This window comes from Camelus bactrianus, chromosome 2 (genome assembly GCF_048773025.1).
Source record: "Camelus bactrianus isolate YW-2024 breed Bactrian camel chromosome 2, ASM4877302v1, whole genome shotgun sequence".
NCBI classification, from domain to species: domain Eukaryota; kingdom Metazoa; phylum Chordata; class Mammalia; order Artiodactyla; family Camelidae; genus Camelus; species Camelus bactrianus.
Window position 1 is genome coordinate 25,624,029 of NC_133540.1, and position 142,865 is coordinate 25,766,893.

Here is a 142,865-nt window from a genome sequence, read left to right on the forward strand (position 1 = left end):
ATACACACATATCTTGCCAGACAATGCTTAGAACGATTTCTGTTTTCTTGGTTGCATTGTGTATGAAACACTCTCCCTCTTTCTCACCCGTCAAATCACTCCATTCTCTCCTCTCTGTCCCCACTGCCACTGACTTACATCCAGTCTCCATCATTTCTCTCTTACATTTTGGTAATAGAATGTATGTCCTTTGAGTTAAGTCTCCTCATTCAATCTATTCTCTATATTGTTGCAGAATGAGCTCTCTAAGGTGATAACCAGGTAGTCCTCTCCCATTTAAACTGACCAGTAGTCGTCTTCAAAGGAAAATCAGCTGCAAGTAGCTCCTTTAGAGTAGCTTCCGCGTACCTTGGAGCCCATGGTCGTGCAACTTGACAACAACTGATTGCTGACCCAAGGGGGTCACCTGATCAGACCATATCTGACCTATAGGATAGGAGAGTGTTCAGTGCCCCATAAGGCAGCCTGGCTAGAGAACTTTGTTCACTGTGAGCACCGATAGTGCATCTAAACTAGTCAGCCTAATCAGATCCATTGGCAATTTTTGGGGAGAGACAGGGATGTGGCAGTGCAGAGCAGAAGTGGAAGAAACACAAAGTAGAGGTGTAAAGACAGTTATGGGGCAGCAGAAGCAATGGCACACTGAGAGTTAGTAGCAGTCAGTAGGCAGGCAGAGGAGTAGCAGTTCAAAGCTCAGTGTGGGGGCAGGTGGCTAGGGTGTTGCTCACGTGGTGGAGCGCATGCTCGGTATGCATGAGGTCCTGGGTTCAATCCCCAGTATCGCCATGAAAAAAAATAAACCTCCCACTTTTTCATGTATCCCTAAATAAACCTCTAGCCATAAAACGTCTGTTTCTCTTCCTCACAACCGAATTCCACCCATATTTATGCTTTTCACAAAAATCGCGTGCTTATTAGACTTACCTTTGGAAAGTTTAGGAAACACTTTCCACTCAAGACTGTCAGTGTAAAGTCCTCTGTGATTTTGCCTCCTGTCTCCAGCATCACCTGAGCAGAGTCGTCCTTCCTCAAAGGAACGGTGTGTTCTCTGTAACAGCACTGGGCATCTTTCTCTCAATGCAGTGACATAAACACAGATGATTATTCTTACTGACTAGCAGCAATCCAACTACAAGAGGGCTCTCAGGACTCTGTCCCTTTGTATTTACCTCTCCAGGTGCCTGCAATTGCCTGGAAGAGGGAATCCTCTCTCACTGTAAAGATTTGTGTTCTTTATGGCTCGGTTAAGGTGTCAAGGAAGACTTCTGTGCCATCCCTCTCCTTGACTGCCCCCAGTAGACAGGTCTTAGCTCCTGTTCTTCTGACACCTGTACAAGCTTATCATTGTTTTGAAATTGATTTACTTGCTATTCTTTCTCCCTAGATTGAGGAACTACCGGACTGAGATCCTAACTATTTCATTCTTGTGTGGCCCTGCTTGGACTACGCAGAGGGTCTGCAAGAAATTAATACATTCATTGCAGGAAAGCTTGTCCAAGTTATGGGAGACCTCAGGGAGCTGATGTGGTTATAGTGGAAAGCAAGCTGGAGTCAAGCTTTGGCTCTGGATCGAATTATTTGCATAATCACAAAGTATCTCAAACTGTGTCTGATTTTCCATAGCGGAACTGTGATGAGATGTTTAAGGGTTCAGCCCAGGAACTTCTGTGGTCTTTGTCATGCTGTGAATGGCCTGGGACTTGCTCCTACTGATACCTCGTCCCCACCCATCCCCACCCCACCCCACTTGTGGCTAGTGTAGAGCTGCAGGCTGCCTTGGTAACATTACACATCTGGTTAGAGATTTCATGCCCATGGCTCTGATTATTTGTTGTTGTTGCCTGATTTTGTGGAACAGAGAAGGATTTGTTATTCAACAGGACACAGAACCCTTTTTCCATAGTCAAGGTAGGCTTCAAGATGTGGATAACACAGATTATATCAATCTGAAGGTAGCTCCACAAAAAGTTTAATTTTAAATATATAAAACTCTGTTCAGCAGAGAAAGCTCTAAGAAGCAAAAACTTCCAGGTTACCGTGTTCAAAAACAGTGTTACCTACTTTTACGTATTTCAAACTCAGAGGCGAGAGAGAACAGTATGCAAAATTGATTTTATTGAACATGCATGTATATCAAATATAAAATTAGTTGAGCTGACAGATCTAGATAAGTCTCTAAATAGATCATATAAAACAGAAGATTAGCAATCATCATTTCTTAGATATTTCTCATCTATAATAAGACTTTTGCCATTGGCACAAACTTTGATATCATTGGAAAACATTTTTGATACTTGACAATCAAGGTATGAAATAGAAAATGGAAAAATATGAAATAGATCTATATTCTGAAACAAATAATTTTTTAAACAAGAAATCCATACTTCTTGGCTTGTCCTGTGGGAAAAAACATATCTAGCAGAACAAAGAGCTAGAACATCCAATATCCACATGGTCACCACATTTATTTATTTTTCAGGAACCAACTTTCTGGAGGAAAGGATACACAACTCCTCTCTGACACTCCAGCAAGAGTTATTCATGAGTCAAAAAGAAGTATTTAGCTAAAGTCTGCTGATGTTTCTTTGACAAGTTTGCTCTCCATTCTTACAATTACAGTCCATTGTTTGAGAGACTGAGGGCCATAACTAGTCTCTTAAGATCCCCTTGCTCTGTCTTGACCACACCCCACCCACAGCCTTCCTCCATGCTCTTGAGAATTACCGCTCTGAATCCTGAATCTCCGTTACCTGTTCATAAAATCCGAACTTCTTGATCTACACAAGCCTTGAACCCCCTGATCACTGCTCTCCTTTTCCGGCATCTCTCCTCATCAGCCTGGCCATGCTCTCCCCTCTGAAACCACTTGCATTTGCCTGGATGCCCCATGCAGTTTCATGCTTTCAGTCACTGAAGAGTGAAGTACCTCCCACGTATGTGCCAAGGTGTGGTGGGGGCGACTTTCACGCATTTGCTCATGCTGTCCCCAAGGCACAGAATGTCCTGCCCCAAATCTGTCCCTTTAGAAAACACTCCCATTTTTCAAGTCTTAGCACAGTGCCTATAATTTTGGCCTTATTAGTGAAAATCAACCAGGTTTTTTTTCCTGTGCCTTTAATCAGCTGAACTGAAGAAAGTCTTAACAGTACTTTTATGTCTGTGAGACCATAAACTTTGAGAAAAAGGTCCATGTCTCGTTCATCTTTTCATTACCAGTGCCTGCATAGTACCTGACACGTGCGGCATTTCATCTTAGCCCCAATGAGTCCTAGTCAGCCTTTAGCTAGGCACAGCAAAGAACAAAATAAACAACCAAAAACTGCATCAGACACGACTTGATTATCGCTTCACAAGTTACAATCGAATTTTAGAAATATAAGGGATTTGCAGGACCACTGGTGTGAATCTTAACAAATGAAGCCCAGAGAGATTCATTAGAGACGCAGTCACGGCTCAAGGATTCTTTTCTAACCGTGATCAAGGCTCTATATACGCTTCTTCTCCTACCTTGTTAAACAACTGATCCCACTGAGCACAACGAAACGAAAACTCTCCTTTCCTCCTAAGAAGGTCAACAAATTCTAGTGTCGTGAGAACATTTAATCAAAAAAAACCCCTCCTTTCTGGTTCCCTCTTCCCACACGTAGTGAAACACATCCGTTTAATGAGACCACGCAGCCTAACGCTAGCACTGCCTCCTTCACTCTGACTTCTCCTGCCCTTCAGGAAGAGTTCATTTCTTCTGCCTCTGTTCCCATAGCACTGCATTTACACTAATATAGGTCGTTAAAAATTGATATTAACTGCAGACCATGAAATTGTACCAGGTCAGGGTCTGGCACATAATGAGCACACAAATGAAGGATGAATTGAATCTGGCTTTGAGGATATGAAGCGAGTCAGGACTAACTATGTTCACTCCAACCTTAAGTACTTCCTTTGGCTTTTAATGAGGGATCATGATCTTTGAACACAAATTTAACACCAGACAGTGGTTTTTGTTACCTGCAACACCAAAGTCTGCCCCAAAGGGTGTTAAATATTTATGAGGACACCATTTTTTTAAATGAATTTATTTAAACAATTGCTACATGGATAATATACAGGAAGTGAAAAACCACTAATACAGTGGAGTCTCACAGTGGTTGTTTGTAACGTAGACACACTAAAAATAATTTTCAATGTCTGGAATAGGCCCATAGAACACTTTATCCTGTGGTGTTGCCATTTTATGTTTTAATTATTTAAAACATTTAAATGATTAAACACAAAGGTTAATTATTATTAAACTCTCACTACATTCGTGGTAGGTAAATTAGTGGTGATAAAGCATCAGATACACTAACATCTGCTCTTAAATTCATTCTGATTGGATTACTGAGTGACCAACTCCACCCTCCTCATACTACTCATTATGTGACTCATTATCTTGTGATTCTTGATACTTTATAAAGCATTTAATACTTGAAATGCAGGTCTAGCTTGTGCTTTAATTTTTAGAATTTGGTCATTTTGCAAACACGCTTACACGCTGGCTTGAACACTGCTACATCACAATTCTGATATGAAAACAGCCTCTGTGTAATCAACTTACATGCCTGGTGGCATTAAGACACTGAAAAATTATTCTTAACAGTTATTTCCTTTGGTCCCACTTGTTTGGGTTTTATAGACTGCTGAAGCGTCGTTCTTTTAAGGATGTAAACCGTACTGACTTAGCAGTGAAAATGGAGAAGCCTGACTAGAAAACAAATCTCAGGGCTTTTAGAAATTCTATGGTGCAGTAGTAAGTGCTTTAAAAGATAAATCATCCAATGACAAACATGCAAGTTACACCGGTGGTGCAAGAACCTAAGTGAATGGATGGAACGTGCCTTTACATTCACCTCTACCAATGCTTTGCACTAACCACACTTGTATGATAAGAAAGCCATCAAGAACGAAGCTTGTCTTTCATCAGCCTGAGTGTATGTGGATATCTGTATATTTAACTGGCACATACACACTCCAAGTACCCAGATTACTTCAATCCTATATTCATTTTCCTCTCAGAGTGGTTTAAAGGAACTACAGTGACACATAAAAGGGGGAAAAAAAAAAGAATGCCAGGACTCCTATTAAGTAAAGCCAAATCAAATAATACTGCAGCGCTAATAGCTAAAACACAGATTTCTATAGTTCTGGTCAACTACTTTGTCATTAAACCTTAACTTTGCCAATATGGTTTCAAGTAATGAAATTATTCTTGACTTACTGGAAATTATACATAATACATGAAAAAAAAATTGTGATTTTGTTTTTGGCCAATCATCAAACATGTTTTCATCTGAGTAAGGGAAATTCTTTGAGTTTAATACAAATTTTTCAATGAAACAACATAAATTTACAATAAACTTAGTGATCTTATTCAATAAATTTTCCAATCTTCAAATTCAGGCGTAACAGAGAAGAGCAATGATTACAGGAGAGAAAATAATAATAACACAAATAATCTCCTGTGGCCATCATCTTAGGGGCTGGTTTTCTTGTAACGACGCATTCTATCAGAAGTTGTTGCGTTTCCAAGATTTGCACAATGCTTTAAAATGGAACTGCCTGAGAAGATTCAGAAAGCCTTTTGTTCTTGGGCTTACATGGTAAGCACTTGGCGTGATTCTTAATCACATTTTTATCCGGAACACAGTGTTACAGGTCACATTTTTCTCGACTATGCATATACTGATTTGTGCTCTACAAATATGAACATATCTACACACCGAATACACACTGACAAGGGGGCATGAAGTTAGCCAGCCATCCATAAGCAGAATGGAATAAAAATTGCAGGAAGGGTAGTATATGATGCCATGCCCAGACAGACTATAGACGCCAATCCCAAGACTGCCGAAGCAAGAACGCTTCTCTGATCGCGAATAATTATCTTCACATTCTCACAAAACTGGAAAATAAAATGTAAGAATATTAGAAAAGGTGGCTAAACTGAAGAAGAGTCACCTATCCCAAACAGCAGAGCAGAGTTTCCCCAGCTATTTTCTATCTACCAGACAGAGGAGATTTCTCTCACATCTTAGGAAAGGATTTAAGATGTTACTTAATAGTTCAGTTTCTTGATGCCACATCCCATAGTAGCTGAAATGATACTTTAGGCTACTAGGTTAATCCTGGAAGCTGTCTTTGAAAAGATAGGACATTTATAGGAAACTAGGAAATGTAAGCACATAAAAGTTATTCAGGATTAAAGGTTAAAAACCATATTAAACTGCCTCTCAATAACAATAACATATTCTAAAGTTAAATAAGCAAATCAAATTTAGCATATCATTCCTGGTGAATTCAGTTCCCACAACTCACCAGCCTACAGTTTGGTAACACTCATGATGATAACTTTCTCATCAGTCTCAAAACCGAAAGGCACACAAAGTCTGATTTGGTTGTCATACCCCATTCCCTGCCAAAATAGGTTATGTTCACAATCAGTTATGTGACACAAAATTGACTGCTGCAAATACAGATAAATTAAACATGATCCTTACCCCTGAGGAATGCATTCTTCTAATGTGTGTAATTTTTCTTCCTTAGAAAACTAATTTCCAGAGAAAATAGCTATGGTTGAGTTCTGGATCATCTAACCATTTAACCTGTCCAGACTACCCTCTGCTCCTGCAATGGGAATACTGAGGTTATTATGAGGATCGAATGAGACCTTTTTTGCAGAAGTACTCTGTACTCATCTGCACACTGTATAAATGTAAGGTATTACAATGATTATTATGACTGCTATATTAGTTGACAATTATCTCTACCTCCTCACTGTCAGGGCAGAATGTAGCAATCAATTACTTCATTTTGATATGAGTTTTAAGCTCCTTTTCTAGACATGACATTATACGCTTTTAGGGTCTCCTATAGTGGCCTGTTTAGTCCTGGACAGCTAGGTTTCCAAATTCTTAATGGATAGAATGCACAAGTTCAATATATTTTAACACACTATCTTCACTGTAAAGTTGTCCCTGTCCGTACTTTATACAGTATCTCAACAAATACAAAATTTCCTGTTGGTTATCCAGATGTCATTCTTTTTATATGTCAACTATATGATTTGTCTCTTTTAAACTAAACTAACAAGACATTGAGTTACAAACACACCATCTTAAAAGTGATGAGAATGAAACTGAATGAAGTTTTCAGGACAATGAGAAAGTTGCTTAGCAATTAATGGGAAGGTATACACTGAAGTAAATGAGAATATCGTCTTGATACAGTCATGCTTCCTTTATCTTTTTTCCCAATAATTTTTAATTAAGGCCTACACAGTATCATTCTGGGCTCTCTTTTCCCCAAAAGATTTTCCCAAGGAGCATCTCATTTCGAATGTCCTAGTCTTGTTCACTTGGCTGTCAGTGCAGGAGGCATCTCTCAAAGGTAGGAAAATGTCTTGTATTTCTAGGTGTTAAGAAGCCTGTAAGGGCAGTTTTGAGCACTGAATCCCCAGAAGTTAAAAGGGGTCTGTGCATTCATTTTGGCAATGAAAACCAGCAAAGGAAAAAAAAAGGATAAGGAATAGTAATAGTTACTAATTAAAGGGCTTTATAGTTTACAAAACACTGAAATTTTTAACAATAATATAAAAGTTTAATTTTTTGATTTCTAAACTTATAAAAAAAAAAAGAGCATCACTACAAAAATATAAGATTCTCTCCAAGTTCACGTTTATATTAATTGCAGTGTTTTCGTGAGGGAAAGCGCTTTTGAGAGTTTTCACAAACTCAGATTTAAGAGGCAACTCTGCAACTCTCCTGTTGAGCTGATAATAGCTGTATATATTGTGAACTCCACAATTCGTCCCAGAATCAGGTCATTCCTTATGCTTCTGAAAAATAGAAACCAGTCCTCCTTCAGTATTAATGACCTACTTCTCCTAGGGCATGTTCAAAAACACTCCTTAGAATTGGAATATTTGGGACGGGGATTTTTTTCTCCCCCCTCCCCAGGAAATCTACTCTGTGGCCAAGCTGTTTGTTAGACCATTCAAAGCGAGGACAAAAACTCAACTTCACAAGAGGTGCTATGCAGCAAATAGCAATTAAAACACTTCTCTACTTCTGTGAAATCTTCCAAACTTTCCAAAGATGAAAAACTACTCCAGCTAGTTGTTAATGCAGATTAAATATTTTACTACCTTAAGAAAGCACTTGTACTGTTGTGTGTGTGTGTGTGTGTGTGTGTGTGTGTGTGTGTGTGTGTGTGTTTGGTAGAAGTATGTAATACAGTGCTATATGTGTTCCATGAAAGGGTAACTCCTAATTACGGGATAGAAATACTGTTTTTCCTTAGAGAAATGATTTGCTTTGGGTCCTGAGTAAATCTGACGTGTTTCCTTTTGAACACTTTTGGAGCCAGTGTTTGTAAATGTGGTGAAGTTCATTTCTAGACGGGCCTGGACTGGAGCTGTGAGTCTTGAATCACTGCACAGTGCTCTAATTGTATTTTTATTTTACTTAGAAAATAATTCCTAGATTGAGTCTCTCGTGGCTTTATAAATAATCTATAGAGTTTTAGACACTGATGTATACAAGCATTATACTTTCCTGCTCTGCCACAGAGGAAAGATTTTCCTATATGGGTCCAAAAATTAAGATGTAGAGCAATAGAAAATTGGTTACATGGCCTCAGATTCTTTGGTCCCACAATATCTAAGGTGAAGAGTAAAATCTGAAGCTTCTTTTGTGATTGCCCAGGTTTTCACAGTGAAGGGCACACATTATCAATACCTCTTTAGCCACTGCAGGGAAGGCTGAGAAAGCTTCCAATTGCAAATGAAGTTGCAGGCTTAAAATGTTAACTTTACAAGTGAAGAGGTTTCAAAAGTTAATAAAAATCCACTTTTTTTCCTTTGGGTTTGTACCTAATGTAATCATCTTAAATTCGAACTTTTTTTTTTTTTTTCCTTTTTAAAGTAGCCATAAAAACGACCTTCCAACATTTAATGGCTCTTCTTGAAAATCAATTGTTTTGATCTCTGGGGAACATGTAAACAAACTAACCTATCTGTGGGACTAGTCGGTAAAGGATGCTTAACAATGAGGAAGTCTAGATGGGGATTAAAGCCAATACTGAAAGAATTCAGAATACCAAGGAAAAGACTTCTCTGAAGCCCAGACACAGGAGGAAGGGATCTACCTGGGAGGTCTTCTTAATAGAAATCTTGGTAGTTTATTATTAAGCAAAGGAAATTCACTCTCTGCAGCTTAGGGGGAAACTGCATGCATCCTTATTTTAAAGGGACAACATTTGTACTATACAGTGTTATAGATTAGATATAAACTCTGGACACTTTCCTTCCAACTGCAATTCTTGGGTAAAGTTGCAAGCACAGGGTGACAGATTTTCTGTGACTCTCCCATTTACCTGCCCTTTGTCATATTTCAGCTACCCTGGGGGACACCATGATGACTTCCGCAGCAATAACTGGGCAGCTCTCTGGCATCGCTGGCAACTGTACTGCACTGCCACACTCTTTCACTGTGCATTTCGAGATATCCTGCAAGGCACATTGCCACTTATGTATTCACTTGGCCTCCCCGAGGAACATCAGAGGACTCCTTCCTAAGTCTAGAACTCAATCCCTGCTCAAACCCAGGGGAGAGAAAAGGTTAGAGATGGGAGGGGGCGTCCTCACCGAGCCCACCGGCGAGTCACGCGTCGTACCTTGTCCGACTGGGGGCTGATGGCGGTGCCGAACCTGCAGTAGGTCACGAAGTGCTCGCAATTGTTCCACAGTAGGCTGTAGGAAGTCGTGCCCAGCAGCTTCTCCGCCCTCTGCGCCACCTCTTCGTTTAGCAGCGCCTTTTTCTTGAGGGACTTGTCCAGGTGATTGACCAGGATGTCGGCACCGTAGGCAAAATCCTCCACCGTGTCCACGCGGATGCTGGCCACCTTGACAATGACGCCCAGGACGAGACGCTTGTTAGAGACCACCTTCTGCGTGAGCCCCTTGTCATCGGTCAGGGCCAACAGGATGTCCGGCATCATGTGCGCGACACGGTTGTCGCCCAGGTAGATGCCATAGTGTGTGAAGTTGGTCCGGGGCACCTCCAGCACGTCGCCGCGGAGGAAAGAGTTTACACTGTAAGTGGTCATTGCCTTGTTCTCACCCGGGGTGCCCGAACTGAAGAGCTTGAAGTTGGAGATGAGGAGCAGCTTCTCCAGCACTAGGGACACCGCCTCCAGCATCGGGTTCTTCATCCTGCAGGGAAAAGGGAGTTTTAGGGGGACTGCCGCCCCTCGGGCGCCGGCCGGGACTGGCAAGGTGAGCTGGCGAGACAGGGCGCTGCGCCGCTGCTCACCTGCCAGCCAGCCGCTCCGGGCCGCGGGGCAAGGCGGCTGCGGAGGAGGGAGGGCGAGAAAAAAGGGAGAGGGAGAAGCCTGGAGATTGGCTTGCCCGAACCTCACTGCGGACTGAGAAGGATAAGGAACCGGCGGCGGTGGCTGGTGGCTGGACAGTGGGACCCGCGCCGCAGGCAGCAGGCGGGGACCAGCACCTGGTGGCCGGGCCGAGGCGCAGGGCCGCGCGCGGTGCTCTGCGTGGCGAAGTCTCTAAGGCCTTTTATTGCCGTCGAGGGGGCGGGGCCGAATGCCGTCACAAACCCAGCGAGAGCGCTGATTGGGCGCCGGCGGCGAGCGCCGAGCGCCGCGGGGACGGCCGGTACTCAAGGCTCTTTGCAAGCAACAAGAAGCCTCTCGGCTTCGGGGGTTCCGCCCCGCGACCCCTTTACAAGCACAGGCTTCCTCTCGCATTCGAAACTTTAGCACTTCCCGCCTCTAAGCGGCCGTGTTTGGAGAGTAGAGGCCGAGCGTGGCCGCACAAAAGATCCTGCACCTGTCTAGAGTGGGGCGCGTTCTGGGCACTTTCTGGGACGTTTTTGGTGGAAATTCCCCTGGAACGAGATTTCTGAGCAGAGTCACCTCCCTCTAAAAGGTTGGCTACCCGGAGACCAAGGCTTACTCAAATGTTTGCATTTACTCTGAGAAGTGTGAGCGCCTCGAAAGCCTGCAGACTCCCTCCTAAGCTCCGGAGAGCGGTAGTCCCGCACACCGCGCAACTTTCTACCCTTTAAAAGCCCCGAAGGACGCTTGCTTTGGGCTGGCGCGCGGGTAGGGAGCGACCCCGCGAGCCATCGGAACCCCAGGCGCCTCGGCGCTCCGAGGCACCAGTGACCGTTGAGCGACCCGCTCCCAACGGTCAGCGAGTAAAACGGCGAAGCGCCCAACGTCCTCCCGGAGAGCCGGATTAATGTCGAAGTTTTATTTCTTCGGCTTTAGGGGTCACATGGACCCAGCTTCGGTTCACCCACCGAAACTTTGCCGCTCCCTTTTAAAGCGCAGCCCTCCGAGGTGGCGAGGAAGGAAGAGGCACTGAGTTCCTCGCCCGAGCGCCTGCGGCGGGCCCCAGGTGCACCGGCGAGGGGCCCTGGGGAGCGCCCGGGCCCGGGAGCTGCGGGCGCGACGTCCGCCCTGGGCTCCGCACGCGGTGTCCCGACCCAGCGCAGAGTTCCGCGATAACACATTATGTAAATGCTTGAATTCCTCGGACAAAGGCCACAATGGAGAGCCTCGGTTGCCTCCACAAAGCCGCCCAGTGCGGGGCTAATAGGTTTCGTCAGTAAGCAGATTCTTCGCCCGCCTGGGGGAGGGGCTCCCTGTGGATGATGGATGAAGGGACATTCATCTTACCTGGAAGATGAAGGGGACCCTGGAGACCAGACGGGGAGGAAGCCGGCTCCCCATTATCCTCCGAGGCCCGGCCTTTGCTCCCACCCCCTGTCTGCCCTCAGCGCTCTGTCCCAGTCGCCCCGCTTGCTGGTGACTTTTGTTCATTTCCCAAACGATTTCGAATCACACTACAGTCCCAGCAAAGAGAAGAAAACTCCATTCCCTACAAACGGATCGAAAGAGGAAGGTGGGGAAGGGGAGAGAGGCAGTGGACGTGGAAATCTTTTAAGACATTTATTTCCCCAGTCTTATCCCAAAATTTAAAGAAAAGCGCAGTTAGCGAGTAGCTTAAACGAATCAAACTGCTCCGCACGCAGGCGCTCGTTAGCGTCCGGCGGCCCACCAGCTCAGCGGATGGACTGGAACTCTGGGCAGTCGTAGAAGCCTGATCCAGACCGACGTCGGACCCTTAGGCTCAGGACGCGCTGGTCTGGTCCAGTTCTGGGAAAGCGCGGACACCGGAGCCTCCAGGGTCACAGGCCAAACGGCCCGGGCAGATCAAAGGCGACTCTGTAATTAGCGATTTCCGTCTCCAGTGGTCACTAACCCGGCCTGTAATGCCTGCGACCGTCTGCACCCGGCGAATGTGCCGGGGGAACTGCTCACGGCTCCACAGAGGGCTTTTTTCAGATAAAAAGGAAAATATTACGGAGCAGTCACCTAGAGACCCTCCTCAATGGCCGCACTCCCACGGCGTTTTGGGAAAGGTGGGCGACGCCAAGCTGATTTACGTTTGGTTTTTCTTTCTTTCCAGGTAGGGTTAATTATTTTGGCCGCTTCTGAAAAAAACGGAGATGAGATTAAAATGAGGCATGAATCGGAGTACTTTGCTCAAGATGTAGGGATTCTGCTGCCTTGGGAAATGAAGGGGGCGGGGGCTGTCTCCATAGTTTCTTGAAAGTTTTTGTTTGCCAGGGTTAACTCCCAATTTTTAAGCCAGAATATTATGCCATTACATAAATTAATTTTCCCAATGAAACTGCCCAAAGCAGCCCTCTCCTCCTGCCCTGCTTGCCGGGGATTCGGCTTCTGGAAACTCAAAGGAGACAGTGGAACATCTTCATTTATCCGGTTTCTGAAATCTCCTCAAACCTATTAAGGGGGAGGGCTTAGCGAGGATTAGGCTGCCTTTCAGCTGAGAAAATGCAGCGTCGAATGAGATCTTGTTGACTGAACTGATTCCCTCCCCTCCCTTATTCTTCAGCAATCATTGAAATCTTCCCTTGCAAAAAGCCACTTCTTCATGTTCTCAGGGCTGCATTATGTGTATTTCTATGGCTGAGCGGCCACATTTTGATGGCTCCTTAGAGACACACTTCATAAATAATACGTATATACACTAATAAGCTCACATTCCCACTAAGATTTTCCTGCCTGAATCAATTTTAGCCAAACTAAAAGAAGACAACAGCTATTAGAAGGAAAGGCCCAAGAGAAATCTAACCCCAGAACGTTCTCCTTCCTAAACCAGAAGCGGTCATTGGTCGAGAAGTGAATCTGGCTGGCTAGAAAGACCCCTTGTTCCCCAATTGTAGGAAAGGCGGCTACATGCAACAAGTTTCAGTGTACAAATGGGCTGAAAGGACTCGAATGGGTCGCCAGATCTGGTGGGGAGATTCTGAGAGTTCTGGCCTTCCGGTCAACATGTAGGCTTCACTCAACTGTCAACTCTTTCCTTGGCCACCGCTTCCCTACCGTCCAGCACAAAGTCCAAAGTTGAAAGACAGCAGCATCCCCACCTGCGAGTGGGTCCCTCTGCTCTGCTCGGGCCGAGGTCTGTTTCTCCCTACGGCCAAAGTTCCGTTGGGGTTCTGCGCAAAGAAGGCTTAAATTGGGGCATCTAACTTGTAGGCTTCACCCCTGTCTCTAGATCCCATCGCGGGTCCCAGAAGAAAGCGTTCCTGTCCTCAAGGACAAGGGGAGGAGTCCTGCAGGAGCCTGGAAGGCTAGCGGACTTCCTACCTGTGGATTTCATACCTCTGAAGACTCCGTCTTCCTCAGATGCCTTTGCGGAGGAGTAGAAGATCACAGTATCCTGGGCTTCCTGGGTGTGAAGCACTAAACTAATAAGCATTTTCTCACTTAATCCTTATAACCCTATCAGGTGTCATCTCCATTTTACACAAGAAGAAACTGAGGTTATAACTGTCTCCTCACCTTGTTAGTGTGGATCAGGACTGAACTGCAGGCTCTTTGCTCCCAGGTCCACCACCACTGGGGAAGCCTGACCTCCCATCAGTTCATCTACCTGTCACCCATTCATTTACTGAGTACCTGATGTGCCCAGTCCTGGAAGCTCAGTGAAATATCCAAGCCTAAACTTAGATCCCAGAGCTTTTCCTCTTCCTTCCCTCCTTCCTTCCTTCCTTCCCTCCTTCCTTCCTTCCTTTCTTTCTTTCTCTTTCTTTCCTTCTTTTTCTTTCTTTTAAATTGGTGTATAGTCAGTTTACAATGTTATGTCAATTTCTTGTGTACAGCATATTTCAGTCATACATATATATATTCATTTTCATATTCTTTTTCATTATAGGCTACTAAAAGATATTGAATATAGTTCCCTGTGCTCTACAGTATAAGCTTGTTTATCTATTTTATATATAGCAGTATCTACAAATCTTGAACTACCAATTTACCCTTTCCCACCCCTTACCCCCCAGTAACCTTAAGTTTGTTTTTTATGTCTATGAGTCTGTTTTTGTTTTATAAATAAGTTTGTCTTTTTTTTAAGATTCCACATATAAGTGGTATCACATATTTGTCTTTCTGTCTGACTTACTTCACTTAGTATGATGATCTCTAGGTCCATCCATGTTGCTGCAAATGACATTATTTTATTCTTTTTATGGCTGAGTAGTATTCCATTGTATAAATTATACCACAACTTCTTTATCCGTCATCTGTTGATGGACATTTACATTGTTTCCATGTATTGGCTATGGTATACAGAGCTGCTATTAACATTGGGGTGCATGTATCTTTTAGAATTAAGAGTTCCCTCTGGATATGTGCCCAGGAGTGGGATTGCTGGATCATATAGTAAGTCTATTTTTAGTTTTTTGAGGAATCTCCATATTGTTTTCCATAACAGCTGCACCTAATTAAACTTATAAGCTTTTGCACAGCAAAGGGAACCATAAGCAAAACAAAAGGACAACCTACAAACTGGAGGAAATATTTGCAAAAGATGAGACTGACAAGGGCTTAATTTCCAGAATATAAAAACAGCTCATACAACTTAATAATAATTAAAAAAAAACAATACAAAAATGGGCAGAAGACCTAAACAAGCAATTCTCCAATGAAGACATTACAAATGGCCAATAGGCACCTGAAAAAAATGCTCAATATCGCTAATTATCAGAGAAATGCAAAACAAAACTACCATGAGGTATCACCTCACACCAGTCAGAATGGCCATCGCTCAAAAGTCCATGAATGATAAATGCTGGAGAGGGTGTGGAGAAAAGGGAGCCCTCCTACACTGCTGGTGGGAATGCAGTTCGCCACAGCTTTTCTTTAAATTTGGACTTTATTTCCATGCTCCTCTAGTGCCACGAGTTCCAGTGCTAAACACCAAGTTATTTTACTGCCATGGTGAGAAAGGTCTGGTTAGGGTTCTGGTCAATAGTACACCTTCACCAGAAAGGCTCCAGCACTTGAGTGGCCAGTAGTCCTCCACCCTCTTAGACACAGGAATGGGCGCCTGGGGTGGGGAGGGCACAGGTGTTGGGCATCTGCCCGAGGGCACAGAGTCAGAAGCGGAACCTAAATGGGGTGTCTCAGACTTCTTCCCTCTTAGACCACCTTCTTTTCCCTAAGCCTGGTGCACTTGGCTTTCTAAACTTTGTACTTTTGAATTATTGTCCCCCTTTAGGATGATTTTGTTGTTTTTCTTATATTTTTTAAGATCATTAAATCACCAGTCACAGACATTATGATCATCTTAACACTTGTTTTTCCTCTGATCTCGCTACCCGTCTATCTTCAGTTCCTCTGCCTATGCTCAGTTCTGGCCCCCTGGACACAAATGGAGGCCCTAACCAGCTGACTCTCAGGGGACATGGAGAATAAAGGCTTTTGAACTTCCCTTCGGAGATAGAGGAAAAAGAACAGACACCTCTTCATGGAGCCTCCTAACCCAGTGCTCCCCGGAGTGTTCCTGACAGGAATCCATCACCTCCTGGGAGGGGGTTTTTCTAGCTTCCTTCCTGGCTGGCTAGCACCTTATTATGAGGGTCTCATTCCTGCCCTGGGAAGTTAGTCCTTCAGAAAGGTTAAAGGCAGCAGCTCCAGCCAGACAGGATTTAGTTGTTGTTTTTGACAACCATAACTTAAGAACACGGAGCAAAACAAGGAATTTACATTTAATATTGTAAAGAATCATGACTCAAATGAATCCAGTTTATTAATAAATTAAGAACAGGTTGAGGCAGCTGTGATGTAGGAGAAGGAGGCAGAAACCCTGAGGGTAAGGCCTGGTGTTGCCATTTATCGCTAAATAAACTCAGACCAGTCATTGGCAACCTTTGAGCCTCCATTTCGTCTCTCTAAAATGGGAATAATATTTCAGAGGAGAATTTTGAGGATTAAGCAGAATCAAACCTATTGTGTCAAGGGTCATAAAGTGATACATCATCTCTAACATCATCTGTGTTAGTCATCAGTGAAGCAGAGTAAGGCAGAGGTGCTTCTCTCTTTCTGCTTGGACAGAACAGTCATCCAAGAATGCGGAGTAGACAAAAGGCATGCTTTTACTCACAGACTCCCTCTGATGTCTCAGCGCAGGGCCACAGAGGTGAGCAGGAAGTAAGTACGTGAGTGCTTTGGAAGTGAGCGCAGCAGGCAGAGGCAGATCTCTGCTCCTCCGGCTGCTGGATGCCAGGGAAGCCCTTTACAATTCATAAACACAAAGACAAAACCTGCCATTTGAAAGTGCCTCTCATGAATACAAAACCCCCCAAAAGTCCATCTTAGAAACAATCAAATGACATGATACCAAGGAGTGACTAAAATTTTTGAGATGCTCATGACAAGTAAAGCACATTACAGTTTAAAATACAAATAATAAATGACAAGCCATGGCATTTCTTAACAACGTGGAGCAGATACCTTATAAATTCACCTTCTTTCTTTTTGATTCTCATTTTATTATTGTGAGGCAACAGTAAACATGGATATTGGATGACCCAGGTTTGTTAACAAAAGCAAATGTGACAGTAATAACCTTTGGCTACATATTCAAAAAGTAACAACCACACCAGTGTATTCATACAGGAACTGTACAGAGAAGTCAGGTTTGGCTATGCCCCAGACAGGTCAGCACTGGTGATCCCCAGTAATGCGAAGTACCAGGAACAGTGGTGAATGCCATGCTATTAGCTGTATTTCAAAAATCCTTTCTAAATACACAGACATTGTAAAGATAAAATGACAGGTAACTGAATGCAGAACTTTTTTAACATCAGTCTTAGCTTTTGCAACTCATAGCTGATGGTTTGTGAGATCACTGAGAGCCACGAGGCCTCATCTATAAAGTGTCTTGAGCTGGATTAGAAGGAGATGCTCTTTAAACCCTTCCAAGTGTGCATGGTCCACGGGCCTATGAAAATCAAATTACTCAGGCCCTTCAGACAGTCTTAGCTGTTGCTCTTGGTGAATTTTCACAGGGAGTAATTCCCAGAAAAAGAAGATAAATCACTGTCTGGTACTTAGAAAATCTAAACAGCATTCACAATAACTGCTTTAAAAAGTGCAATGCCTCATTGAATTAAAAAAATAATAATAAAAAAGAAATCACTCATAGTCCAGTGAAGCAGTAATTACACAAGAAGGAGAGAAGAGACTGAGCAGGAGTCTGGCAACAGTTGGTTCTGGAAATCAAGGGCTTTTTTGATAACATATGTTCAATCATAAATTTTAAATAATACAAACACAATATTTGTGTTTCGTCAATTTTTGTAGCAATATATATTATTGATTTTTGAAAAGAAGAACATGTCTTTAATTTCTAAAATTAACTTGAAAGGAAATAAATGTATCTTTCTGGTATTTTTGTAATTACATTTACTCTTACCCACCCCAGGCAAAAAAGAATTCAGTGTAGTCCAGCTAAAGCTGATTTATACCTCAACAGCTCAAACAACTATAAAAAAGGGAAATTGGATTTTAAATTGTCTCATTCTTCTTAATTGGGAGAACTCCAAGTGGGCAGCTCTCTCCTTAGGGACCAGGCTGCCTACATTCTCCAATGTAGGCACAAAACTTTGTGCTTCAATTAAGTTCATTTATTTTTACCCTGGTCGCCCTCTGCAATGACTTGCCTTTATGTCAGATTACATAAAGTTACTTTCATTTTCTTAACACGCAGACTTCCCCTGTAAAGAATGTGAGTGGAATAGAAATTGGATCACACAGAATTAATAAAGTAAAGTCAAAACTTTTTTTTTGAAGCTGAATTAAAAATCTTTGAAATTGTGAGGGAGCAGCCAAGATGGCAGAGTAGAAGGACGCTCTTATCTCAGCCTCTCCCACCAAGAGAGACGTCCACGGACCCACCCATCCACTCAGAACACCTGCTGAACTTTGACAGAGCATCGCCTTCTTCAAAAGACAAAATTCATCACAAATCTGGTAGGAGGGGAAAAAAAAAAGGAGAAAAAAGGAAATTAGTGAGGGATCTGTTGCGGGGGAGCAGCAAAGGAGGAACAGCGCTCTTATGCTGGGATTCCCCTCCAACAGAGAGGTCAGTGGGGATGGAGGGGGAGCCTCCGAGGCTTGGATCAGTGCACAGCAGCCCTTGGCTGACAGAACTAAGTGAAATGGGCCTAAAATATCCCTGAGATCCCCAGCCCTAGACTAGATGAGCCAGTGGGGGTGGGCGGGGACTGGCTGCCCAAGGCGGGCGGAGGACTGGGGCCCACCATGCAGAGGCAGCCTCAGGGGACTGGAGTGTGCTGTGTGCCGTGGCTGGGAGTGTATATAGAACAGAGCCTGGGTTCCCCATTTTAAAAAATTTTTAAAAATAGAAAAGAAGGCAACACTGCTGGTGCGTGTTGAGGGGAGGGGCGCAACATGGCTGGGTGGTGGCCTTTGTCTCTGAAGACCCGCCGCACCATCACTGGTGCACTCTCAGGAGAAGAGAGATGGGCTCGGCCACAGCCACCGTATCCGCCGGTGCAGCTCCAGGGACGAGGTGGGGTTGGAACCTGAATCCGTACCCAAGGGCTCTGCAACTTCATAGGCAGGACTGAGATTTACTTACAGCCCCAGGCAGAGGGGACTGTTTTGCTCCGGAGGTGCCTTTGTGGACCCGCGCCTCTAAGACTAACAAGCAAGGAGTGGAGCTCTGCACGCAGCGGGGGCCAGGGCTGGTGCGGCCTGTTTTCTGTGAGCCCGCCTGCCTACCACGCGAGGACCCGGTGCTGGGAACGCGCTGACACTGCGGCGAGACCTGGTGGCGTGACCCGTGGGCCTCTGGAACAAGTGACTGGAGTTTGTGCAGTGGGGCGAGCGCAGGGGTGGCCTTTGGTGCTGGGGACAGCGCTGACCCCAACAGTGCACCACGGTCAGGTGTGCGACCCAGAAGTCAGTGGAACTGCACTGGTGGCTCTCAGGGCAGAGAACGTGGGGGACACCAGAGCAGCACACGGACATGCCCGTGGCTAAAGCGTGCATAAGGGCAGGTTCAACAAAGAGTACTCGCCACGCCCCAACCCCGCCTACTAAACACCACGGCTCAGAAATGGGGCTGGCAGTCTCTAATCCAAAAAAAAAGGGGAACAGACCCAGCCCCTGTCGGGGCTTGATGACCACAGAACAAAAAGGAGGCTCCACTCCACAGCCAGGGCAGGCTCTGGTCACACCACCACCAGCCACAGCCCCATTCAAAGGGAGAGCAGCCAACATACAAGGAAGAAAGATGTGGCAACCATCTGCACTAAAAACAGACCTGGTGACAAAATTATTAGGGGTGCACAGCCTACACAGGAGGGCCTCTGTAGGGAAAATGGAGTCACTCCGGCTCCCTTGTCAGACATCTGGTGCCCAGTGACCCAGCTGTACTATCCTGCGTGTGCAGGACCCACGTAGTGTTGTATAAACGTGACTTGCAGCATCGAGTGCACTGGTGAGCGCCAATCATAGTTGGCTTGATGCCAGCTTTGTTTGCCTTGATATGTAAGGCGGGTGGGACTTTCCACCACCACCACCGAAGCCTGTGTACTCCTTCGCAATAAGGGCATGTCAGAGATACCCCTGGCTCCGAGAGTGTTCTTCAGTCTGCCGGAATCCAGCGTGAACCTGCCAGGCCTTGAGCATTTGCAGTGCGTTTGGTGTAGTCGGCAGGACTCGCCGTGGACTGGTATGGAGCCCTCTAAATCCCTAGGGTGGGTGGGCTTGAGGGGTGAACCCCGACGAGTATGTGGGACTCAGTAGCGAACATCTTTTCTACTTGGGCACCACCCCAGGGATGCCCAGAGGTGGATGGTCCCCCTGCCCAGGAGGAAAGGGCCCCACAGGAGGTAGGGGAGTCCCTAGAGAAGCCCAGTGCGCACATGGCAGCCAGGGCTTTGGAATGGGTGCTCCTCACAGCCCCGCAGGCTGAAACCAAAGCCTCACTGTGAGAGATGGCAAAGGTTCAGAGTTAAAGGAAAGGGAGGAGGCTTTGGAAGCCCGCATCTGAGCCCTGGAGGAAGATTTATGGGTCCTGGAGAGCCTGCCATCACCCCTTCCACGATGATGACAAGTTTGGGTGAGGTAGAAAGCCATCAGACAGCAAAAGGGCGTACGAGCTGTTACCCGACAAATGGGGAAGTTAGCTAAAAGGACTGGGAAACCTGTCAATGTCACTAGTACCCAGAATGTGGGCGCGCCTTGCAGGAGCCGGTGTAGACTAAGCTGAGATAGATGGGAAACCTAATGCCCACTTACTGGAGTTACGGCAGGAGTTGAGGGAGGAGCAGAGGTCCACTTCCATGAGAAGGCATACCTCTGCTGTGAAAAGCACCAAAGAGTCCAAGGGGACCAGAGCAGTGCACCCTGAGGACCACGTGCTTCCCCGGGAGGAGGAAATGCTTTGTTTGCCTTTGAATATAATGCAGGCCAAGGAACCTGCCTACAGGGGGCAGACAGGGACCAGAGGCCGCATGTACAGCTTGCTGTTTAATGGTCCCCGACCATCGTGCAGCGAGTATTGGCCTTGGTGGACACGGGGGCTGAATGCACTCTGTTACAGGACGAGGCCCAGGGGCCTACATAGATGGCTATGTGGGGAAAAGTATCTGGGTGAAAGCTATACAATTGCTCCTTGGAATAGGGCGATTGGCCCCTAGAGAACACAAAGTTCATGTGTCCCCAGTACCAGAACATCTACTGGGCATAGACGTGCTCACGGCCTGTGGCTGCAGACAACTGTTGGTGAGTTCTGCCTGTGAGTACGGGTGGTGAAGGCAGTAGAGTGGGGACACGCAAAACACCCTCCAGGACAGTTGCCTGTTCCCTGGCGGGTCACCAACACCAAACACTATAAACTGCCAGGAGGTCATGACGAAATTACAGGCATTGTTGCAGAATTAGAAAAGGTGGGTATTTTACGCCAGCCCATAGTCCATTCAGTTCTCCTGTATGGCCAGTGAGTAAACCCGATGGTACTTGGAGAATGACTGTGGACTACCGGGAGTTAAACAAGGTAGTCCCTCCACTGCATGCCACAATGCCTTGGGTGGCCAAATTGATGGAGCGGCTAAGCCATAAGTTGGGCACATATCATTTCGTGGCCGATCTGGCAAATGCTTTCTTTTTGATTGGCATTGCCCCTGAGAGTCAAGATCAATTTGCCTTCACCTGGGAAGGACAACAGTGGGCATTTACAGACTTACCCCAGTGATATTTACACAGAGCCTGTGAATTAGACATGCACGTTGCTCCTGAGGGATTTGGCTGGGGTATGTGGCAACATTCAGAGCATTTGCAACAGCCCATAGGGTTTTGGTTCCAACTATGGAAGGGAGCAGAAAGCCAGTGCTCTCCTGTGGAGAAACAATTGGCTGCTGAATACGCGGCCTCGCTAGCTACTGAGGGTGTAACCGGCACAATGCTGGTGATGCCCGCACCACCCACCCCATAGCGGCTTGGATAAGAGAGTGGACCTCAAAGCCCCGAAGTGGGGCAGCCCAAACTCCTACACTGGCAAAATGGGGGGCACACTTACAGCAGCAGACTGTGCTTTCCATGAGCCCTTTGCATGCGTAACTCCAGGAGGTCCTGGAGGTGGTGACTTATGTGGGTAGCACGCCCACCGCTGAGTCCCCTTTGAAGACTGAGCCAGAAGCTAGTCCCTGCCAAGAAGGTAGGGCCCCTGTGCCAGCAGATGCATGGTATATGGATGGTTCAAGTTGAGGGCAGCCCCCGACTTGGATAGCGGTTGCCATCCAGCCTGAGTCTGATACCATTTGGTGTGATACTGGGGCTGGCCAGAGCGGTCAGTGCGCAGAGCTACGTGCGGCACTGTTAGCTGTAGCCAATGAATCGCCGACCATTGCTGTCTGCACTGACAGGTGGGCAGTCTGCAGAGGACTGACCCTGTGGATTTCCACCTGTCATTTGAGTAAATGGTCCGTCATGCATAGGCCTTTGTGGGGCCAAGACTTGTGGCAAGACCTCTGGGAGTTACATCACCAAAAGCAGGTGACTGTGTTCCATGTGACTGGACTTGAAACTTTGGCCTCACGAGGGAACGATGAGGCCGATACCCTGGCAGAGTTCCGATGGCTAGAGACTGCCCCGGGAGATGGAGCCCCCAGAAGTGACGTGACATATGGCTGCACTGACACCTGCTGCACGTGGGGCAAAAGGCAATGTGGGCCTCTGTGCGCACCTGGGGACTGCCAGTGAGCCTGGCAGAGGCGCACAATGCCTGTGAGCAACGTGTGGTATGTTCTAAGGCGCACTCAGGCGGCCCCCGGGCCCCTCAGGCCAGGTATTGCAGGGCAGATCCCCCCAACTCACTGGCAAGTGGACATTGCTGGCCCGCTGCCTGGCTCTGAAGGCTGTCGTTATGCCGGCACTGTGTAGAGACTGCAGCAGGCCTGTCGGCGGCCCATCCAGTTCAACACCCGGAGCAGAGGGCTGTGTTGCGAGCGCTGGTGCCCCTCTGTGCGGTGTGTGGACATCCTCTAGTGATTACAGGTGAACGGGGAACTCATTTTACTGGAGCCCAAGTGCAAAGGTGGGCACGGACATGAATATTGAGTGGGGAGGTTTCATATCCCTTACAACCCAAGGCCACAGGTATTATAGAACAGTACAATGGCCCACTGAAACAAGGCTGCGAGCTAATGCCAACTGTGGAGGGATGGACCAAAGGGCTATGGGACGTCCTGCGAACCCTTAATGAACGCAGCTGACACGATGGCCCGGCTCCAGCAGAGGCGCTGCTCCATCGCGCCGCTGCACCCACACAGATCCAAGTCCAGGTGAAGGATATTTTGCTGAAACCTGGATTTGGGCGACAATGTAGTATATTGCTGCCGGCGCCAACCAGAATGGAGAAGGGGCAGACCCTAACGTGGACGGGGCCTTGGACTATTCAGGCCCCCTACATGCGTCGGGTAGCCCTTATAGCACCAGGGGGGCCAGACTAGAAGCTGATTTACAAGTAACCCCGTGATTTATAGGACAGTGGCCTCCCAGAGTAGAGGTAACACAGCCAGGGGTGGCACATCGATCCACTGTACTAAAAGGGACTTTTATGTTGGCCATGTGGCCTATTAGGAGTTCTCTGTTACTGCATATTGAACCTGCAGAAGCCTCTCTTGGCTAAGCGAGTGTGGTATGCCAGTTCAAGAAGGCTGCTGCTCCCAGCCACTGAGTTATCAGCCGATAAAGCATTGGCATGGATCTTGCCCGAGGGACAGGACCTACCACGGCTCATACCACTAACAGCCTGTCTTTTTGCCCTTAGGTTTGTTTGGACTAACACCCTGGTTGACTGGGCACACACTTGTGAGATGATTGCTAACCATTAGGCTTGCTGGATCTGCACTGAGTTGCCTGTTAGTGCCTCAGATGGGCTCCCGTGGAAAATTAAAGCAGCCTCTGAGGTTAATTGGACTTCGTTAAGAATGTGGAATGATACTAATCCACAATAGAACTTAATCAAAAAGAGGATACTTGCTGGGGTGAGAGAGTGCGTAAATCGCCCTCGCCCTGGATGGGATGTTCCATATAGGACAGTCTCGGCTGGGTGACAGCTGCAATGGTCAAGCCTCTGGCACGCATCCCCTTCTGCGTTGAGAGTTCAAAAAGACGGGACCATGTCAGATGGATCCCGTCTGGCCCGTGCAATAATGTTACTTGAGTAGCAAAGGGGGAGAAAAGGGGAAAGAGGAGTGGCACCTTAGCCTGGCTTGTCCCTTGTGGGAGCCTTTGGGTCCGTGGGCAGTAAAGCCGACCATATCTGCCCCACCGCTGGACCGGCGGAGGCACTTGGGGATGGCCACCTCTCCCTGTGTGGGTGCTGCCTACTTCACAGACCCGCCTAAGTAAGTGGGGAGCGCTTGAGGCATGCCACAGGGTATGGCGCACCCCTTGGTGGTGTCACCCCTCAGCTCTTTCTTCCCCCCAGGCAGCCACCATAGGGACAGAAGCAGAGATCAGTGCTTCAGCAGTGCACACGGCCAGGGCATTTAACGAGACCCATAAAGCCCTGGGCCTTCTTAATGGTGAGGTGTATCAGCTGCGAAAGCTAGCTTTGCAAAATCGTACGGCACTTGATATTCTAACAGCTTCAGAGGGTGGGATGTGTGCCCTTGTAGGATCTGACTGCTGTGTTTATGTTCCAGATGCTCATCATAATATCAGCCAGGCTCTGATGGCCTTGGAAAAGAGCTAAGAGCTACTGAACACCTGACTGGAGACCCCCACAAGAATGGAAGGGATCACTGACTTCTGAGTGGTGCTTGGTAATAGCCATTTTGGAAGTATCTGCTTTTGTATTAGCAGCTTGCTGTTGTAGTCTCTCTTGATGCTGTGGATTATGGATGGAGAGATCCATCTGTCCTGCGAGCCCTTAATGAAGGCAGCTGACGCGATGGCCCAGCTCCAGTAGAGGCATTGCTCCATCGTGCCACTGCACCCAAGAGTCATCTTTTTGAATGACCTTCAAAATCTCTTTGACTCTAAAATTCCACACTTCTTTGAGAACGGCAAGAGTAATGCATTTTAATATTTCCCCTCTAGCTAAATTCAGATTTGTAAAGCAAGTCATAATGATCACAAAATATTAGCATAATTTACATTTTATTTACCTATTTTAAAACTATGTATATATCAAAAATTATTTATACCAGTAAAATCTTCCCAAATAGCCAAATAGATAAAGTGTACTGAGTCACAATATCTGCCTGTTCCTGAAGAAGCATATGTTTGTTTCTTCCAAATAAGTAAAGACCAAGGGGTGGGGTGGGTCGGCACATGGCAAGTAGAAACAAGATGGGGAAGTTGTTAAGAAAGTCTATTCTGTAGCCGAGTTGCTGGGCTTGAAATCCTGGCTTTTCTACTTAGCTCTGTGACCTTGGGTAAGTTACTTAACTCCTCTGGTCTCAGTTATCTCCTCTTTAAAATGAGTATGGTGATAAATATGATGCTGACCTCACAAGTTTGTGGTAAGGATTAAAGAATAAATATGCACATGTTATTTAAGAGCAGTGCCTAATAAGAACTCAAGAAATGGTGGTTGCATAATAGTTCTCATTCTGCAACACATTTAGCAATCTATTGATTATCGATTGCTCTCATGTAAATTTGCAAGAGGTGGCAAAGGTCCATAGGGTAGTAGGGAATTCTGTAAATGGGGATGGGAGAATTCGACTCTCTGATCCACCTCAGTAAGTACTTACTGAATACTTAGGTTGTGTGTGGGCTCAGAGATACAACAGGAAATGAGATGCAGTCCCCTCCCTAATGGAACACAGGACCTGCTAGGGACGGGGGAGACCTAAATAAACTGCCCCAGTTCAGTGTGATGTGCTAAAAGAGCAGCAGCTCTCAAGGCGCCGGGACACTGATGAAGGAGTAATTAATTCTAACGGGGGCAGGGAAAGTGAGAGATGGGGTAGCACCTGAGCTGCACCATGAGGAGTTGGGGTTTGCTAGGCACACACGGTAGGGGTAAGTTAGTGCCGAAAGGCCAGGCAGGCTAAGGAAACATGAACAAAAGCAAAATTCTTAAAAATTGTTGGGTATATTTTGCAGAGCCATAGTGCAGCTCAATCAGAATAGAAGGCATATGCTTCTCCAAGAGCAGAGGGTCAGAGAGGGTACAGCTCAGTGGTAGAGTGTGTGCTTAGCATGCACAGGGTCCTGGGTTCAATCCCTGGCGCCTCCATTAAAAAATAACTAAATCTAATTGCTTCCCTGCCAAATTTTTTTAAATGGACTTTGATCCATACACCACATCAAAAAAAAGAAAAAGGAAAAAAATAAGAGTAGAGGCTAGAGCCCCACCTGGGAGGCTTGAGGGGACAGGCTGGGAAGGCCTCCTACGCCGCTCCGGGCAAGCACACGTTATTCCGCAGGCAGCAGAGAGCCAGGGGAGGCCTTCAAGTAGGGGACCGAGAAGATCTGGATCGGAGGGAGGAAGGAGAGACGCTGGAAGCAGAGACCAGTTAGAAGTCCACTTAGTAGTCTAGGAAAGGGGCTGAAACAGGGGGAGGGAGCTAGAACAAGGCAGAGGTGATGGAGGGGCAGGGACAAAAGCTGAAAGACACTTCTGGAGATAGACTGACAAGGTTTGGTGACCTGGATGCAGTGGTGGTGGCAGGAGTGCTAAGAGGAGTAACTGAGACTGAGACAGGAGGGAAGGGGACAGGGCACAGCCATTAAAAGAATGACACAGCAATCAGCACCAAGATGGTGGGAGATTCAAGTCCCAGTAGACGCTGAGCTTCAATATACAATCACTGAAATACACTAGGATGCTATATGGCACTCCCACAGGTGCCAGGGCAATTTTAAGTGTGACCATAAAATGTCAAAAAGTGAGTGATGGCCCAGTTCCTGGGGACCCCACCCCCATCCCCAAAGTAGTTGAAATAATCCTCCCTCTTGTGAGCATATGAAGTTACCAAGCCCATAAGAACTAACAACCCCACACCCTGTGGCCTCTCCTTTCTGGATGAGATGGCCGCACTCTGTCTATGGAGTGTGCACCTACTTTTGTTTTAAAACTAAATACTCACCCCCCACACCTCATGGCCTTTCTCTCGCCTTCTGAGACAGCCTCTGTCCATGAAGTATGTATCTCTCTAAATAAATCTATCTTTACTCACTTGTGGCTCACTCCTGAATTCTTTCCTGCATGAAACCAAGGACCGACACTTGGTGGGGCACATCCCAGGGACTCAACTGTGACCTGGGACACGGCCGTCCTCTCACCCCACATTCATTTTCCTATATCAGGACCAGGACTCTGAAGTTTCTTGCTGGAGCAACTGGACAGGGAGTAAGACAAGAAAGGAAGGAGTAGGAATAGGTTTATGGGAGGAAGAGAATGGGTTCAACCTCAGATATATTGAATTTCAAGCATCTACAGCTTTTCAAATGGGGATGTTTAGTAGGCAGATAAGTAGGGGAAAAAGGATCTCTGGAGAAGAGTCTGGCCAAGAGAAAAAGAGGCAGGAGTCACAAGTGTCTGGTGGGTAGTAAAGGCTTTGGTGCAGATGAAAATGCCCAGGGGCGGCACACAGCAAGGGAGGAGGAGACAGTGGGGACAGAGCTCAGCATAAAGGGAAGGCAGCACTAAGGAGTCATCAAGGTGCTTGAGGAAAACTGAGAGGCTGAAGAAAGTCTTCATAGGAGGGTGTGGTCAGTAGTGCCAAAAGCAGATGAGCTAGCAAGAGGGTCCAGGGGCTCTTGGATGAGGCAACAAGGAAGGTCCTAGAGCTGCAGAAGTTTCAGGGAGCCAGACTGCAGAGGGTGCAGAGAGTAGGAGTTAGGCAAAGGGAAGGACTAGGCAAAAAATGGAGATGATGATTGCAAGAAGTTCTGCAGAAAGGAAAGGAAAAAGAGGGGATCAAATGGAAGATTTCTTGTTACTTGCTTCTTGTTTGTTTTAATGGGGAACACATGAGGATATTTGTACCCCCAAAGGAAGGGAAACCAGAGGAGAGAACAAGTGCATAGCTCAGGGGAAGTCAGACCCAGAGGCGGTGGGGAGCCATTGGATCAAAGCTCCAGGTGGGAGAGTTAGAACTGGTGGTGGGTAAGGGCTCTTGTTCTCCAAGTCAGGAAAGGGGGAAGCAGGTAAGAAAAGAAGCTTTAGACACGTTTGGAAGTGGAAGTCAAAAAGACACTCACTTTAGTTTGTACTCTAAACTCTGAAGAAGGAAACTCCCCAACCCAACCCAACCCGTTGGCAAAGTTGGCATGGATGGCCCAAGACTTGATGCAACCAGGAGATTCATGTAAGTTTATGGGTGTATAAGAAATTGACACCGTAACACTAGGCTATTTGCATATGGTGCGGATCTCAACGAAAAATGAGAGAGTTTGGAATTCCATTCCTATTCAGAGCATTTATTTATAGTAAATTTTACATCCATGTTCCAAGGAGCTTATTAATCTTTTATCTCCTCATCTGTTAAGTAACAACAAGCTATTCCTCAGTGATGTCAGTCTCTAGGATTAAACCAGAGGTGTGGTGAGGTGCTGAAAAGGAAATCATACTTATGATGGACACTAGGGAAAATCAGGCTCATAGGATCATTCATTAAAATCCCTACTCACATTTTTATTATGTCAAATCACTTCAAAATTATTACCAAACTATTTACTATGGAACAGAAAATGTAGTTAAATTAAAAGTGGTCAGTCCCCTGGACTAAAATGCAAAAATAGTTTTACAGCAAGCCTTGAACTTAATTTGAGTTCAAAGTATTAGGTCACTTTACCATTAACTTTCAGACTGTTTCCTATTGAGAAGGCTAAAATATTCAAATATTTTCTATTTTTTCAAAATCCGTGTGAGGATACTACAAATGTGTGAAAAAATTGCATAAGTAATTGATAGGCTGCTTCTTTGAACCTGAACTTAATTTGTATACTTTCGCATGAAGATTGTTTAGAACAGGTAATAAGATGTTTAAATTACTCTTTAAAAGAAGAGCAAGATACTCTTCAAACAAATGACAATAAAATTTGCCAAGCTTGGGTCTGAGTATCAGAGAGAACTGTGAAGAAAAAATGAAAAAAAAAAAAAGATGAAATAATAAAAGATGAAACATTTTAGAAACAATTAACATAGTGAGTATAAATTTTGGATAACTTGAATAAAATTGGCTATGTTTCATTTAAAACTCTAAAAGTGAATATATTATTAAACAAATCACAGTTTATCAAGTTTTTAAAGTATATGCTTTACAGAATAAAAGAACGTCTTTATCAAATGCCTATGAGATATATCTATCATCTTCTCATTTGTGTCATATGTTAAATCTTTGTTGTTTATAATTTTGTGTTAAAAAAAATCACCTGTTCTCTTCTACCTTCCAGTGACCACATTATTAATGCCGGTATTCAGTCCACCAAATCGGTGTTTACTTATAATGTGTGTTTTCTACATTCTTTTACCTCGGATTCAATTTTGCAGTTGTACTGAGAAACAATAAGTTCCCCAATGCCAAACCTCTTTTATCCACCTACTAATTACTTTAAATCAGGAAGATCTTTAATCTGGAAGTCCAGTACCACTTGTGCAAGCACTTTGCCCCGTTGAACAAAACAAACAGAAACATACTGAAGTGTTTAGCGGATTCTATTATAGTTACTAACTTCCATGTCGCACATTTTTAAAAAGTGACTTCTATTTAAATGATTCGGGTAAATAAGATTTTAGTTGATATTGTCTTATCAATTAAGAAATTTCAGAAACACATACTAAGGGGACACAGTTTCAAGTAAAACGTATTATTTGGTAGATGAATTCTAGGTGAAGAACACATCAAAAAGGTTAATGTGTGCAAAGGAGAGACAGTTCCTGAATCAGAAATGCTTTATGCTTATATAGGAATGTACTCGTTGCAAGAAAACAACAGAGAAGGCAAATTTTAAGAGGAAAGTAAGAATCACATACAGAGCATAATACACCGATAAACATCTAAGTAAACTGAACATATAAAAGAACTGAGATAATATCTTCTTTCTGCTAGTGACTCACCACATGGCTACAGTATTTTAATTTCACCAGTGGTACCTGCAGGTTACTGGCTTAGACAAGAATCACAGCTGAAGTTGTGAGCTGTTTTTATCGACTTCACAATTTTTTCCTTTATCTGACGACTGTAGCTTAGAATGACTTGGTGAGCTTCAGGTGGTCCAAAAGGTGAATTGAAAGACAGCAGAACTACAGAGATGCTGAACTGAGCATAATTTGTATAGTTCTAGCCATTTAAGTTTCGGACTAAATAAAATTATTTCTGTGATTTCTTACATATTTCAGTTTGAGATATTGATGATGAAGGAAATGTGGAGGAGCATAAAGAACATTCCATTTTTAAAATTTCACTTCAGGCAAATTCTACTGAGAAGATTTTTCCTATATTAGATGCCTCAGAATCACTTTAAGAGCTCTGTACAAAGCGGGTTCCTGAGGCCCATCTTGAGAGCTTCCAAGCCAGTGGGTCTGGGGTGGAGCCAGGATCTTTATTCTAACAAGCACCCCTGGGGATTCTGAGGCAGGGGGGCCTCACATCTTGAGAACAACTGAAGCTCGCTCATCCTTACAATTCTGCCAGTCCTCGGGTCATTGCCGAAAGGTGCCGCGGCCAGCTGAGCTTGAGGGTGCCGTCCTAATGGTCAACGACCCACTGCCCACCCCCCCACCACATGCACATATGTAAGAACCCAAGAGATACTCCCAATAAACAGATATTTTAACAACACATTTATTAAAAATTCATAGCTCCCATCAGTTGTCAATTGTATCTAAGAAGATATAAATATAGCAAGGTTTCAAAATAATTTGCAAAATTTAAGCCTAAGCGATACACTGGACTGAGCTAAGGTTACTGACTAAAGTTCCTTCCTAGGATGACCCTGGTGTATTTGAACCCAGCTCCACAGTATCCGGTGTCAGCTGGTTCTGGGCCGTGATAATAAGATAAAACTTTCTTTACCTCAAAGGATGGTTCTCTTTAATCTATAGAATACAAATCCTCTTTTGCTTTAAGATTAAGCCATATATGAACTATTTTCTTAAACATTGAGATACTAAATTTTTTCTCTTGCTCTCTGGTCTTCAAATCCTCTAAAACAACACTCACTGAAATAAAGACAAATATGTTTCACTAAGAAGTTATCCAGAAAGACTTCCCTCCTATTTTATTCCTCATTCTGAACTGAGAGCTCTGTAGTATTAGGGCAGATGTTTTATAGAATGTTCTCAGTACAACTGCAAAATTGAATCTGAGGTAACAGAATGTAAACAATACACATTATAAGTAAACACCGATTTGGTGGATTAAATACTGGCATTAATAATGTGGTCAATGGAAGGTAGAGAATTAGGTGATTTTTTCGAACACAAAATTAAAAACAACAGAGATTTAACGTATGACACAGATAAGAAGACTGATAGATATATCTCATAGGCATTTGATAAAGATGTTCTTTTATTCTGTAAAGCATATACTTGAAAAACTTGATAAGCTGTGATTTGTTTAATAATATATTCACTTTTAGATTATCTCTTATTTTTTTTAAATGAAGCATAGCCAATTTTATTCAAATTCCCCAAAATTTATACTCAATATGTTAGTTGCTTCTAAAATGTTTCATCTTTTATTATTATTTCATCTTTCTTTTTTGTTCATTTTTTCTTTACAGTTCTCTCTGATACTCAGATCCAAGCTTGGCTAATTTTATTGTCATTTACTTGAAAAGTATCTTGCTCTTCTTTTAAAGTGTAATTTAAACATCTTATTACCTGTTCTGGTGGTAGCAAGCAAGATGTCTATACACATGGCATATATGGTGTAAATCATGAGGCTGGTATCAGGATGAATTTTTTTTTTCCTCTGATTTTTTTTTTTTGGCCTTTGAGCCTTTGATCAGATACCATGAAGTATATACTGAAGTCAGAATATCTCAATAGGCAGTATTCTGAAAGTGAAATTGTTCACAGGGAAGATTTACTAACGATCATAACACAAAGTTATATTGTACCTTCTGTCCAGTGTTCATTGCACTTAGAATGTGGGAAAAATATATATGTATGCGCTGTGGGACACTGCGGGGTGGCCGGTCCATAATATGTGGGTTGGTAAAAGAATTTACCAGAGATAAAGTATGGGAATAGAAAGGAGTTTATTGGGACATGCTGCCATAGACAGCAGGGGGCCACACAGAAGAGAGGTGTCTGTGTGAGCACCGAGGGCTGGTAGTTGGGCTATTTTATAAGGTCTGGTCACAAGGTGCCTGATTGGTTTGTGCGCAAGTCTGGTTGCAGGTGATGCAAGAAGTTTAGAGTCTGTGAAGGGCGGTGGGGTTTATGACTCTAAGGTGGGCGGAAACAAGCCAGCCTGAGCTATCATGAGATTAGGCATTACCTAGGGCTATTAGTTTGTTAGGGGAAACATGCCCAGTAAAGAATGTACTTTATCTGTTGAGGGATCACAGGCAGATGTCTGAGGGCCCAGGAATGGGAGGCCATTGGACTTTGAAGGACATCAGAGGGCCCAACAGTATGCACACACACATATCATATAATAGTATGGACTAATGGACTATTTTATATATGTGTGTATTTCTGTCTATGTGTGCATGAATGGAAATTGTTCAGAGAAGATCCACACTGTCTAGGGCAGCGTGAAACAGGCTATTGGGACCAAGATGTGTATCTGTGAAAGGAGCAAGGCAAAAATGGGGAAACTGAATGAAAAGGGAAAGGTAGCTGAACTGCTTGGAGGTAAATTCACTGTCATCTAGTAACAAAATATTTTCCTTTACTTATGATATTTTAAACAGTGCTTTGGTTAATTTATTGAATAATAACATGGAAACCAGTGAATATAATTGAAGCTATGCAAGGATGTATAAAAATAATACAATTATTATGGAAGTAGAATAAATATATTGATGGATTGCACAGGCACTAATATAGGAATTTATACATTGAATTTTTTTTTCTGTCATTAAGACTGATAGAAGACAGTTTCATCATCGATGTCTTGAAAGTAATTTTTTCCATTTTGTTTTGATGTCTACACGCAGGATATATTGTGTTAATCAAAAGATTGGTACCAGATTTTCTTTTTCCCTCTCCAACTTTTTACCTTCGAGGAACTGAAACTAGTCTTTGATTTTTTTTTTTCCAACTATGCAATTTCAGCTACCAATTTTACATAGTATTAAATACCTTCCTTATTACTCAAATGAATAAAGGCCATATTTAAGAGCAATTTCTAAATGTTGTTATTTCAAGCAAAAATTAATTTTAAATAGGAGAACCTGCCCTAGGTTACTATTTCCTTTGTAAGTTGATGATTGTTAATATAAATTTGACTCATTTTTTTTCTATGTACATATAGCCAGGTGGAATGTGGACTTAATGAGATTCAAAGACTTAATGAGATTCAAAGTTATATAAGAACTGTTATTAATCATACTTCCATAATAACTGAAATTATATTCACACATAAGTCTGCTTGTGAATTTCAGGTGATACAGAATTCTCCCCAGGCTTCTTTCATTTATTTTTTGATTTATGGACAAATACGGACAAATACTAGTATATGTACTAGTCTTCCATAACAATCCAGGGCAGTCTGTGACAAGAGAATAATATAAGATCTTTTAGAAGCTCAAAGAAGGAGGAAATGTTGGCCAAGATTGATTCATATTATGTAAAGTGGAATCACTTTAAGCACATCAGTGCTAGGTCAGGGCAAAGCCCCAAACCCACATGTAGTGATTCCGGAAAACATGGGGTGTGAGAGGATGGCCATGTCCCAGGTCTTGGTTGAGTCCCTGAGACAAGTCCCACCAAGTGAGGGTCCTTGGCTTCATGCAGGAAAGAATTCAAGAGTGAACCATAGTTGAATAAAGGTAGATTTGTTCAGAGAGGCGTACACTCCATAGACAGAGTGTAGGCCGTCTCAGAAGGCAAGAGAGAGAGCGACCATGAGGTGTGGGGTTGTTAGTTTTTATGGGCTTGGTAATTTCCTATGCTAATGAGTAGAAGGATTATTCCAACTACTTTCGGGAAGGGGCAGGGATTCCCAGGAATTGGGCCAACGCCCAATTTTTGACCTTTTATGGTCAGCCTCAGAAATGTCAAGACCAGCTTCGAGGTTGACCATAAAAGGTCAAAGAGTGGGCAGTGGCCCAGTTCTTGGGAATCCCCACCCCTTCCCCAGGGTAGTGAGAATGGTCCTCCCACTTGTTAGCATATGAAGCTACCGAGCCCATAAAAGCTGGCAACACCATGCCTGGCCTCACCTTTTCACTCCCTCCTCTTTGGAGACAGCCTGCACTCTGTCTGTGGAGTATGTACCTACTTTTACTTTAAACTGAGCACCCAACCCTGACACCTTGTGGCCTCTCTCTCGCCTTCTGAAACAGCCTGCACTCTATGCAGTATGTATCTCTCTAAATAAATCTACCATAAGTCAAAAAAAATTTAAAAAAAAAGAACTGTCATGGCATCTGTGGGAGTGCCATTTACCATGCTAATATATTACAATGAGCATATAATGAAGCTCAAGGTCTATTGGAAGTCAAATCTCCCACCATCCTGGGCCCCCAGGTCTATTGGGAGTTGACTTTTCCACCATCTTGGTGCTAATTGCTGTGTTATTCCTTTACTGGCTGTGCCCTGCCCTCTTCCTTCCTGTCTCAGTACCACACAACCCATCATACTTTAGAAGTATCAGTGTCCAACTAATGCAAGAGAGGAATGGTGCAGAGAGAGAAGCTGTGAATGAGATTAACAATTTATTTACTGAAACAGATCACTAAACTTCAGATAACTAAGAATCAAGGTACTAATCTTAATATTTAAAACCTACAAAAATATTTTACCAGATTCTTGAAAAACAGAAGTTCCAGTCTCCTGTTCAAACTAGCAGCAAACTAAGCTTAAGATACTCACACTATTAAAATCTGGATCACTTTAAGCACATCAGGGCTGGATCAAGGCAAAGCCTCAAACCCACATGCACCTCACGTCCCATTATACCTCGGAAGCATAAATGCCCAACTCTGCAAAAAGAAATGCACAGGAGAACGTCTGTCTCCTGGTTGCAGAGAGGAAGCCTGTGGCAGGCGTTCCTCTGGTGAGGTGAGGTGATGGAGCATAGTGGTCCACAGCACAGACTGGGGAGCTAGCCTGCTTGGGTTTGAATCTGGCTCAACTACTATGCCCTTTGGTAAATTATTTCATCATTGTGTGCTGTACTTCCCACCTGGTATCATAAGAAGGTTGTGAGGAGGAATAAGTGAATTCGTAAGTGCTGAAAAACCCTGAAGGGGTCAAACAGACTTCCACTAAATAAGTAAGACCCATTGAATGCATTGATACAGCTCAATATACATTCACGAAGTCCTTCTATATACAGGACACTGTGCTGGGGTTTACATGCTACTTCCGACAAGGATCTTTACTATGGTCTGTATAAAATTATCTGTGACTCTGATGCAAGCTCGTTTCTTAAGATCTTCACCAGGAAGGGTGAGTACTTGACTGACTCATCAGAGAAGGTGTGTTTTTATTTCCCATGAGATTGCTAATCTGACGAGCAAATCTGACTGACTACTTCTCTCTGGACCCAAACGGGCACTGTGCCCTGTCATTGTGAGTGACTTCCCAGGCACCCAGTCTGCCCGTCTGCCTCCCTTTACCCCACACCCACCCTGCAATGGGAACGTGAACATCTGGGGTGCTGAGCACGCACCCTGAAAGCTCACTGTTGGGAAAAGGGTTTTAGGAAAAGTGAAAGTACTGAAAAAAAAATGTGATGGAGAGGAGGGAAAATATGTCAGGAAGATAAACTAGTGACACAAAGAGGGAACTAGGTCAGAAAAAAAGAAGAAGAAATAAGTCTGAACACAAGACTATAGGAAGCAAGAGAGGAGATTCTACGAAAAATCAGTTGAGTTCAATGAGAAGTGGAAGAAGGAAAAGGAGTTGGGAGGTGATGGGTGAGAGAGTCGCTGTGAGGGTTCCATGAGTCAGTACGTGAAAAGCGCAGCTGCGCTTGGTAAGTGGTGGACCCGGTACAAGGGCTAGTCATGACCGGGGCTGCACTGGAGAGAAACCAATGGAAGAGCCAAAGGTCAGAAAGCGCATTAGCTACCATGTTCCAGGGGAATAGAGGAGCGCCCATTGAGTACAGTGATGAAACAGGAGACCTTTGCAGTCTTTCACAATTAATGATCATCCCGTGACTGGTATGGTGTATAGCATGTACACACACACTCACACACACATACTATAGTGTGTGTATATATAATTAGCTAGAAAATACCTATGGTTTTTATTACTTTTTTTGTGTGCAAATTGAAGAGGTACTTTTGTTGGCATATCTAAGCCATTCATTTCAAAAAAGTCGTCTTTAAATTACGTGAAGAATAATTTAAAAAAATAAATGTTTATAGAGTAGCATTGCTCCTAACAAATTCTTTTAAATTTCTCTTTTAAAATGTAACATACTTTAAATTTGACAAAAGCTCGTAAAAACAGAAAGCTCCTCTGTTTTGGCTGACCTAGCATACCTAGACACAATGGGGTGCCTTCTTAATTGCTTCCTTCAATATGCTGAGCTTGGTTTCAGTATTCACTAGAGATCAGACGTCCAGGAGAATTTCCTGTTAAGTTGGCTAAATTTTTATTAGTGAATTATATGGAAAAATAGAACATTATCAACTGATTATAGGTAGTCTCTGGAAAGTATTAAATGAAAACACAAGAAAGAAAATGTCTCTGCATAGAATTAGCCATAGCAGCAATAGATGATCAGACGAAATCCCAAAACATGCTAGTGAAATTCAGCCCTCTGGTTGGCCAGTGTTGGTAATGATTGGCACCATATGGGTTTGCTCAAAGCAACTAGAAACAATTTACTCCTTTCTTAGTGAAGTTACCAAATGGCCCCCAGGAAAGTAGATGTTTTTCTCCAATTTTATTTACCCCCAAAATAAAAATCTTAAATTTAAATGTATTCTGACTTTCACAATTTCATTGTGATTGAACACACCTAGGAAACGATGCTACACAAAGACAATCCTAGCAGCTTTAAAAGTCAATCTAAACATTGTTATTCAAACATATTTGGAGATGTTTCGTGTGGTGTTCTCCAGTACTGACAGGAAACATTATGTCCCAATTACTCCACTATGATGAATTTATCGGGAAGAATGACAAACCAAAGTCTTTGTTCTCAGGAAAATTTCAGCACTCCGTTTGTGTGTGTGTGTGTGTGTGTGTGTGTGTGTGGTGAGGGAGGTGGGTGGGTTGTGGTATCACTGATCAGAAGGTAAGCCATGTGGTGGCCACATGGTTCTCTAGTTAACAAAATCAGAAATTGCTTTTCTAGGTCTACACATTTCCTAGAATTTGGTTCTTCAAAGAATAATTTCCATGATTATCCAAATATTGATAATAACCATATTATTTTTTAATTATTGTATTCTGGGGTAGTATTTAAATTCAGCACCCCATGCTGCTGGTGCTATTTAGCCCAAATGCCCAACTGATTAGGGCAAGTTGTTAATGAGCATAAAATTGGAATTACACAGGGTAGTTAGTTTTTCAGTCTCTAGTGCAATGGCTCTATTCTCAGGACATCCTACAGATAACAAAGGGGGCAGTGTGAGGGTGGCGAGGAACTGGTAGGAACCTTATGGACATCCTTAGAGATCAATGAATATATCATATCTGCTTAAATATTTAAGGTAAAGAGTGGGTGGGTGATTTAGACTTTAAGATACTATGTGTTTTAGTAAAATCTCCTGAGGAAATCCATTGTGGGCATAAATCTACACACACAAGATTAAACTTCATTTAATGTTGAATATTTAAGAAACTATTACATTCTTAGGGAATGCACTTTATTACTTTACTGAAGTATTGAATATTCACTGAAACAGAAATGCAAGAGCAATAGAATAAATAAGGCTTGCTTTTTGTGACAAAATACCTTCATTTGATGCAAATTAATTTCCTTAGGGACAGAAGAGTTTTTCTTTAAAGACAGAAAACTAAAAAAAAAAAAATTAGAAACATGAAAAATGTATATTTTCCTAAAATACTTTTATTTAATTACATAACTGTTTATAAATGATATTCACAATGTGTGTGAAAAAAACCAATGGAATGTATCTTTCCACCCACACAAAAATGAAACTTAAAAAGTAAAACTTTAGGAACTAAGACATCGTAACATAATGCTTATAATTTCCTCCTACAAATTAAATAAAATTTTCTAACCTTTCCTCCAATGGCTTTACTTTCCATTTTCAAAACATCATTCCCCAAATTATACAATTTAGTAGTTCAAAGTATTTTATAGTGACCCCCCAAACTCTCTCAAAAAAGAAGTCAATATATTTAAAGATTTCCTTCACTAAAGATATTTTCTTATTGAAAAATATATTCTCTTCAGTACTAAATATGACCTACAAATTGATACTAAACATCTATGAAAAAGTGATCTAAGAGTCACAAATATTTATTGAGGATCAACTATGTGTTGCTGCCCGCAGGAAAGAATGTAAGGACAGGATGGATGAAGAACAAAACATACTCCCAATCCTTCAAGAAGGTGATGGTGCCAGAAAGGAGAGCCAGCAGCTTTACTGCAAGATCGGCAGACAAGCCAAAGCAAGGCAGAAAGCAATTAAACAGTGAAAAATGGAGATTTCTTCGCTTGGAAGAATTAAGGACCATTCACAAGGAGAGGGTCATTTGAACTAGGGTTAGTAAAGGTAGATGTGAGTATTTGGTTGTGAGAAGATGGATGGAAAAGGACAGGTTTTTAGAAATAGTGAGATCCGAAACACGGACCTGGGAAAGCCCAGCTTACCTTTTGGGGCTTTTAAGGTCGGTGTTCTGTAGTGCAGCAAAGAGGCTCACCATGTCCTGACCAAGGCTCCCGTCCTCAGCCTCATCGGTTTCTCTATCCTACTTGCAAATTCCCTCTCTGTCCCCTGAGCTTGAAGCGCCCTTTCTCTCATTCCCTCCTTCTCACTGGGCCACCCCCTCTCCTCCATCTCAGCACGTTGATTCAACTGGGTCTCTCTCACCTTTGCTTCCAGCTGCTACATGCCGGTCTGCTACCATACACACAAGGCTGGGGTTTGGTGCTCAGCCCCTGGGAGCCTCTAGTCCCGGGGGACCCTCATCTCTCAGTCATGGAATCGACTCTGCATTGTCTGTCTCCCTCCCTGGGGCTTGTTCACAGTTGTTTTTCCAGTCTGATCACAGAGCCCAACACACTGTAGGTACACGATAAATATTTACTGGTTATTGAATGAATGGAAGAAATGACCTCAGTTGACTGAAATGTAGGGTGAATGATAAAATAAATAAACCAAGATAGACTAGAGAAGCTTATAGAGGGCAAGAATGCTATGTGTGGTAGTCGTTAGTGTCACTTGCCAAATATTTCGGTTCAACATAAGCCCTCTTTTGGGGCATATAATTGCGTTAGGTAGTTAGATAAGTCGGGGGCACTGGGCAGATAAAGTGGAGGAGGGGGAGGAGGGTCCAGAAGATAGCAGTAGGCCCGCCTCCAGCATAAAGGGGCTTTGCTTTCTGTAAACGAGTGCCAGCAAGAATCCGGTTGGAACCTGACAGCCACAACTGTGCAGTAGTGACAAGGACCTAACCAGACATGACCCAGTGCTCATTGTAATATAATCAGCATTGCAGGTTAGGCCCCCATGGGTTTTTCTGTGTGCATCACCGGTAAAGACATTTGCAAAAGGGGATGAACATGACTGAGCGCTCCAGGGGCAAGAGCTGTCAATCAAGAGACCACTGCTAAGCGAGGGTACAAGAGAAGGGGGCAAACAAAGACCATTGCTACACCCCCTTGGATCAGCCCACCTCCCATTCTTGGAGGGGTGCTTCCCTTTGCTAATCAAGCCTTTAAAATCTTTTGCTACACAACGCTTTGTCTCCGATCTGAATTCTTATCTTTTGGGTATGACAAGAACTGGGGTCTTTTCCCTTCTCCTTTTGGGGTAACAATTGCACTTCCTGTCCCTCTTGTGTTGAGATGGGATCATATGACTAGTTCTAGCCACTAAGTTTTAAGTAGAAGTGACCTGTGTCATTTCCTGGTCAAAGTATTTCATTGCCAGTTCAAGACACTCCAGAGCTCTCTCTTCCCTTTGGCATGAGTCCATCAGCCTGAGTTCCTGAGCCACTAAAAATGAGCAGTCTTCCTGCTGACATGTGATGAACACATAACATGAGCAAAAAAAAAAAAAAAAATTATTTTTATCCACTGAGATTTATGAATTGCTTGCTAATGCAGCATTACTATCTAATTTATCCTGTCCATTGTACCATGCTAAAGAATTAGATGTTTGGAACATTCATTAGGTAAATCATTAGGTGCCATTAAGAATCTCCTATTTTTTAGGGGCTGGGTGGTAAACAAGAGAATAATCTATCAGAGCTGGGTTTCAAGAAAACTAGTTTAGGCATTCTTTTTAATGATGGATTTGAAAAAAAAAAAAAAAAAGATGAGCTGAAGTCAAGGAGAGCAACTAGGATGCTATTATAGTAGTTTGGGGTCTATATTTCCCAAACTTAGGCTCTACATGGAACTCTCTTTCAGAAGACATAAATTGATGTAATATCAGAAAAATGCTTCCACGGTAAAATAATTCTGAAAAATGCTATATATTAAATTATATTGCCTTTTAATGGTATTTGAAATATATATTTAGCCAATTAAAGTTTCAGAGAGGCTGCTAATTGGAAGGAGGTTCTTCAACTGATCTCTAGTATCTACCTCCCAGGCTCCTTTGGTCCTGTTCAGCCAGTTCTTGATTTGTGTGTGTTTGTTTAGCATACCTCTGTTAACCTCTGATAGAGTACTTGATAGCAGACTGGAAAATACTGGTCTACGGGGATGCGCACACCAGCTCGGTGACAGTGGAAATGACATAAAATGGAATATTTAAAATCTTTGAGGGAGATTTATCAGACTTGGTGACTTATTGGATTTGATGACCAGAGAAAGATCGGAAAAGACTGAGCTTTGCAACTTGGGCAACTAGGAAAGTGGTAGTATCACTGACGTTGGTAGGAAAGAAAATAGTAGAAGCTGGCGTTGGAAGACAAGGAGACAGATTAACTCAAAAAATATTTGTATGGTTCCTACAATGTGCTGAGCACTGTGCTCGGTATTGGACCACAGATATGATGGACACAGTCTATTTTCCAATGGACCTTTAAGTCCTCACTCAATCATCAATTTCTTTACTATCCAATTAACATTTCTAAAACACTAGATTCTAGAGCAGAAATTAAATAAGAAACCATTGTTGTCTTCACAGAGCCCCTAGGATGGTCATAGAGACATTCACCCATAAAAATTATTCCCAAACTTAAAGTGCTATAAGAGAAACACACTAAAACGTTGTAGGTTTTATTTTGTTGAATTTAAGGAGTGATAGTGAACTATTGGATGGAGTTACCTGTCAGGCAGCTGGCAGTCTGGCCTGGAGTTCAAGAGAAGGGTTGTGGTTAGTTAGGTGTGTAGGTTTGCAGATCATTCACTTAATTGAGAAGAAGGCTAAGTACAGTGAGTGGAGTGCAGCCAATCCTGTATCCAGGGTATGGGAAAAGGATGAGGAAAAGGAGCCTGGAAGATGAAACAGCCAGGATCCTATGCAGGCACAGAGATGGAAATGTTAACGTGAAGCGCAGGACAACGAAGATGCCCGTATAGTGTTGGTTGGCCCTAGTCTTGGGAACTTCAAGAGGCCACTGAAGCAATGGGAGAAGGAATGACCTTCTGTCAGGGGCATATCAAGGATCCAGTTTTGCAGAATAATGCAAGGAATTTGAAGAGTGAGTGATTGGGCAACAGACCATGGAGGAAATCTTCAAGGGAACAGAACTGGGGACTGGAAACCAGATCATGAGTGTCTTAGGAGCCAGTGGATGATGAAGAAATAAAATGCAATGTTAATTTGAGGGGCTAAGTAGCAGGTTTAAGAGTTTTTGTTTTTACTTTTATTTGGTATTTGGGATAGAAAAATCAAGCAATTAAAAAAAAAGTTTGCTCGCTTTATTTTATTTATTTTATTTTTAAAAGTTTATTGCTAACAGAAGTACTGGGGATTGAACCCAGGACCTCGTGCATGCTAAGCAGGTGTTCTACCGCTGAGCTATACGCCCCTCACACCCCACCCCCAAGCACTTTTCTCAAGGGAAGAAGGGACTGGCAACGCACTGAAGATGCAAGAGACTGAGTTGGGATGGATGGGACCAACACCTTGGGTGGAGCTGTTGTTACCCTTGGAAAGATTTCTTTCTCTGAGAAGGTAGGAAGGAGAACAGGGTGGGCACACATGGAGGGAATTTGACAAAGTTTCTGTTGAATGATATGAAGAGTCTGAGAAAACAAGAATGTGAAATTATGGCAGTAACTGAGTGGTTCTGAGAACCAAAAATGTCTGGGACAGTAACTAGTGGGAACGCAGCTGGGAGTCAACTAGAGTGCACTACAAATGTTGTCAACCGTCGGTGTGCCGTGGGAATGTTATGTGAGGTTCCTCCAGGTTTTGCAGGACTGTCTTGTGTATTACAGGAAGTTTAGCATCACTGGCTCCTGTCCACTCAGTGCCAGTATTGTTTCCCCTGTCACTGTGATAACCAAAAAAAAACACTCCCATTGGGTGCGAAGGGATAAATTGGGAATTTGAAAAATTGCACCTCTTGGGGAGTGACGGAAATGTGAGCTATCTTGATTGTGGTGGTGGTTTCATTGGCGTATACGTCTATCAAAATTCATCAAAGTGTACATCTGAAGTACGTGTAGTTTACCGTAGAGGAACCAAACCACAGTAAAGGCGTTAAAAAATAAAATAAAATTGTAGTAATAACTTAAAAAAAACACTCCCATGAATTTCTGAATGCCCTGAGATGAAAGTCACTTACCTGACATTAGATGGCCTGACATTACAATGCAATCAAATCACACTGGATACAGGCTTCCCCAGTAACACTTAGAAACCCAAGATCAGAGTTCAGTAGTTTTAAAAGCTTTATTAAAGAGACAGTAACAGAAATGTTCCTAGATGTTTTTCTCCCACTGAATGAGGATATTTATACCATCCCTGACCAACCTCCATAGATCTGTTTCCAGTTAGAGCAATTGCTAAGCACACACAGCATTTCAGAGCCACATACAGTTGCACAGGAGATTAATTATTGCTGATTCAGAGACATTTTTATAGGCAATGTATGTGTAAGCCCTGATCCAAAGCCTGGTTTTATAAGCCTGGCCCTTGGCCCAGGATGTGGGGGTGGGGAGAGGCCAGAGTAAAAGCCCCACAAAGGAGGCTAAAAAGGCAATCAGAGGACTCAGCCTGGAAGAGAGGCCCTGCTCAGGTCTCCGGGCAGAGCACTGATTTTCTGCACAAACACGGCTCAGGGCTGGGGAGTGAAAATATAGCTGCTGATCTGTCCCAACAGAGTCCAACAAATATGAACAGAGAAGGCTTGTGCCCGCCCAGAGAGAGAGAAGGTCTAAGTTTAATAGAGCTCATTGAAACAGCTTACAGGAAGTAATAGTAATAGCTCGAGGCTAGACCTCAGCCTCTGCTTATCTGGCTGTTTTATGTTCCTTAAGAAATTCTTGGTAGGCTGCTAACTCATCTGATCATGTTCTCAGCCCTCCCTGTTTGGCTAAGATGGTAGGTTTCAACCTGCCAACAGCTTCGCCCTGTTCTGACTGGGTCTACTGCACCACAGTCCTCTGCTGAGCCTTGCCCCAGTGACTCTTCAGTTGCAAGCCGGGCCCATTTCAAACTCTCCTCTCACTCAAAACACTGATGGGGATCTGTCTGGTTTTGGTCCCTGCCTGTCTTCCCCAAACTCTTGCAAAAACTGCAATGCTCTGCCTTCTAAAGGTTGTTTATCAAACTGCAGCAGCGCATTCCAGCGCTAACAGCTACTGATTTGACATTTTCAAACATCAAACATAAGCCAGAGCACTTCATAAAACCCACCTAGAGTGTGAGGGAGTGCCAACTGGCTTAATTTGGGGGTTAAGCAGTGCCAAAAATAATGTAGAGCCTCACTGTTGCTTTTAGTCAGGCATAGAATGCTAACGAACTAAAGGAAAGGAAACTTGCAATGTTGTTAAGTAGGACCACATTCCAAAATCAAGGCTACAGAAAAGATTATTTATATAGAAGTAGTAGCATCTATTATACCACCTTTAGCTTTGAACGTTCTGATGGTTGATTTTGGACAGTAAATAAATTATCTGCTGATTGTTTATTCCAATCCTCTAGTCTTAGATTAAACTGTTAAGATGCATGAATTTCTAAAAGTCAGCTATCAGAAAATGAAAAGAAGCTAAATAATAATGAAATCATCATCTAATTAAAAGAAAAACTGTATAGTGTATTTTTCATTGGAAATGTTAATCATCACTAAAGCAAACAACATAACAAGTCAAACGATAAATATACAGAGTTTTAAAATGTATATGCTATCTCATAATTTTAATATATTTTTATATATTTAAAAACTTTTGAATTTAAAAAAGATAGACTATTCACATTTCACTTAGAGTGAGCAACCAAAAGAAATTTACATTTCATTACTAAGTATTCTCTGGCATATGATTCAATTGTATTAAAATTCTGAAACGGAAGCAGCATTTAAAGGGCCAATATACTATTTCCATCAAGTTTTTCCCTCGCCCACGTCACACAGCTCTCTCCCATCGCCCGGGTTAGTACCTAGACTACCCAGTTTAGCATGTTTCAAAGGGTTCTGTATTGACCTCTAGATGCCCCAAATCTTGCCAATCTAACAGATGTACAAAGAGTGCCAATTTAGTAAGATGGCCCATTCATTCTGAAGGATAAAGATCATGCCTTCTGCTTTTTTTTTCTCCCATAATGTGGGCAAAAGATAAAAGCCCTAGAATCAAAATAGAACTATTGATCTCCTAATTCAAAGCCGACGCCCTCAAATATTTGTAAGTCTCAAATATAGATGTGGTAATTCAGTCACTGAAGTTGAACCATACCTTAGTACTGAATTCCCTTCAGGCTGTTCTTTATGCAGAATATGCTGGAAGTAATCTTCTATGGCTTGAGAAGTTGGAAATTTTTTTCAGGTGTGAGTAGTAGAGGGGGAGCTGGGCTATGACACCTGTTGTACATAAAACATCACATTAACAAGCACATGTACTGAATGTCAATCAAGATGACGATAATTGGAAGTATCTTACTCTGATTCACTGAGGATACTGTGTGTCAGGTGGGTATGGGAGAGACAGAGGGGTCTGGGGGATACCATTGACAAATCATTGCCATCAGGGTGAATTTCCTGCTGATGAATGTCATTCTCCCCGTTTTGTCAATGTCCTGTTTCTCTAATTCAGGGTGGCCAGATTTAGGTATGTCTAATTTAGGGCATATCTAAATATTGCATGGGGCATATTTATACTAAAAATTATTCATTGTTTATCTGAAATTCATATTTTATAAGATATTCTTTATTTTATCTGTCAACTATAATTATCTCAAGGGGTATTAAGAAATTCTAAGAAAATTTACTTTCATTCATTTTCTTTTCAAAACTAAGCATATGATGTATAGTTGTAACTTGCCAAGAAGGGACGGAAGATTGACACAATATCAAATGAAGGATGTTAGAATGTTGACTTCTAAAGACTCTAAGTTTTAGAGGTCAAGAACCTTGACCATCCAGCTCACTCCTCTATTCTCACCCACCACTGATGTTCTAGGGAATGGTAGGGACTAAATTCTTTTTTTTTGAGTAAAAATTAGCAGGTATAAATGTCTCAATTTTTGGCCAATACAAACTCTTCTCTCCTATTATCAGGAATGGAAGATTGACCAAACCATTCCTTTAGGTCACTTCAGCTCAGACAGCTCAAATAACTGCAGTGGGTGATGGTGAGGCACATACACACAAACTATGGCCATTACGCAGATGGCCTGCCAGGTGGAGACGGGGCATCAGTGCAGTGGGTGTTCATAAGACAGCGGACATGGGTACCTTTAAAAGGAGTTTGTACACATGAGTTCTTTTAAGCTTACAAATTTACTAGACGATAGATGTTTAGGTCCACTCTGGTTTTGATATATTATTTTTACTATAGAACAATGGCTTTTACAGTCCATTTATTGAAAAAATAGTCTGGCTATTCTTGGGATTTCAGGAAAGAGATGAATGAATGACATTTTATGAGATTAAAAAGGAGAAAGAACCAGGGACGTTATTCTAAGGAGAAAAGGAAAGGATTCAATAATTTCTGAAGAGGAAAAGAAGGAGAAAGGAGTTTCAAGAATAAGAAGATATTCTTTAAAATATATATAGGAAATATGTATGAATAAGGAAAAACAGAAATACGGTGATAATAATGAGGTATTGTCCTATTTAAAGAACATTAGAGGGAGAAGCAAGATGGGGAGTAGAAGGACGCTTATAGCTCACCCTCTCCCACAAATGCACCAAAACTCACACCTATGGGCCCACTCAGCCAACCAGAGCACCTGCCGAACTCCGACAGAACATCGCCCTCTTCAAAAGACAAAGACGCCAAAAATCTGGTAGGAGAAAAGGAAAAAAGAAAGAAGAAAAAGCAAAACAGTGCAGGACCGGTCCCACAGGGAGGGAGCAGCAAAGGAGGACTGGCACTCTTTTGCTGGGTCTCCCCCCTCCAACGGAGAGGCCAATGGGACGGAGGGAGAGCCTCTAAGGCTCAGATCTGCCCCGAGCACCCCTTGACCAACAGAACTGAGTTAAATGGGCACAAAGGGTCCCCACGACACCCAGCCCGAGATGCAAGCTGGTAGCTGGGGGCCAGGACAGGTCGCCTGAGCCGGGCGGAGGACTGGGGTGGCTGCACTGAGGCAGCCCCGGGGGACTGCAGGGTGCTGCGCACCGTGGCTGGGAGGGGATACGGAGCAGAACAACCTCGGTCCCCCATAAATTGTGAAAAAAGCAAAGCAACATGCCTGATGTGCCCTGGGGGGAGGGGTGCCATAGCCTTTGTCTCCTCAGACCTGCAATGCCATTACTGGAGCTTCTTGCGAGAAGAGAGGCGAGGCACAGCCACAGCTGCCATCTCCTCCTGTGCGCAGCGCCCGGGCGGGGGGGGGGGGGCGAGACCTGAATCTGCACCCGGGGGCTCCGCAACCTCCTAGGCAGGACTGAGATTTGTTTACAACCCGAGGCCGATAGGATCTTTCTGCTCAGAGAACCTGCGCCACCAAGACAAACAAGGAGCTGAGATTTGGCATGGAGCAGGGGCAGGGCCATTTCATGGTCTTCCCCAAGCCCGCCTACGGAGCGTCCACCAGAGGCGGAGAGGGCAGCTGCACAGAGCAGCGGAGTGACCTGCACCAGGAGAGGGCAGGCGGCCCCCCGCCTTCCTGGCAGGAACGCAGCACCTGACCACAGTGCTGGGAGGGGGCGCGATCAGCCCACCTGCCTCACTGGAGCGCAGCATCTGACTGCGGCATTGGGAGGGGGAGTGACCTGCCCGCCCACCAGGTAAGAGCTCAGCACCTAACCCAGTGTTGGGAGAGGGTGCGCTCTGCTAGCCCACAGCCACTGGGGGCAGCATAGACGAGGGCACCAACAGAGGGCCTCTGGAAATAGCAAGCTGAGTACGCAAAACAAGGTGAAGACACAAAGACCTCTCGATAAAATCATTAAGAGCACACAGTCTCCAGAAGTAGATAACTGATACTCCTTAAGCCACAGTGCCAGAGAGATATGAGCAATATAAAGAAGCAGAGGAACCACTCCCAATTAAAAGATCAAGAGAAATCCCCTAAAAGCACGATCAAGGAAATAGGCATTGATGGCCTACTAGATCAAGATTTCAAAAAAGGAGTGATCAAAGTACTGAAGGAACTAAAAGAAATAATGTTTAGAGATATAAAATATGTCAAAAATGAAATAGAAGCTATAAAGAAGAACCAAGTAGAATTAGTCAACTCATTTGCTGAGATGAGAGCTGACCTAAAGACTACAAAGCAGGCTAGATAATGCAGAGGAACGAATAAGTGACCTAGAAGACAGGACAACAGAAAGCACCCAATCAGAACAGCTGAGAGAAAAACAAATAAAAAACAATGAAAACAATATAAGGGACCTATGGGATAATATAAAGTGTGCCAATCTACGCATAACAGGGGTTCCAGAAGGGGAAGAAAGAACAAAGGGGATTGAAAAGATATTTGAAGAAATCATGACTGAAAACTTCCCAAACCTAAACAAATCAGATATCCAAGTACAGGAGGCTCAGAGGGTCCCAAACAGGAAGAACTCAAACAGACCCACACTAAGACATATCCTAATCAAGATGGCAAGAGTCAAGGATAAAGAAATTATCCTAAAGGCAGCAAGAGAAAAACAAAGAGTGGGTTACAAGGGAACCCCCATAAGGCTCTCAGCTGATTTCTCTACACAAACACTACAGGCCAGAAGGGAGTGGCAAGATATGTTCAAAGTCCTGAATGAAAAAAAGATGCAGCCTAGGATACTCTATCCAGCAAGGCTATCCTTTAGAATAGAAGGAGAGATAAAGAACTTCATAGACAAGCAAAAACTAAAAAGAGTTTAGCAACACTAAACCCATGCTAAAAGAAATATTGACAGGTCTACTCTAAATAGAGAAGAAGCAGGATGCTACAAAAATGAGAAACTCATAACTGGAAAGAAGATAACTGCCATGAATTACAAAAAGAATAAACACAAAATTGTAAAAGAAGACATCTAAATCATTAAGAGTGGGAGAGGGAAGCAAGGAAAGCCACTGTGGAAAACAGTATGGAGATTCCTCAAAAGACTAGGAATAGACTTACTGTATGTCCCAGGAATCCTGCTCCTGAGCATACATCCAGAAGGAACCTTACTTCAAAATGACACCTGCACCCCAATGTTCATAGCAGCACTATTTACAATAGCCAAGACATGGAAACAGCCTAAATGTCCATCAAGAGATGACTGAATAAAGAAGATGTGGTATACTTATATGATGGAATACTACTCAGCCACAAAAACCGACAACATAACGCCATTTGCAGCAACATGGATGCCCCTGGAGATTGTCATTCAAAGTGAAGTAAGCCAGAAAGAGAAAGAAAAATACCATATGAGATAGCTCATATGAGGATTCTAAAAAAAGCCAAAAAAAAAAAAAAAACCCAAAATAGAAATACAAAACAGAAACAGACTCATAGACATAGAATACAAACTTGTGGTTGCTAAGGGGGTGGGGGGTAGGAAGGGACAGACTGGGATTTTAAAATGCAGAATAGACAAACCAGATTATACTGTATAGCACAGGGAAATATATACAAGATCTTGTGGTAGCTCATAGCGAAAAAAAAAGAGTGACAATGAATATATATGTGTTCATGTATAACTGAAAAATTGTGCTCTACACTAGAATTTGACACAACATTGTAAAATGACTATTACTCAATAAAAAATGTAAAATGAAAAATAAATAAATAAATAAATAACACAGCAAAAAAAAAAAATATATATATATATATATATATACAGAACATTAGAGAAAAGATGTTTCCCTAAAGGGTGCTCTTAGCAAAAGACCAATTCATAGAAGTGCATTATAATACTGAGACAGGAAGGAAGGGGGCAGGGCACAGTCACTAAAGGAATGACACAGCAATGAGCACCAAGATGGCAGAGAAGTCAACTCCCAATAGACCTTGAGGCCCAAGATGCCAGGAGAGTCAACCTCCAGTGGACTTTGATTTTCATTAAACACATTATAATGTACTCGCATGGTTAATGACATACCCACGGGCGCCATGACAGTTCAGAGGCTAACCATGAAAGGTTGAAGAGAGGGCAGTGGTCCAATTCCTGGGAATCCCCACTTCTTTTCCAAAGTAATTGGAGTAATCCTCCCACTTGTTAGATATAAAAATCAACAACCCCTCACCTCATGGTCACTCTCTCTTTCTTGCCTTCTGAGACGGTCCGCACTCTATGTATCTACTTTTAATTTAACACCTCCCCCCCCCACACACACACCTCATGGCCTCTCTGGCCTTTGGAGATGGCCTACACTTGGTGTATATAGTGTACATCTTTCTCAATAAATCTACTTTTACTCACCAGTCCCCTGACAGCATGGTTCCAATTTCAGTTACCAAGATATATCAACTGGATGTAATTGCAAGATTATCATTCAGTTCATGCACACACCCAAAGTGTGCAGTTGTGTTGCCTCCCTGTCTCTCAGTGACAAATCCACAGGGCATTTTATAAAAATAGATCACCGAGAGAGAGAACTGGCCAAGAAAGATGAAAGTGTAGCAAAGAAAGGACGTATGATACCAGGGCAAGTAAAATTCGGATCAGTTGTAAAGGAATTATAGAAGAAAGAGCTGACAGGAGGAATGCTGACACTGTCAGTACTTGAAAGACCAGATGTGCAGCCAGAGAAAATTGGTAAAGGCAAACTTATCAACATCAGTGAAGAAGTGATTGTGATTAAAAGGATGAAGATATCCCAGAGGAAATGATGCCTGCTTAAAGAAAACCTTCACCCTAAAGGAATTCTTGGAGCTACGTCACAACATTCTTTCACTACAGACCTTTGTCTCCAATCAGAATTCTTTTCTTTCGAGTATGACAAGAACTGGAGTCTTTTCCTTCCCCCTTTGGGGAGACATTACCACGCCCTGACCTCAGGTAAACCACACTAGTACTTCCTGCCATGGTGTGCTACATACTTGTCATATCATCTTCATAGACACACAAAAACACACTGGGAGACAGAATAGATAATGAAAAATGGAGAGAATAACTGCTTTGGCAGAAAATACCAGATAGAGAAAATGAACATACTTTCGAGTCATCAGCTATTGTGGGTAAGTTTGGTGGAGCCAATGTGTCCAGGCTAAAGGTGAGATCTTCCTGAAAGGTTTCAACATGTTCTCCATTAATATAGATATTAACCTGAAAAATATTACTTTTAAGCCAGGAAATGGTGAGGGGGGTGAGACTTTATGAGCAAGTACTTCTCTTCTAGCTTAGCTGGAAGACAAATTGGTCAATTCTTTACCCTCACATTAGAAGTTCTATTTTTGAAGATTTTATGGAACTACCTGGAGCATACTGCTTTGCCACTCTATTTAGTGCAAAAAAACAACCAAACAAACAAAAAACATAACCTGCTTCCAACTTCTCTTTTCTTCTGCTCTGGCAAGCATTCCTCTCTCAGGAGTACCTTCCTCTGCTTGCTGTTGATGAAGAGAGAGTGACAATGAACTCTAGCTGCTAGTCTGGGGCAAACTAAGTCGAAGAGCACCAACAAGTGTGGACCTGCGACTGACACTGGAATCAAAGACTCTTTGTTTCTTGAGAATTGATGACTGGTGGCTGCGTCACCAGCACAGCTCCCTGGAAAAGCATTTCCAGCTTCCTTACGCCGTCCTCCAACAATTGAATCAGATCTGACGCATACCTGTTCTCAGGTGCCAGGGCCTCACGATGGAGCTTTTTGTGTCAAAAACAACATCTGCTTCATTTTTTTATCAGGTGTGTTGAGCCTGGCTCATACACCAATGCACAGTCAACTCACATGGTGGCAGGGAACCTAGAATAGCATGTTTTTTTTGAACTGACTGCATTCGTTTATATGGTTATATGTGGGTGGAACCATATCTCCTTTTTCTTTGTGTCCTAATGCTTAGACAGCCAGTGCCTGCAATATAGAAACACTCAGTAACTGTTGTGCCAAACGTAAGAGTTTTATTTACTTGATTTGCAAAGCAGTTACTCTTGACCTTTTTCATGACCAGTGCAAGTGCTGTGAGAACTGGAACCAAGCTGCACAGAGTAGGCAGGCAATAAATACCAAGACGCTCCATCTACACAGATGGCAACACAGATGGCATCTTCACTCTCATCCCATCCTGTCCAGCCTGCTTAAAATTACTGCTTAGTTCTCCTTCCTTAAGGTTACCAAGGTGAAAGTAACTAATTAACTGTGCCGCTGTCATTTTAATGTACAGACAATTCACGACTTGTTCATGCTTCTCACCATTGCAAGCTCTGGGCAAAACTGAGCTCTCCTGAAATAATAGGTTTCACTTATTTTACAAGGTGATCAGGCAAAAATGGATGCAGCCATACTGAGTGCTATCACCAGGTACTTACCTACGGATTCTCATTCAGGATATGCTTCTTCCAAATGTTAAGAAATATGCAGAAGCAGAGGCATTGACTATTTACTCTGATAAACTATCTTTCAAGTGTTGCCAGATCTCCATCTTTGATACCTATGAATTAGTTTATAATCCATTGCCCTATTGTTTTTGACTTCACAGTGGCTGATGAGAAGATTAAGAGCCTCGATCTTTTCATTAACAGGTGAAGAGGAGGCTTCTTTAAAGCAAATGATTAAAGTAAGTTGTAAATCCCTTTAAAAAATTAGCTTTATACTCATGCCATACATTGACTCATGTCAATTTGTTATGGCCCAAATTTCTAATAACTGCATAAAAAAATCTGCAGATGACATTGGCTGGTGATGCCATGCACTCCTTTTCCATCATGGAACATTTCCATCATTTTCTATGGTCAATGAGATTGGATCATCTTGATGATGATCTAGTTTCTGTGATATTACAGATAACTGAAAACTTGGCAGCCATATTGCCAAAAGTCAAGCTGCCAAGAATCCTGCCAATGAATTCATTAATGAAAAAGATTGTATTCTGTTATTGTACTTTCTCAAACTCTAAGCAATTTGCTTTTCACAACAGAGGGCAATTCAGGAAGGTGACGGTTATAATCCATCACTTAGTGGATTATAAAGGCAAATCCAGAAACTCCTACACAGGGTGTATTTTCTATGGCCTTTGACAAAGATGGAGTAATTCTAAGAAGCTTGTTTTTGAGAAGAGCAGAAGTCTCACATACTTCCATTTGGAGTTTAAGGAGAAAATAGAAAGGGGGAAGAAACTGTTTTAAGAGATAGTGGCTTACAAGTTTTCAGAATGATTGAAAAAACAAGTTCTCTGATACAAGAACCAAATGAATCCCAAACAAGGTAAGAAGGAATGGATAGCTACACAACAGGGTGAAACTGGAGAAGACCAAAGACAAAGAGAAGCCAGGAAAGAGAAGATGCCTTATCACTCAAGGACTGCCAAACTGACAGCTGATTTTTCAGGAGCTATAGTGGAATAATCAAGTGCTACAACATTCAGCCTACAAATATTCCTAGTAAAATTATCACTCAAACAAATATAGACTCATTTTTTAAGCCTTCATTTTTTAGGAGAGTTTTAGGTTCACAGCAAAATTGAGTAACACATACAGGGAGGTTCCATTTACCCTTTACCCTCCCACATACACAGCCTTCCCCACTATCAGCATCATCCACCAGACTTGTATCATTATTACCAAGGATGAACATCATCACCCAGTAGTTTACATTAGGGTTCTCTCTTGGTCTCATACATTCTATGAGTTTGGACATATGTCTTATGACATGTATATATCATTATAGTATCATACAGAGTATTTTTACTGCCCTAAAAATCCTGTGTTTCACCTATTCATTCTTCCCTTCTCCCTAACCCTGGCAACCAGTGATCTTTTTACTGTCCTTATAGTTTCAACTTCTCCAAAATGGCATATAGTTGTAATTATACAGTATGCAGCTTTTACAGATTGGCTCATTTCATTTGGTAATATGCATTTAAGATTCCTCCATGTCTTTTCATGGCTTGACTGGTAATAATATTCCATTGTCTGATATACCACAGTTTATTTATCTGTTCACCTATTGATGGATATCTTGGTTGCTTCCAGGTCTTGGCAGTTATGAATAAAGCTGCCATAAACAACTGTGTGCAGGATTTTGTGTGGACATATGCTTTCAATTCATTTGTGTAACTATCAAGGAACATGATTGTTGGATCGTATGGTAATAGTATGTTTGGTTTTGTAACAAACTGCCAAACTATCTTCCAAAGTAGGTGTACCTTTGTGCATTCTCACCAGCAATAAATGAGAGTTCCTGTTGTTCTACGTCCTCACCAGCATTCAGTAATGTCAATTAAACATTCAGTTAACCCAAAAGAATACAAAAAAAGAAAAGACAAAAAAAAAAAAAACAACCAAAACCCAGAAAGGGTGCAACAAAAAGCCAAAATATGATGGAAATACATCAGACTATATTGGCAAACACAATATGTGTAAACTGACTACTGCAATTAAAAGACAAATGTTACCACTTGGAATCAAACAAACATACAAATTCAGTTGTTTACAATAATCCCATTTAAAGCTTAATGACATAAAAGCAAAAGCATTTAAAAATTTTACTAAATATATACTAATAAAAGTTAGATAATGTAGATATATTAATTTTGACAAAATATACTTAGCAAAAGAAAAGCATTAATAGATACAGAAAAGGATTTTTTTTAAAAAAAAAAGAAAGAAAAATCATTTCTACATAATGAAAAATGTTAAATTCGTAAGTTTGAAACTTGTATGTATTTCATAACATAACTTCAAAATCTATAAAGAAAAAACTGAAATAACTACTATGAGAAACTGAAAAATCTACCGCTGTGGTATAAGATTGTAATACAGTCCTAATACAACACAATACAATAGGTCAAATAGCAAAAAAAAAAAAAAAAAAAAGTCAGAACATAGAAGACCAAGACAATGCATCAGCAAGCCTGAGTTAATGGCTACATGTGTATATATGTATGTATGTGTATATAATAAATACTATATATATACATACATACAATTTTGCACCTACCAATTAGGGAAATATGTATTATTTTTAAGCATACAAGAAATATCTAGGAAACGAAACACATACTAAGGCATAAGACAAATCTCAACAAATTTCAAAAAATTCAATATCTATTGTGTCATTATTTTACCATAACAAAATAAGGTTGGAAACCAATAACAAAATAATACATAAAAAAGTACATTTAGAAATTTAAAACTACACATCTCATGAGTAAAAAGGAACAAACAGAATTTAGAAAATAATAATGAAAACTTCAGAGATAATTAAAAAATTTTATTAGAATGCATGAAAAAAATTCAAGTTGGACTAAGAACATAAATACGAAAGGCAAAACTTTAAAAATTTTAGAAGGAAATATAGGGGAATAAATGACCTCAAAATAAGTAAGAGTTTTGTTAAAAAGACACCTAGAGCAAATCATAAAGAAAAACTTTGATGAAATGAACTACATTAAAATGAATAATTCTGTTCATCAATAAATCCCATAAAGTCATAACCTGGGAAGAAATTATATGTGATGTATATACCTAGCAAAGGATTAGTTTCCAGGCTCTATGGAAGTCAAAAAAGAACTCAAAGAACTCAGATCTGTAAGAAAAAGACAGACAACCCAAGAGAAAAAAATGGGTGAATGATGCAAATGGTTATTTCCCAGGAGGGCAACAGGACTGGGTATAAACATATGGGAAATGCACATTAAAACGACATGAAATACTACTTTGCATCAATCACACTGGCAATAATTAAAAGTTGGATAATGCCAAGTGTTGGGCAAACTTTCACTCATATATTGCAGGGTGAGTGTAAATTAATACCATGGAAAACAAGTTGGCACTAGCCAATAAAGCTGCACATATCCAATGACTCAAGACGTTGACTTCAAGGTAAATACCTAGAGAAACTTCTGTTCACTAGTACCGGGAGATATGCAGTGCTGTTCCAAGCAGCTTTGTTCGTTAAGAGCAAAGTGGACAAACAAGTAAACGAAAACCTGTAAGAGTTGCAGTGTTCTTCTACAACAAAAGTAAGTTTATAAACTATAGCATATCCATAAAATAGAATGTTCTAGAGTTATGAAAAATGAATGAATAATCGCTACTTGCCTCAACACTGATAAACCTCAGAAGACAAATTTGAGGGAGAAAAACAAGTTACAGAAGAAAACAAACAGCTCGAGTTCACGTGAAGTTCAAAATTACACAAAAGTAAACAACAGATTGTTTAGAAATATGTACATAAGTGGCAAAACTATATGCACAAGCAAGAAAACAATAAACATGAAGTTCAAGTATATTACTAGCAATCTGAGAGGAAAGACTGTAACTTACACTTCTGTCTACCTGCCTCTCTCACCACCTCTACCACATAGACATAGTTTAGCAGGGAACGCAGAGCCTCGCAGACTGCACACGGAAAACAGCATCAGATAAGCTGGTTTGTGTTGAATTTCACTGCGTTTTCTTCTGCTTTACTCTCTGACTTCACAAAATATTTTGTTTTCCAAAGAGTCAGACTGTAGTAGAAGGAAAGGACTGACAATTCTCCAGTTTCTCTTCTCTACCCTTGTGTAGGACTCTTCGGGCTACCAACCTTCCAGCTATTTTAGCTGCACTAAGAACAGCTACCTTGAAGAGTTAGCAGCATCTTTTCAAAACACCCCCTCTGAATCTTTGAGATGAAAAAAACAAATCATTTAATTTTTCAAATGGCCTGCTGGAGACTCTCATCGGATGGATCCACTCTGAATTTGGATTAAACCACCCATAACCACATTCATGATGAGTATAAACTTTTTGCCGTAAGCTTCATTTCAGTAGCTGAATTTCCAAATAAAATCTGAATCACATTTGAAAGAACCTATTTTGTATGAACCAGAGTTTCTAAATGTAATTATGAGATGCAGACTTCCAATTACGAGTCCGTGGTCCAGTGTATAATTATGCTGTAAATTTCCTTTTGTATAAATCCATATTTTCCTCATGTCTACACTTCTTAGAGCCACAATTTTCATGAAAAAAAGTAGCTTCGTAAGATGAGGAAGTTGGTTTCTCAGTACTTTATAGCATTAGTATTTTATGCAAAGACTTTTTAGGCCTTAATTCTAAGAAAATAAATGAAACTTAATATGAGCCAAGCAAAATACGCTTCTTTCTTGGATTATAATGCCTTCTTACATCCTTGGGCTCTTGATTTTTAAGATAGTTAGGATCTGGTAGGTAACAAAAAGAAAAAATGAAAAAAGGAGAATTTCTCCCAACAGGTAGTCATGAACCCCAAATAAACTGGCCTGCAATAAAGCTTACTGATGCCAGAGAAAAAAAGAGAACTACTTTTTTTTTCAAGATTGCATGTTTTAGTGTCTTTTCTGCCACTCTAGTCAGAATGTGTATAAGTTCTCAGAAAGATGCAAATTAATTCCTTTATGTAATTGAGCACTTGTAGTTAATAATTAATGTAACCATCTAGTTTAAAAGTCTACCGCACCCACTTCTAGAAAGGCCCGAGGCAGTTTACATATTAACACACAGTTCAAAGGCACACTATTACGTTTAAGTACTAAATGAAATAGATTCTAGAAAACATAAAGGAGTTGATGCTATCAAGGACCAGTCCTGTTCCGCCTCTTTTGAATGGCTCCCCGCCCCAGACACTACCTCCTCCCCGCACTCTGAAGTGGAGGCTGTTTGTTCTCAAATCTTCCGCGTAACCACAGGGACTGGCCGGGTCCGTCCGGCAGAACCAGCAGGACAGGGACATGGGCCAGGGTGTGCACTTTGGAGCCTAATTACCTGGACTGGGACTATGACTAGGTACCTTGAGCAAATCATTAAATATCTCAGAGCCTCAGTTTCCTCCTTTGTAAAATGGGGGGGTAATAATAGGACTTACGCCATAGGTGAGAATTGAATAAGTTTAGCTCATGTAAAGTACTTGGAACAGAACCCGGCACACAGTACACGCTAAATACTGCTGGCATGCGCCCACTCGATATTCCTCCGATCTCCTGTGAAAATCCTTCTTTGAAACTTGGGCCTCTCACGTGTACTATCCTCCAGCCCTTCTTAGTGCTCTTGTGTGCATCAGAGATTTGGGAACATGGCTTATGATTTTCCTCTCCATCCAAAGTCTCCCTCTTTAAGGCTCACATGAACGACCCTTCCGATACCTAGCACCTTGGCTTCTTCAGCTCCCATGACCTGCATCTCAACACAGAGATCAGCAACTCATCCCTTCCACCTGTAAAATCTTAAACCATCCGGTTCAGCTTTCTTCCCACAAGCTCCTATTCTCCTCACCACTCCAATTATACCCGCGTATCCATGTGAATTGTGTCTCAGGCCCTATTCTTTACTGCACACATTAGACCTTCTGCTTTTGCTTCCTTTCCCACCTCGCTCTGGTTCAACAACTCCAACCTGGCTCTTTAAACAGTACCTCCAACTTCTTGCTCCTCTTGCTCCTTTGTCCTTCTGCAGTACTTACCCACATGTGGATCAATCCAGTCCTCTGTGCTCCTAAAGTCACACGAGGTAAGTCGTTCAGCCTTGTGCACCGGAGCTTCTAATTCATGGTCTCCGTCCTTCCGAGCCCCCAGAACACAGCCTGGGAGTCTCCCCCATACCCCTCTCCAGCCCTGCTTTTCTTTGCCAACTTCCTACCACTCTTCTCTCACCCCTCATATCCAGTCAACAAGCTCCATCTAAACTATGTCATAAATATCTCTTGAATCTAACAGCCTCACTTTATTCCTTCTCTCCTTCTCATCCCTTCTCATGATCGCTAACCATCTCCTTCCCCTCCAAAATATCCTCCTTCCTGCTGCCATCAAGGGGCATCATGGTCTGTACATCCTTCATATCCTTCAGTAACTCCCACTGCCTGCATAGCTTGACCCCAAGGCCCCTGTTCAGCCCTCCCGACTCCTTTCCCGATTCTTCTGACCCGAATCTTACACACTCAATTACTTGTGCTTCCTCGATTGTGCCCTAGTCTCTCAGACCCTCATGCACTTTCCATCTATATCTGCTGGTTCTGCATCCATGCATTCAACCAGCCATGGATTGTTCAGTACAGTAGTATTTTCTATAGAATCTGCATGTAAGTGGATCTGTGCAGTTCAAACTCTGGTTTTTCAAGGGTCAAGAGTAGTTCGGGAGACTTATCAAGACTAACCTCTCTCTAAACCATCCATACCACGCATGCTTGAAAGTATAATTAAGATGCTATCAAAGCAGATTAATGAGTCTCTCTTACCTTAAACTTTTTGGGGGGATAAAGGAAGAAAAATGGTTTTAGAACAGGAGACTTAGAAATATAATGCAAAAGAAGTGACAAAAAACATTAGGCTTACAAATCTGGGGGCCCAGAAAAGAGGGAAGGGGTTTCCACAGACCTCTGCTCACTTATCATGCCCTTCTCACCTCTATCTAGTTATATGTTGACATATACACTGATCTGTTTCTTGTTTAACTGAGATTCCTTCATTACAAAGTGTCTTTGTTGGGGAGGGTACAGGTCAATGGTGGAGCACATGCTTAGCATGCACAAGGTCATGGGTTTGATCCCCAGTACCTCCACTAAATAAATAAAATAATAATAATAATAATAAAATAATAATAATAATAACAATAACAATAATAATAATAAACCTAATTACCTCCTCCAAAAAACCAAACAAATCAAAACCAAAACCAAAACCAACCAACAAACGAAGTGTCTCTATATACATAAAAACCAAACATTAGTGGGTCGACAAATGTTGAAGTTGTTTTTCTAGTAGGACCTAAGGATTTTCATCAGTGCATCCTTTACCCAGTCTTAGGATGACGTGAGTACCAAGTAGTATCTAAAAGAAGTCTGAGAGGAGCTAGGGCACCATTTTTAGGCATGGACAGAGATTAATGACCTTTTGTTGTGACATAACGTTTAAGTCTAACCTTAATCACAAATAAAATGGTAGGAAGGAAATCTACTTATTGCAAAGTGGACAGACAACAATTAGAAGAAAGACCCACAAAAGTAACAAACAGAAATACAGAGAAGGCATTGAACATTTGTGGGCTGCATTAACTAAGAGTTGAAACTAGAGCTAAAATATCTTATCAAATTTTATGGTGTGTAAAGATTAAGTTGATGGGACCAAATATCTTGAGATTATTAGACATTTCAACCTTTTATAGAGAAATATAATACTTATAGAGAAAAGTTCAAGGAACAAACGTGCAGTTTGATGATTTATCACAAAACAACACCTACGTAGTCACCTCCAATTTTACCTGAGAAGGTTTCCTCCTGCTTCTGCCAATCACCACCATCCTCAATACAGGTAATCGCTATCTTGACATTTATGAAAACCATTTCCTTGCTTTTCTTTGTAGTCTTCCACCGAAGCGTGCATCTCAAAACACTAGTTTATTTTTGTCTTCCTTTTGAAGTTTATATAAACAGAATTAGAGTACATCAACTTTTGTTCCTGACTTACTTTATTTAACATTGTGTTTGTGAGATTCACGCATGTTACTGAATATCACTGTAAGTTGTTCAGCTACATAAAGTAGCTATGAACAACTATGCCTTTTCATTACTATATAGTATTTACATGAAGATATGGACTTTTTTTTTTAATTGAAGTACAGTCAGTTACAATGTGTCAGTTTCTGGTGTACAGCAATGTCCCAGTCATGCATATGCATACATATATTCATTTTCATATTCTTTTTCATTAAAGGTTATTATAAGATATTGAGCATAGTTCTCTGTGCTATACAGAAGAAATTTGGTTTTTTAAAATCTATTTTTATATATAGTGGCAAACATCTTTTTAACTTATGAAGTTGATTCATTTAAGGGAGAGAAACAAGAAAAGTTTCTTAAATTAAATGGAGAGCGCTGATTCTGATTGATCTGGCAGAGGCGGAAGATGCAGGGAGAACTGAGGTTTCTTCCCCCATTTTTTGCCCCTGGAGAAACACTTGAGGCCATGCTCCAAACCAAACAGCTCTGTCTTCTGTCATGAAGGAGGAGCAAGGAGACAATGGCTCTGTGGGCAGAGTGTGTGCACTTGGTATGACAGAAAGAGCATGTGTGTTCAGTTCTAGTTGTTATTCTGTTAATTCTTGATATTAACTTTGACATATTTGCTGTGTTTTGGCCATAAAACCCAAAAAAGTTCTATTAATCACAGACTATTTGATTACAAAAAGGGTTGCTGCTTTGGGTTGGATCAGGTTATTGTTCAGCAAATACTCAGCCCCCTCCACCTCTCTTGGAATGAAGTATGTTTTCTGGTCTTTGAGCTTGGCCATGTCACATGCTTTGGCCACTGGGAAATCAGAGGTGTGATACCAACAGCACCTCCAAATATGCTTGAGTGTTGGACTCAGACTCTTGTGTTCTAGTGATCTGCTGGGGACAAGCAAGCCTTGGTGGCCTCTTCCCTGGAGCCCCAGAATGAAAAATGTGGAGCAGACTTGAACCCATGTCACAGCCCAACCAACCCACAACTTGGAACAGAACTGCCCAGCCCAGCTAAGCCTACGTCAGTCTAGCTGCAGTTGACCATGTGCTTGAGAATAAATGCCTATTATTGTGAGTCACTGAGTGTGGAGCATTTTGCCATTACAGCAGTAGATGGTTTTATAGTTGTAGTCAGAGGTGTAAAGGTCAGGTCATTATCACTCCATCATAGTGGACTTGGCTCCATTAACTTCATTCTGCATTTGCTCAATGAAACCTGAGAGTCTGGTTTCAAGATTTCTTTTTTTAGTGCAAATTCTAAATACACAGGGGACTCCTACCAGACCCCCTTGGAATTTGAGGAAAGGGCTGATAGGAGATGGGAATATTTATCCTCAGGTTTAGTGGAGAGGAGCAAGGATCAGTAACGGACTTCTTGCCAGAGGTACGGTGAGCAAAATGGCAGAAGACTCTTCCCTGCATCCAGGTTAGCAGGTACGCTGCTCTGGGCTTACTGAGAAAGGGAGGAGACACCCTACTTTGGTTGGAAGCATACAGAGAGTTAGAGCACAGGTAAGTTATGTTTTTTAGCAGCTAACTAACTTTGTTGAGGTCAACAAAGCTGTAACCTAGGAAAAGTTCAACTTTAGAGGTAAAAACTGCATGGAGAAATGGTAAATTTCATATCCTGCTGGTAGGAGTGTAATTTGGTCTAAACACTTCAGAGAACTTGGTGTAATTAGAAGTTACTTTGGAGAACAAGCATATATTACATAAAGTTGAAGATGCTTATCTCTTAAGACCCAGTAATTTGGTGCCAGATATGTCCCAATAGGACTCAACAGGACTGGGGCCACACCAGGGGGGCATTTTTGTTCATAAGAATGATATAAGGGAGGGTATAGCTTAAGTGGTAGAGTGCATGCTTAGCATGAACAGTGTCCTGGGTTCCATCCCCAGGACCTCCTCAAAAAAATAAAAATAAATAGTAAATAAATAAGTAAACCTAATTAATCTCCCCCAAGAAAAGAAAAGAAAATTTTAAAAATTAAAAAAAAAAAAAAGAATGATGGAGAGTTTACTGTCAGGTAGTAGGTGGGAGCGAGGTATCCCATTTGTCCTGCACCTTGAAGGCTCATTCCATTCAAAACAGAACTGTCCAAGGTCCTCCATGACATCAGAGGTTCTACTAGAACACTCACGCAGATGAGCAGCCCGTTTATCCAAGACTATAACATAGCTTTGCTTTAGGTATAAATACCAAAATATTTTTGTAAGATTTTAATATATATAAATTTCCCAGGGATGCAACTTCTAGTAAAGGGAAGACTGTATTTCATCTTGCTCAGAAACTTACCAAGAGTTTTTCACGTCACCAATAGCAACATCACTTTCGAGGTTTGAGTTTCCAATATCACGAGCCTCTGTGAGTCTGCATTTGCAGATGACTTCAGTTTGTCTCCTAATGCACTGCTAAGTATCTGTGGCCATTGATGTATTGAAATACCTGTTATTTGATTCATTAGTTTTCTTGTATTTCTACTTTATATCACAGTAAATATATTTGATTTTTCTAAATGTGTGCAAATGAGTTAAATTACTTACAAATTTCATTTCAAGATAGTAATAGAGGTGATACAAAATATATTTGTTATGAGTACACTGAGTGTCTCAGTATTGAGAATTACTGCCCTAGATAAATTCTCATATGCACCCAAAGAGACAAACATAGTCCAGAACTGTGGTCTCCAATACAGTGGTCATTAACCACATTGATTAAAATTAAGTAGTTAAAAGTTAGGTCCCAGAGTCACACTAGCCATATTCTAAATGCTCAGAAGCCATATGTGGCTAGGGGCTGCAGTATTGTAGAGTACAGATACAAGACATTTCCATCCAGGCAGAAATTTCTATTGGTCTAGAATGTTAAGGCAATCATATTTATAATATCAAAAACCTGGAAACAATCTATACGTCCATGAACAAGGGAATGCATAAGTAACTGGAATGCTATCCAGCGGAGTAAGTGAATGGTTACCCGTATTGACATAGATGAATAGCACAATAATACTGAGAAAAAAAAAGACCTGTGGGTTTTGGTTTTTTTTTAGGGGGAGGAGGAGGTAACTAGGTTTATTCATTTAATGGAGGTACTAGGGATTGAACCCAGGACCTCATGCATGCTAGGCCTGTGCTCTACCACTGAGCTATACCCTCCCCCTCAAGACCTGTGTTTTGACACCATTTAAACATAACAATAATATGTGTGGTTTAGGGGTCAATGTATAACAAAAGTATTTTAAAAATGCATGGGTTTAGGAATTTGGGATGTACAGATACAAACTACTATATATAAAATAAACAATAAGGACCTACTGTATAGCACAGGGAACTATATTCAATATCCTGTAATGAGCTGTAATGGAAAAGAACCTGAAAAAAAAATGCATGTATATGTATAACTGAATCACTTTGCTGTACACCTGAAACTAACATTGTAAACCGACTACACTTCAATAAAAAATAAGAATTAAAAAAATTGCATGGGAAGGATAAGTCCCAAATTCAGGATAGCAGTTACCCCAGCAAGGAAGGAGACGCAATTGGAGAAAAGTAAAATGAGGACTTACCTGCACTGATAATATTTTATTTCTTTGGGTATAACGTGGGCACACCAGAACTCATTATTCTTCATGTTTTTGATGGAAAGAATATATATTATTATTTATATCTTTTTTGTATGCAAAATAGAATTTTAAGCAGAGGGCATTTCATGAGCACAGGGTCTTGTTTTGCTCACCTCTCTGTGCTTAGTCCCAGATGAGGCCTGGCACAGCGTAGATGATCTATTAGTATTTGCTGAACAGTCAACCAAACGTGCAAAAGTTCATCCAGTCTCAGTTTTGACTCTTAGAAACAGAATGTTTCCATCCTAGCACAAGAGGGTAACCATCCCAAACTTTTTTTAATCATGCATTAATTTTACAAATATCTATTATAGGCCTACTCTGTGGCAGGCACCCCTCCAGTGTTAAGGGCACCACCATGAATGCAAATAAACAGAATTTTCTGCCCTCAAGGGGCTTATATTTAAGGGTGTGTGTTGCAGGGGGGGTGGTGGGAGGGTGGCAGAGAGTATAATAATGAAGTATAATAATGAAGAAAACAGGTAAAACAGATGTCAGGTGCCCTCAAGACTAATGAAGCACAGAACGGGGACAGGAAGTGTTCAAAGATTTTAGGCAAAAGTAAATAGCGTGGCCAGGTTGTACTCTCTGAGATTTGACCTTTGAGCTAAGACCTGAAGTGAGGCAGAGGGCCATGAACCTCTGAGTCAGAGGGAGGAGAAAGGGCAAAGATGTTCCAGCAGCCTGGAAAGGAGGGCAGGGCAGCTGAAGCAGAGCGAGTGCCTGGGAGACGGTCGGAGGGGACGTCGGGGCCTGGGCAGAGCCCACTACACCATTTGAAGGACTTTGGCTTTTACTTTACGTGAGATGAAGGACTTGGAGCAAAGGACAGACATTGTCTGGCTTAACACCTTTAAAGGATGACCTTCTTTCGGGAATCAATGATTGTGGGAAGTAGAAACAGGGACATGAGTTAGGAGATTATTGCAGTAACCAAGGGGGTGGTGGCTGCAATCAGGGTGGCCACGGTGGGGGTCATCAGGGCGCAGATTTTTGACATGTTTTGAAGACACAGGTGTGGAACTATTGCTGAAGGATTGTAGATAAGGCACGAGAAAAGGGAGCAGGCAGGGATGACACGAAGGTTTTTGGCTTGAAGTTGTCATTTACTGAGAAGAGGGGGACTTGGTTGGATGGCAGTGGGGTGGGCTTCAGTTTGCAATATGTTAAAATTGAAGTGTTTCCTAGGCCTCCAAAGTGGAGTTGTTAAGTAAAAAACTGATATATGAGGTTGAGGGTTAAGGGAGACAGAGAAGCTGGAGAAATAAATGTGAAAGCCGTTAGCATACAGGTGGTATCTGAAGGTTAAAGACAAGATGAGACCATGGGGCAGTATGTGTCGCTGGAAGAGAAGAGAAGTGCAAAGACTATGTCTTGAGGCGCCACCATGTTTAGAAGTCAGGGAGGAAGAGGAAGATTCAGCAAAGGGGATGGAGGAGGATCAGACGAGGAGGTGAGAGACCCCCATGGAAACACAGTGCCATTGAAATAAAAGCAAGAATAAACAAATGGGACCTAATCAAACCTAGAAGCTTTTGCACAGCAAAGGAAACCATAAGCAAAACAAAATGACAACCTATGGAATGGGAGAAAATATTTGCAAATGATGCAACTGGCAAAAGGTTTAATTTCCAGAATATACAAACAGCTCATACAACTCAATAACAAAAAACAAACAACCCAATCCAAAAATGAGCAGAAGACCTAACCAAGCAATTCTCCAGTGAAGACATACAAATGGCCAATAGGCACATGAAAAAATGTTCAATATTGCTAATTATCAGAGAAATGCAAAACTACAATGAGGTATACCCCCTCCCACCATCAGAATGGCCATTGTTAAAAATGTTAACCACTATATATAAAAACAGACAAAAAACAAGTTTCTTCCATATAGCACAGGGAACTACATTCAGTATCTTGTAATAACTTTTAATGAAAAAAGGATACGAAAATGAATATATGTATATATATGTATGATTGGGACACTGTTTTACACACCAGAAACTGACACATCATAAATGACTCTAATTCAATTTAAAAAAAGAAAAAAGACACAGCACCTTCGGAGCCAAGTTAAGAAAGTATTTAAAGGAGGAGAGGAGTGACTAGCAGTGTCAAACAATGCTCAGCATCCAGGTAAGATGACAGTAATGGACCTCGGTATGAAACCAAAGGTTGTGGGAGACCCTGAGGAGGGGCACTTCTAGAGGAAGGGTGGCTGGTGAAGCCCTTCTCGAAGTGGGTTCAGAAGAGAGTAGAGAGGAAAGAGTAAACAGGACAGACAATTCTTCCAAGGCCTTATCTTTTTCTTCTTTTTCAGCCTTATCTGACTTTTAGACAGAAAGAGAGAGAAGTCACACATTCCTGATTAAACTGACACAAAAACATACCGAGAGTCAGTCATCTAATCACCCCATACCTTATCCCAAAGGAACAGAACTCAAAGCAGCCCGGAAAATTCCACCGAAGTACAAGAACGTGCTTGACTTTCTACAAATACAAAGAACTGTCTTCTGTGCCAGGAGAAACTGAACGAGGGATTCTGGCAGGAGAAGGAGAAACCTAAGGGAGGTGGTCACGTTCCTCTAATTGTGTTATGTTAAGCCCAAGAATTGTCTTTCATTTGTCAACAAATCAAATTTCCCTCATTGTAAATTAGCAATTGGAAGAATCGATTACCTCTGCCTTATGCTATTTCTTTGAAAAGCCATTTATCTCCTGAGAACTTTAACCCCGGGACCAGTTCACCTGTCTGGTTCCTCCAGGAAAAACAAAGTTGATTCTCAGATAAGGCCTGCTCACTGTTCAGGAACCTTGGCAGGGCTCCCGTGAGTCTCAGGAGATTTGTGACCAAGATGTGCCAGGAGGGCATGCCGCGGACCCCTGATCTGCCCTGCCCTCACCCTCCAGAAAGCTGCGCCAAGGGGAACGACAGATAGAAGAAACCCCAGCGTATGGTCAGCAAACTTACACCTTGGGACGTCCTCCAACCACTGCCATCAGACCAGGTGCTAAAGAAGAAAAAAAAAAATTAGAACACTTTCCTTTTTATAATAAAAGGATTTGCTAAAGTAGCAAACTATAACTCCAGGGTGGCCCCATGTAACAAAGGATTAATTTTCTAATACAACAGGGCGCTGTTAGTTCTCAGAAATGACAGGAGAAACAACGGTCAGAATTTGTTAAGTAGGAGTCAGTGAATGGAGGAATAATTGGACAATTAAAACTTCTTACAGAAGAGAGTCATGTTCTTACATCTGAGAAAGCAGAAAGAGAGGAAAAGGCAAAAATGTTCCCTCACATTTATTGAGTCAAATTTTATTTATTTGAAACATTCTTCTAATGTTCAAGTATTCAATTTGTAGAATCAACTATTTTAATAGCCAACAGAAATCTTAAAATTTATTAAAGAAAATCATTTTTGGTTATTTTGGGGGGACGCAGGGTAATTAGATTATTTATTTATTTAATTATTTATTTATTTAATGAAGCTACTGAGGATTGAACCCAGGACCTTGTGCATGCTAAGCACGCACACTATGGTTATGTTTTTTTGATGGAGACATCTTTTCTTTGCTCTAAAACCAAAAATGTAATCAGAAATTTTTAGCCTTCCCCTTAAATAGAAACTTTTAACTTGAGCTAGAGTAGAAAAAAATGAACTAATTCCTCTTTATCTCTGCTCATATGCACCATCTAGTGGATTCATAATTTAATCAAAACAGGAATGAGGAAAGAGCTATGTGATCTAATAACTCAAGTCAAAGATGCTGGATAAAAACATGGCAAGGAGATTATTATAAGAAAAAAATTAGAGTTTGGCATATTAGAGTATCCTGTCTGCATAGTAAGTCCATCTTGGAATGTTAGCTGGATATCTAGGTATTTGACATATTTGTAAAAGGTAAGGAAGGAATCAAACAATTATACTGGGAAGAGTAATCATAAAGTTAAGTTACTCTGAAGAAGGAAGTTAACTGAACTTTCATTCATTAACATAAAGCACAGACATGCAATATTTAGGTGTATTTCACATTATAAGAAAGAACACACCAGCATTCAAGATTTATGTGTATTTCACGCGATTACCACACACTGGTAGCATTCTAATACCATCAATTACAAGGCTTTAGAAATCAACCAGTGTGGTTTTCCCATTTTACAAATGAAAAAAACTGAAGCCCCGAGAAGTGAAGTGATTTGCTGCAGGCCACAGTTCTGCAGGGGTAGGATCAGAACTCAGCTCTCCTGTGACTCAGCAGAATAATTTTTCCCGCTACCCTAGCCTGGTAGAGCAAAAAGTGGTGCACAGGACAGACACTGATCTCCAAACAAATAAATATATAATTTCATCCTTCTGTGAGAGAGACTAGTAAGGGAGTCTAATTTAGACTGGAGACATTTTCTCCGTGAAAGTCACAGATGAAAGAAGAGCATAAGCAAAGGAAGTGAGCATTTCAGGCGACAGGAAGAATATACATGAAAGTGCGTGCAGTCTCTCATTCCTGAGATTAAAACCCTGGACTGGGTTTTAATCCTAAACGCAAAGGAACTCATAGAAAGATGCTAAGCAGAGAAGCCTTGGGCCCAATATTTTGACTCTTTAAAGATCACTCTTTAAAAGAAAAGCATTTTCTTCTTGAATGTGTAAACTACATACAGTATCAAGTTCAATAAAGGGTATTCATTAAAAATCACCTCTCTCCCATGCTTGTCTTACAACTACTCAGTTCTGTCCCAGACCAAACTTTCTCTCTTTCTTTCTTCCTTTCTTTTTTTTAACAAAAATTGTAATATACATATTGTTTTGCATTTTACTTTATTCCTTTAACCATCTTGGAGCACCTTTCACAGCAGCTCAGAGCTGACCAAAAGCTACATAGTATAATATTATTGCATGGACATACCACTCTTTATTTTAAATCAGTTCTCCATTGATGGACGTTCAGCAGATACACACACACATATGTGTATGTATGTGTGTATATATATATGCGCCACATTGAATATGCATATATCACTTTGCCCTTCTGTAAGATACCTGAAGGCTAAATTCCCAGAAATAAACAGGCAGGCCAGCAAGTCTCTATATACATTTAATTTGGATAGATATTGCCAAGTTGTTCCCCAAAATGAGTGAATTAACTTGCACCCCCACTGATGAGTTGAAAGCCTATGATCCTCTACTTCTTGGCAACAAAATGTAGGATCAGAATTTTTTAACTTCGCCACCCTAAGAGGTGGCAAAGGCATCCCCTTGTAGCTTGTATTTCTCTTATAATGAGAGCAGATCACCTCCGCTGCACGCGGGAATGCCTTGAATGGGACAAGGGTGAAGTCAGGGAGACAAGTGAGAAGCTCATGCAGTAAGCCCTGCACGAAGTGCCTGTGGTGTGGCGGCGGAGACGGTGAGAGGGCTCGGACGCACAACGTATTGTGCGGGTAGAAAGTGAATATCTACCAACAATGGATTGTTTTCCCTTGAAAGAACAGCTGGCTTTACATGATGATCATTATATTTGCTGCTTATTCACTTTCATTAGCTACTTTAACTTTGAACTTTTGTTTTTGTGAAGATGAGCACCAAAATACCAAAAAGCATGTTGCTGTTTGCCTCCCATCAACTTACAGAGCGAGGAAGCTCAATTAATCTTAGCTAACTTTTACTTTCTTGTCAATACCACTTAATGTTAGTTTCTCTAGGTCTCAGAATAAATTGGCCTGTCCAATCTATTTAGGACAACTTTTTATTTTCTGGTCTTTCCATCTCTACTTAATATTTTGAGAAGAGACATAAAAATATATGACCTCGTACATATAAGGCTATGGCTGAAGCACCATTTATAGGATCAAAGGACTTGGAAACAACTCAAATGTCCATCACAGGGGACTGTCCCATTTATAGGACAGAATATAATGTAGTTGTGAAAAGGAACTGAGGACATTAGGAAGAATGAAACTATAATCTATTAGACTAAAAAAGCAATGACTTGCATGCTATCTGTGTGAGAAATGGAGGCATTGTACATAATACTACTTTTTTTTTCCAAAAAGAAGTTGTATATAAATGCTTGTCCACACATAGAACATAGAAGGATTTACAAGAAAGAGTTACCTTCTGGAGGGCAATCAGGGACTGGGAGTTGGGGTGGGAAGCTGACAATTCTCATTCTACTTTCCATTGTACTGTTTAAATTCTGTCCCTTGTGGACTCACTATCTTTTTCAGTAAACACAGAAGTAAAATTGTGCATCTCAGCCAAAGCCAGCCATGCTGTCTCCCTCTTCTTTCACTCCCTGCCTTTTCTCTGCCCCTCAGATCTGCACTCACACCCTGATTACACGGCTCTAGTCAGACTCCACTTTCTTGAATTAATTGATGCTAACGTCTTTTAGACATGTTACAAGCTTCATGGGAAAGCTTCTGCCTGAACTCTGCACTGCTGATAATCTAGTCTGTCTACTAACAAAACTACATTATTCTGGCTTTTGTTTATCACTCTTGCTCCTATTCGCTGCACTCTGTCATCCTAAGCTTTCCTTGTCCACAGAAAATGGCACAGAAGACCCCAAGTAGATATTATATAATATTCACCATAAACAGTAGCTTGAATGAGATTTTGTTTAAAAGCTGAGATAATTTTAAGGAGCAGAGGTTTGATAGTAGGTGTGCCCTTTGGTACACCATGAGACTAGACTATAGGAAAGATCTGTCATGACATACAGTTGGTCCCTGAGACTTCTCCTTGCCCTAACAGGTTCTGTTGTGAAAAAGGAAGCAGCAAAAATAAACATTAGTGATGAAATTTCTACATACTATTGCTATTGGCATCTCTTTACATAAAGTTAATTTGGAGCAGAAAGTGGTCAGTCACATTCAGAGGATGAACCTCCAGTCTTGGTTCTGTAGAGTTTAACTACATGTTTTTAATTATTCTACTTGCTCTAAGTCCAGAAGATGAAACTTTTTTTTTTTTTGGAGGAGGGGGAAGGATATTTCCCTCCAAACAAAAGGGGAGAATGTAGCCAACCGTTAAACCAAGGACCTTTCTTAAAGCGTTTTCCAACACACTTAAGAGATCAGTCATAATATTTATATATACTCAAGCGCTTTGAAATCTCAAGCTGTTTTAACCAGCTGTCATTTTGGTGTCAAACTCCGGTCATTTTCATGTGAAACGAAGGTCAACAGCGGGTCTGTCTTACTCTCCTCCTATTAGTGAAATACTCTACAGTTCGAGAACTCTGCTTCAGCTCCCAACAGTAAGTCCCTGTCGCACACTCCTGTTATCCAGGTCACATGGGGTTCTATGATTGTTTGCAAATAAAATACATAGAAATGGCAAAAAGCAAAAATAGCACATTAACATTTTAAAGTATTTAGAACAATCAAAAATATAGACAACCAACTATGGTCTTTACAAGTTTGGCACTGCTTATTAAGAAATGTATCTATCTAAGAATGATTTCCAGTATGTGCTCATGCCGATCAATTCTTCCTCTGTGTCTAAAGTAAGAGAGCACAAACTTAAGAGGTACAGACTTCCAGCTGCAAAATAAATGAGTCACAGGTATGAAATGTACAGTGCGGGGAATGTGGCCAATAACTCTGTATGTAACATCTTTGTATGGTGATGGCTAGTGACGAGTCTTACCATGGTGATCAGTTTCAAATGCACAGAAAAATCAAATCACTATGTTGTGTAACAGGAACTAACATAGCGTTGTAGGTCAGTTATACTTCAAAAACCAACCAACCAACCAACCACAGAAAAAGAGATCAGATTTGTGATAACCAGAGAGGGTGGGCAAGGACTGAGATGAAGGCAGTCAAAAGGTACAAACTTCCAGTTATAAGAAAAATGAATACAGGGATGTAATGTAAAGCAATATATATGTGTGTATATGTATGTGTATGTGTGTGTGTGTATATGTATATGTGTGTGTGTGTGTGTGTATGCCAAAATCTACTTCTGGCTTTTTTTTAGAGTTTTGACACTCACTTAAAATCTTTTCTTGTTAATCTGCATCAGGATAATGAATTATATGGAATTATTTTATTACAAGAATTAGCCATCATATTAAAGACTAAGGGCTTAGAGTGATACATTCTCCCAGTTAGCACTTTGCTGCCATTTGCACCCGGTTCCTTCCCCCATTCGTTGAACATAAATATACTGCACATCTGCTGTGAGCCAGGCACTACTTTTGGTGCTGGGGAGTTGGTGGTTCATGATAACAATCACTTGTCTTCTAAGAGCTGACACTGTAGAAGGTGGTAAAGGCATGACAAATAATGTAACTGCAGACAGGAGTAAGTTTTATGATAACAGGAAGTAGGGTCACAGGCTAGAGAGTGACAGGGGAGCTGCTGCTTCAGTTGTGGTGTTAAAGACAGCCTCTCTGGGGAGGTCCATCTGAGCTGAGACCTAACTCATGAGAAGACGTCAGGACAGAAGAGAAAGAACAAGAGCCCTGAGTTTGGCATGTCTGAGGTGCAGCAAGAAGGCAGGGAACAAGGAGTGAGAGGTAGGGTGAGGTCAGGGAGATGGGCAGGGTTCCCCAGAGAGGCTCTGCGGCCATGGAAGGAGTTTGTATTCTGCTGTAATGGTTGTGGGAAACCACGGCAGGAAGCTCACTCTGGAACTTACGTAGAGACAAGATGCAAGGTTGCAAAGGCAGTGAGCGACACTAAGAAATCAAAAGGCTTTCGAAACAACCCAGGCAGAGAGGACAGTGATGTAGATTGGAGTTTAGCTCAGGGTATGGTGGGTAGGAAGTGGTTAGCCTTGGAGGCAGCACTGATAAGGCCTGGCTGAAAAGAGATAAAGAATCTTACAGTTTGCTATACTTGAGCACTTTTCATGTCAAAGACGATGAGTAATAGCTAACGAAAAGCAGGCACATTGCTTTTTCTTAAGGGTGTATAATCCTGTTTCTCCAAAGGCACATTACTCATTGATACCATTTAATCACAAAATACTAGAACTGGAAGAGATCACAGAGTAACAGAACCTAATTATCTGGTTTGCTCTAGCTTGAGCAGGCTGGAATCAAGGAAAGCACAGGGAATATCACAAGCTGCCACTAATGCCTCTTGTTGTAATTATAACAGAAATGCTAAAATGCCAAAATTGGAAATCATTTTTTATGTTCACAGAAAAATTCAGAATGAACAAGACTTCATTACAAACATTTTTTTTCCCTTGGGACATAATTCTGTGAGCAGCCTAGAGTTCTAAAATAGCAATGGGCTGATCATAACAACAGATTTTCTTTTAATTTTGTATTTCTAGAGGATATCTTTAACTTAAAATCTAATTATTTTTTCAGGACACCAATTTTAATTCAAATGTCTAAGACCTTTCTTCCTTCCTTCATTCCTGTCCTTCCTTCCTTCATTCCTGTCCTTCCTTCCTTCCTTCCTGTCCTTCCTTCCTTCCCTCCTTCCTTCTTTCTTTTCTTTCTTTCTTTCTTTCTTTCTTTCTTTCTTTCTTTCTTCCTTCCTTCCTTCCCTCCCTCCTTCCTTCCTTCTTTCTTTTCTTTCTTTCTCTCTCTCTCTCTTTCTTTCTTTCTTTCTTTCTTTCTTTCTTTCTTTCTTTCTTCCCTCCTTTTTCCGCCAGGATGCAGAGGTAACTAGGTTTATTTACTTATTTATGTATTTATTTTTTAAGTGGAGGTACTAGGGATTGAACCCAGGACCCTATCTAAGACTTTCTTAATAAGACCCCAATTAAGGTCCTATACCATAGCTTTAAGCATTAGAAAAATAGTTGCCCTGAAAAAATAAATCCTATTTATGGAAATACTATACTTGAATGTAGAGCTGAGTAAAATGTTAATATGGAAGTGTGTTCCCAATTAACAACTATGATTTAAAACAGTAATAGTTTATTTTAAAACCTTCATATTCTTCATATCCTAGAGATAGTGAAAAATCTGTGTGGAAGAGAAGAAATGATTTATTCAACAAATATTTACTGAGTATCTATAGGGGCTGGCATTGCTGTAGCCATTAAGGATACAACGGTGGTCAAGAGAGACCGAAGTCCTTGACTGCACGGAACCTACATTCTGATGGTGGAAGAAAGGCAAAAAAAAAAGCAATTAATTTGGGAGGGAGGGTATAGCTCTGTGGTACAGCGCATGCCTAGCATGCATGAGGTCCTAGGTTCAATTCCCAGTACCTCCGTTAAACAAACAAACAAACCTAATTACTTCCCCTCCCCCCAAAAAAATACAAACAACCAAAACCAACCAAACAACAACAAAAAAAGTAATTAGTTTGTAATTCATAATTAATTTCTCAGGTCATAATTAGTGCCATGGGGAAAAATAAAGCACCAAAAAGGTGATGAGTGTGCAGGCAGCGGGAACAGCAAACACCAAACACCAAGCCCGTGAGGTGCAAGCACGCTTGGTGTATGGGAGGAATGACAAGAAGTGGTTGGAGTGGATTGAAGGGTGTGCGGTGGGACACGGGTCACGGAGTTAGTCAGGGGCCAAATGATGGGGGCCTCATGGATCATTGTAAAGGCTTGGCTTTTCCTTTGAGTAGGAAAGCCACTGGAGAGTTCCAAAGAGAGGAGCAGCATAATCTAATTAAAGTATGTCTTAACAGGATCATCCTCGCTGCTGTTTTGATCACTGTGAGTGTGTGTGTGTGTGTGTGTGTGTGTGTGTGTGTGTGTGCATGTACGTGTGAACACGTCTACACTGTGGGTTGGGTAGTCAGTGGTGGAAATCGTGAGTGCTGTTAGGACACTGCTGCAAAAATCCAGGCAAGAGAAGGTGATCGCTTGGACCAGGATGGACAGTGTGGAGCTGGTAAGAAGTGGTTAGCGCCTACGTACATTAAATGATACAGTGAAACTGCCACTAGATCAATGTGGCTCATGAAAGAGAAGGGTGTAGGGTGACTCCACGGGTTTTGGCCTGAGCAACTAGAAAAATGGTGTTGCCCTTTACTGAGGGGAGAAGACTATAAAAGAGGTTCTGAGTGACACCTGAGAGCTTGGTTTCTGACATGGTAGGTTGGAGGTAATAATTAGACATCCAGGAGGAAATGCTGAGCAGGCAGCTGAAGATATGAGTTTAGTGGCTGGAAAAGGGAGGTTGCGGCAAGAAATATAAATTGGGAGGCAAGAATTTTCAATAACATTGAAAGCTGTGCGATTAGAGACAATTTAGGGTATGGACTGTTAAAAAGCTTTTGTGCCGTGAACCCCTTTGAAAGTCAGTTAAAACCCCCAGATTCCTTCCCTGAATGACATTTTAAATGAATAAAATAAAGTATATTTAAAATATATTTTCATGTATATAATTGGTATAAAGAAAACCAATTACAATAAAATACACCATCAAAATATTTTAAAAGTTAACACTATGGTAAAATAATCTTTTTTATTAATAACTAAATAATGGAATCTAACAGTGAGCATAATAATTACAGTCACTTCAAAGAAGTCATGAGCATAAATATTTCAAGATCTCTGTAACAGCTATAATGAGATAAAAATACCTGCAATTTTTTACTGAAGTCACAGATACACCTAACATTACTGTGGTCTGGTTGTCTATGTTTGCAATGGCAGGAAATGCAAAGTTCATTTAGAGGTTCGTGAAAATAAAGAAGTGTTTCCCTTTCAAGACCACTGAGGCCTGGACTGTGGACTCCAGGTTAAGAATCCCTCAGCTTAAGGGGGAACACAGCTAGAGAGGTGGGGCTGGCCAAGTGTGCACCCAGGGCCTCTCCAACACTGAGAGGAGTGAGAAAGGAGAAATAGCAAAGAAAATGGGAAAAACAGACAAAAATGAAAACTCAATGGAGACAACACAAGTCAAGGCACTTGTTCCTGTTTAAATATTCTCAAATGCAGTCCTACATTTGGCAGACAGCCTGAATGTACGGGCTCCATTTTTTAATCAATTCTTTTATTTACATGTTCATTTCCATGTTATTTTAGGAAGTCCAGTTCCTTGATAAGGAGTTATGTTTTTATTATATTTAGGAAAACCCAGTGTCTTCTACAGTGTCCTTCATTAGGGGACATTAACCACTAGTATTTTCAATGTTACATAAATTGATTTTATCTGTGAAATGCCTTCCTCTCAAGTGCTGGGTTAGATTTTATTAATTAATGGTTCTAATATAACCATAAAATAGCTACTTTATCCACTTGGGCAGATATTAAATCACATTTATCATTCGAACAATAGAATATACACTCACGTATAGGCTTTAATTAGTTGGTTGAAGAGACAATGTTGATAACTTACATCTAACACACAATACTCATCCATAGTCAAAAATGGAGGATGGAAAGGTGGATCATTAAACTGGGAAGCAGAATGATACTGGAAAGATATAGATGTAGGTTTTAGATATATATATGTATGCATCTAAAATGAAAACCTAGGGTCGGGGAGGGTATAGTTCAGTGGTAGAGCGCATGTTTAGCAGGCATGAGGTCCTGGGTTCAACCCCCAGTGCCTCCTCTAAAAATAAATAAATTAAATAAGTAAATTACCTCCCCCCAAAATAAATTAAATTATAAATAAATAAATAAATAAATAAATAAATAAATAAATAAATAAATAAATAAATAAATAAAATGAAAACCTACAAAGATTGTAAGGAAGCCCTGACACCTGGCAACAAAATTTCAACATTAAGCCAACTGCTAAAAGGCACTTCAAAATCTGCTAAAGTAATTTAACAAATAACAATCGTTTTCAGATATTTTCCTTTAGACTATTTGGGTTGAATGACAGTTTGAGGACAACCGGGAAATGTAAACACATACTGAAGATCAGACGATGACATTAATGGTAATTCTCCAGGGTGCAATTGTGCCGCTGTGGTCACACAGGAGGTTGTCCCAATTACTAGGAGATGCATGCGGAAGTGTTTAGGGCTGAAGTGTCTCACTGTCTACAACTTACAGTTTCAAATGATTCAGGAAAAAAAGTGTGCAGGGTATGTGTGTGTGTGTGTGTGTGTGTGTGTGTCTGGAGAGAGAGAGAGAAAGGACAAAGAGACAGAGAAAGGAGAAAATGTGGGAACGTGTTAATTAGTGATAAAGGTATTCATTCTACTAGTCTTTAAAATTTTCTATAGATCTGAAAACTATCAAAATAAAAAGCACAGGAATGTATATGTTAAAAAATCCACAGGAATGTATATGTTATTAACCTCCTCCAACATCGGTAGGTAAATCTATAACAGACATACCTACAGGGAGGTAATGATTTATACAGCATAATCTTAAAAATTTAAAAAGAGTAACCATATGCATTTCATATAAGCAGAATTCAAAATAAAAATGATTAAATAGGGCAATCACTTTATATGCATCAAATATGTGATACACAGGGAAGAATAACATTCCTCCTGTCCCGTCGTCACTTAATGAGAAGTCACACAATCCTCCAGTAGTACCCTGGGACTCCAGGGTCTCTAATCTCAACTGAGCTCAGAAATCCCCAGTCCCCAGTATCTCTAAATCTCCAAAGAGGGCGTTTCCTATTCTCACCACTTGCAAATGTTCCATTACTCTCTGAGCAGACGACCTCATTTCCAAGTTCAAAGCAAACAGAAACATCAGATGGCAAGTCTTTCATCTACATGCTCTCAAACTGATAAAATCTGCCCTTGCTCCGTGGTAGACCATTTGGCCGATCAACTGCCATTCCCAAGTCCTGTCTCCCATGACCCCTTCCACCTGAGGATGGGAAAGTGCCCGCAGGCTTCTTTGTAGAGGGGCGCGGTCAAGTGACACCGCGCTGGCCAATGAGATGTACGCAGACGTCTCCTGGCAGCCTCTGGAAACACTTTAGTGATTATTATGGGACCAAGTGTAGCCAACACATCCCTTCCCTCTTTTTTTTTTTTGCCTTGCTCACAGCGGAAAGGCCAAGACAAATACAGGGATGTCCACCCCCTTAGTGCTGACATCACTGACTGCCGGAGCCATGCCAGCAGTTGCTTAGCTGAGAAAAATACTGTCACGTGAGAAAAATAAACCTCTGCTTGAGTGAGGCAGGATGAGTAGTTGGGTATTCCGTTGTTTGCAGTTGAAAGCACTCCTGACACTGAAGCCATTCTCCTGTCCCTTTCACAATGAGAAACCCCTTAGCCAGTACTGCGGATCCATCTTCCACCTTTTCAGGGATGCCCCTCTACTGACTGCACCCCCTGCCTTCAGTATCTGCAAACTTCATCTCTCCACTAATTAGTTCACATCACCAGTGTTTAACATGCTCAAGTCTCACCTGTATTAAATTTAAAACATTAAACTGTCCCTCAGTCTTCCATCTTCCTCTGGCGTCTGCCTTATCTTTACCCTCCCTTCCACTAACATTCTTCTTAAAAGAACTGTCTGCGTCCACTATCTCCAGTTCCTTATTTCCCATTCACTCTGCAACCCCCCGCATCTGGGTTCAGCCCCGGCCACTTTACTGAAAGTGTTTTGGCCAAGGTCACCAGCAACATCCTCACTGCAAAATCCAATGGGACTTGTTCGGCTTCTTATCTTAACCGACTTCTGCATAGCATTTGACACCACAGCCATTCTCTCCTTTTTGAAATACTTTCTCTCCTTGAATTTTTATAAAAGCATTCTGTCCTAGTTTTTCTTCCTTACTCTGGCAGATCCTTCTAAGCCTCTTTTGAAGGATCCTTTTTTGCAAACCCCCTGTGTGTTGGTATGAAATTAGTATGTATATACTGCTGTCTCCTCAATCTGAATCTCTCCAGCAGCTCCCTGCTAGATGTCCTGAAACGTCCCCCTACTCCCCCAAACCTGCCTCTTCCCCCATGTTCTCTTTCTCCGTGAGTGAGTGGCACCACCAGCCACCCAGGGCTCCAAGCCGGATTCCAGGATCATCTCTGATGCCCCTCTCTCCCTTGTTTCTCAAATCCAGTTAATTAGTCAGTCCCGTAAATTCAGCCTCCCAAAGGGCCGTGATCAGCCCACTTCTCTTAGCCCAGCTAATCTTCTCTTAGGTTAGCCTTTTCTGTCATCCGTTTCCTAATGCCTCTCCCTCAGCTGACCCCAACCTTCCGCTGTTGTTAAGGGGAACTTCAAACTGCCAACCTCTCTTTTACTTCTGAGCATTAATGCGTTTCCTCTGACTAGAACTCTTTTCACAAGGCTGAGTATCACTACTAGTAATCTTTGGATGCTCAGTTTAAGCTTCCAGTGCTTTGGTAATTTAGGCTCCTGCTGTGTGTTTCCAGCACATCCTATACCCACTCCCTCAAGTCTTTAGTTTCCTTTTGTTCCATGAGGACACATTTCATCTCTAATAACCCATCTCTCCAAATAGATTTCTCAATTAGATTATAATGCCAAGATTTTAATTTTCCTGGCATTATAGAGACAGCAGTTCTCCCTAGGGCACTGGCTTTCATTAAATGTTGTGGACTGAATCCCTGGAATATTAAGGACCCCCACTTAGTTTCTAAGAGCCACTAACTCTACAATGAAAAAGCGACATGAACTCTGGGATAAATAAGTTAAAATGATCTTGGTTGTCATTAAAAGAGTTATATTCCACTTACTAGCATGGATAAATCCTACTTTTGAAGGCAAGGAGTGATCCTCTATCATCACTGAAGTAAATAAATTGGTTACTGCCAATTGCGATAAATGTTCCAAAAAAGAAATAATTAAACAAAATATGTATCAACCACTAACCACATCTATATGGATTGTCCACAAGGAAAAGGGTATAAAATGCATTCAAAAGCTTTGAGATGGACATGTTAAGTATAAAATTCAACTAAACAAAATCGAATGAAGCCAGTCTAACTTAATCATCAGAGAAGCAGAGGCCAACAGGACTAAAACAATTTAAAAATAAGACCCTTATGTAACAGTGTTACACGTAACTTCAGAAATAACAATGTGACATTATTAAAACATTCGGATTATTACCAGGATTTACTGCAATTAGTTTTCTCTACTTAATATGCATGTGCTTCAGATTACAAAGATTCATTCAGATTGATCCCAAGGAGAAACTCACTTTTTTCAGGTTACACAAGCTATGTTCATAAAGCAAAAGACCAAAGGACTATGTTGTCCCGCTTATAGCTTAAGACAAAGTGTATTCAGTACAATAACATAACTTCACAAAGGAAAATGCTACCTATACATCAACACAGTCAACATCTAAGAAAAAAGATCATGGGGAAAAATTCGAGAAAAAAAAAGTCAGTTTTATATTTTACCAATGATGTTTCAGGCCAAATGTGATTTGCCTTGGGAGTATGACTTGGGACAAAATGCCTGGCAAACACTGCTGTATCAATGCAATGCATCCTTCAAGTTCCGTATTCATCTGCTTTAGGATTTCAGATCTTTCCTTAAAGCCATTATATTGTTTGTCTATGGCTAGGACCTCTATGCCTCTAATTGTTTTTACCTCTATAAAAAAAAAAACAAAACTGTAAGCTCCATGAATTCAGGTGCTCAGTCGTATATGCTGTTTGTTTCTATTAAACCCCACCCAACATTGAAACTCATAAAAATAAAAGCCTGATGACAAATGAAGAAAGCCTGCATCACCTACAGGGACACCCTAGATCTCAGAGTCGGCCTGGGTCGCAGACGGAGGCAGCTGACTGCTTCAAAAACAAGCAGTCTCTCAGCTGGCCATGCCTGTGTGACGCCCTTTCTCTGGTTAAAGACTCTACCCTCTGGCCACAAGAGTGGTCACACAAACCAAGCCTGGCTACTGAGAGTCCTTCTTCCAGAACTGAGAAATGGATTCTGGAAAGGAGGAATCCTTTTCCTCTATAACCTCAGAGTTGCTGGGTCCTGAGCCTCTGGGCCGTCAGGGGCTGCTTCTCCAGTTTCAACAAGAAGCTGGTTTTTTACAGCCAACACACAGACAGTGGGAGGTCAGATGAGCCAGACAAGGCTAAAGTCAGCTTCACCCCAGCCCTTCTCACAGGTAGGTTCATGTAAGGATTCCATCACTGGAAGCCAGAATGCTAACTAGCACAGACACAGATTTGTATTGACACAGATTTGTATTACCATAAGGACTCTTGGAATTCAAGGAGTCCAAAATCCTCATGCTAGGTATTAGGCTAATGGATTAGCTAGAGAGGTTAAGTACCTTGCCTAAAGTCTCCCAATGAATTCATAAGGAAGCAGGAAACGCTGGAAGATTCTGCAGGTTGGCTCACCCTTACTCAGTCTAACTCCCAACATTGTTCAGTGTCCTTGCAGCTAGGGTGCAGGCATGTGGCCTACGTCCCCAGCAAGCAGAAGCGGCTAGCCAGGACTTGAATGACAACTAAGCAGTGAGATGTGATCACTGCATGCAGGGGGTCTGTATCTTCTGGGGAGCACAGTGTGGAGCCATGTGGTTCTTCCAAGACAACCAAGGTGGGCTCACATGCAGCTCCTACCTGATGCAGCTGTGGCTCCCTAGGACCACTGCGTCTGTGTGTGCGTGCATGTGTGGTCTGACTGAGGATACCTAAAATTGGTACACCCAAGATTCTGGAAGACACCTGATAACTTTCAGTAAATCTCTTTCTGCTTAAACTAGCTAGAATTTTGCTTGAGACCAAGAACCTTGACCTACATGGAATTTGGTACCTGGAAATGAGGTGTTGCACCTCAGATGCGGAACTAGATACTGACGGAGGTGGAGCTTTGAGCAATGAAGGCACAGATACTGGAAGCAGAAAGCCGGTCACTCTTCTTATGCAGTGATGTAACATTTGGTCAGACTATCCCCTGTTGTACCTTAGAAAGCAGACGAGGTGCTGTGAATGTTCCATTGGAAGAAACAGTAAGAAAGATTTGGCCTAAAATGAGGACCTTTAAATAGGAGGCCCCAGAACTCCTGAACTCCTTCCCAAATTCAGTATCACTTAGTAAATTGTTTTCAGCTGCATCAGAATCTACAAAATACAGTGACTGAATCAAGTTGGGGATTTTAGTTTTCTCAAACCTGAAAATGAATGGACACTCTAAAGAGTCAGGCTGTGCGGGTCATATGTTGACAATGACAATCCCAAACCATCAGGAAAAGATAAAATTATGAGCAACAGGCTAAGACGAGACAGGAGGAGGCCATATACTGTGGCAGGGTTTCACTGAGATCACTTCGTGTCTTGCTCATGTATGCTGCTTTGTGGTCCACAACATACTGTCATTTATTTCCCCCCTCCCTCCCTCCCTTCTCCCTTTACTTCCCCTCTCTCCTCTCCCTCTGTCTTTCTCTGAGAACCTGATAACCCTGTAGGGTATTATTCATTATTCATTACTGTTCTCAAAAAAGAGAAGGAACTGGGGCTTTAAAACGTTTTCTAACTTGTTTTTAACATTAAAAATCAAGTAGCAGATAACATCACTAGACAGATCTTCCAGACAGAAAATAAACAAGGCAACAGAGAAATTAAATACTACAATAGAAAAACTAGATTTGGTGGATATTTTCAGAGCATTACACCCCCAAAAAATAGGATATACCTTCTTTTCAAGTGCACATGGAACATTTTCCAGGATCGATCATGTACTTGGGCACAAAAGAAACCTCAACAATTTTAAGAAGATAGAAATTATCTCAAGCATCTTTACTGACCACAATGCCATGAAACTGGAAATCAACAACAGAGAAACAAAGGAGAAAAAAAGGAAAGCATGGAGATTAAACAATACGTTATTGAAAAAACAATGGATCAATGAGGAAATCAAAGCTGAAATTAAAAAATACCTTGAGACAAATGATAATGAAAGCACAACCACTCAAAACCTATGGGACACAGCAAAGGCAGTGCTAAGAGGGAAGTTTATAGCGATACAGGCCTTCCTCAAAAAAGAAGAACAATCTCAAAGAAACAATTTAACCCACCACCTGAATGAATTAGAAAAAGAAGAACAAAAAGCCCCAAAAAGCAGCAGAAGGAAGGAAATAATAAAGATCAGAGAGGAATTAAATACAATAGAGATTAACAAGACCATAGAAAAAATCAACCAAACCAAAAGCTGGTTTTTTGAAAAAGTAAATAAAATCAACAAACCTCTGGCCAAACTCACAAAGAAGAAAAAAGAGAGAGCACAAATTAGCAAAATAAGAAAGGAAAATGGAGAAATTACAACAAACAAAATAGAAATACAGAATATCATACGAGAATATTATGAAAAACTATATGGAACCAAACTGGATAACCTAGAGGAGATGGACAAGTTTCTGGAAACATACTGTCCACCAAAACTGAATCAAGAAGAATCTGAACACTTGAACAATCCGATCGCTAGAAAGGAAATAGAAATAGCAATTAAAAACCTCCCTACAAATAAAAGTCCAGGACCGGATGGCTTCACCGGGGAATTCTACCAAACATACAAAGAAGAACTCATACCAGTCCTTCTCAAACTCTTCCAGACGATTGAAAAGGAGGGATTACTCCCAAACTCATTCTATGAAGCCACCATCACCCTGATACCAAAACCAGGCAAAGACACTACAAAAAAAGAGAATTATAGGCCAATATCACTGATGAACATAGACGCCAAAATCCTCACCAAAATTTTAGCAAATAGAATCCAACAACACATAAAAAAGATTATACATCATGACCAAGTGGGGTTCATCCCAGGGACACAAGGCTGGTTCAACATACGCAAATCAATCAGTGTAATACATCACATCAACAAGAGAAAGGACAAAAACCACATGATCATCTCAATCGATGCAGAAAAAGCATTTGATAAAATTCAACACCCATTTATGATAAAAACTCTCGCCAAAGTGGGTATAGAGGGAACATATCTCAACATAATAAAAGCTATATATGACAAACCTACAGCCAGCATAGTACTCAACGGTGAAAAACTCAAAAGCTTCCCATTAAAATCTGGGACAAGACAAGGATGCCCACTATCACCACTCCTATTCAACATAGTCCTGGAAGTCCTAGCCACAGCAGTCAGGCAACAGAAAGAAATAAAAGGGATCCAAATTGGAAAAGAAGAGGTAAAAGTGTCATTATATGCTGATGACATGGTACTATATATAGAAAACCCTAAAAGGTCCACACAAAAGCTACTAGAGCTGATTGAAGAATTCAGCAAGGTAGCAGGTTACAAAATTAACGTTCAAAAATCAGTTGCATTTCTTTACACTAACGATAAATCAACAGAAGAAGAAAGTAAAGAAACAATCCCCTTTAAAATAGCACCCAAAGTAATAAAATATCTGGGAATAAATCTAACCAAGGAGGTGAAAGAATTATACACAGAAAACTATAAACCATTGATGAAGGAAATTAAAGAAGACTTTAAAAAATGGAAAGATATTCCATGCTCTTGGATTGGAAGAATCAATATTGTTAAAATGGTCACACTGCCCAAGGCAATCTACAGATTTAATGCAATCCCTATCCAATTACCCAGGACAGATTTCACAGAACTAGAAAAAATCATAATAAAATTCATATGGAACCATCAAAGACCTAGAATTGCCAAAGCATTACTGAAGAGAAAGAAAGAGGCTGGAGGAATAACTCTCCCAGACTTCAGACAATACTATAGAGCTACAGTCATCAAGACAGCATGGTATTGGTACCAAAACAGACATATAGACCAATGGAACAGAATAGAGAGCCCAGAAATGAACCCACAAACTTTTGGTCAACTCATCTTTGACAAAGGAGGCAAGAATATACATTGGAATAAAGACAGTCTCTTCAGGAAATGGTGTTGGGAAAACTGGACAGCAGCATGTAAAGCAATGAAGCTAGAACACTCCCTTACACCATATACAAAAATCAACTCAAAATGGATTAAAGACTTAAACATAAGACAAGATACAATAAACCTCCTAGAGGAAAACATAGGCAAAACATTATCTGACATACATTTAAAAAATTTTCTCCTAGAAGAAATAAAAGCAAGAATAAACAAATGGGACCTAATGAAACTTACAAGCTTCTGCACAGCAAAGGAAACCAGAAATAAAACAAGAAGAAAACCTACGGAATGGGAGAAAATTTTTGCAAGTGAAACCGACAAATGCTTGATCTCCAGAATATATAAGCAGCTCATACGACTCAATAAGAAAAAAATAAACAACCCAATCCAAAAATGGGCAGAAGACCTAAACAAGCAATTCTCCAAGGAAGACATACAAATGATCAAAAAGCACATGAAAAAATGCTCAATATCACTAATTATCAGAGAAATGCAAATCAAAACTACTATGAGGTATCACCTCACACCAGTCAGAATGGCCGTCATTCAAAAATCCACAAATGACAAATGCTGGAGAGGCTGTGGAGAAAGGGGAACCCTCCTACACTGCTGGTGGGAATGCAGTTTGGTGCAGCCACTATGGAAAACAGTGTGGAGATTCCTCAAAAGACTAGGAATAGACTTACCATATGACCCAGGAATCCCACTCCTGGGCTTGTATCCAGAAGGAAGTCTACTTCAGGATGACACCTGCACCCCAATGTTCATAGCAGCACTATTTACAGTAGCCAAAACATGGAAACAGCCTAAATGTCCATCAACAGGTGACTGGATAAAGAAGAGGTGGTATATTTATACAATGGAATACTACTCAGCCATAAAAACCGACAACATAATGCCATTTGCAGCAACATGGATGCTCCTGGAGAATGTCATTCTAAGTGAAGTAAGCCAGAAAGAGAAACAAAAATACCATATGAGATCGCTCATATGTGGAATCTAAAAAACAAAAACAAAAACAAATAAACAAACAAAAACAAAGCGTAAATAAAGGACAGAAATAGACTCACAGACAGAGAATACAGACTTGTGGTTACCAGGGGGGTGGACGGCGGGAAGGGATAGACTGGGATTTCAAAATTGTAGAATAGACTACACTGTATAGCACAGGGAAATATACACAAAATGTTATGATAACTCACATAGAAAAAAATGTGACAATGAGTGTGTATATGTCCATGAATAACTGAAAAATTGTGCTGAACACTGGAATTTGACACAACATTGTAAAATGATTATAAATCAATAAAAAATGTTAAAAAAAATCAAGTAGCAGAATCATTAATTAGAGGTGGAGCTGATCCAGGTTTCATGAGGCCTGAAGCTAATAGAATTTGCAGAAAGTTTGTTGAGAAAAATAATAAATTATAAAATCAGATATGAAAATGAATGAGAAAAAAATCACGTTATAAAATTTTAGAAAGCTGACAAGTGCCACTAATATCACAGAATGTAGAAGAAAGTATAATTTTTATTAATTTATTGCCTAATATCTTCTCCCATATCTTTTCCTACATTTCTTTGCTGCATACTCTGATCATCTCTTCAAATGCAAATAATTTCTATGTAAATATAAATGCAAATATATACAAATGCAATTGCAAATACTATTTTAAATTTCTATGTAAATAGTCAAAAGGTTTTTCAGTTATTTCTTCAGCACAGCAGATTGAAACGTATTCTTTATCATTAACAGTTTTGCAAAAAATATTCAGCTTCACAACTCTTTTATGTCCTGTAAGTTTAAGCTTGGGACAGAAGTCTCCTTCATGCTTGAGTCGTAAGATTTCAGGGCATTTTGATTCTCTTGTGCAAGTTAATCTTGAGTGCTTTATGACAACACTCAACCAGCTTGTCACTGATGGTTCATTTTGTGGGGTGTTATAAGGTTTTTGCTAGTTTACTGATGGAAGTACTTGTTGTCAAATCAGCGAGAAAGTTAGATCTTTTTCCAGTGTGTTCATATGATTCATTACATCACTTAATTAATTACTTTCTATTCGAAATTTCTCACTCTCCATGAATGACTGCTTTTGACTTGGTCTGCAAATTTCTTATGGTTTAATTCTTGATAGAAGAGTATCTATTGATCACACATAGACATATAGTCAGAGTAATTTCACTTTGGTGTGCTATTATAATTACAGATGTTTCACTGTCAGTTATATTTCTGAGAAGGAATATAAAATATAAAAGGAATATAAAACCTCTAGTTTTGATTAGGTGACAGTGAGAATTCAATTCTGCCTACAGGCCTAACGAATTTTACACGTTTGATGAATTTTATGCACGTAATGATTAGAAGAATTTTCCACATATGGACTAGCTTCTGCCTGCACACCTTTCAAATCTGCTTCTCCTCCACTACGCTGTATTTCTGATGCTGGACCATTCAACACAGCAACTAAACTTCTGGCTCCACTGTCCACTTCGTGAAATTAGGTGAGTCAGTGTGGCTGGGCAGGACTATTGTAGACTATGTATCACACAGCCGACACCACAAAGGCTGACAATACCGGACACAGATCAGGCTGGGGGGGGCACAGAAACACAGTCTATGGAAAAGTTTGATGAAAGGGAAAAGTGGAAAGAGACAATAATATTCTTACAGATAAAACATCTTACTCTTAGAAAATTTACAAAAATATCTGACTATGTGAGCACAACAGTAGAGCCCCAGAAGGAGATGTGTAAGTGAGGGGCCCTGGAGTTTAAGCTCCACTAGCTTTTTTGTGAATGTACCTCTGCTCTTTCCCTAATGTGGTTCTTGTTTTAATTTAATTTAATTCTTCTGTAGCTTTATTGAGGTCTAATTGACATATAACACTGTGTAAGTTTAAGGCGTACAACGTGATGCTTTGATGCACCACATATTTTGCAAAATGTTTACCACAGTAAGGTGAGTTAGCACACCCTTCACCGCACATAATTATCACTTTCTTCTTGTTGTTATGGTGAGAACATTAAAGCTCTATTCTCACAGCAACTTTCGAGTATACAGAACAGCGAGGTCAGCACGCTGCACATTATCTCCAGAACTTATTCAACTTAGAACTGAATCTTTGGACCCTTTGACCAACACTTCCCCAATTCCCCTACCCCTAGGCCTAGGCAACCAGCATTCTATTCTCTGTTTCCATGAGCTCCATGTTTCTGATCCCATATACAAGAGAGATCATACAGTGTCTGTCTTTCTCTATCTGACTTATTTCACTCAGGCTAATGCCTTCAAGGTCCATCTATGTTTATATATATACACCACATTTTTTTTATTCATTCATCCATCCATGGACACTTAAGTTGCTTCCATGTCTTGGCTGTTGTACATAATGTTGCAAAGAACAGAAGGGTGCACATATCTTTTTGGGTTAGTGTTTTCATTTCCTTTGGATAAATACCCAGAAGTGGAACTGCTGGATCATATGGTAGTTTCAATTTTTTGAAGACCCTCCATACTATTTTGCATAGTGGCTGCACCAATTTACATTCCTACTAAACATGTACAAAGGTTCCCTTTTCTCTACATCTTCACAAGCACTTGTTATCTCTTGTCTTTTGGTAACTGCCATTCTAAAAGCTAAGAGGTGATATCTCGTTGTGGTTCTGGTTTGCATTTCACTGATGATTAGTGATACTGAGCACCTCCTCATGGACTTGTTTGTCTTCATGTCCATATGTATGTCTTCTTTGGAAAACTGTCTATTCAAGTTCTCTGCCCATTTTTTTTAAATTGGACTTTTTTTTCTGCTATTGAATTGTACAAGTTCCTTATATATTTTGAATATTAACCCCTTATCAGGTATGTGGTTTGCAAATATTTTCCCCCATTCTATATGTTGCCTTCTCATTTTGTTGATTGCTTCTTTTGCTGTGCAGACACTTTTTAGTTGAATGTAGTTCCACTTGTTGATTTTTGCTTTGTTTTAATTTTAAAATGTAAGTTTTGCACTGCCAAAATTCAATTTTCCACTCCACTTTCATCATTGGTGGAAGAGGTAAGACGTGGCCACAGAATAGAACTTCTCCCTGGGACATTCACGTGACTATAAGATTTTATTTTTCTTCTTGGGAGCCAGAGGAGGATGCCTGCCCTCTCTCAGGTTACCCACTTCACCTCCCTAAGCCTCAGTTTCTCCATATGTACAATGTGGGAATTCAAGGCCTTTCAAAAATTATGTCCCAATGAAGGAATGAGTTCATTGGATTAGAAACTGAAGCCTCCTGAGTGGCCTGGTCCTGGGATCATGGCAGGTCCATTTCAGCTGTAAGGGAAAAGCCAGAGCACTGCAGGCACGGCCCTGTGTGCCCGGGGGTGGCGTGGCACATGGCACCATCATGCCTCGTCACGGGGCACCAGGAAAGAAGAGACCATTCTGGACAAATGGATCTGAATGTAGGGAGACCGGAAGCCAGGATGGGAGTGGCGGCATGGGCACAGCAAACCCAAAATGAACTCCACGAGGTTGCTTTGTCTGGGACAACCACCTAAATCCATCATTTGACAAACACATAATGGGAAAACAGGTACAGCCACACTTAATGTCAGGAGGTTTCTAAAATTTCGATGAACTTGAAATAAATATTACGAGAAGGGGTATATACTTGATGAATGTTTAAAGGTTGATGAATGTTTAAAGGTTTAAAGGATGAATGTTTAAAGCTATATACTTGATGAATGTTTAAATGCTCAAAGGCAAGAGGGGTTTGAGAACAGCATGACCCACGTAGCGTAGCACATGTTGCCAAGTTCAGAAGGTCAAACTAATGAATACTATAACTGAGCTGGTGGTAAGAAGGCAAGGGATTTTCAGAGCTGTAACCGTAAAAATATGTGTATTTACCCATTACAGTCCCTGCTGGTGCAATTTCTCTTGAAAAAACTTTTTACTGCCTTCTGTTTATGATGAGCTGAAAGCCAGAGGACCACTTCTCGAGGACCCTATTAACAAAGATTAGAAATTAACAAATGCATAGCTCAAAAAAAAGGCACAAATCTGTGTTTGCATGAAAGATTTTTTTTCTGGACCGTATAACTATCTCTGGTTTGCAAGATTACTCTAAGGAGTTTATTATTATGTTTTCCTGATTATGCCATGCATGTCCACAAAAATAAACACTTTATTAAAAATAGATAACACTCTTAGTCCCCGATAAATGAATAATAATTAATTTTATCTAAAGAACACAACTTGACACATGGTAATTACAGCTTGGAAAAACTGCTAAAATTATCTTGGTAAAATTCCTATTTTTTTCATTTCCCTCTTTTATCCCATTGATTTTGATTAGTTTCTTCACATGTCAGGTGATCTTAAATTATGTGTGTATAACTGCTGTAACTCCATTTCTCCTTAGAATATCTACACCATAGAGGAAATACAGTCATTGGATAGTTTATTACAGAATGAATCAATTATCCTACTTTGAAATAGAGTTATAGCTTATAGATATGTAAATAAAAATGTCTTATTTGAAAACTTGAAGAATCCAGCAATCCCTTTCTTTGAAACGTGTGGTCATCTGCGAGGGCTCTAAAAAGGAGCAGAAATGTGAGGACGAGTTCTGCCGCTTCTTCTAAAGACCTGCTTGTCTTTAATTAAGTCAGTTCTTTTCTCCATGACACAATTTTCCCTTTTAGTAAAATGCAGATCATATCAGCTTCCTAACTACTGCGTAGACCTATTATGATGAAACTAAGTGTGTCTTCAGATGTGAAACATTTCTTCAAGTACAAATATGAGATACAATTGTTTTTAATAGGACCAATAATTAAAGTAAACGTCTACTTTTCCCATTATGTTTACTGTCAATCTGTCTAAAACCAACTTAATGAATCTACTTGACAATTTAATTATCTGACTCTATTGAGATTCATAGGCACAGCAAGAGAAAAAGGCAGAGGTACTGTTTTCCAGCATCTTTTAATAAAACATACCTTCCAAACAACAAATCAAAAGTTGACTTTCACAGTAACCTTTCATTTTAAGTTCTACATTCACGAGTTCTAATTCAGTGGAGTAAATATGGTGATTAAGCCACCATAGTGGCAATAGAGCACACATTTCTATGAACAGTGAAATATCTACACTTTGACACCTGGCTCCTGTTTCTGGGTTTTATCAAGCATCTAAAATTTCCTATATAATTTTAAAAGGCCTCTAGTTTATATCCTGACCTTACCACACACTAGTTGTACAAAATAAAACACAGAAGTTCTTGGCATTTTGGGGGCTCTATAAAATGAAATGAATAACAGACTGAAAAAATTACGGAACCAAGAATTCCTTCTCCACAAACCTGTTATCAAAATAAAATATTTAGTCAATATCTTGTTGAGCTTACTTACTATTTTATAGAAAAGAAGAAATTCATAAATAGAAAAGAATCTCAATAAAATTTTGAACATAGACCTTTGAGTTATTTACTTTAATATACCTAGGACTATAAATAACAATATAATTTTTCTCTTCTAAAATATAATGAATTATCTTTTTATGTCATTCAAGCCTTACTAATTCAGTTACAAAGGTCTTAGATCTTTTTAATTCACTGCACTAAAATGACACTCTTGCTCCTAGTGGTTAAAAATGCAGATATTAGAACTAGACTGTAATGGATATAAAATCTGGTCTTGTTCCTCAGGAGCTGTTGGACATTAGACAATTTATTCAACCTCTCTGTGCCTGAGTTTGCTCATTTATAAAATAGAAGTACTAACAGACCTGCCTGGAAGATTGCTGTGAGAGCTAAAGTTCAACACCAGTAAAGCACTTAGAACAGTGCCTGACACTTATTAACCCCTCAATTCATGTTAACTGTTACCACTACGGTTGTCACTGCTGTTTCCCATACATTTTCCCATCTTTGATTAACACTTAAGTGAAAGCAATCACTATAAACCAGAATATCTACAAATACTCCAGAATAGATAAGATGGTCAGACCATTGTGAATATGACTGTTGGGTTAAAAAATCTTTTAAAAGACAATAGACAAGACATGGAAACAACCTAAATGTCCATCAACAGATGACTGGATAAAGAAGTTGTGGAATACTACTCAGCCATAAAAAAGAATAAAATAATGCCATTTGCAGCAACATGGATGGACCTGGAGATCTATCATTCTAAGAGAAGTAAGCCACAAAAAGAAAAAAAAAACATCATGGGATATCACTTATTTGTGGAATCAAAAAAAAAAGACACAAATAAATTTATTTACAAAACAGAAACAGACTCACGGATATAGAGAAAAAACTTTTGGTTACCAGGGAGTAAAGGGGGTAGGAAGGGATAAATTGGGAGTTCGAAATTTGCACCTCTTGAGGAGTGATGGAATTGTTAGGTATCTTGATCGTGGCGGCGGTTTCATAGGTGTATACATCTATCAAAATTCATCAAATTGTATGTCTGGGATATGTGTAATTTACTGTACAGAAATTACACCACAATAAAGTTGTTTTAAAAAAGTCTTTAAAAAGGGTTAAAGATGTGAACAGAAAGTTTATACAAGACATATCTGTAATAATTCTGCTAGGAATAAATACAGAGATACAGAAAAAACTACCTAGATAAGGTCAAGTTAATTACCTATAATTTAATAAGACATTGATCATACATCATTTTATTTAATTTGGCTGTTTAAAAAATAATCCCAACATACCTTCAGTTAAATTAGATTAATAAAATTGATTTATAATGGGCAGTTACAATAGATTTTGACATGACTTATATGTGAAATTTTTAAATGTAAATAAAAACTTAATTCTGAATCACTGATCCCTTTTCTAGTCAATAGTGAGAAATTTTCCAGCAAGAATGGAAAAAATATTTCTTCTGTTTTTACTGCTGAAGAACAAACAACATATTAAGACCAAGTTAGAAGTTAACATTTTAAATTTATAGCTCTCTAAAAACTTTTGAAGAAAACCATATATATGACACCCAAGAGCCTAAACATAAGTCAAATATTAAAGGTGGAACAAGAAAGGAAGGGAATGGAATTGAGGTGAGTTTTGCCATAGGCAAATAGAAAATTCAAACTGAATTATAAGCTTGTTAAAGAACTATAGATTTTAAAAAAAAAAATACACACTGTAAAACAGAAATAACCCCAAATTCATTATCCATTAAACCTTAGCCAGGTTGGTCTTTACAATAAACACTTTCATACATAATTTATTGAGAATATTTCAACCCATTCATTTACACTGGAATAAGAAATCCCCTGTTCTACTTACTCCATTTAAATCTGCTTTAGCTTGTGCTCCATATGCTTCTTCAGATCCTAAAGTCTGAACGTGAACCTCATTATAGCCTTCCAAGCCAGCTTCTTCAAACAGGAGACAAGTTCTGCAGCAAAGTAAATGCAATTAAAAAATATTCATGAATTTATGGTAGGTCAATTCCAAGAATCCCTTAGTTTCGGCCCCTAATAGAGGTCACTCATTTTGGACACCAATAACAATTACAGTGAAAGGAGGGCAATCTAGGGGCATTTAAGGCCATCAGGTCACTCCCGAATACAGCTTCAGCTTCACATCAAACATTTGATATCTTATAGCCTCAATGTCCTTATCCTCTAAACTGTCTGAAATTGAAGATTTCCTCTTTGATCCAATAATTATATGTACAAGTATTTTTTATATTTCTAAGGGACTCGAGTTTTGGGGGGTTTTTTGTTGCTTAAAGTTTAATTGCTAATCTGTTGTATTACATATGGTCAAAGAATGCGGTCTGCAAAATTTCTACTTTCTGAAATGGATTAAAGTAGCCTTGAGGATGCTAGGAAATAAGGTGCAGACTTGTCTTGTGGGGGAAAATGTTCTCTCTGTAGCTATTAATTCAACACTGTTATATTATGTTCTAATACTCTGTTCTTTTTTATCAGCTGGATAAATATTAAGATCTGTTGAATTCATCCTCTAATTGGGCAGTTTGTAGCATTTGTGTTTATTAGTGCAGCTATGATTTTGACAACTTTTGAGACGTTGTTTGAATGCTTTCTGTTTTAATGTTTGCTTTGTTTCCTGACTTTTAGAATAGCATTCATTCATTGAACAATATTTACTGAATGTTGTATCAGGTATGTTTTCATTGCTTTTATTTTATTTAAGTGCCTAAGAAAGTATTCCTCTTTCAGGTTCTTTGTTCAAATATCCCCTAATAAAGTCTTCCTTAAGTGCTGAATTTAAATTATGTTCCATTATTATTCTTTTACGTAACACTCTTTAATATTTCTTCAAAGCATTTTTCAATTCTTTGCGGGTTATTAGTTTAATGTCTATCCACATACTAAAGCTATTGGTCTGTCTTGCACACAAGTATACACCCAAAGCCCAGAAGTGATTGCTATGTAGTAAAGGACTCAAATGTTAGTGGAAAGAGAGGATTAATTAATTAATAATCTGGATAGTCTTAAAAATTCATATTGTAGTTGTCTTTAATTTAAAAATACTTTGATTCTACATTGAATGATGGGATTGTGCACAATTTTAATTCATTTTCCAGTTTATTTTTTCCACTTTTAAATGTTTCATGATCATCATTGTTGATAAAGGATAAAATGATTTGCTATGAGTCCCTCCCTGTGAAAAAAGGATTAGCACTAATTTGTTTATTCCTGTGTCTCACCAGCACTTACTCATTGTAATTAATAAGGGCTTGAATCTTTAACGTAGATTCTCTTGAGTAACTCAACAATATGGTTTAAATACAGGACATGGTAGGAAGCATCAGCACTGCAGATGGAACGTAAAAGATTTGACTCAAGCATCAGAACTTTCATAAACGTTGTTAATTAAATTTGGCTATAGAACTATTATGAAATTTCTTTCTCTGGATTTTTTAAAGAAAAGAAAATTTTCTGGGACAAACTATAAATGCTCTCCAGACACCAAATGGTTGAAGGTACCATATGACCTGTCAAAGGATCTGTGACTTCTGATTCTGTTGCCCGTATGCATTATGTTAACTTTCTGAATGTAATCTTCAGGGTAAGAGAAAAAAAAAAGCATAGGTTTCTAGTAGAATTTAGCATCCAAGAAACTTTTCCAATACTTGTTTCTAGATATCTGTGCAAGCTAAACTGTAAAGTTGCTGATGCAAGACTCATTTGTATCAGAACCTGCCACAACATAAAATGTACGGAACAAATGTATTAATACTCAGGGGAAAATGTTAAGTGATCGTAATAATGATTCTTGTTAAAGAATTTGATTGCTAACATGCCTTGAATTTAGTTAGACTGGAGAGTCCATTTTTTTGTCTCATAGACAAACCTTTTCAAAATACTTTCTTTCAGCTGTCCACCTGTCCACCTCTCCTTTTCAGCCGCTTTGGGTCCTCCCAGTGTGCAGACAGCAGTTGCTCTGAAACCGTCATGGTAACAAGCACTTACCTGATGACATAAGGTTAAGACATAAACAATGGAATGAACCTAAGCTTCTGAACACATCCTTGTGAAATGCAAAGATCTTTATCTGTCTTGCCAATGACACTGTCATTAACAAGTGAAGTGTCAGGAAAGTTGGGCTAATTACAGCTGCATACAGTTCACATTCTGATCTCATAACATAGCTGTGTCGTTTTATACATGTCTACATCCATTAAGTATAATCTCCTTCTGAACTGAATAACATCTAAAACACTCCTCAGAAAGAATAAATTATGGTCTGAGAATAAATTGGGTGTTAAGAAGAACTGATTCTAAGCAAGCAAATACGTTTCAGTGAATAAATAACATACATGCCTGCATTATTTGATAAATGTAATATACGTATATGTAGTGTTTTTTTTGTAAACAACAGGAAACTTTCAAGAGAAGCAAAAGTCTTAAGTTACTATTTTCCTATCACTGAGAACATTCTGAGTTTTTCAAGCTAACTCATTTATCAATATTGCACAATAAATACAAAGAAATAAACTCTTTACATTCTCAAAACAAAGATTATAAAGCTATTACAGCTTTATCACACTTTTCTCTTTGGCATCTATGTCCTCAAACAGAACATTTTGTTTCTGGGAGCACAAAACTGTTGAAGGAGCAAGGACTTGACAGTCTGGGAGACCTGGATTTAATTCCCAGTTTAGCCATCTCTTCTCGGGCAAGTTACTGAACCTCTCTGTCTCCGTCCCTCTTGTAAAATGAGCATGATAACTACTTTGCAGGAGAGTTGTAAAGACGAAAGACCTATAAGGAGGCTGCCTCATACCACAGCAGATGTAACACAGTAGTTGCTGCTCAGTTAATTTTCCTCTTCCTTTCCCAAGTGACTGGTTCAGAAACCACGTGCATCTTGAACTGAATTCCTAGCTGCCAACGATTCAAAGTGAAAAAACATTGTAGCTGATTCATAGTCTAAAATCTGAAATGGATCTTTAAAAGCCCCTAGTATCTCAATGATTTGAAACAACAGTATTTCAGTAGTTCCAATAAAGTTATCTTAGAATTTGTTGTATTTTATGACCCAATTAGCTTCACCTTTAAATGTATATACAAGTTTAAAATCAAGATGCTCGTAGAATAAAAATATAACTGAAACGCTGAATGCAGGTATTTAATGTAACCAAAAACCTGGCAGTACCATGAAGTCAGCAAAGTAAACACTGGAAGGAGATAGCTGGCCTTGTTGACTCCGTTAAACACGTCAAAGAACTGCATCTAAAAATATTTGAAAAATCTGCTTATTTTCCATCTGTTATATTTCTCAGAGGAGAACTGCAAGTTCATGTGAAAGTTCACTGTAAGTTCAAATATGTCATATCAGGTCATTTACAGGGTAAGAGTTCACTGGGAGTTTATTATTATTTTTTAAAGACCGAAGTGGAAAAAGAATAAACATACTAATTGCAGCTATGTTATTTTGCATTATGATCACTGCATTTTTGAGCTTCATAAATTAAAATTATAAATTCTAAAAGGCCATGTGCAACACATAATGGCAACAACAGGAATTACAAGGAAGATGCCTAAGACAGTTGTCATATTTTACATTCTACTGAGTAATTTGTTTAAACTACATATTTAAAAATAGTAATATAGAGATACAGAAAAGAAGAGAGAAGCACCAGAGATAATAAATGAATGTCTTTTCATTATTTAGCTGAATAGAGATGATCTTTAACTTGCAATTGCTGAGAATGCTATTGAGGAACACCACAGGAAACCAGAGAAGTATGTTTCATTTGGAACAAAATTACTAAGTCATTGAAAAAAAATCTAAATCGAACAGCTATTAGTCAATATTATTTGAATTACTACACAACATTGTACCTCAATAAAAAAAATTTTTTAATAAATCTTTGGGTAAAACCTTCACATTTTTTAGAATGTTTAGAACAACAATTTTCAAGGAAAATAACAGTGAACGTGTATTAAAATTTAGGACATAACTTCTGGGTTCACAGATTAAAAATATTTTCTTTCTATAAAATACTGGTAATCAAGAGTTCAGCAAAGGATTCTAAATGGATTGAGTAAGGGTGCAGCCCACTGATTCTCAGTTTCTCCTGTCAAATGCGTGGCCTCAGCTTCACAGTAGAACTTTAAATCTATAACTTGCTTCTTAAATTGAAAAGCACATCATAGGGAGGGTATAGCTCAGTGTAGCGTGTGCCTAGCATGCATGAGGTCCTGGGTTTGATCCCCAGTACCTCCATTAAACAAACAAACAAATACCTAATTGCCTCACCTGCCAAAAATTAAACATTTAAAAAAAATTATAAAAAAAGAAAAACACACCTGTTTCTCTCCAGAATGACTATAGTCTCTTCATGATATATTGTCAATTGGTTTCAAGGGATCATAGTATTTATTCATTCAGTCACTCAATACATGTGAATTCAGTACTTGCTATTTACAAGATGCTATGCTAAGGATTATAAAAGACACAGAAATTAATTGGACAAAAGTTTCATTTTCAAGAAGCCTACAACCCAGTAGAAGAAATATGAAATAAAAAGAATACATAAATAAGTAAATAATACAGGGTTGAAATCATTTAGGGCCATTTGAGAGAGGTCAGTGAATGATTGAGAAGTGCTTAGAAGACACTGTTTCCAGTCAGCAGGATAATCTTGGAGTTAATTACTAGCTGAATACCTAATTAAGACGCTATTTTCTTATGTCAAATTGTTAAACATGAATTAAGAGCAAACTTATAAAAAAAAAACTCTTTACCACTTCATTCCAAGAACTTTCTAACACATGCCATTGATCACATCACAGAACTGTCAAGTTATTTCTACACTTTGCTTTGAAAAGATGGTCCTGGAGTTGGAAACAATTATACTTTTGTTTGTTAAAAATTTCTAGAAAGAGATAGAGAGAGAATACAACATTTAAAAACAAAACCCTTTTAGTCACTGACCTGGAATTTCAGCAATAGAGACTTGAGAAAAGTCACAAGTTACATCAGGTACCAGGCAATGTTGCGGGTCACCAATTTCATACAATATCACCAATTTCATACAATAGCTCTTCAGCCGCTGCACCAGAGGAGACTAATCCCCATGTCAGGGCTCGGATAGGATGAGCTGTCTGTCAGGGAAACATTGTAGTATGGGAAATCCTGCGCTGTGCCTAGGCAAAGAACAGGGAAGTCTATGGTTTAGAGATGTCAGGGGGAAAATCCAAGGGAAAGAGACTGCATTATACCAAAAGATACTTCTGATGAATGACAATTATCCAGAACTCACTGCGCATTTTGTATACTCTATTTTTATATTTAATTTTATACCTTTTAAAATCACACAGTGATTTATTAATGTGTATTAAGTACTAAATACAGACGATACCTGGGGGCCAAAGAGAAAGAAATCGTATTGAGAGGAATGGATGAATATTTAGTATAGAAATTCAGAGACTGTTTTTCAAAAGGTTTGGAAATGGTATCCGGGTCCCCTTGATGTGAGAGTGATGAGAACCCCAGCTGATGGAACATGACAGTCTGGGATAAGAAGTCAGAGAGAGTGGGCCTGCAGGAGCTGTGATGGCTAAAAGCACCTACACACCATGAGAATCCTGCCCAACTGTAAGGACCCTGTGGGGTCTTCCAGGGTCAGACCCCTCCCCCACATCCTCTGCTGCAGCTCCTCTCTGAAGTACCCAGATAACAGTATCTCATGTGTATTTTCTGAGCTTTTCAGATGTTAAAAACCACCACCAAATGGTAGAAATTAACTACTTGATGATCGAGAGCTCGTGGCCCCCAGACCTTCTGGTGCCCAGGTTTGGACAGTGTTGACCGCCCTGTTCCCTCCACATCAACCAGAGGATTGTGCATGAGCTGATCACGTACCCTGTGACACCCCCCCCACTCCCTTACCTGGCTTTTAAATATACTTTGCTGAAGCCCTTCAAGGAGTTTGGGGTTTTCTTGGGCATGAGCTGCCCTGCCCTCCTTGCTCAGCCCTGCACTAAACCCTTCTCTACCCCAAACTCCGACGTTCTGGTTTGGCCTCACTGTGCGTCAGACACATGAACTTGTGTTCAGTAACAATCAGATTTCTCTGGTCAGGAAGCCTCACTCCATTGGTGACCGGCTGAGTTTCTCCTCCCTCCTCTTACTGCTTGTTATAAATCCAAGCAGGTGAGACTTGGGCCACAGCTTTCAAAGAGCCTTTAATTTATAAAATTGACCTTTTGTTCACTAAGAAATATAAGATAGTTAAAAAAAAAAAAGAAAAAGAAAAAGGAGAAATAGAGGGTAACTTAGAGATGTCACCTTTAACCCTAGTTTGGTGCTAAAATGGCCATTTAGTAAAGTTCAATATTAAACACGATCTTTTTGAATAATAAGGAAAAGACTCCTCTTTGATTCTGGGAGAAAAAAGAGCATTTCATTATGGTAGACCATAATATAACCTTAAAAGTCAAAGTGACAAGGTCATAAATACAAAAATAATGAAAGCTAATGCACTTTATTTCAATATTTCTAAAATGTACTGAAGGACAATAAAATAAGCTTGTTTTAAAAACAAGATCTTTTGATGGAAAACAAACCACCTTCTCAGATGGAAATGTTAGGTAGTTAGATAAGTGGGGGCACCGGGCAATAAGGTGGAGGAGCGGGAGGAGGGTCCTGAAGATGGTGTTATGCCTGCCTTCAGCTTAAAGGGGCTTTACTTCCACTAAATGAGCGCCAGCAAGAAACTGATGGCCGCAACTCCATGGTAGCGACAAGGACCTAACCAGACATGACCCAATGCTCACTGAAATATAATTAGCATTATGGTTTAGGCTTCCCACCCTCATGGTTTTTTCTGTGTGCGTCACGGGTAAGGACATGCACAAAGGGGACAAACATGACTAAGCACTTCAGGGGCAAGAGCTGTCAATCAACCAAGAGACCCCCTCTAGGCAAAGGGATAAGAGAAGGGGGCAAAGACCATTGCTACCCTCCCTTGGATCAGCCTGCCTGCTGTTCTTGGAGGTGCAATTTTGCGCCACTAATTGAATCTTTAAATTCTTTTCACTGCACGACACTTATGTCTCCCGTCTGAATTCTTATCTTTCAGGCAAGACAAAAACCAAGGTTTTTTTTTTTCTTCCCCTTTTGGGGTAATATAAAGACATTATAATGTCAGTTCTACCAAATTTATACACTCAAAAGAAAACCAACTGGAATCATCTTCTTTAGATAAAAGAATACTGAGTTTCACATGGAAGAATAAATGCCAGAGAACAGCAAAGCACTTTTTTAAAAGGTGAGGGCAGTGAGGAAGGACGTGGCTCATCAGATTGTAGAACATGTTATCTTGTACCCGTATGAGACTGTTGCTATATGCATTTGCAGCCACATATGATTATCTGAGGATTAATAAAACATATGAAAGAATGAATGTTAGAACAGTTAACGTGAGTACATGGGCAGAAGTGGTGCTGATAGCAAGAGAGAGAAAGTGAGTGGGAAAAAGGAGTCAAACAAAACATTTTTAAAAGCTGCGTTAAAGAGAGCATGTAGGATAAAACCACATTTACTCACTTATGATAAATATTTTGTTTGTGTGTGTGTATCTCTAGATCTACCTACCTAGAGAGATAAATGTTTTAACTGTTAGAGAAGAAAGAAGGACAATTCTGAGTAAGAAGGAAGCATGAGAAAATGACTTGAGAAGTGGCTTGCAGTGCGGGCGGGGGCAGACCACGGGCTGAGCTGTCTTCCTTGACCATTTGATCTCTTGCTCTTTAGCACTCTCTAATCACAGCTTCCCATCTCAGAATATATCCTCTTCCTCCCACTATCTCTGAATTTAAACTCTACTCTCCCACGATCCATCTTTGCCCTGGCTCTCCCTTCCCTGGGCTGCACACTCCACACCATCCATCCACTCCCATGGCTTTGACACTCAGCTCCCACTGAATGCCAAGTAAATCTCTGTGTCTTTTCCTCACATCCCCTCAAGCTACGTTCCATTGCTTGTATGTCCCACAGTTATCAAAACCTAAATGAAATGCTGCTTCCACCTCCTGTTACTACCATTTTTGCAACTATTACTACCATTACCATCACTGCGAAGTGCGGTGGTGTTACTACCACCATTATTACTGTCTCCACTGGGTATCCTTTTTTTTAGTGTTTACCGTGTGGCAGGCAATGGACTCACTCTTGCCAACAGCAACCCATTTATTGTAATCTTTACAGCAACCCTATAAGTAGGTATCATTATCCATATTTTATACCAGAGGAACTCATACCACCATAATGGAGTGGTGCAACACCCTTGTGGATCAAATCAAAGCATGCCTCTATTCCTGGGTTAATGCAATCTACCACCTTTTATTAGTCTACAAATATCTGATGAACACTGAATTGCAAAACAATAAAAGTGATCATTTTACTAAATGCTTACTATATATATTTTGGTGCTAAGTGCTTTACATTTATTATTTTATTCACTCCCCCTTTCATAATAACCCTATGAAAGCAGACATTACTATTAGCAAATACTCTTCCAAGTCCCTTATTGTACTGGGGCCTTCCTGAAAACAAGTTTGATGTCTTCTGTACTGAGGGCTCCCAATACCAGTCTTTGGCAGGTGCCCCCTCAGTGATCACTCTACAGAGCTGAATGGGTGTAATGATTTAATAACAGTTAAAACTGGAAGAATTTATCTTTAAAAAAAATTAGTTTTAAAAAGACACCAAGATTTAGTTATAAGGATATCCACTGTAGCTTATTTAAAATAGAAAAGAAAAATTGGGACCAACATATATGTCCACTTAAAGACTGGTCCTATCATTTGTACCATACACTAGTATAATTTACTGCCATTAAAAATGATGATTTGAAAAACATTTAATGATATTCCTGCTCCAAGTATGTAATTTAAAAAATAAGGTTCTTAGTATTCATGGTACAATCTCATTCTTGGTTGAGATACATATGTTAACATTTCCATGTGTATAGTCCGTAGTGTAGTGGTCACCACAAGGAAATGTGATGGACGTCCCCCCGCATCCCCTACCATCTGAATTTGGTTCAGATGCAGAGACTGATGATAGCGAGGCTCTCTGGGGAAGCGCGGTCTCCTAGCAGACCTCAATAGCTGGAGAGAGCAAGGAAAACAGACTGGCTTGCACTTTACTGCAATACAGGGGTCACCACCCCACCCACATCCTTCAGGACACTCAACATTTACTAAGCACCAATGAGGCACAAGGATGCTCACGGGAGCCAGGGACACAGAGGTGGAGGGAGCTTCTGGACATGCCATTGAGCTGGGGGACCACGAGCCCCAGGAGTGAGGTGAGTGCTGCAGGAATGCAGAGGAGGAGCAGGAGGCAGAATCCCCACTAGACTTTGTAAAAGGTGTGCTTAAGCAGAGGGAGAAATGGGTAGAGTACTTGTGTAAGGTTGTGATCAATGGAACAGCACTGAAACCAACCACAGTCTTTCCACAAAACACACCTTTGCTGCTCCAAAAACTGTTCTCAGCTTCTCAGTCTAAATCCCTTCCAGTTTGCTGTGATCGGGGTCCACTGTGGACAGCCCCGTGACAGACACCAGGCATTCAGGGGTAGGAAGTGGGATCCTTGGCTTACAAGGAACTCAGCGCACAGGGAGGCAGACGGAGCCTCCCCTCACGTTCCCCTCATGGATGCGGATGCACTTTCCGCTCCTCGGGGCTGCCACAGATTTTACTCACCTGTGCTGTCCCCCCACCACCCGCCCGGCCCCGCCCCGCCTGCAGCACACACCTGTGCCTCACAGCGCTCTATAAAGCAACTGGTGTTTCAAGTTCACGGAGCCCCCAACCTCCCAACCTCTCACAACCGGTGATTTTTCACCCCCATGGGTTAGAGCTGAAATCCTTTTTCTGTGCTGCTGTGGGTTTAGATACACCACCATATCACAGCTACAGCTGTCAGAGAATTTTTCTGCATCCTTTACTCTGGGCCTATTGTGTGGTCTGGGAGGTTCAAAACTATGGTGGTTGCTGAGAAATTTCTTTCGATACTCCTAAGAGTTTGTGCTGCTACCTGGGCACCCTGGGAGAAAAGCTTTCAAGATGATCAACTCTTTGAAGCAACATGCATCCACCTACACCTGGAAGGAAGGAAGGATAGAAGAGAGAAGACGAGGGAGGAGTAAAGTGAAAAATGAGAGGGAAGACCTCATCCAAGGCACGCATCCATGCTTTCAACGGTGTCTGGAAATTTCTTCCCGCTCTCCATATCCAGGATAGCTGACCCTTGCAGAGTCTCCTTCTATAACTATTTTGCAAAAAAAGGTTTTAAATCTTTATTCACATAACACTTACTTTTCATCATACATGCTAAAACAATAAAAAAAATTGTAATATGCAAGTAGAAGCCTATACATTTCATTATTGGAATGAGTAAACTAGTATGTATTGAAAAAGGTATTCTGTTTCAGGGACTTTTCCTACAATGTTTCATATAGGCAGCTATCACAGCCCCCATTGGATAGATGAGAAACCTGAACCAAAGAGGGGCTGAGGAAGCCTAGGGGCGAGGTATGCAGGTTCTGGACCCTGGGCAACCCTCCTGGCTTCTCTGAGCTCCTGCCTCTATTTTATTTATTTTTTTAATGGAGATACTGGGGATTTAACCCAGGACCTCATGCCTGCTAAGCAGCTGCTCTACCACTGACTTATACCCTCCCTCTCTGCCTCTTTAAAGTAAGACACCATAATATCTGTCTCACAGGACTGTTGTAAATACACACAGGATCCCTTCTCTTGCAAAGTGATTTACCAAATCTGAAAGGTTCCACCGCAATTTATCTCCAGTAAAGAACCACGCTTCCTATAGTCAAAGTTAAGAATAAAAGTTGCCAATACATGTCCCTAAAAGACCTGCGTTTTGCTTTGGCATTTCCCACCCCCACCCCCATAATCATGAGGTTCACGTACATGTCCGGGGACTCCCGATGCAGGCACATCTTCCCAGGCTAAGCCCCGAAGCGCCGGGCAGAACGTGCTTACACGGTGATCCCTACGCCTCCCCCAAACAGGCTCAGGCTAGAGTTACGGAAAGCAGGACAAACAGCCTGAAAACTGTGCGACCCCCGCAGCGCTGGAGCTGCTTAGAGATGGTCATTCACGTGTAACCACCTCGCAGGGTCTCCGGGCTGCCGAGGACACTTCCTGTTACTCTGACGCCCGACCACAGCCCCGAGCCGCACCAAAGCCAAAACGTGACTTCACCACCAAGGGCCAGAGCTAGGACTGCCCAACTGGTAAGTCCCTGGTGCGGAATCTGGTGTCATACATGATGATACAAAAATGCACATGATATAGAACACAGCAGAGCATGTTATACATCATGACAGGTACGTTTTACGCTGTGTCAGTTACCAGTGCAACAGCGGGTGGTTAGAGTTCAGGCTATTAAAGGTCAGATGTTGATATTCCTCAGCGGAGACCTGCTTCTCAGGGTATTACTGTTTCCATCTTTGTTTTCTATAAACACATTAAATACATTTAAATCTCCCTAGGGGTATTTTCCTTTGCAGAAAAAACAGGTCTATGGTTTAATTCTCTTGGATAAGATTCAGCATGTTTGTCACCACAATGGGATCATTAGAGCAGATGTCTCTCTCTTGCTAACGTGACATCATATTTAAAATAGACCAACAGATCGTTATGGCAGCAAATTCATTCATAGTAGTTACTTCTTTGGTAATGTACAAATAAGAACCTCTTTTTAGAGGAAGGATACAGATGAGCTAAAAATACACTATCTACACAGACACAGGATGGCTCTCAAAGGTTCTCTCCACAGCTGTTTTCGCAAATCATAAATCTAACCCTGCAGATAGTACATTGCGCAGGCCTGGCTCCAGGAAGAGAAGCTAATTAGCAGATCTGTTCTGTTTACACTCAAACAAATGAGTCTATGGTTTTTCTGTGGGTTCCTGACAGCTCATACCAATATTACAAATATACAAGGACCTGCAAAAATATTTGCATTTCACAAGTGGGATTTTACCCCTTTTGCATTTCACTGGGAGCCAAACTCAGATGGTACTAAGGAAGGAATGTCATGGAAAGTATGATGCTTGCCTGAAACATTTAGCTTTTCACATAAAGTGTTAATGAAAGAATTTGTTAATGTCATCTCCTTTCTGGTTGTGACACAGAAAGTGTCACTCGCAGCAAAATCTGTCCACTGGAGCAAAATGATGGTAAGATTAGAAAGATACTGACTTGTGCTAAGAAACTTCACGTTTTGTAAGAAGCACAGTTTCAGTTTAATCTGCCGCGTCCCAAGAAGGGTCCAGAGTCATTTTAAACACTGCCTTCAATGAATATCAATAAATCTTTCACACCACACATACGTGGTTTATGACATAAATGGATGGCCAGTCTGGGCAGCTGACACAGCAGGTTTTATAGCCTAACAGATCAGAAAGGGCTCAATCCAGAGCTCAGTCTTTAGAGTTAGACCAAAAACCAATGATTTGACCAAATTAAATGATCATAGTTGTTTACCACATGATCTAATAGCTTCTTGCTTAGAAGGTGTCACATAAACGCCTGTCACCTCTCCTGTGACATCAACTCTGGTGACAACTGCTATTTTCAAATCAATGCCAGCCCTCCTGGCCACCTTGTCAAAGGCAGGAGCACACGCTGGAGGACTGGTACCCCCAGCACTGTGGATCACATGCACACCTGCCAGAAAAGAAACACCATGGCGACCACTCTGACGTGACCATCACCAATTTACACTCAGTGAACTGCTTTCTTTTCCCATTGTTGTTGGGTTGTTTTTTTTTTTGGTTATGTTTTTGTTTTTCCTTTTAGCAGCAACCACACCAAAGGCAATGGCATCCCTGGAGAATATTTAAGTGGCTACAGCCACTTCTGGTGTTTATGCTCCTCAGGTGCGTGGCTAGTAACAGATGTAAATGGAGGTACAATCGTTAGGTCTTTTTGTTGTACTTGTTAACTGAAGTACAGTCAATTACAGTGTGTCAATTTCTGGTGTACAGCACAGTGTCCCAGTCATGCATATACATACATATATTCATTTTCATATTTTTTCCATTAAAGGTTACTACAAGATATTGAATATCGTTCCCTGTGCTGTACAGAAGAAATCTGGTTTTTCATCTGTTTTTATATACAGTGGTTAACATTTGCAAATCTCAAACTCCCAAATTTATCCCTTCCTACCCCACAACTGTTAGGTCTTAAGAAAAATATCTGTGGACTATTAAAGCAATGATTAGTTTCAATCTTTGAAATTCTCTGGATTTTCTAAATAATCCTCTAGAGAGGATTGATCCAATCAGTTACCTTTCAGAAACTCTGACTTTTAATTCAATCTCTGACAGTGATTTGCTGAGACAGGCCAGGTATAGTACTACGGAGTGCTGGAGCCAGAGAAGCAAACAAAATTCCAGCATTCTGAAGAAGACAGGACTTAAGTGATCGCCTAATTCACTAGTTCTTATCTTTCTAAGGCTCATGATCCTTTGTGGGGTCTGATAAAAGCTGTGGCTCCTCTCCTTAGGGGAGAACAACATATTTTGTTTATACTTTCAGAGGAATCTCAGATTCCCTGAAGCCCATCCTTGGATACTGGATTAAGAAACCTTGACCTCATCCAGTCACCTCGTTTACAGATGAAGAAGTTAAGGTGCAGAGAGGCTGAGCGCCTCGGCCAGGGCTGGGCAGCTGGTTAGGGACACAGGCAGGAGGAAGCCTCGCTCTTCCCACTCCTTGTCTGCAGTGTCTCAGGGTCAGACTCCATGTGGACCTGTGTGTGGGGTTAAGGACAAGGGCCATCAGGCAGTGTCTGCAAAGATTGGCGGGCTCTGCTGACCGCTCCTATTAACCGTCCAAAGAATGATTGGTGAGTCTATGTGATTAGAATTTAAACCCCCTCGTCCTCTTTCTAACCAAGTATGATTCTTTCTATGTTTTCACTCTGCTCAACCCACTCAGGTACATCTGAACCCACCCCGTCCTCCTCCCACCCTCGTCCACCCACCAACACTTTCTTAAAACACCCTCCACACTCCCCAGGTTCTTCCCCTGTCTCTGCACTGTTCACCCTTCTTCTCCCCTGCATTTTACATCCTTCTCCAAGTCTCTCCTCTCCCCAGGGGTTCCCTACAGCTCAACCCTACCCTCCTTAATATCCATTCTCACTCTTTCACATAGAAATCCTTCTCAATACTGGCTTCAACTGTTACTCCCTTTGAATGGAAGTTCCTCCCCCATCCTGCCTCCCGTCCACCCTCTCCTCTAAGAAGCGCTAGTGTCTTGGTCCTTGTTTATACTGTGATGTCTGGCTCTCGGCCACGTAGCCAGATTCATGGACAATTTATAATTCCAAAATGAAAGACAATATACAAATAACAAACTTACCACCAATACCTGCGGTTCATAAGAAGTTTTGGTACGTCTGACACCTTGCTTTCTTTTTGCCTTTTTCTCCGGAACTGATTTTTTTTTAAGGGGGATATAGCTCCCCCTGGTGGAAAATTATGATATTTAAAAAACAGGGCCTCCTAACCAGTGTAACGGGAAATGCATCAACAATAAAACTAAAGGGTACGTGATAACTACATCCAGACCATTAATTGCTCAAAGCTCTGCATCTTATGACCTTAAATAACAACACATCCTAAGGGATTTATCCTTCCTAAGCAGAGATACATTTTCAGTACTTGAAGAAATATTCAGTAATGCCACCTCCGTACCCGACTGCAGAAGACTTCCTTTGTTAGTTCAGTAAATCACAGCACTGTGATAATGAGGCCAGAGCCCTGGATTTGGCTCATGCACGGTTGGCAGCTGCTATGGGTCCAGTAGCCACCAGTTTCACTCTAACTCCAGCAAGTCATCTTAGTAAGATTTACCCTGAGCCACAGAAGACCCAGGGTGAGAGAGCAAACAGCCACAATTCTAACCCTCTAACTGGAAATCAACCCAAATATGCTGGTGGGTTAACAGTGACTATATTATTAATTATCTTTCATCTAATGGCAACTTCTTTCCTCAGAACCCTCTCAAGGTGGCTGATAAAGTCCGTTTAAATGTTCATTGAGTTATTTATTTACTTTTAGTGGCTGTATCATTCAAACAATTTTACTTACATAATTTTATGTATAAATCCTCTCATTCTTAAAATTTGACATGCACTGAATGCAGGAAATTAAGACGATTTAATGAAAAGCATTTTTCAGATGAACTTCTGTATGAATGTCCTTTATATATGAGGCCCTGGCAGTCTGTACAAAATCAGGAACATAGCCCAAGGCCTAAAATATAAACCTAAATGTGTTATGCACTATAAAAATGTATGTCGTCAACTCAAAAGAAACAGACTAATCAATCTCTTAGTTACTTGCAAAACTATATTGCATATTAAGTATTTGTAACGTTTATGTTGCCTGCAAAGAACTAGTCCCAGATAAATTTGAAAATATAATCAGTCAGTGGAAAGGTCTAACATTGTGTTCAACAGAAACAGAACTTTCATCAGCGCCAAAGTGATGAAATAAGGACAATAACTTTAAAAAGTAATCACTTCTCTTGTGTGATCTATTAGCAATTTTATTTCCAAGGTTTCATTAAAAGCTAAATTTCGCAACCTTATACGTGCCCTCAGTATTCATTATGAAAACCCAACACTAATTCTCAGGAGAGGCCAGTGACTTCACATGTAGTTGATAGATTGTAGAAACAGATGCAGGAGACCAAAAAGGTAGATTGGGGTAAGAGTTAATAGGAATGATGCAGTTAATCAAAAGTTCCTCATTTGCAGTCAAACTGTAGTTTAAGGCACAAACTGGAGAATTAGCTGTGTTACTGTGGGTTCATTTTTTTAAAAAAATGAATTCTACCAACTAAAAGCAGCTACTTACCTGGACTAAATATCACCAAGTCAGCGACTTAACTATACCAAGATTTTTACAGATTCTCTAACCAGAGAAATCATGTGGATGGTTCTCTTGTCTAAATGGAGTTTCTGCTGGGATAGTCCAAGCCTCAGGCCAACTTCTAGGCCTTACGTATTAAAATAAGAAAATTTAATCCACTGGAACTAAATATTTCAAGGTTAGGACTAACGTTTATCACATGCTGTATGTAATGGCATAAGCAATTTTCCTTGTGAATAAAGCTTTTCCCAAATACAATTTTAGTGGATACACGAGCTTTCATTGCCTGGATCTCTCATCACTTACATAACCACTTCCTTATTCGGACCTTCAGTTTTGTGTGTGTGCTACACATAAGACTGTATTACCAACTTCGCAAGCAAAGCTCTTCCACAGTTAGCTGTATTTCCTTAAGATAAGTCTGACTTCAATGATGGTAAATAGCCAAGCGACCTACATTTTTTTTCCAATAAGAAGATCTCGCATTTTAAAGTTTTACAGTAAGTCACATAAACATTGCCTTGTATAATTAGCCAAGTGCGGTTACATGGCCACTAAAATGACCACAGCACTTACAGAAGATTTTGCTTTCACAGCAGTTAGCAGACACATGTTTATCTCAGAGATAATAAAAAAACCAAATAATCCAGCTGTTCTCCACACAGTAGCTGAGGAACTAGAAGCAAAACACAAGGTGTAATTTACTTTTTAAAATGTGAGTTTAACAGTAATTTAAGTATATTGGGAAAAAAATGTGTAAAATCTTATTTGCTTTACATTACCCAAGTGCAGAAGCTGTGGATACATACTTAAGCATTTTGCAGTTATGCCCCTTGGAACCCTTTCTATCTCAGTGAGATTTTGGCCATTGTATTTTAACAACCAAGCACTGTCATTTTGGGGTGATAATCCACACACTGAACCATGCTGACTAAAGGAAAAGTAATTATAGGAAAATAATAACAGAAAATAGTAACAGAAAAGGCAAGAAAATAGAAAAACATCTATAGCAGTGGTAGCAGATGCCCCTGTCCCCAGCGCTCTCCAGAAATTATCTCCCTTGAATGGCAAGGATCTCTCGGTAAAAGAAGTGATGTATTTTTAATGCATCAGGCGTAAAATCGTCTTTGCTTTTCCAAGCTCATAATCAGTTCAGGCAAAAATCAACTCTGCCCCTCGCTGTTACCGAAGGCAAGTTTATGTGCCCGCAGCATCATGGGGCCAAACTAATTGAAACATGAGTTTGGAGCAGAGAAAGATTTACTGCAGGGCCGAGCAAAGAGGATGGGGCAGCTCATGCCCAAGAAAACCCAAACTCCCTGAAGGGTTTCAGCAAAGCCTATTTAAAGGCCGGGTGAGGAATGGGGGTTGCAGTGTACGTGATCAGCTCGGGGCACAATTCTCTAATTGGCTGATGTGGAGGGAACAGGGCGGTCAACACTATCAACCCCAGGGCACCGGAAGGTCTGGGGCCCACATGCTCATGATTATTAAGTAGTTAATTTCTTCCTTTTAAGTGGTGGTTTTTAGCATCCGAAAAACTCAGGAAGTATACATGAGATAGGACTATCTGGGTGCTTCAGAGAGGAGCTGCCCAGAGGACATGGGGGAGGGGTCTGGCCCTGGAAGGCCCCCCAGGGTTCTGCTCGGTTACATCGTGACTTTGGCTAGGATGTAAACATGAGAGGTCAAAGCGAAAATCTGCTTTAGTTTTCCTCCTTCCATCATCCTAAAAAAAATTGGCTGTCCTCAAGTTATTCCCTAATTAAAAACCTCAGAGGCAATTCCCAAAGTTCAGGACAAGAGACCTAAAAACTCTAAAGAAAAATATGATCATAAGATTTTGTTTTTTCCAAAACAGTGGAGGTAGGGCTAAAGGTAGGAGCTTGGTCTTAATGTGGTGTCCCTAAGTCTCCAGCACTGTACTTGATGGGCACTTAGCAAAAGTTGGTTGACTTGGTGGCTGAATTAATCAGAGAGTATATTTCAAAACAGCTTTTTTTCCTTAAAGGTTTCTTCACTCTCATTTCTCATAAGCTATTATGACATGGCCAAGGATTACTTAATCCTCTAATTTCTTATTAACTGCCAGAAAATCCTTTCTCCTAACATACTGAAATTCCTAAAACCTTCTGTAAAGATTCTATGTAAAGGTTTTTCACAGGGGAGCATTTTCCACTAGGTCAGAGACCTTGACGCAGCAAAGTCTTTTTTAAATTTGTAAAGTAAATGCAGAGTTAGAAGTACTTCTTAATTACTGAGATGGTCATTTACACACTTTCCCCTGTATAATGCAACTATAATGTGCTATAAGACAGATGGATGGCTTTTGCAATCATAAAAGAGCCAACTCAGACATAACGTGATATACGTATTAGAAAACCATTAAAATATGAGGAGAAATTATTGAAAGACAAATAATCCTATAATTAATTCTATGTTATTTCTTTGACGGAAACATTTTCCGTCAATCTCCAAGTAAACCATTCTACAGACTACACAGAACAGAATCTTTTCATTAGGGACTTCAGAGAAGGAAGAAAAATGTCACTTGGGGATTTCAAGTCAAGACGTTTAGTAAAAGTGTGAAAGTCAAACAAGGCATGACAAGTGGTTGTGTCTGCCATCGTGGGAATATTGTGGGAAGGGAGAAAAGAAAGACAAGAACAAATGGATGCCACAAAAATCAGACAAAGCCCGCTTTGTGGCTGACGGATAATTCAAATGATCACCCTAGGCTGCACAGACAATGCAGAATTCAAGACAGAGATGTAAACCGCATTGCAAATTAGTGGCATGTATTTTTAAATGTTTCTTGTTCAGACTCTTAACTCATCATCTCTGCCAGTGTTTCAAGAGTCCAGAAGCAAATGGAGTGACTCATGAAATCTACTTTCTTGAGGAAAGGTATCTGAACAAGTTTAAGGCACAGTGGAAAATTTCAAGAAGGAGCAGAACTGGCTGTGGTCTGCCTTCCCTTCAGTGCCCAGGAACCTGCAAGCAGCCCAAAGCCCAAAAGGGAAGGTGTGAGGATGCAGAAGGAGCAGAGACCCAGCCGGACGACTCTCTCCCCAGGGCTGCAAGGCATCCTCACTGAAATCACCCTCTGTGGGGACAGAGCCGGAAGGTTGGAGGTGGATTCGACTTTGTCCCACTCTAACTGCTCTAACTATGCGGCTGAGGGCTACTGGATTAAATGAATGGACCTGCTTGTACTCTGTGTTAATTAGAACCTTTTTAAAAAGTAAGTAAAGATGAGAATATCAAAATAATCATCTTAAATTATTTCTCTACAGTTTATATGTATAAAAAAAAAAACAAACAACCCATTCTTGTTCTTTATTGAGAGCCTTGGGTTTTTGAAAGGTAAACAACTTGCTAAATTTGGTATAGATCTGGAGATAAAACTAAGGAAGACCAATAGAAACTATCTTGGTTCAGGAAATAGGTTGTATTTTGTCTTGTATTTCTATGGCACAGCACAGTGCTCAAAAATTATTATTGCTAAGTAAATACTAAACTAAAACAATTTAAATTATGTACATATTCCAGAATTCCTGATGAATAAATATGAGACTCATAGATATTCCTAAGGAATAAGTCTAAGTACAATTAATAAATAACTGATACACTGTGTGTGAGTCAGTGTGCCAGGCAAAAATGGATAAAACCCAGTCCCAGTCCTGTGAATGCTTGCCAGACCGTCTGGCTTTATTGGAAAATAAAAGCATTTACTGGCCATACTCAACTTAATTGAAGAAGTCTCTTCAAGTGTAACCACCCAGGGTCAAGCACACCGTTATCTTCTCCAGGTCTAGGACAGCTCTGTCCTGTTGAGCCCTCGTACGTTGGGGTCATCGGCCTCTCAGCATGAGATGGTGCACTCTGCGTGGTACCCTAGGGAGCATGGGCGGCCGCGGGGCCGCCGGGGCCGCCGGGGAGGCGGGGCCGCGAGCTAGGAAAGACTCAGCAGCTACCTCGGTTGTTTAAATCATTCTGAACCTGCGTGTACTAAAGAAGGTGCTGCAAACCAAGGAAAAGGCACATCACAACCTAAGCAGGACTGCTTGGGAATCCCTAGGAAGGTTCTAAGCTGTCTCCACTTATCTAGTAGTCCTGTAGACTATTATCCTTAAATCTCCACCCATAAGAATACAGAATCGGTCCTGGGGTCTCAGCCCCACCCCCTACAGCAGTGCCCTCGGAGCTCCTAAACTTAAGGTCTTAAGAATATGGCCCACACCTTGGAGTTTCAAGAACAAACTATCTCAAGGTGAAAAAAAACTTCGCGTATGCTGCCTGGCTTCCTGCTGTCGCCAAACAGCCCGTATTGCACGCACCTTGTACAACTGGCCTGGACTATACTGTAGCAATAGACTGTGCGTTTCCTAAAAAGAAGGACGTGCCCCGTTTCGCTCTGAATCTCTAAGGCCTAGCTTTGTGTACAGAACTAAACGAAACAGTACTCATCCAGCAGGACCATGCCGAAGAAATGGAAACTGACAGCTTTTCTCACCAGCCATTTACTTAGATTACCTGTGGGTGACTTAAGTGACTGAATTTGTGCACAGGTTTTTGTGAGACACTGGGATAATAAAAAATATATGTATATTGCCTACATATTGGCATAGCAGGGCCAAAGGATAAGGGAAACATATGCAGGAGTAATGGGATGTCAGACAATCAGTTCCACTGGAACATTTAGATATGAGGTATAGATGCCACTATTACTATTCATTTTCTAATGTGCACTCTGTGATGAGCACTGAAATGCTAACCTCACCCTGAAATGTTTAGAACAGGACATGGCATAAAGTAGTCCTCAGTAATTTTAGTGTGATAGGTGTATGCATGCCTTTAGAGCTTACAAAGTACATCCCTATATAAATAATCAAAGCTGCTCAATTTTTAGCCTCTTCATAACTAAATGCTTTGAGTACATTTATGTTTCATCTTATAGTCACAATAAGGCTTTGAGGTATTGTATCATATCTACCCCACAAATGGAAAAGGGACCTTCTGAGAGGTTCACACTACCAGAGAGCGTGAAACCAGGATTAGAAACCTGATTTATCCAACTGTAAAGCCAGGGTTCTTTGTAGAATACAAACTGGACCCCCAATGTGATCTTCACTTTAGCCCCGTGATATACACGGTACAAACATTAACCTTACTTTACCCCTGTGATATAAATATTACAAATATCATTTTACAGATTTGTTCCTTTAATAAAGACGTGTTGATAACCTTACAAGCTGCTATGGAATGAATGTTTGTGTCCCCATCAAAATCCATGTTGAAATCCTAAGGCCCAATGTGGTGGTATTAGGAGGTGGGGCCTTTGAGCAGCGACCAGGTTATGAATGGGATTAATGTCCCTTATAAAAGAGACCCCACAGAGCTCCCTAGGCCCTTCCGAAATGTGAGGATCCAACAAGGAGCCTTTGACTTGGAAGAGAGGCCTCCCCCAGTGGTGCTAGCACCCTGGTCTTAGACGTCCAGCCTCCAGGACTATGAGAAATAAACTTCTGTTGTTCATAAGCTACCCAGCCAGTGGCACTGTGTTGTAGCAGCCCAGAGAGACTAAGACACATGGCAAGCACCGCTCTGGGCACTGGAAACACAGCAAGTGATCAAAACCATCTTTGGAGTTTACATTCTGGGAAGAGGAAAACAAAAAATCTCAACAAGTACTTGTCAGCTGCAAGCGTTGTGGAGAAAGATAATGCAAGGTAAGGAGTTAGGATGGACCAAGAGGGGTTGGGTAGAATTATACCTATTGGATGTGGCGTGATCAAGAGGAGGGGCCTTTGATAAGATACTGGAGGGAGCAGAGACCTGAAGGAGGTGGAGCCAGCCATGGGTTGTCTGGAGAGACCAGAAAGGGCAAAGTCCCCAAGACAGGGATGTTCTTGGCCTACCGGAGTCAGAGCTGGGAGGTCAACATGCCAGGAGTGTTAATGGGGGCAGGGGTTGGGGGAGGGCTGGCAAGAAAGAGAGAAGGCCAGAAAAGGAGCTGAGACTAAATTACATAGTCTTTCAGGACACTGTAAGGACTTTAGATTTTACGCTGAAGGACATAAACCACTGGGCAGCTTTCACCCAGTGCAGCACATGCCCAGCGGGAGACTAGGTGGGAGGCTGTTGCGATGGTCCAGTTAGAGGGATGGCGCTTTATATTAGACTGATAGTGAAAGACAAGTTTGCCTGCAAGGGTTTTGTCCTGAGCATGGAGAGATAGCGTTGCCAAGACTGGGGGACGATCTGGGGATGAAGATCAGGAGTTCAGCCTTCAATATGCTGCTTCTGAGATGCCTTTTACCGAAGATGTCAAGTCGGCGGCTGGATCTGGATTTTACAGGAGGACAAGTCCATGCTGGAGGCATAAGTGTGCACTCTGTCAAGGCACTGATGGTAAATATCGGAGAGGGGAGCATCTAAGGAGTGGGTGAGTCAGAGGCAAGGCCATCAGTGCTCCACACCTTCACCTTTAGAGACAAAGAGGATCCAGTCAAGGCGACTGGGACGGAGTGGGCAGAGAAGAAGGAGGAAATCTTCATACAATTTCCAGAAGAAAGCATTTTAGGAGAAAGTGATCAGTTTGGTCCAATACCACTGATAAGTCATGGAAGATGAGGGCCAAGACTGACCACTGAATTTAGCAGCCTTGGCTGATTGATGGAGGTTATGAGTCCTAGCTTCCCTGAAATGAGAAAAACAAGGTCTGAAAGATTAATTCAATTGAACAACCAAGATCACATAGCCAGTTAGCAGCAGAACTGGGCCCAGAACCAAACGCTGAACACAGGCCTTTGGAAGTCAGCCCTGTTTCTTGAATCCCAGACCACACTCTTCTTCAGTAATATTTTGTGATGTCATTCTTCCCACAGTAACTGCCATTCATAAGGGAGACTCTAAAAGCACTCTAAGGTGGGGGGAGGGTATAGTTCAGTGGTATTGTGTGTGCTTAGCATGCATGAGGTCCTCGGTTCAATCCCCAGAACCGCCATTAAGAATAAATAAATAAATAAACCTAATTATTAAGGCACACTAAGATGGTAAGCCAAAAGGAATAAACCTCAGTAGAACTGAGGGCACGCTGACAGTCAGACAATAGTTTAGTATTTCATGACAGAAACAATGGCCCTCAAATCAAACCAAACAGACACTGCAACCAGGACAGGACCAGGTGTCAAACACAACGCGATGCAAAGAAATGTTTACATCTCCTAAAAATGAATTCTCTGTTTATAGTGTTTTGCCACATGATTCTCATGGAAATAATGAGATGAATCAACACCTCAGGCCTGACTGCCGTTATGTTGTTAGTACTATGTAGAGTCAGGGGATCTGAGTCCCCAGAACTCTTTCTTTCATTTGACTTATCAAGGTGCTCCAAAAGGGGGAGGGGAGGATATCTTTTACTTCTTTAATAATTCAAACAAATGTTTAGGGGGCCAAAGGCACAAGAAAGCCCCAAACCATTCAGGTATGAAAGACATAGTTTTAACTGTCCCTACTCCTCCCTCAAACGCACAACCCCCAACAGCAAAAGAGGCTCGATCATTTAAAGAATCCACTCAGTTGCCAACATCTGCTGAATGACTTTGCAGACTAAGAAGTTAAGATTTCCAAAGGGAAGAAGAGCGGGGGATGGGTGAAAAGGATCCGGACCGGGCTCTGGAAAGGAAAGCGACCCAGCACGGGGCGGGGAGGGAGGCGCTGACCGTCCCAGGGCATCTGCAGCGGGGGCGCATGGCGGGGCTGGCGGGGCTCTCGCCTCGCAGAGTCCGAGTGCCATCGCTCGGACCTGGGCCCCAGACCCGGGGTCTCCCTCCAGGGCTTCAGCTGGCTCGCGGCGCCCGCCTTCCCGCCTCTCTTTCCCGGAACGCGGGGCAGAAGGGATCGCGCGCGCGAGCGCGGGCCGCCGCTCGGTTACCTGACGCCGCCGTGTCTCCCCAGAAGGCGGAGGCGCAGCGCTTCAGCGCTGGCCGGCACCCCCGCGACCGCCTCGGCCGGGGTGCCGAGTGTCCGGGACCCGGGGCCCAGGCCGGAGAGTCGCCTGCAGCAGGTGCAGCGCCCGGGCCCCGCTCCTGGCCCCGCGCGTGACAGCCCCGAGCCCAGGTTCCCGCGCGCTCGCTCGGCCAACCCGCGGGGTGACGGCGCCCGCGCGCCCCCTGCTGGCCGGGCCCCACCGCGCGCCCAGCCCGGCTCTGAAGTCCCCAGGTCTGGCCTCGCTGCGCTCAACATCTCAACAAGCAGGACCGCCAAACATAGTTCAGGATTTAGGATCGCTGGCTCAGCTCCTTCCTTCTGTTTTTGGAGTTTGCGCCAAAGATCTAAAGATCCTCCCTGCACTCCGTTCCCTTCCAAACTCTGAGTTTGAGAACGAAAAACCCAACAAGATAAAAGGCCCCCAAGACTTTCTTCAAAGGAGCTAGAGAATTGAATCTAGGCCGGCTTTGTTTCTCCCCAGCGCCGTGAAGAACCTGTTTTTTTCTGTAGTTGTAGATACCACCCATGCAAAGCCTGCTGGGAAAACAGAATTACTGCAAATATTCTTTACTAGTTACTGAGAGGGATGCAAAAGAACCACACGCAGGGAGTTAACAATCTAGTTAATTTTGAGTGCATGAAGAAAGGGGAGCCAGTCTCCTTTAAACTTAGTGTTTGAATCATTTTGTTTGAATCACAACCCTAGGAGATAGGATTTTTTTAAATTTTATTTATTTATTTATTTACTTACTTATTATTTACTTACTTACTTATTTTTTGGAACAGAGAAAGGTTCATTGCTGGGCAGAGCAAGGGGGACACATGGCTCATGCCTCCAAAACCCCCAAACTCCGGGAGGGTTTCAGCTGAGCATTTTTAAAGGCCAGCCGAGGGAGGGCATCCCAGGGACTATAATCAGCTATACAGAATTCTGAGTGGTTGATGGTGATCAATCCTTGGGCACCAGAAAATCTGGGGCTACATGCTCATGATCATCAAGTAGTCCATTTCTTCCATTTGGTGGTGGTTTTCAGCATCTGTAATAACAAATGAATAACAGAGAATATAATTATTCCCATTTTACAGTTGAGACTGAGACACAGAGAAGTAGGTACATTTCCCAAGGTTACACAGCCGGAAGTTATAAAGCTGGAATTTAAACCTAAGTGGTCTGGCTCCAGTGTCTGTCCTCTGAGCTCTCATATAATAAATACCGCCTCAGAGAAAAATGAACTATGATCTCACTTAATCCTCACAACAAATCCACCAGGTGGATACCACTGTCTCCATCTTACAGGCAAAGAAGTGTAGGTGCAGAGAGGCTAAATCACTGTCCAGGATCGTGGAGCTAGTACGTGGTGCAGGCAAGACTGGATTAGTAACCGCCAGTCTGATCCTTAACTAACCACAGGAACAGAGATGCTTTTTTCAAACATCCAACTGTTGTACAGACTCAGCCTCCCAGCCCTGATTACCACATTGAGACTCAAGGACAGAATTTTGGATGAGGTAAAAAAGGCAGCTTTCTTTCTTTGCCAGGCAAAGGAGGTCACGGTGGGCTAATGTCTCCATGACCGTGAGCCTGCCAGGGAGAGAAGCCAGGTGGTTTTATAGTAAAAATTCAAGAGTTCACGGGGTGGTGCTGGTTTCCATAGAGATCCCATACAGGGTAACTTTTGTTACAAAGTCGTTCTTGTTTTTGCAGATGCAATGGTCCCCTTCCTTCTGGATATGATATTTTCCTCAGGCTTTGGGAATCTCGTAATATTCTTGTGCCTAGAATGAAGGGTTCTTTGCGAAGGGGTCTGTAGAAAAGTGCTCCAGAGAAATACTTGTGCAGTTTAAAGTCAAGTTGATATCTGCTTCTAGTATTTTAGGCAAGCTGAGGCCTGGGACCTCTTGCTACAGTGTATGCACAGGCCAGGACCTGCACCTCAAACAACAGAATACAAAAGAACCACAAGGGACTAAAAATAATTGTGTGCATGTGCAGTTGGGGCCAGTTATGAACAACAAGACACAGAAAACAGAAATCCAACTGCCATTTCTGAGGTGTCGGGAGCAAAAGCAGGGCACTGAACATGATCCCTGTACGCAGCAGCATGAGGGGGTTGGGGGTCCACCCAAACCTCCTTCCTCTCCAGCCTAACCCTGGTTGGCAAAAGCATGAGAAAAGCCATTTAAATTATTATACAGTTAAGCAGTTATAAATACCATATGGTCACTGATGACAGTGCGGTCCTGCTCAGTTACACAACCATGCAGAGAGAGAAGGAATTACTTAGAAAGTGTATGAAGCTTTCATAACCTTCAAATACTGAGCCCTTGGGCTTTAGGCTCAGACCTTCAGTACCCTTTCTCTGACCTAATGCTGGGCTGGATCTTTTCTCCAAGCAGCTTCACCAATCCTGCCCTCCACTAAAGAGACCAAGAACACAGGGGCCTTTGACCAAACTCAGAGTTAGATGAAGGAGCAGCCATCTCTTCTCCGAGGAGGGAACAGCATATTTAAAGCATCTCTGCACTGTGCACCTTCATCCTCTTTGTGGCCAGGCCTCTGGGACACTTTGGGAAGGGAGAGCCAGGGCACCAGTACCACCAAGCCCTTTGTGCTCCTATTTAGGAAACTGTGTTGCTTTCTGCAGCAGAACAAGAGCAATCCAAGAGGAAGCACAGAGGATGTGTACGGCCATGACCACATAACAACTTGATTTACGTCCATTTATGAAGTGTATTTCTTTCTTCCTGCCTCTCTTGCCCAATATAGTGAGTTGGAGGGATTTGGGGGCTGATCAAGATAAAAATAAGACCATGAGGTTTTGGGCAACACTTTGATAGGTTTGCTTGTGGGAGGCAGGGAGGGGAGTCCCACACAGCGTGGGACCATCAGAGGCTACGGCCCAACAGGGTGACCACCCAGAAGAATGGGAGGGTGAGGGAACTCCCAGGGAGAGGGGGATGGGAGAGGGACTCACATGTCTAGGAGAGGGGGTTCAGCAGCCCCTCTGCCCCTCTGGGAGTTTCAGAGAACCTGGTGCTCCAAAGGGCAGCCCCAGAGCAGGTCTCTAATAGCTACAGAGTTTCTCTCGTCTCTGTCTAGGAGATGTTAGATGCAATTTCTCAGGGTATGCAAAGCATACTGCTTATAAACAGCTAAAAACCTACTTTTTTAGGCTGTGTTCAAAACCATCAAATTTGTCATAAATATGAACATTTGGCTCAGTGCCCATAGGCTTTTGAGCTCATGGGTCCTAGCCTATTGCCTTCACAATAACCCAGGGGCCAATGTACAGGGACCATCTTGGCTTATTTATGTAACATCCTAAGACCCAGTAGGTGGTACAAGCAAACACACTCTGTATCCACAGCTCCACCAGGCCCAGACTGATGCACATCCAAATTCTGAGTTCAGGGCTCTGACCAGAGGACCCACTTTAAGTGGTGGTCATTGACATTGGCTGATGATTGATTCCTTTCTTACCATCCGCTCATCAGCACCAAAGCAGAGAAATCTAACATTCCGACAGTAAATTATATGCACGCAGAAAGAGTGACTAGGAGGATATTTCATCTACAAGAATCCGAGGCACTTCAAGTGGATGGGTGTGTGCGTGGTTTTCCTCTAATAGTGAAATAATTTCACCAGCAGGTGGCGCCATTACATTACATATCAGAGAGGGTCTGTCTTCCAACCTAGGGCCTGAAAATAGAGCATACTTTTCTAAGTTCCTGTATTCTGATCACAAGCTTTCATAAACGCTATGTAATCACGGACATCTGCAATGACATACACACTCGATATTAGACCCATTCACTGTGCCATCCAGCGGATTCCTCCAAGCCCCTTGGGAAATTCAGCACTACTAGGAGATGAATGTCACAAGGATACACTGAGGAACAAACTCTGTTTACTAGGCCGCCTGCCTGCTCCTGGCTTCATAGGGTGTGGAATTCCTAAAACGACCGCTCCACTACTCACTCTGTATTATTGGATATATCATCCAACAGAAAAGGTTCTGTCTCTATAATATCGTTTATTATTTTCTCACTTGAAAGCATTCCAAGGCCCATCTAAATAGAGGAAGTCAAGTCCAACGGATTCCACTTTGGAGACAGGAAAGTCTCCACCACCTGTAGGACTGGGACCTGTGTCAGGGACAGAGCTGTTCTTTCCTTGTCTGTCTGTTCTGTTAGCCTTAAGTTTAGGTCCAAGTTCTGTCCTCAGGCCCTTTTATTGTCACACAGTATTTTTTTCCAGGAAACTCTCACTGCCTTCCATCTACTCAACATCCGTTCTCATTCCCAAAGCTCTGTCTCCAGCATTTCGATGCCACTACCCACTGGAGGCCTCACTACTGCTCAAGCTTAAAGCGTTGGAAATTGGGCGCCTCTTTTCTCTTCCTGTTTTCCTGTTTCTGCGAATGGTCTCCTGTGAAGGAAAAGCCCAGATGGGCTAATGAGCTAAGTCACAAATCTAAGTGTGATAAGTGTCGGTTTACTGATATAAGTTCTGCCGGGCTAACTCGTAAATCTGAAGTTTAGTGTCAGTTTACTGGGCTAACAAGCTAACTCGTAAATCCAAGCTCAACAAGTGTCAGTAACGTGATCTGTTCCGAATTGATAAGCTCCAGTGTACTGATTCCTTGCTTTTTGTTGTTTAAACCTTATTGGCTAATAGCCCCATACTTGTAATTAACCCTATAAAACCTCATGCGCACGTCTTGGAGGTGCTCAGAGCTTCGGAGCAGAAGCCCCTCTGAGCCTGCCGGCGTACTAAATCTGAGTACACCAACCCTCCGAGTGGTGCTTGTTTCTTGGCTGGCCTGTCATTTCCCTAACATCCCATCTCCCCTTTGTCCTCGGAGTTACTATCTTTGACCCTTCCCTCCCTTCCACCTCCTCCCAGTTCAGTCCTTCCCTAAGTCTTTCTAGTCTATTTCTGGCAAGGGCCTGAATCTCTCCAAACTACTTCTTGAACACCTTCTACGTGCAAGGGCTTCTGCAGTGCGTTAAGGTGTTAGACTGGGCACCTGTCTACTTCCATTCTTTTGGCAGCATTAAGGCAATACTCATAAAGCAGTACATACCAATAAATTGAATTACCAGAAATCTAATCTTTAGCTTCAATAGAACAAACTGATGCAGTTTTTTTTAATTATTCTTTGTGCCACAAGAAATGATTTCCCATGCCTTCAGAATAAAATATAGCAAAGAGGAATTACGTGAGCTTTGAGATTGCCGAGTAGAAATCAGGCCTCCTTATGGAAAGCTGGCGTGATTACTCTTCCGCAAAGTGTGAGGGAATGGTCCTCCTACTTTCCTATGCAGAGCAATCATCTGGGGAAGCTTGTGAATAAAATACAGATTCCTGTAGTCCCAGATAGTCTGATTCAGTAGATTTAGAAAGAGGCTGAGGAATCTGCATTTTTAAACAAAATAAAACAAAAATCTAAGGAGTATTTTTAATAACATTATTTAGCCTTTTTTTTATTGAGGTACAGTTACAATGTGTCAATCTCTGGTGCACAGCACAACGTCCCACTCATACATATACGTACATATATTCATTTTCATATTCTTTTTTCATTATAAGTTATTACAATATATTGAATATAGTTCCCTGTGCTATACAGAAGAAATTTGTTTTTTATCTATTTTTATATAGAGTAGTTAATGTTTGCAAACCTCAAACTCCCAAATACCCCTTTCCCCCCCAGTAACCACAAGGCTGTTTACTATGTCTGCAAGTCTGTAGGTGAGTTCATTAGTGTCCTCTTTTTTTTCTTTCTTTCTTTTAGATTCCACATGAGTGATATCATATGGTATTTTTCTGTCTCTTTCTGGCTTACTAAGGAGCATTTTTAAGAAATAATCACGTAGAAAAAAGTAAACTTTCTTGGTTCATCAATTGTACCAAACACACCCCACTGATGAGGGATGCTGAGGGTAGAGGAGTATATATGCGGGGGGGGGGGGGCTGTGTGTGAACTCTCTGTATTTTCAGCTCAATTCCACTGTGAACCTGAAACTGCTCTAAAAAAAATTAAATCTATTAATAAAAAAAGTATACTTTCTATACTTAATAGAAATTCTATAGAATTTTATACTTTCTATATACTTAACATAGAAATAAAATATTGTCCTTACACCATGAAATTTCTTTATCAACTACTCTTAAATTCATCACCTCAGCTGTGATATTTGATCCCACAATTCTCTCCCAATAGCTGAGCGTTTCCTAAAATTCTATCTTTCCAAGTCCATATCTTTGGTTTCCAGTTTTAGCTCAAGTTGAAATTTCAGTCTTGGTCGATGTACCACCACAGGCCAGATCACTCATTCACACTTCACTACAGGTGAGTGCTTAGGACCCTGTTCTTGGGAGAGCAGAGGGTAGGCAGGGAATCTTGAAAGGAGGAAGAAGGCCCCACACACCCTAGGCAGCTGGGCCAGGGCAGGAGGCGCCGGTGCGGCTCCACACAGCAGACTGGGTGGCCGTCGGACGCTCACTGTAGCTGCACCAAGCGTAGTTGCAGAGAGGAGCAGGCTGGGGAGCCAGAAATCCTGCAAGAGCTTCCCAAGTGAAGGCCATGACCCCTCTTCTTGGTCACAGTCGGGGTGCAGTTGGGTGAGCTCAGCTAGAGCCCAGGCCAGGACAGACAAGCCTAAGGGAAGGGGCAGAAAGGTCCCTGGCTTTCGTCACCTCGCACACGCACCGAGTCCTGTGTGCACCAGACGTCTTTCTTAAGTGAGTGCTAGTGCTCCGGGGAGCTCCCAGCCGCAATGCTGTCCCAGTTCCTTCATTTCCAATCCCGTTTTTCTCAACTTCCACAACGCGGTACTGCTCGGTCAGAACCCACTTGTTCCAGGCAAGACGGAAAAGCTCAGAGGCCTGTGTGAAGCCTCCTCTCCTCACACTTCATAGAATGGATCCAGAGAGGCTGAGACCATTGGGTTCTAGAAACTTCCTAGCATGGTGGCGTTTTGGGATTTGTCCAGCCTGTTTTACAGACATCATTCAAACTTGGCCTTGTTTTCAAGTGCTACATAGTTTTGCTTTTGTTTTCCAAAAATTAAACAAGGTCCTCCTTGTCACAATGCCACAGTGAACGTCCCTCTCCCTTCCTGATGTCACTCAGATGGAGTCATAGAAGAATCACCAGGGTTCAGCTGTGGGCAGCCGCTCTGCCCCTGCCGGTTTTATAACTGACCTGCCGACAGTTTTGCTACCTCTGGGGACAGATTTTGCTTTGAGACAGATGCTTTTGAGGCTGGTGTACTTTGCCTTTTCTTTTCTTGACTCATCTTCTAAGCTTCTTACTGGCCATGTGCTGCGCCTCAAACTGCATTTTACTATTTTATTTCCGTGTTTCCGTAATATTTAGCATTTAGTAATATTTATGTGAAATACATTTGATTTATTCAACAAATATTTGTTGATGTGCTGCAGATGACAGAAGATAAAAAGAAATCCTTGCCTCCACTGGGCTTGTGTAAAATTTATTTTAATTAATTATAACAGGATTATGCTAATATCTTAAAATTGTATAGGATTCTGATGCCTCACTTCAGTTTAGAAGCTCTGGCTAGTAAGTTCCATTTGGCATGTTTTTGTAGAGAAGCTTAAACACAAGGCTGAGAAGTTTGTATTTAACAAGATAGGAGATAAGGAGTCCTGGGAGGTTTTGATGAGGAAAATGACACCATCACAGCCCCATGAAAGGGTACGGTCCCAACAGTAATGAGAAGATGGACTTCGTGGTGCTCTCGGGCTAACTTTCCCAGGATTCTTCTACTTTATGCTCACTCAGGGCTTTGTCAAATTTCTGACAAGCCCCTAATCAAAACAAAATGTATGTTGACTTCAAACCACCCACCCTCCAGGTGGCCTGCAGGGGGCAGCGGTGATCCAGCCAGGAGCTTTGGGACTTGCCCACCCTAACCCAGCAAAGTCCTGACGCCCTGTGGAGTGGTTCTCAGATCACCAGACCTCAGCCAGCACCTCCTGGAGCCTCCCTCGTGCTCCAAAGCCCTCTCTGCTCTTGTTCACAGCCTTTGTCACTAATTGACGTTACATAATATGCTATTTATCGCCTCTTTCTCTCCATTGGAGTGTAAACTTCTTAAGAGCAGGGATTTTGTTTATTTTGTTCACTGTGCTGGGCAAGGAGGGCCTGGAAAGCAGTACGTGCTCACTAAGTATGTGATCTGAGTAGTGACTGGAGGAGCTCAGAGCGAAGTGTTGAGCGGCCCTCTCACCACATCTGATTAAGCATGGCTTCGGGCATTTTCCTAGGATAATTCTACAAAATCCGTGTGTCAGAACTAGAGGCAGTTTACCATATGAGGAGGAGATAAGGAGGGTGTGGAGAAGGGGCCTTCCACACCCAGATGGTGTACAATTAAATATCGAAGTGCTGATGGAGAAATTCACCTAGTATAGCACATAGGGTGAGACTTGCAGGAGGTGCGGAAATGAGCCTGTCGGATGGTTTTCTGACCTCGAGGGATGTGCGGTTAGGCAATTGGTTTCCCGGATCTTGGTAAATGGGATTTCCTCGGTCTTGTTTATAAAATATGAAACATGATGTTCTGAATTCTGACCGATTTTGTTCCCGAACGGGTAGGCTTTTCCTAGTGAGCCCTGCAGGCAGGCTGTTCTTCAGTTACCTGCTGACACAGTTGTTATCACACCAGAGTATGCTTTACACTCTGGTCTTCCTTGCAAAACATTCAGTAAATATTTGGACTTTTACAAATCGTATCTTTGTTTACCGGAGCGGAGGTCACTGCTCCATCACTCAAGGTAAAGCATACAGAGCATCTGTGCTTGAAGAGGGGTAGCAACACGTGTCCCTTGCAGGGACGCAGCAAGGGCCTTCATGGTGCTGATAAGAAGTTAGCCTTTACACACAGTATCTTCTTTTCTTTATACAGTGTCTAACTTTGAGTGGAAAGGACTAAGTTGTGACCACCGTAAACTAGTATACTAACCCGAGTAGTTAGAATTTAAAACAGAGATAACAAACCTTATAAATGTTTATTTGCCCTCATTCAAGATTGAAGGTTAGAGTAAACGTGGGCATTAAGCAGGATAAGATGAATCACTGTGTTGGTCTGACAGCATTTTCTATTCTTCTTACCTTCCCTCCTTCTTTGGAAGCATGTAATTTTCCCAGATAATTTCCAGAGATAATTTATGGGACAAAATGACCAGAATTTCTCAAACAGGAAGAATAAAAATTAGTCGTGAATATTCTGTCACGGGGAAAGGGATCTCAAATTGCAAATTTCATGAAGATAGAAACATACAAACCAGGAAGTCAGTAACAGACCAGTTTGGCACAGCAAGCACTTAAATCTAACTTCTCCATTCCAATTTCCAATCTGTGTCCTCAACCTCCTGCCAGTTTTAAAATGGCTGATTCTTGGGCATTTGGGGCTCTGGCTGTAATTCTGATTAGGATGATCCTTCTGTCTTTAGGCACTCAGTTGTTTAATTTCCTAAATCCAATTCATAGCACTTTTTGAACAACCCTGCCCCTCAGCCAGATGCACCAATGGATACACCCAGTGAAGCTTTGCGAAGTCAAGAAGCTCAGGACCCGGGTGCTGCCCTGCCTCCAGGGGCAACTCCATATTACGTGCCCCATGTAGTTTTTCTGTCTCTGATTTACATAGTGAAACTGAAAACACAGTGTTCACAGACCATCAAGAAAACATTTTCAGTTTCACTTTCCCTGGACTCTTTTTATGAACAAAGCAAATATTCTAACAGACATCTTTGTTTCCCTTAGTGGGATATTTTTACTATTAGGTTGGATTGATTTTCAACAGCGTCAACAGGTCATTTTCTTTCTGCCTATTTTGAAAAAATCCAATTCCGAGGAGTTAGGCTATAAATTTAGCTTAGATCTAGACATGGTTTAGTTATTAGAAAAATAGACATATCACACTCAGCATTGATTCGAGCTTCCTTGGACCACCTTACTGATGTATCTTCCTTTCAGCTACTGAGAGAATTCAATTCATCAGGTCCTGTTGAACTTGAACCATGTCGTCAGCACTGAAAAATACTTTCCATGTAAAACTGGACTGAAAACACAAGCCTGATAAAACAACTAAAATCCAGGTTTGAGAAAGAATGTGACGGCCAACCTTGTTTCTAATCCAGAGAAGAAGACAGATAAGCAGATTAGATAGGTAAGTTAGATGTAAAGATATGTTCACACGCATACAGACACACACACGTGTCCATACACACAGTATTTTTTTAAATCCTTAAACTCCACTAGGAACCCGTTCCATCAGTGAATAGCTTTGATTCTCATAATAACATCTTGTATCTGTAGATCACCTTAGATTAAGAAGTGCTTCGTGATTATATCTACAGTCATGGTTAAGAGTTCAGGCGTTGGGCTCATGGGTTTGGAACCCTATTCTGGCACCATGCCTTGTATCACCATCACCTCTCAAGGACTCTCTTTCTTCATTCATAACATACAGAGGATCAAATTTCCCTCCTAGCCTTTTGTGAGGATTAAATGAGAGAAAAAATAAAACAGCATCAACGAAACTACAGCAGGACATCAAACATTAAGAAGATGCTCGAAATCAGTGGCTCTTTCTGTTACTCCCCAGGCCTGTATCATTTGCCACAGGTCAGGAAGTCTTAAATTAACTCTCCACAATCAAATTCAAATTCAGCAAACAGACTTGTGAGCAGGAAAAGGGCTCAATATACATGAAGACTGTTAACAATAGATGTTATATTTTTTAAATCAGAACACAAACAGGCAATTTGGGAAATTATTTCAGTAAGCAAGCCCCTTGACCTCTGAATTAAATAAAGTGATTATTTTGGCTTAAATATTGCCTATTCTATCTTCTTAGAAAACCAACTTGGAAGTGAAGGAAAATTTGATTTAAGAAATACTCTTCTTTCCTGGAATTCATTAATCATTTATAAGTTTTCAGAGAAAAAAGTTGCTCCAAACATAGAAGAGAACAACTAGTTAAAATTTAACAAGCCTAAGTAACTGACAGCAAGGCCAGTCCAGGTCACTAAGCCACTGCTGGCTATTTTCTGTCAGAGAGCATCTTATCTGATCGGATTCTGATTTAGGACTTACGATTGTGGTAAAAAAAAAAAAAATCTTTTCTCTAAAATTGTGATAACACATCTGAAATTCTAATGGAAGTCAGCAAAAGCCCAGAATACACTACACTTCTAAAACTGGATAACATAGAATTTCTGATTTCCTCGGTTTAAGTGTTTATCAACCTTGTGCATATGAAATTATATTATATATACATACATATATAAGATTTAACAAAGTTATGAACTGTCAACTGAAATTCAATAAATCAATACTTTATGCTTTTCAGCAAAATGAACTACAGTAACAAAATGCTCCTGTCTGACACGCTTACTGTTAGCAAGTATATATTTCCATAAGGCGAGCAGTCTAATTCTATTATCATTTCATCTTTGATAAGTGGAATTAATTTAGGTGGCATTTCCTCCTAATCTAGACAACAAGTTGCTCTCTCCTCTGGGGAGCATGGCAGAAGCAGCTTGCTGTTAGTTGCAATGGATCATGTATTAAGGAGCACTTTCTACTCCTGGAACAACAGAGCTTGATCCCCATGAGGGTCCCCCTCTTACAATTCTTTGAAATGAAATACCTATTTATACAAGTACCAATTGTCACTTTAAAGCATCTGCTAATTCATAAGCCTTATGAACATTTACTGAATACCCTCTGTGGGTCAGGAAATATGCTCGATACATTATTTCATTCATTCCTGGTACCAGTCTTATGAAGGAGATACCATGTTATAAATATTATTTCTATTTTACCAACACGATATTAAAACTCAGAGAAGTTAAGTAACTTGTACTAAGAGAAAACAGTAAGTTGTAGAGAGATGAGATTGATACCCAGGCACATGGACTCCAGAGATCTTAGCAATTACTTAGGCATATGTTTCCCAGCTGGGCTATACTCACCTAAAAGGCAATGCCTTTTATATTCAAATAAGAAATAATCAAGAAATAATTACTAGTAAAACAAATAAATTATTGTGATCAATAGTTTCATATTTTAATTTGTATAAGGGTAGGTAACGTGTGCATATATTCAAAATTCTACAGATACAGAGTATACAGAGAAAATGAAGCCTTTTCCCCAACCTTGTCTTTCAACCTCCCACCCACACCTCTCCACAGAGGAAAACGCCAGTAGACTTCTATTGTATGTGATCTTGAAATGTTTAATGTGTATGCCAACACATACGTATATACATTCTGTTGTCTGTTTGTATTATGCTTTTGATTTTTGTATATAATGGTTTTGAGGGGGTTGTTTTGTCAGCTGGGAAGAAATAATTTTATGTGTCAAAATTCATTAGTTTCTTCTGGGGTTTTGTGTCATATGTAGATAGACCCTCCATACTCAAGTATTATGAATGATTTCTATCATGTTTTCTTCTAGTGTTTTTGTGGTTTCTTTTCTGATATTCAAATATTTGTTCAAACTGAACTTGTTTTGGCATAAAAAGTTAGGTATGCACGCCACTTATTTTTTTTTACCCCAGATAGCTTCTCAAATTGTTTCCAACTAGTGCCACATATTGAATAATTTTTTTCCATCATCCCTGATCTGCAATGCCAACTTGTTCATACTAAACACAAAAATATATGAAGGTCTATATCTCAATAATGTTTATTTTTCTACCTACTATGGACCAGTATTCTGTTGTTTAAAAAGTTATGGATTTCTAATGTTTTAATATTTGGGAAATTTTTTGCCCTCAGTTTCCTTCTGCTTGTTTAGAATTTGCCAAGATAATTTTCTCTTCTTTATATTGGAGCTTTAGAAACAGCTTATCTAATTCTTAAAAAAAAGAAGGAAGGAGAAAGAAGAAAAAATATTTTTCATATTTTTGTTGGAATGTCAGTATAGTCCTGAAGTATCATGGAAATAATTGGCATTTTTATTGATTCTTTTTATTTAGAAATTGAGCGTGGTTTTTATTTTTTCCAGTTCTTATGTTAGATCTTGATAACATTGTTTGGAATTTTTAATAGTATCAATCCTGCCTATTTCTTGTTAAATTTTTCCTTAGATATTTTATTTAGTTGTGTGCATGTGTTTGAAGTTATAAGTGCAAATTTTTTCTTCCATTATATATTTTAGCTGGTTGTTGCTTTTATAGAAGATAGCTATTGATTTTTAACTAGTAATTTTTACACACCCACCTTACCAATAACTACTTTCTGATTGATTATTCATTTACCTCTACATAATTACCCTTGCTGAAGTCTTTTTTTTTTTTGTCTTTTTTGCAACTTGGAAGTTTTGAGAGCTATTAGAAATGTAAACTTTAAAGGCTTACTTCCAGCCCAGCTCCATTCAGTGTCATCAAACCATTGTAGTGTCACATATTGCGAAATAAGTTTACCTTCTAATGAGGAGGATGAAGCATGGGCATATGTAATACGAGGTCACTGCAGATGCTATGGAGGAGGTAAAGCTGGCTGCCTGAGTTCTGGTTTTGGAGGAAGTAGGAATCATGTAACAAGACCTTAAGGTTGTGTAGGATTCTGACAGCCACAGATGCAGGCATGTGTGTGAAGACAATCCAGGCGGAGGGAGCAGCACATAAAAGGAGAAACACAAGGGGATGGGAAGGGATAAATTGGTAATTTGATATTTGCAGATACTAACCCCTATGTATACAAAATAAATAAACAGCAAGGTCCTACTGTATAGCACAGAGAATTATATTCAGTATCTTGTAGTAACCTGTAATGGAAAAGAATATGAAAACAAATACATGTATGTATATGTATGACTGAAACATTGTGCTGTACACCAGAAATTGACACATTGTAACTGACTGTACTTCAATTAAAAAATAAACAAGTCAGTCCTGGGTTGTAACATACAGCATGGTAATTATAATTAATAATATTGTTTTGCATATTTTAAAGTTACTAAAAGAGTAGATTTTAAAAATTCACATCACAAGAAAAAAAAGTATTTTATAACTATGTGTGGTGACAGGTGTTAACTAGATGTATTGTAGTGATCACTGTTTAATACATAGAACTATCAAATCATTATGTTGTACATTTGAAACTAACGCACTGTTATATGTCAAGTGTATTTCAATTAAAAAAAAAGAAAATGGTCAACATAGAGGGGCAGGGGTATATTTCCAGTGTCATTCATTCCCGGTAATCCTGACTTAGACCTGGTAGAAGGCAAAGTTTTCACCTGCCACAGCCACAGGTTAAAAATAATGATGTTGCCTCATCCCTGGCCTAAGAAAGGACTTGCGGTAATTTGGGTAATTTGGGTTACAGCACCAGGCTCCATCTTAAGGTTGGGGCGGGTTTGATCTGGTCGAAGTCAGCTGGCTGTGTTTGCTCCCCAGTCCCTGTCCTGGAAGCGGTTGCATCACACAGCCTCCCACACGCCCCTCCCTCCTCACAGCCATGGCTAATGCTTCACTAGCCTTTGCAGATGGGTTTGACTTCGAGGAGAAAGGTTGAGCTGAGCCAAAGAGGAGGAGCTGATACCTGTGTGCAAAATCTGGGAACCTGACGGAACATTGGTTGGGGGCCAAGATGAGGAAAAAGAGCCAGGAAGGACATCCCGCCCTCCTGGGAAGAAGGCCGCGTGATCAGCCCCAGCCACTGGCAGTCCTGCCGTCCTCTGGGCTTAAATAAAGGGGCAGTAGGAACCCAAGAGGCCACAGTTCTGACATACAGGGCTCGGAGCACCGGGCACCCCCGACATCATGAGTTGGTCCTCGCACCCCCGGAGTTTAGTCCTCTGGTTCTGCACTCTTTCATTGCTCTCTTCAACATGCCTGGCAGTAAGTGTGCTGTTTACAAAACGTATTTGTTCCCAATGGAAAGCTGAAATTTAAGAAAAGATACGATAAACCAGTGACATGTCTGTGTTTTCCTCCTCTAGTATGTCGCTACCCGGGACAACTGCTGCATCTTAGATGAAAGATTTGTAAGTCGTTTTTTTGTTCGTTTCTGGCTGTGTTTGAACTGGACAGGGGTGGAGGAATAAAAGGAATTCTCTCGCAAAGACCATTTGGCATTTTAGACATTAAAAAAAAAAAAAGTCCATGTTTTATCTATTTTTTTTTTAACTGGTGGATTTTATGTAGCTTTTTGTCAAGATTTTAAATCACTCTGTTGTTGTATTTTCAGGGTAGTTACTGCCCGACTACCTGTGGCATTGCGGATTTCCTGTCTACTTACCAAAACAGCGTGGACAAGGATCTGCAGACTTTGGAAGACATCCTACATCAAGTTGAGAACAAAACGACAGAGGCCAGAGAGCTGATCAAAGCCATCCAAATCAGCTATAACCCTGCCGAGCCGTCAAAGCCAAGTGAGATTCTAACCACCCCCGACTGGGAAAATCATCTGTGAAGTTCTTTTGCTGAGGTTTTAGCAGTTCTGTTTGCTTAAGTATTTTTATATCTCTGACCCCATATTACAGGTAGGATAGAGAGTGCTACCAAGGATTTCAAGAAAATGATGGAAGAAATAATGAAATACGAGACATTGATTTCCACACATGAATCAACTATTCGGTAGGCATTTTTTGGTTTTAATTTGCTCTCCAAGACTGATCTAGTGTTTATTCAATATTCCAACTTTCAGTAGAGGTAATCTTTTTATTTTTTATTTTTTTACTTGTAATATCTAATAGGCGTGATGCCTGGCCACCTTGAACACCGTAGAGATGGGAGTTTTTAGGCAATATGAATTGTATTGGTTTGTAATTGCTTTTAATAATCATGTGGATGAAAAATGTTTTAGACGTCTTCAAATGCTTTATGACTATATTTACCAAAATATTCCCCCTGAGCCCCATCTGTCTTACAGCTAAATTCGAACTGATGGGAATTTGGGTGTTGAAAATAAAACTCTTTTTATAAGAATGTCAACAAATGGGTGATAAGAAATTGCAGGCAGAGACATAGGGAGGATCTTGTCTGCAAAAGTAAATTATACTGGAGGCAGAGCAGAGAGAAAAAAAAAAGTGCCTTAAGAGATAACTGTAACAAACATTGTAAAGCTACATGTTAATCATGGAACCTGTAATTACGTGGTCTCCTCCCTTCTCCTTAAAGTAAAATGTCTCTGTTAACAACTTCCCAGGGATTCATAGACTTCCTGAACATCCAGTCTCGGATTTGGTTTTAGTTTCTTCCTCAATTTTTTCCCCCTAAATTGTTCTCAAAGAAGCGTAAGAAATTGAAGTAAGTGGTGGCTGAGGATAGGTGGCCCAGGAGGAACTTAGACTCTTTTTTATATCAGAAGACAATTCTTATTATTATTGTGATTACTATTAGCATTATAATTTACATTCTTATTGCCCATCATTGAAGCTGAAGGAAAAATTATCTAAGGTGCAGAAGAGGAAAAAAGTGGTCATATAGTCTGTCTATCCTGTACCTCAAAGAAAGAAATAACAGTCTATGCTCTATAGATAGTTTTCTATTATGTTTGAATATTTACAAGCAATCCTGTGAGAAACTACAGAAGTAAGAGTTTTTACTCCCCCTAGCCTTTTTCTGAAGCTGTGTAAATAGAAACATCAAGAGGAAAGGGGAAATGTGTTCTGTTTAATTTTACGTAAGGTAATGCCCCAGATACTTTTCCCATGTAAGTTATAGATTGAAGTCCATAAATAGATCTTCAGTAAACCCACGAGGGAAAAGGAATAATGCTTCAACACACATGAATTCCTGAAGGGCCTTTCCTTCTCTAAGGATATTCTGTCCTAATAGTTATCACCAAGTGCTCTTACTATGAATCAGGCTTATTGCTCAAGGACGTCGTTATCTGCTGCCCTTTGTGCAAAAGATAAAAATCAGAATGGCCACTTACAAGGATATCGTTCATGGACAATGACCTTGTTATTTTCTTTCCCAAAAACCTTAGAATTTACCTCATTTTAGTAACATCATTTTACATTTTTTCCAACAATGGAGTAATTTATCAGGAACTAATTCTTGAGAAAAATCAAGTGGTGTTTTTTAAAAAGAAAATGCAGAATGATTCCTCTGAGAGAAACACTCTATTATCTTATTCTTCTGCTTATAGATTTTTGCAGGAAATATATAATTCAAATAACCAAAAGATCATTAACCTGAAACAGAAAGTGGTCCAGCTTGAAGCAAAGTGTCAGGAGCCTTGCCAAGATACAGTAAAAATATATGATACAACAGGGAAAGGTAAGTGAAAGGTTTATATTGGGCTTAAGTCCATCCAAGCAAACATAAAAAGTAAAGGAGATTATACGTATTGGAATGTATACACATACATTGGAAAATATCTAGCCATTAAATCTAAACACTCTAATTGCTTCGACTTTTCTTGAGTAGCTGAAAATAGTTTGAAAGGAATGATGATGTGAGAAGTAAGAAAACTATTATATCTGTCTTGGGATTATATTTTATCTTGGGAAAGGAATAGTTTGCACCATGTTGAAAATTCCATTTTCAAGGCTGGCATAGTCTGACCTGGATTTCAAGCCACCATAAAAATGCCTTCTTTTTCAGATTGTCAAGACATTGCTAATAAGGGGGCCAGAAACAGCGGGCTTTACTTTATCAAACCTCTGAAAGCTAAGCAGCAGTTCTTAGTCTACTGTGAAATTGATGGATCTGGAAACGGATGGACTGTGTTTCAGAAGGTATTTTTTCCCCTCACCAAGTATATTTAATAAACACCCAGAAGGAGGGTAAATCTTAGTGGTAGAGTGCCTGCTGAGCATGCACGAGGTCCTGGGTTCAATCCTCAGTACCTCCACTAAAATAATAATAAATAAACTGAAACCTAATTACTGCCCCCAAAATAAGCAAGCAAACAAACAAAAACCCACGTCACTCTGCTATATGCCAGATAATTTTCTAAGCAACTTGTGAACATTAACTCAACTAACCCTTGCAACTTCTCTTTGTGATAGTTTTTCCCTCTTATCTCTGTTTGCAGAGGGGGAAACGTAGGCACAAGAGGCTAAGTAACTTGCCCCCGTCACATAACTGATAAGTAACAGAGTCAGGATTTAGTCAGGATTCTGTCCGTGCTTGGCTCTCTCCTATGCTGGCACTGCTGTTGCGGATTCATGACGGCATGTGATCATGATATCATAGTGACAAAGAACCAGACAGAGAACTAGGCAGGTACATCAACACATAGGGCTGCCCGTCACAAGAATTTAATTTACCATGTGCCAGGCACTCTTTTAAGTACTTTCACAATCTCCGGTGTAACCCCTGCAACAACCCTAAGGAGTAAGCACCATTATTCCGGTTTGCCGGGTGAGAAAACCGAGGCAGCTAGCCCGAGGTCACTTCGTAAATGATGAAATCATACCCGCCGTATTTTGGACAAAATGTTTACAACGTTTTCTTTACGTGCACTGACAATCCACTCTCTCCTTTGGCCCGTGCAATTGTGTAATTAGAGGCTTGATGGCAGTGAGGATTTCAAAAGAAATTGGATTCAGTATAAAGAAGGATTTGGACATCTGTCTCCTACCGGAAACACAGAATTCTGGCTGGGTAATGAGAAGATTCATTTGATAAGCACGCAGTCTACCATCCCGTATGTATTAAGAGTGGAGCTGGAAGACTGGAGCGGCAAAACCAGGTACCGTTAGAAAGGATTTCTAACATTTTGTTGTAGAGACGGTCTGGAGTGTTCACTTTCCAGCTATCAGGAGACCAGTGGGAAAGACAGTCTGACAAATGCCAAGAGCATATCCAGCCAGCTTCCCTGGAGGTCAGTTCGGCTCTAGAGCAGCCCAAGACAGTGGGTCCTATCCAGGCAGGATCTGAGTGTTTTGATACAATCCACGTATTCTGGAACCATACAAAATAACAGCTGACATTTCCTGAGCATTTAATAGGTACCAGAAATTAAGCATGAAATTAATTTAATCGACTCCAAATAGTTCATGAGACAGGAACTATTATTAATCCCATTTTGCAGATTAACTTTTCCAAGGTCGCATCACTGGTATATGGCAAAGACTGGATTTAAACTCAGATAGTTTAACTTTACAGTCTCTTAACCATTACCCTGGTTGAAGGGTGAATCTAGTGCCTTTAGATGTCCCAGTGCTTTAATAACCACTTAGGCAGTCAAATCCAGGAGCGACCTTAGAATTAAATCAGCCAGCTTCTTTGGTGAGCTGGACAGAGCTCCTTCTACGCTCAAAGCTGCCTGGGCACTTTGACTGCTGTATACCCAATTAAAATTCAAAACAATATCCAACCCTCTTGTTACATTTATAATATTGATGAAATACAGTCTATGTCCAAACATGTATTTTTACTTTCTAAATGTTTAACCAGAAAGTACCATAGTCAGTAGACCTTCTCCTGTGGGAACATTTCCCATTTCCCAAGTATTGGAGATCAGGAAGGCAGCTAAATGTTTTCTACAAATCTCTGTTCATGCACCAAGGCCCATTCTTCCCTGTACTCCATAGAATTCTGGCTCCATTCGCAATTTTTTTTTTCCCAGAGGAGAATGTCTCTCTGACCCTGCAGCTCATGTTTTGTGGGTCACACAGGGACCACTTTTTTTATGTGATCCTCCTTCTTGACACTGCCCCACTGCCTTGGTGAAGATAAACCCCTTTAGGACCTCATCCTTTAGAGGGTACACGTGGCTAATGGAACCATTGCTTCTTCAAGGGGGCTGCATTAATTAATGGTCACTCACTGTCAGATAATGAATGCTGTTTATTGGAACTGTCTGTACAAGTTCAACACTGAGATAAAAGTGGAAAATATGAAATTAGTCAGATCCAGCCACATATCTGGATTGGATATTTGGCTCCTATAGGCAGAAGGCATTCAAATGGCTGAAGTTTTTAGTTTTCCCTGGGATGCCCTGAAGGCTTCTAGACCCATCGTGGGTGGTTCTGATGACCTACACACTGGTTCACACAACCATTGTCCTTTGCCAGATTTGCAGAAAATTTTATTCAGTGAACACATGTCAGACTTAAGAAGCAGAGTCAAAAAATCCAAACAATTATCCTGTGAAAGGGCGAACTTCTGAGACGCCTTCTGAGGCTCGGGGGCTAAGGTGCCTGTTGCCTTCTTTGCAGCACTGCGGACTATTCCACATTCAGCGTGGGTCCTGAAAGTGACAAATACCGCATGAAGTACGCCTACTTCATTGGTGGGGATGCCGGGGATGCGTTTGATGGCTTTGATTTTGGCGAGGATTCTAGTGACAAGTTTTACACATCCCACAATGGCATGCAGTTCAGCACCTGGGACAACGACAATGATAAGTTTGAAGGCAACTGTGCTGAACAGGATGGGTCTGGTTGGTGGATGAACAAGTGTCATGCTGGCCACCTCAACGGCGTTTATTACCAAGGTATGGCTTTCTTCTTCAAACATATGAATTTGTGTATAGTCTGTATTTTTAGAAAAGGTAAGACATAAATATAAGGAAATGAGAAATAATTAGTAAGGATGTTGGGGGCTTATTATATAGTTCTTTAGTTTAAGCCAGAATTGGATAATGCTAGCTTATACCTCAAATTGGCCCCTCTGTGAGACATCCACCTGCTGCAAACTATCCAGTAGTTCTCATTGTGCCTGAAACTACCACCATCAGAGTTGATACTTCGGGTGACGGTGTCTCCTCTAGACTTACCATCTATATGATCTGGATGGACAAACATTACATGTTTATGCCTGTTAATACATTAGCCCTGCTCAGCTTCCCAGGAGCTACATGTCGGATACAACTGGGGAGCAATGAGTAGGTGTCTGGTGGAATGATGTGAAGAGGAGGGATGAATTGATAAGGGCGGGGGTCCACGAGAGCTTGAAAGGAGAGGAGTCCAGCCTGGGGAGTGTAGGCACTTATTTTAGGATGGGAGGAGGGCAAGCTAAAGTTTGCTCTAAGGCTGGAGTAGTTCTGGACACTGGTTTTACTTAGGACAAACTATTGTTGCTACTTAGCAGTTATGTTTAGGGAAGCCTTCGTCTGTTATGAGCATCTTACCTCCTGAAGACACTGTCCCAGCCAAGACATGTCTTTTTTTTTTTTTCATTGAAGTATAGTCAGTTACAATGTGTCAATTTCTGGTGCATAGCATAATATTTTAGTCATACATACATATACATATATTTGTTTTCATATTCTTTTTCATTATAGGTTACTACAAGATATTGAATATAGTTCCCTGTGCTATACAGCAGAAACTAGTTATCTATTTTATATATAGTAGTTATATCTGCAAATATCGAACTCCCAATTTATCCCTTCCCACCCTCCTTCCCCTCTGGTGACCATAAGTTTGTTCTCTATGTCTGTGAGTCTGTTTCTGTTTTATAAATAAGTTCATTTGTGCAAGAGGTGTCTTGAAATCCTCTTAAAAACTACTTAAATTTACCCTTTGGTTTTCACATTTTTTTGAAACCTAACTTATCTTTGCACCAATAGACCAATTAGAATTAGAAGAAGCTCTCAAGCAAAATGCCTGATCCACAGAATCCAGAGTAGATGTGTTGATAGCCTGTGGTATACTCTAGTCCTGGACTCTTGACAATCCCTTCCAAAATTACTTGAGATCTAGCAGCCAGGAACAACAAGGCACATCAACCTCATCTCCACTTTATAATGGGATATAAACTAACATTTCAGAACCATTTTCTAAAGCCCAGCGTATTTTCTAGTAAAACTGTATTTTCGGATGACCTGAGACACCCCCACCCCAATGAGGAATGACAACTTCTGCCATTTTAATCTGCTTCCAGAAAGACGGTTCATAACAGCTGAGTTCAGGGTGGCTAAGCTTAGGGAGAGAGACCACTTGGGGAAATTTGGGGTTCTAGCCCTGTTGAGAGTGAATACATTTAAAGTATGGATGTGACCAGAAAGCACAACACAGACATACGTGTTTGTTTAACATTAAGTTTATGCCACTTATAAACTGAGAATTTAGGAGTCTTTAAGGACATTTTCAGTTAGTAGATAATGCTATAAATTTGATGTAAGTGACAACGGACTTCATGATGGTTCTTGACGGACTTTTAGAGGTGAGGGGATTCCAGAGCACTGATATGTCCATCTACAATTTGTTTTAGGTGGCACTTACTCCAAAGCATCTACTCCTAATGGTTATGATAATGGCATTATTTGGGCCACTTGGAAATCTCGGTGGTACTCCATGAAGAAAACCACCATGAAGTTAATCCCGTATAACAGAATCGCCATCGGAGAAGGGCAGCAGCATCACCTTGGGGGATCCAAACAGGTTGGACCAGAACACCATGTTGAAATAGAACAATAGAAAATAGAAAATAAATTGTTTTATCCTGAGAATTAGCTCTTCATTGCTGTTAACCCACAAAGTTTCAGAAACTTTCCTGAAATTTTCTTCCCGTTTTCTCTTACTGTAGGTATATTAATTTTAAGTCTTTTATGAAGGATAATTAGCCTTGAAATGGCAACTAAAACTCACTTTGGACCATATTCCCAAATTACTGAATGCAGAGTTAACATTTACTTCTTTGATGAGATCATATTTTAGCTTATTTCCTAAATATGTAATAAAATTGTCATGATAGTTTTCGTTTCAATGATCACACGTCATTTTGTTTTGGTCATTTTTAAGATTATTTTGTAAATATTTTAGTGTGTACTAATAAAATAGGAGAAAATTCTAGGCATTTCAAATGCCTAAGTATTTTCCCACGTTTATTACCCCTAAATCATTCATATTTAATTATTTTTTCAGTAGAGAGAATTATATCTTTTTAATATATTTTTTGTTTTGGTCATAGGCTGGAGACATATAAAAGACCATTTCAAAAGTGATTTACTTTTTTTAAAGAACTTTATCTGAACAGAGAAATATAGTATTTTTCCTACGGAACAATGGACTTGCAAGGCCTCACTTCATCTTAAGAGTAAAAAGAACCTATGTTGAAAACTCCACTAATGGTTTTATGCTGGCGGTAATTTATCTACATACCATTTCAATAAACATTTTGTTTCCTAAGACCAGACACATGGTACCTTTTACTGGCTGTTAAAAATCATCACTTTCCTTTGATTTCGTAGTTACTGTTGGGCAATCATCAGTAGTTGCTGATGCTAAACATTATACTTGGTGCTAAACATTATACCTGACTCTTGGGCAGTTATAAAGGAAAGAGAAATCATGGCTTTTGACCTCCAGGGGTTATAAGACAAATACAGAAAAATACAGTCAGCCAAACTAACAAAATTTGATATAAAAATGTAAACACAAGTCATAATCACATTACCAAGGTTCATGGTACCCGAAGTGCAGCTGGAGACATAAGGCTGTTTGGGGATTCTCCCAACAAAGCCTTTTAGCTCTGGGATCCTGTGGCCATATGTGGGCGCTCAGAGAGGACTGTAACTCAGAGCAGAGAGCTCCAGGGAACCACCTGCTCAGCCCCGCACTGGGGAACAAAGAGGTGAGCAGAATGAAGCCATTACTTCAGTAGCCAGAGACCAGGAATCGCCAACTGTCTGTGAGGAATAGCTGAGTCTACAAAAGCTGGCAGATGGTTGATCTTGTAGAGTAATTGACTAATTCTGTGAGGGGAGGATCTGGTTGCTCCGAAGTCCTGAGCATCAGCATTGGATTCCTTTCCTTGTCACCATTTCCTTCCTAATTCTTTCACTTCCTCGTTCTCATGAGTCCTGATTTTAAAAGCATCCTATTGAGGAGATTAAAAAACAGTAAGTCGGCTTCTAGGAATACAGCCCAAAACTTGTGAGGCATTGAGAAAATAGAAACACTGATTCTCATTGTCTATAGCACTCATTCATTCGTGTATGCACGAGGCATTCATTCAACCAACATGTATTGACACCTTCATTGTACTAGTCACTGTGCTGCTCATAGTAGTGTCCTCCTTTCTCCCAATACTGTTCCTTTATTTTATTTTATTATTTTATTTTATTTTATATTATTTTTATTGAAGTATAGCCAGTTTACAATGTTGTGCCAGTTTCTGGTGTACAGCATCATGTTTCAGTCATACATGTACATACATATATTCCTTTTCATATTCTTTTTCATTATATGTTACTACAAGATATGGAATATAGTTCCCTGTGCTATATATTATAAACTTGTTGTTTATCTATTTTATATATAGTAGTTAGTATCTGCAAATCTAGAACTCCCAATTTATCCCTTCCCACCCCATTTCTCCCCTGGTAACCATAAGTTTGTTTGCTATGTCTGTGAGTTTTTTATAAGAAATTTTTAATTAAAAAAAATTTTAATGGAGGTATTGGGGATTGAACCTGGGACCTCACGCATGCTAAGCATGAGTTCTACCACTGAGCTATACCACCCCCAATACTGTTCTATTCCATCCAGTTCTCAAGTTTCAAAAAAAGGAATTATTCTTTCTTATTCCTCCCTCCCCGTGTCACTAAGCCTGTCAAATCCACCTCCTAAACATTTATTATATTCACTTCCTTCTCCTTACCCACTGCCACCATTCCAGTTGGGATCTATAGCATCTCTTGCCAAGATAGTGGCAAATGCCTCCTTCTTGTTTTTTATCTTGCCTCCAACCTTATCTGTTCCTACCTCATCATACTCCAAACTACTTCTAAACTCAAAATGCATATGTCTACCCTCTGAGGATCTATAAAATCCTTTGGGTGAGCAATTCAGTCATAGACAGGGAGAGTTATGTAAATATTCATTAAGTTTTGATGCAATATCATTCCAGTGATATATCCCAAGAAAATTATTTTTGAAAAAGAAAATAGCTATGTATAGAAATACAAATACAGTCATATACTTAACAACAGCGGGACATTTAGAAAGTATTTAACAGTGGAAGAATGGACAAGCAAGGTGGTTTACTAGTACAATGGAAAAGAATGCAATGATTACATCATAAGCATAATATCTCTGTATGGACAAAGAAATATTTACAAAGTAATAAATAAGATTTAAAGATGGAAAAGCAATTCTACAATGATAACTATGTTAAAAGTATCTATACATATGCATTTTGAACAAAATATAATCTTGACATACATGCACTATTTGTACATATTTGATCTACGAAATGTGATTTATAAATATAGAGTCCCCAACTGATCTATAAAAGTTAATAAAAATACTAAGCACAAAATAAATATAAGTCCAAAAGTCTCTAATTTTTCCTGTGATCACTTTTCCATTGCTTCTTCTAAAATAGCAGTTGTAACATTCTTTCATAAGCATTTTGGAGCTCCCTGTTTTTGTGGGTGTCCAGAGCACATAAATGGTCCGAGTGTTGGGTAATCCAGCATTGCTAGGGAGGGACTTCTAACATCCTCTTTCTACACCTCTCCATTGTTTTATTTGTTATAATGAGTACGTTATTAGTTTTGCAGTTAATTTTAAACCCCAGTGAGGTAGAAGTGCACAGAGGAGCATCAAAGTCTTAGTTGTTTAGTTATTTATATTCAGTGGTGAACCTTGAAGGGCTATAACTTAAGAAATAAAGTAAGAGATATACTTCCAGACTCAATTGGATCATATCTCTGCAAATAAAATAGAAATTAAAAGGCTTATCTTGATAAATCAACTTTTAAAAAATCTACTTTTAAGTGAAACAGCGAGCTTGGAGCCTCGTAGAGACAGATTACTTTTCTGCACAGCTCAAATCACAGGTAACTATTA

General features: G+C 41.0%; 2 protein-coding genes and 1 long non-coding RNA gene across 8 annotated transcripts; 1 reads left to right on the forward strand and 2 right to left on the reverse strand.

The window, feature by feature from the left end:
* Positions 1-2,093: 2,093 nt before the first annotated feature.
* LRAT (lecithin retinol acyltransferase) lies at positions 2,094-10,696 on the reverse strand. Of its 5 annotated transcripts, none has more exons than XM_010968533.3 (3): positions 10,448-10,604; positions 9,709-10,246; positions 2,094-5,938 (listed from the first exon to the last, which is right to left on the reverse strand). In XM_010968533.3, the coding sequence occupies exons 2-3, from the start codon at positions 10,243-10,245 to the stop codon at positions 5,786-5,788; spliced, it is 690 nt and encodes a 229-aa protein (XP_010966835.1). In that variant the 5' UTR covers position 10,246; positions 10,448-10,604; the 3' UTR covers positions 2,094-5,785. The 5 variants fall into 5 exon arrangements, with proteins under 5 accessions (XP_010966835.1, XP_045361501.1, XP_045361502.1 ...); XM_045505545.2 differs by having other exon boundaries at positions 10,347-10,604; XM_045505546.2 differs by having other exon boundaries at positions 10,542-10,598.
* A 26,401-nt stretch (positions 10,697-37,097) lies between these two features.
* On the reverse strand, positions 37,098-117,259 carry LOC123612342 (uncharacterized). The gene is made up of 6 exons (XR_012511374.1): positions 117,059-117,259; positions 98,124-98,335; positions 92,994-93,105; positions 89,597-89,694; positions 66,948-66,987; positions 37,098-45,175 (listed from the first exon to the last, which is right to left on the reverse strand). It is a non-coding gene; the product is annotated as an uncharacterized LOC123612342 (long non-coding RNA).
* A 14,584-nt stretch (positions 117,260-131,843) lies between these two features.
* On the forward strand, positions 131,844-140,205 carry FGG (fibrinogen gamma chain). 2 transcript variants are annotated; one of them, XM_010968532.2, is made up of 10 exons: positions 131,844-132,003; positions 132,105-132,149; positions 132,353-132,536; positions 132,648-132,741; positions 134,261-134,391; positions 134,719-134,852; positions 135,627-135,811; positions 137,283-137,560; positions 139,282-139,451; positions 139,981-140,205. In XM_010968532.2, the coding sequence occupies exons 1-10, from the start codon at positions 131,926-131,928 to the stop codon at positions 139,993-139,995; spliced, it is 1,314 nt and encodes a 437-aa protein (XP_010966834.1). In that variant the 5' UTR covers positions 131,844-131,925; the 3' UTR covers positions 139,996-140,205. The 2 variants fall into 2 exon arrangements, with proteins under 2 accessions (XP_010966834.1, XP_010966833.1); XM_010968531.3 differs by lacking the exon at positions 139,981-140,205 and having other exon boundaries at positions 139,282-139,779.
* The last annotated feature ends 2,660 nt before the right edge of the window (positions 140,206-142,865 follow it).

What these genes read in the sequence shown, in the direction of transcription:
- LRAT (XM_010968533.3), bottom strand. Translation starts at nt 10,245, where the DNA reads ATGAAGAACCCGATGCTGGAGGCGGTGTCCCTAGTGCTGGAGAAGCTG. An exon ending in TCAGCCCCCAGTCGGACAAG is followed by an intron (nt 5,939 to 9,708) that starts GTACGACGCGTG and finishes TTTATTTTCCAG; the next exon opens with TTTTGTGAGAATGTGAAGAT.
- FGG (XM_010968531.3), top strand. Translation starts at nt 131,926, where the DNA reads ATGAGTTGGTCCTCGCACCCCCGGAGTTTAGTCCTCTGGTTCTGCACT. An exon ending in TCTCTTCAACATGCCTGGCA is followed by an intron (nt 132,004 to 132,104) that starts GTAAGTGTGCTG and finishes TTCCTCCTCTAG; the next exon opens with TATGTCGCTACCCGGGACAA. An exon ending in TGCCGAGCCGTCAAAGCCAA is followed by an intron (nt 132,537 to 132,647) that starts GTGAGATTCTAA and finishes CCCATATTACAG; the next exon opens with GTAGGATAGAGAGTGCTACC.